This window comes from Lactuca serriola, chromosome 5 (genome assembly GCF_051521515.1).
Source record: "Lactuca serriola cultivar US96UC23 chromosome 5, Lser_US96UC23_V15, whole genome shotgun sequence".
Taxonomy (NCBI): Eukaryota; Viridiplantae; Streptophyta; class Magnoliopsida; order Asterales; family Asteraceae; genus Lactuca; species Lactuca serriola.
The window spans coordinates 160,506,002-160,640,230 of record NC_136412.1 but is presented as its reverse complement, the minus strand read 5'-3'; the positions used below and the strand labels follow the sequence as shown (position 1 = coordinate 160,640,230).

At 37.2% G+C, this 134,229-nt stretch overlaps 2 protein-coding genes and 2 pseudogenes across 2 annotated transcripts; 2 read left to right on the top strand and 2 right to left on the bottom strand.

The window, feature by feature from the left end:
- Positions 1-17,129: 17,129 nt before the first annotated feature.
- LOC145053190 (polyubiquitin-like) lies at positions 17,130-18,738 on the top strand. Its single transcript, XM_079001190.1, has one exon. It carries the CDS (start codon positions 17,331-17,333, stop codon positions 18,495-18,497), a length of 1,167 nt encoding a protein of 388 aa, XP_078857316.1. The 5' UTR covers positions 17,130-17,330; the 3' UTR covers positions 18,498-18,738.
- Positions 18,739-25,622: 6,884 nt separating this feature from the next.
- On the bottom strand, positions 25,623-113,973 carry LOC145053194 (polyubiquitin-like; annotated as a pseudogene).
- LOC145053171 (uncharacterized) lies at positions 59,240-65,876 on the top strand (annotated as a pseudogene).
- Positions 113,974-128,837: 14,864 nt separating the features above from the next.
- Positions 128,838-130,341, bottom strand: LOC145053197 (polyubiquitin-like). Its single transcript, XM_079001192.1, has one exon. It carries the CDS (start codon positions 130,105-130,107, stop codon positions 128,950-128,952), a length of 1,158 nt encoding a protein of 385 aa, XP_078857318.1. The 5' UTR covers positions 130,108-130,341; the 3' UTR covers positions 128,838-128,949.
- Positions 130,342-134,229: the final 3,888 nt, after the last annotated feature.

The window sequence follows — 134,229 nt, the reverse complement described above, 5'->3', positions numbered from 1 at the left end:
GAATGTTGTGAAGGATAAGATTACAATCAATGGAAATCCAAAACTATTGAACGACTATATTTCGATATCTAGATCTGATGATGTTGAAATAATGGATTTTGTCACAAACAAAGCGAAAACATGGTTTTTAAATTCAAAGAATTTGTTTCATTCTACTAATGATGGACCCAACAAGTCTTGGGTTCCTAAAATTTTCCAATAAATGCAGGTGATGTGTGACGAGCAATATGATACGAAATGGTATATTGATAGTGGTTGCTCTCGTCATATGACTGGAAGAAAGGAAAACTTGCGAGATTATAGAAGCTTGGAAAATGCAGGAGTAGTCAAATTTGGGAATAATCACAAGTTTCAAGTGAAAGGCTATGGGAAAGTCACAAATGGACAATTCACTGTGAACAGAGTTGCTTATGTTGAAGGACTTCAACATAATTTGATAAGTGTGTCACAACTTGTTGTTGGTACTGGAAACCAAGTTGTATTTAATGAAGAAGGAAATATCATTTCAAATGCGAAGTCAAATGAAGTACTTCTCAAATCCAAAAGATATGGTGATATGTTTACACTAGACATCAAACCAATTGTGGGAAAACCTGTTGTGTGTTTACTATCAAAAGCTTCTAAAGATGTCAGCTGGCTTTGATATAGAAGATTGTCACACTTGAACTTTCGCAATATTAACAAACTTGTCACTGAAGATTTAGTTCGACGGTTACCTGTACTAAAATTTGACAATGATTCTCTGTGTGCAGCTTGCGAACAAGGAAAACAACATAGAAAAGGTCATCCGATTGTGATCGATTCAAAAATCGTAGAACCATTGGAACTTCTTCACATTGACTTATGTGGACAATCGACTGTTGCTACAATCAATAAAAAGCGGTACATTTTAGTTATTGTAGATGATTTTTCTCGATTCACATGGGTATTTTTTCTCAGGTTAAAATCTGAAGTTGCTCAGACGATGATTGATTTTATCAAAAAGATTGAGCTTAGTCTGAAAAAGAATGTTCGCAAAATTAAAAGTGATAATGGTTCTGAGTTTAAAAATCAAACTCTTTATTCTTTTCTCACAAGCAAAGGCATTTCGCATAATTTCTCATCACCATATACTCCGCAACAAAATGGAGTTGTTGAAAAAAGAAATTGATCTCTATGCGAAGCAGCCAGAACCATGTTGACATATGCGAATCTACCTCAATATCTTTGGGCTGAAGCAATTTCCACTGCATGTTTTACTCAGAATCGATCATTCATTCATCGAAGATTCAATGTTACTCCATATGAAATAATCAATAAAAGGAAACCTAATGTCAAATTTTTTCATGTTTTCGGTTGCAGGTGTTTTATCATGAATCTCAAAGATAATTTGTCCAAATTCCAAGCTAAAGCTGATGAAGGCATATTCTTAGGATATTTGCAGAATTCAGTTGCATACATAGTGCTTAATAAACGAACTAGAAAAGTTGAAGAAACTTTCAATTTAACGTTTGATGATTACTATCTTAAACAAACGGATAGTAAATTTGAAAATAAATCAATACTTGTTGATTCAAATACTCAAATTGATATTTCTGAAATAAATGATTTTGATTATGACTTAATTTTCGGAATTCCTGACAGGGCAATTGAAGCGAAAAATAATGCTCCTGATAATCAAACATCAGAATCCTCAAAACATATTGATGATTCGACAATTACTACAAGGTCAATAACTTGCGAAAGTATGCCTGATGATCATATGGCAGGGGAGCATACGAGTATCCATGAAGATTGTCAGCCAACTTTCGAGGGGGAGAATGAAAATATGAATCATCAAGTTGAGGGGGAGCATTCACAAAATCAACAGGAACATTATTTTGAGGGGGAGCATCAAGATGAATATCATGCTGAGGGGGAGCATGATGAAACAGAGACAATTAATCTTGATGAAAATGATGAGTTTCATGAACTAAATGATAATTTTTCTGTTGTAGGATCTGAAAATGAAGATATGTATGAAGATGCACCATTAGAATTTGATCCTAATTTTCCACCACTTGAGAAATGGACAAGAAATCATTCAAAAGATCAGGTAATTGGTAATCCACAAGATGGTGTGTTGACAAGAGCTCAAATTCGTGCGAAAAATGAGGTACTGAATGTGAACCAAGAACTATGTATGTTTAATGTCTTTATTTCGAAAATAGAGCCAAAGACAGTAAAGGATGCTATGGAAGACTCAGATTGGGTTGTTGTTATGCAATCTGAACTGACTGAATTTGAACGAAACAAGGTTTGGAGATTAATTTCTAAACCTTCTGATGTTTCAATTGTCGGATTAAAATGGATTTTTAAAAATAAAAGCGACAAAGATGGCAATATTATTCGCAATAGAGCTAGACTAGTGGTTAAAGGTTATTAGCAACAAGAAGGAATAGACTATGAAGAAACATTTTCACCTGTTGCAAGACTTGAAGCAGTTCGCATATTTTTAGCTTATGCAGCTCACAAAGACTTTGATGCTTATGAAATGGATGTTAAGTGTGCATTCTTAAATGGAGAACTAGAAGAAACTGTGTATGTTGAACAACCACCAGGGTTTATAAATGATGAACATCCTGATCATGTTTACATCCTAGATAAGGCTGTTTATGGATTAAAACAAGCACCAAGAGCCTGGTACGCAACACTTACAAATTTCTTGAAACAATCTAAATTTAAACAAGGATCAGTAGACCCCACATTATTTTGCAAGAAAGTTGGGAATCATCTAATGCTTGTTCAAATTTATGTTGATGATATTATTTTGGCTCGACTGATCCAGCATTGTCAATTGAATTTGAAAATCTAATGAAAAGTCAGTTTGAAATGAGCATGATGGGAAAAATTAATAATTTTCTTGGTTTGAATATAAGACAGAACAGGGATGGAATCTTAATCAATTAAGAAAAATATACGAAGAACTTTCTTGAAAAGTTTGGAATGACTAATAGCACGAAACTAAGAGTACCGATGGCAGTAGGAACAAGACTAACTCCTTCGTTAGATGCTTCTGCTGTTGATTTAACACTTTATCGAAGCATGATAGGGTCTTTATTGTACTTAACTGCAAGTAGACATGATATTATGTTTTTGGTTTGCAATTGTGCTAGATATCAAGCTAATCCCAAAGAACCTCATTTGACTGCAGTGAAAAGTATTTTTCGCTATCTTAAGGGAACAGTTTCGTTAGGACTTTGGTATCCTTTGAAAACGGGGTTTTTCATTCAAGCTTTTTCAGATTCTGATCTAGGAGGATGTACTTTGGATAGGAAAAGTACGAGTGGTGGATGTCAACTATTGGATGGGAAGTTAGTGAGTTGGCAATCGAAGAAACAAACTTGTGTTGCTATATCAACTGCTGAGGCTGAATACATTGCTGCTGCTGCTTGCACATCACAAATTATTTGGATTCAGAGTCAACTTCGTGACTATGCAATAAACATGAAAAAGATTCCCTTGTATTGTGATTCACAAAGTGCAATTCGCATTTGTCATAATCCAATACAACATTCAAAGACAAAACACATTGCTCTTCGATATCATTTTATCAAAGATCATGTGGAAGATGGGAATATTGAAATTCATTTTGTTAAAACAACTGAACAAGTTGCTGATATTTTTACAAAACCTCTTGATGAAAAATCATTTGTTAGAATTTTAGCAGGTTTGTGGATGATTGATGTGAATTCAATTCCAAAAACTCAAGCATGAAAGTCTCGTTCAGCAGTTATGAGCCAAACTTGTTCAGATGTTACTATTCATCCAGAGGCTTCGCATCCACATCTTTTCGCATTTGCGATCATAACATCTAAGGTTAGGTTTACAATTCATTTTTTAGTTTTTAATTTTTGAAAAATCAAAAATCCAAAAAGATTTTATGTTTATTCATTTTTGTTTTTGAAAAATTAAAAATTCAAAAGGATTTTATTTTGTTATGTTTTTAATTTTGAAAAATTCAAAAGTCACAAAAATATTTTTGTTTTCTTTGTTCTTTAAATATTGTGTGCGGAGAATTTAGTACAGGACTTAATGCGAAGAGGTCATGCTTATGTGTTTCTACGGGAAGGTATCAATTTTTTTAAAACTAGTTAGGATGTCCCTAGAAGCATGCTGTTGTATGTAGACCAAAAGCCTCAACAAGACTCTATGTGTGAGGAAAGAAAGCCTTAATGAAATTATCACATGAAAATTTCTTCCCAAAAGGCTTATATTTGCATAAGTCAAAAGAGCTACCTTACTCTTCTCAAATGAGTTAAGAGTTTTCTGTTTTGTCCATTATAACTGAGGTACACTTCGATTCTTAACCAATCTCTTTATACCAAACAATTCTTTCAATCCAAATTTTCGAAGAGATTTGTCCTTGAGGTCTTTGATCAAACCAATCAAAACCTAGACAAATCACAAGTCTGTGTTTATGATCTAACATCATGAGATCGTGATGGAAGTGAAACCCAAACATCATAAACCTTAAGGAATTGATGGGGAACATCGTTCCAAATTTTAACGAAACTTTTTTTTTCAGTATCAAAATTTCAAAACTCCAAATCATATTCAATTCGCATGTGTGGTCTTGATCAAACATTCGCAACCCACAATGTTTGTTACCCAACAAAATCCAGAACAAATTTTTTTTTGAATATGATTTCTGTGTGAGTTTTATTCGCAAATCCTAGTCAAGATAAATATTTTCAAAAGCCAACTTGTCACGGACTACACTGGTCAAACAAGTAATTTCATTTACCATTTCTCACCTTATGTTAAGGTTGATATGTAATGAAATTTGAAACCAACCCAAAATATCTTTTAAAAGAAGCCCTTCGATACTTATCTAAAAGTATTCGATTGTAATTCATAGGAAACTACACAAGCTGTTGATTGTCTCTCTTGATGATTAACGAAGCAACCTTTGCCTGGGGTTTAACTGCATTCATGTCAAATTGAATTTTTGACATCACAGAATTCCAAATTTTTTTTGTTTTGTTTCTCATCTTATTCTGTTGACACAATGCACACACGAAATCGTTGAGGTTTTGAGTAAAACCAATTTAGGCTGATGATTTCGCAAATCTAGCGTATGACTTCACTTTACATCCCAAAAGTGAAAGAGCCTTGACTCCATGCAAAGGGTTTTAACGGTTCGGATTCTATAACGGGAAACTTGACAGGCTGTGTACTCTAGATGGTTGGTATTCTATCCGGTTTTCAAGGAGATGTGACAGTTACTTTTTGAAGCATGGTTATCTTTTGCAGTCATGATCCGATTTTCAAGGTGCCACATCGGATAACATTAAATGCATCCCTCTTTAATTTCAAATCAATTTGGGTAAACTATAAAAGGGGGATCAAGAACACTATATACGGTTACGCGAACAGAACTCTCACAAACCTCCAAAGATTCAAACTTGTTCAACTTCATCTCTTTCAAACCCTAACAATGGCAGCCACTCAATCCAACACTGATGAAGTTCTTTCTCAATCCCTGATGAAAATCCAAAGCACCAATTATCAAGTTGATCCAAATGTCTCTTCTTATCTCGAAGGCTTGAAGATGCTCATCATTGACCTGAAACGATCACCTCTGTCCATTGCCATGTTTAGTTCATTCTCCATTCCGATGACATGGTTATCCTTGGCAGCTTCAACAGCATCATACAACCATACAACTGATGTGATAACCTTCAACCTGATAAACAACAAACGGGTAAAACTTTCCAAGAAGATGTTTGTTGAATTCTTGCAGATTCCGAATAATCCTCCATTTTTCAAACCTGTTAACTCTCAAATCATTCATATGTTCAATGAGATGGGCCATCAACCAGAGCTTGAGAAGATAAGTGACTTTCGAAATTCTGGGTTGCCGTGCATATGGAATTTCTTATTTGGAAATATTCTTCGATGCCTAACAGGAAGAACAGTTGGACTGGATAGAGGGAGAATGGAAGTATATGCCATGGTTATGGGCTTGTACTACGATATCGGTGTAGATTATGCAACCCAGTTGTGGAAGGAATTTGTCAAGAGTCTAGAAAACACAAACTCTGAAAAAGGAATTTCGTGTGCGAGGTATTGGAGCTTGATTCTAGAGAAGGTGTATGAAAGAGAAGGGATTGCTGTCCCTGAGGATGTTGAAGTTGCTGAATTCTCTTTATATCAATTTCCGAAGGTAGTGGAAGATGATGAGGCAATTTTTACTCATGTTGCTCGGATTCCAGATGCAATGCTTCGCAAGGTCTCTCAAACTCACAAGGTCTTGGTGAGATATTTGAAAACAATTGATCAATCGGTGCCGACTGGAGTGTTATTAGATGTTGCTGCACCATCAAAGAAGAAGAAGTCCACAAAGAAGGATGTGAAAGGTCCATCTTCACAACAGGCTCAGGATGAAGATGTTCATATTGAAGAGACTTCATCTCAATCAAAGAAAGAAACAAAACCTTCCAAGTCTGGGGTATTGAAAAAGATTCGCAAGACTGAGGTGAGCAGTAAAGTGGTTACCATCGCAGTATTCCAGCTCCGGTCTCTCCAGGAATGAAAAGGCAGAGAGCTGAAGACGTTGCGAAAAACATGCAACGTACTCTAATAAAAAGACGGAAGCTGGTAGTTCGCAATGAATCATCTAATGAAGAGATAGTTCCAGAAACTCCACCGGTGACGTCCATGGTAAATGTTTCCTTACCAATAATTTCCATTACCCATACTTCACAAATATCTACCACAATACCACTCACCGAACCACTCGAAATAGTCACTACCAAATAAGTTTCTGAGGAGGTACCTATTTCCAATACGGTTGTCAACGTATCTGATACGGGGGCACCTTTCACGAGTGTTGAAACCACATTACCAATCACCTTACTAATTTCTTTACCACTTGTTTCATTTCCATCTACAACTCTATCCACAACCTCATCAATTTTTGATCATCTACTTCAAAATCCATTTACAACCCTTTTTCCCTCACAATCACCAGAAACTCCTCAACCTTCGCAACCTTTATCTGATAATGAAGCTGAAGGAGGAGCCTTTGGAGGTGTAATTGAAGATATTCATTTTGATTCAGAGGAGGAGGAAATTCCTGATCATATGCTTATGACAAGAAAGCAATTTAAAATCCTGAATCATAAGCTGAATGCTATTATTCAGTCGCAAGCTGATTCTGGCAGGATGTCTTCTATCTCAGCAATGGAGGTTGATATAATGCTCAAGGGTGCTGAGAAGCGTATAATGGAGAAGGTTGATCAGTCTGATAAAAATAATGAGCTTCGCATTAAAGCTCAAGGGAGTAATTTCTCTTCGGTAGTCCAGGATTTGAAAACTGTTGCAAAAGAACGTCATGTTCTCTTTGTACAGGATGTGAAGAAAGTTCGGTAGGATGTCAACTTTAAGCTTAAAGAGTTGAAAATCGAACTTGCGAAGGAGATCAGGGATATTACTTCTCAACATGTCGAAATTCAAAAGAAGATTGATGTGGATGCTACAGAAGTACAAAAGGTTGTTGCTGTCCCTATCCTTGAAGCTAATCAAAAAGAAACCCAGGAGAAGTTTGATCAGTTGATCAAGTTGGTGACTGAGCTCAAAACGGTGGTTTCGCAATCTTCATCTACACAAATTCTCACTCCTGAGTTCTTGCCTCTAAAGGTTAATACTTTAGAACAAGCAATTCAGAAAGCTCTAGCACCAATCGCCAATTTCACCACTTTACTACCGAAGAGTGCCCCACCTGCTTTCACATGGGTGCAAGGGGGAGAGAAGAATTGAAATATAGAGGAGGATGCGAAGACAGTGGGAAAAGTTATATCTACCCAAATTACATCTACTCTTCCAATACTTACAAAGCCAATTTCCTCGACTACAATAGCCACAAGACCGATTGCTAAAGGAATTTCTATTGGGGAAAAAGAAGGAGGTTTGAGTTCAAAACCTCAAACAGATGTAGTGGGAAAAGGAAAAGGGATATTGTACGAAAAATCGAAGGAGGAGAAGAAAGATGAGGCTGAGGCAGAGTTGGAAAGGATGAGGCAAGTACAAAGCATCATGAGGCAAAGGGAAAGTGATCCTCCCACGATGAACAAAGGAGATCCTGCGAAGCTGTACTCTTACGAAACTATAGAGTCAAAAGTTGTGGGGAGGGAAATGTATGAATTAGAGAAGAAGCCAAAGAGAAGTTATGATGTTGCGAATTCAGACAATTGTCAGCTAGATTTTCCAATCAATGAAATGCTCTTCATTACTGCTCAGTACAAGATTAGCAAGAAGTTTGATAATCCTGATGATTATATACACATGAAAATCAGATTTCATGTTGTATTGGGGAAGAATCCGGATGAAGTTTGGTCTTTAATGAAGATCAAAAATGTGCTAACAATAAAGAGAGATACGTTGTTTGAAGACATGCTTCAAAATTTCCGATATTTTGTTATTCGAGCAGACAACAAGCAGTATGACTTCACTGTAGCTGATTTTCCTCTGATGAATTGCAATGATTTGATTCAAGTGGCTCTGATTTTGAAGCATATGGAAGAGAATAAGCTCAAAGGCTCTGAGACTGAAGTGTTCAAGATAGGCTTCGCACACGTTAAGACATACATCGACAATTACTTTGACTGTTTGGCTTTTACTGATGAAGAATTGGCGACTGTAGTAGGAAGAGAAGTGAATGTTCGTTGGGAAGAAACTTTATCTCAATCAGCATTATCAAAATATGTTGTTGGGGAAATATGCCTAAAACCTTTCGGCATGGTGTTTTCAGGAAGAGATACGAAGGGGAAGCCCAAGAAATTCTTGTTTAAAGTCTCAGAGGTGGAAAGATATACTTCTTCGCAATATACGCACTTTTATTGTTCGTATGAACAATTGCAAGAAGAACAATGAAGGTGACAAGAAGGAGCTCAAGAAGGTGATTTCCTGGTATGGAGAAGTGCGAAAGACAATTCACTCTGCTGTTCAAAAGCTTATGGATTGAATAGTTTCGACTGTTTACAAAGGGGGAGATTGTAGATGCAAAATTGTAAAAGTCGAATATTGTGTTTGTATAGTTTTGCATTTTATGTTATTTTACTAAGTCATATTTGTGCGAAGTGTAATGTTTAGACTTAGTATATTTTTTGTACACTCATGTTCCCTATAAATAGGGACTGAGGATAGAAGTAGAGGATAACTATCTGAAATGCAAATATCCTTTCTGCTTATTCTATAATCAGTCTTCATCAATATAGGATCTGATTAATATTTACTCTTCGTGTTCTAACTCTTCAATCACTCAAATCAAATTTTGCTTTCGTAAATCTCGATAACAATTCTCTTCACATCCGACCTGGTTTCTCACCATGGGGAGCTCCAGTTCTTTTTGTTAAGAAGAAAGATGGATCTTTTAGGATGTGCATTGACTACAGGGAACTAAATAAGCTCACTGTCAAAAATCGCTATCCACTCCCGCGAATCGATGATCTATTTGACCAACTTCAAGGAGCAAGTTATTTCTCTAAGATAGATCTGCGATCTGGGTACCATCAACTCAAAGTTAGAGAAGAGGACATCCCCAAAACTGCTTTCCGAACTCGTTATGGACATTATGAATTTGTCGTAATGCCCTTCGGTCTAACGAATGCCCCTGCCGTATTCATTTACCTAGTGAATCGAATCTGCCAACTATTACTTGACAACTTTGTCATCGTTTTCATTGACGGCATTCTAGTTTACTCTCGAAGCAAAGAGGAGCATGGCCGACACCTCCGGAAAATCTTGGAAACCCTGCGAACCGAAAGGTTATATGCGGAACTCTCTAGGTGTGAGTTTTGGCTCCGTAGTGTGAACTTTTTGGGTCATGTTGTTAGTCAAGAAGGGATACACGTGGATCTTTCTAAAGTCAAAGGCATCGAAGGATGGGCAATCCCAACGACACCCACATAAATTCGCCAATTTTTAGGCCTCGCAGGCTACTACAGGAGATTCATTCATAACTTCTCCAAAATAGCCAAGCCACTTACCTCGCTTACACAAAAGGGCGTGCCTTTTGAATGGACAGATAAGAAAGAGGGTGCATTCCGAACTCTGAAGCAAGCACTCTGCAGTGCACCAATACTATCACTACCAGAAGGAACAGAGGACTTTGTATTTTACTGCGATGCTTCGAATCAAGTTCTAGTTTGCATACTTATGCAGCGTGGGAAGGTGATAGCTTATGCATCCCGACAACTAAATACACACGAGGTGAATTATATAACCCATGATCTGGAATTGGGAGCTGTGGTCTTCACCTTGAAAATCTTGAGGCATTACCTTTATGGTACAAAGTGCACCATCTTCACGGACCACAAGAGCCTCCAACACATCCTAAATGAAAAAGAGTTGAACATGAGGCAACGAAGATGGGTTGAGCTACTAAACGATTATGAGTGTGAAATCAAGTACCACCCAGGCAAGGCTAACGTGGTAGCTGATGCCTTGAGTAGGAAAGAATACTTAAATCGTCGAGTGAAAACTCTCTTGATAACCATCCAATCCCACCTGACCTCGCAAATCAGAACAGCCCAGTCAGATGACGTGAAGGCGGAAAACAGAGCGAGCGAAGCATTACGAGGAATGGAAAAGAATCTCGAAGAGAAAGAGGACGGAGCATATTATTTCATGAAGCGTATTTGGGTCCCTAAACTTGGGGGATTCACAGAGATAATCATGAATGAAGCCCATAAGAGACGATACTCCATCGATCCGGGTTCAGATAAAATGCACTTGGATATTAAGCAACATTATTGGTGGCCCAACATGAAGGCAGAGATTGCCACCTATGTTAGCAAATTCCTTACTTGCGCTAAAGTGAAGGTGGAATATCAGAAGCCCTCAGGATTATTACAACAACTAGTAATTCCCGAGTGGAAATGGGAAAGGATTACTATGGACTTTGTGACCAAATTACCCAAGTCAACAGATGGATTGGACACCATATGGGTAATAGTCGACAGATTGAAGAAATCCGCCCATTTCCTGCCAATAAAAGAATCCTACAAGATGGAGAGGTTGACGAGAATTTACTTCAAGGGATACCCACTTACCCTTAATTGAATTCTTGTACAACAATAGTTACCACACGAGCATCAAAGTTGCTCCTTTCGAGGCGTTGTATGGACGCAAATGTAAATCACCATTGTGTTGGGCTGAGGTAGGTGACGCCCAGCTAGTAAGAGGACAGACACCAGGCGATGCGTTAACGGGACCGGAGATCATTCGCGAAACAACAGAGAAAATAGTTCAAATCAGAGCTCGACTACAAGCATTACGCGACCGACAGAAGAGCTACGCTGATAAACAGTGAAAGCCCTTGTAGTTTCAAGTCAGGGATCAGGTGTTGTTAAAAGTCTCTCCCTGGAAAGGGGTTATTCGTTTTGGAAAACGGGGAAAGCTGAATCCACGATACATTGGACCTTTCGAGATTCTTGCCCGAATCGGTCCAGTGGCGTATAGACTGCAACTGCCCGGTGAGCTCAGCAGTGTGCACCCTGTATTCCATGTTTCAAACTTGAAAAAGTGATTATCCGATGAAACCCTCGTCATTCGCTTTGAAGAAATAGAAATTAACGAGAATCTCCTATTCGTCGAGGAACCAGTCGAAATCATGGACAGGGAGGTGAAGCGTACTAAGAAAAGTCGCATTCCGATTGTGAAGGTACGGTGGAACATAAATCGTGGGCCAGAGTTCACATGGGAACGTGAAAACCAAATGAAGCAGAAGTACCCTCACCTATTCTCGCATTCTTGAACCTACCTTTAGAAAGAATTTCGGGACCAAATTTCCTCTAACGGGGGGATGATGTCACAACTAGGAATTTTGATGCTTGTAACAACAACAATGACAACCTTTGTGAACCAAAAATGTGAAAGCATGTATGATGCTTATTCAATAACAACAAATTGTCCATCAAACACTCTTCGCGAGCACTTCAAATAGTCAACAACAAATTGGAAACCCTAGAAATCCCGGTTTAAGTCCATTATGGACTAGGATTTCCTTATTGGGCCTAATGGTCCAATAAGCTTCCAATTTGACTATTTTGGGCTTAGAACTCTTAATTGGGCTCTAATTGGACCCACTTCCATTTATTTTAACATTTTGGACCATATTGGGCCTAGAATGAAATAAAATACCCTAATGGACCATATTGGGCCATAACTAACCTAATTAGCTTTAATGGGCTATGAAACCCATTATTTTTGCCAAATTTGGACGTAATTCATCATAGGAGCCTAATGGACCAAAAATCATCAAAAATGGGCCCATAAGATGGAATTAAGCACCAAAGGCCCCAAACTCTCTTCTTTCTTCCCTTTTCTCGGCCCAAAAAGAAAACAAAAAAAAATAAAGAAATAAGAGAAGGGTTAACTTTAGGTGGTGCCACCTCCTTATTGCATACCATGCACCCATGCACGGACCAACATGTATCTAGACTAGTCATCTCACGCTCTCTCTTCCCCTTCTCTCTTTTCCTTCGGCCGAAGACACCAAACACACACACACCTCACAAATTCTCTCTAAACCACTCTCAAGATCATCCTCTTCTTCTTTGAAGATCTCGAAAATTTGGCTAGAAATCTAAGGATTTTCATCAAGTAGTTCACATCCTTTGTAAGTTATTGCTTTGATTCATAACAGATCTTCTTCATTTCATCAACAATCTCCCTTATCTCATACAAAATTCTTGATCTTGCCTCTTAGAACACATCTAAGTAAAAAATCCTCCAAGAAGCTTGCTAGGCCGAGAATAGCATTAAACTTCTTCTATTCTTCATCAAAACTGAAAACACAAACTCAAGGTGAGTTCATACCCCTCTCTTTCTAGGTTTTTATATGTTTGATGGGGGAGAATAAAAGAAAATGTGTAGATCTATGTGTATATGTGTGCTATGTATGATTTAATGCATGTATGTGTGATTCTATGTGTTTTTGTGGTGAATATGTAACCAAAAGAGAAGAAATCTCGAGATCTATGACATAAGAAAGAAAACAAATATGACCTAATGTATAGTACACTAAACAAGTCAAGAGAAGTACCCTCTAAGATTCAAATCAACATGTTGCAACATAAACCAAATTTTTGGGCTTAAATTGTCAAATAAACAAAAGTTGGGTCAAAATCATCATTCACAGTTTTCTCAAGGGTCAAAAGAGTCAAAACAGTTACAATAAATGTTTTTATGAATATTATGCTTTTCAAAGGACTTGAAATGTAAATATTAGCTTAATGGGCTAAATTTTGGGCTTTTCGGCCCAATAAGCCCAAAGTTGCGAAAAAATATAAATTTCAAAGGGCTGAAATGGTAAATTCTTCAAAACAGGGGATAAAAAGTTAAACAAAACTGTTTCAATGGTTAAAAATGCCTTCCTTTTCCAAAAAGGATAAAATATGTAAAGTTTTTGGATTTTGGGCCAAAATTGTTAAAGTTGCAAAAGTTTGGGCTTTAACCGAAAAATACTGTTCTGGAAGGTCTGAAACTGCCAAAGAATAAGTTTTGAGCTAAAAATATCATTTGAACAAGTTTATGACTCAAAAGTGTCAAGAAAAGAGTTTAAGGGCAAAAAAATGTCTTTTTTTTTTATATATGGGAGTAAAATTGACGTTTTCATTAAAGAAGGACTGAAAAAGGTCAAACCAATATTCTTAACTCAATTATTTTATTTTTAGAATATTGAGTCAAAAATACTAAACTACGACATACAAAACTTGAAAGATGAATACACGCATAACTCCGAGCAGCGTTATAAATAAATCGATCGGTCTCGAGTTGATACAAAAGTAACAATCGTTGAATCAAACCCACCAAAAATCGTACAATACCTAAGACAAGTAAACACTCCAAAACCTTGGGCTTAGAGGCTTCAATCATGCTTGTTGGACCTTTGTGATCCATTAACATGATCTTTAGGCCATAATATATGTTATTGGGTCTTCTATGACCCAATTCCATATTGAAAGGACCCTCAATAGCTTTTGAGCGCTATCGGGCCTTAGTGGCCAATTAGCATTGCTAGTAAGGTCAAAGTAATCAAATGTGAAATGGGCCAACGTGTCCTTCGCACACCCGACATCCTAAAATAACTCACGGAAGCAGCAGGACTTTGTACTCATCTTCTCCTCGTTTGCTAGGCTTATGAGTAATTAAAGTAAACAGATTTAGGTTGTTAATCAATAGTAATCAAGGTTGTTTGGATTTAAGTGAGTAATAACGGGCGACACCTCTAAGGATCGTTCGTAGTCTGTAGTTATAACTGGTCATTATCAGGCATGGTTATAACGACTCACAACCATTAATTAATCCAATACCATACGACTAATCAAGGAAGAGTAATCAAAATCATTCATTGTGGCGATATAACGATTTGAGAAATAACTGTATTTTATGTATTTGGAAAACATCGGGTTTTCCGGGGAAGTTCAACATTTTTCACTTGTACGTCTAATACAAAGTTTTTCAATTATACATGTTTTGAAATCATCATGCATATATTTACGGATCTTCACACCTTTTTATAAACAATGGTCTTTTCAGAAAATATCGGATTTTCTGGGTTGTTTTCGTTCAAACTACACAAAACATTTTCATATCAAACCTGCTTATGAACTCACCAACATTCCATATGTTGACCGTTTTCAAAATGACTTGCATTCTCAGGTAATAGGTAAGTTGAGGGATAAGTACCAAATATGTTAGTGTGTTTTTTGCTTTTGAAAACTATCAAACAATTTATGTATGGAATTGTAACGTTAAAACAATGTACTTGATGTGATCAATGTTAGTTGTAATATGGTGATGCATGGTGATGTTTATGTTATGATTCATGTATATTCATTGTGATGATATTCAATTTAAGTCACGCGAGTCCTTGGATGTTTCCGCCGTCTGGTTCGGGGGTGTGACATAATTATCTAATATGCATTCTCATAGTTCTTCTAAAGTACTCTTAGAATGCTCCTATAGTGTCGACAAAATATCTTGTGGTTTCACATTCAATTTTGTCAAATCTTGCACAAAATGAGATTCTTTATCCGACAATCGCATTGCAACGGATGACCCTCCATATACATTGCTATACATTGCTGGTTCATGATCGTGTTTGTCATGTACGACTCTTAACGTCAAAAACCATTAGCCTTCATATACTTTCCTACCAATTCGAATGAACAATTTTTTTTTTTTTTAAATCTGTATCTTTGCTTTTGGGAATACTTCCACGATCACAACTAAGTACTATTTTAGAGATGAATCCAATAGGTATTTCCCTTGATCGTTTAGTGACGATAACAAAACATTGAGAACGTACCACATTTTGTACCCAAATCATTATGGGGCTGTTTATTTTTTTTGTGAACATCTGCACAACCACTTTTGTCTGTGCCGTGCAGACAACGCGCATACATATGCCCTCGCAGAGTGTTTGTTTTTTGAAAGTGCCCAGATCAAAAAACGTCTGCACGAGGTCTTCCTGGCACAGACATGGGCCATTGCCTTCCAAAGTCTTTAGACCTCATTTTAACCTAAACAAAAAAAAGCATGGACCATTGTGTAATTTTTTTTTTCTTTCTTTTTTTGCTGAAAATGCATTTTTAATGTTTATGACATGAAATTAAGTTTGAAAAATCAATTTATTTCAACAGCTGCAGACGTTAAAAACAGTCTTTTTATTGCAAACTGCAAACATTTGATCCACTTCTTCTGCCGCAGAGCACTGCGGATGTTTTGGCTTCAAAAAAGTAAACAGCACCTAAATCTTCACGAGATCTAAACACCAAAAAATTCAGAAAACAAATTTAATATTAAAAAAAAAATAGATCAATACATCAACTAATTACACACTTATAAAAAAATAGATAATATACTTATTTGCTACGAAACTCATAAATACTTTCCATTTTTATCCTACATATCAAAATTAAAAACCAAAAATATTAAAACAAAATCATATAAAATGAAGTTTCTAATTTACGACTCAAACCTAAATATAAATTATTAATAAATTTTACAAAAAAGTGATGAATAGCCAAGTAGTCAATCAAAACCCAAAAAAGTAATAAATTAAGTGTCACCCATAATTTAATTAATGTAAAAAAAAGGTAACAAACTTGATGTCTATATTAAAGGTGACTTTTTTGCTTTTTACACCCATATGACAAATAATGAGTCTGTTTTATATCTCTTTTTATACCCATATGACAAGAAATAATGAGTCTGTTTGCTGTTTTATTGTTTTATATACTGAGAAAATAGAGAGATGAAAAATAGAGAAGAAGAAGGAAAAGGATAGAAAGTCCTACGACAATGACCGGTAGAGATATCCATTGGAGACCGATGACCGGTATAGGTGACTGTTAGAGAGCTTCAGGATTATGTATTTTGTTTTTTTTTTTTCTTTAAACTATAAGGTCGATTGGAGATCGATGACAATGACCGGTAGAGAGAGAGAGAGAGAGAGAGAGAGAGAGAGAGAGAGGAAAAATAGAGAAGAAGAAGGAAAAGGATAGAAAGTCCTACGACAATGACCGGTAGACATCCATTGGAGACCGATGACCGGTATAGGTGACTGTTAGAGAGCTTCAGGATTATGTATTTTGTTTTTTTTTTCTTTAAACTATAAGGTCGAGTTGAGAGCAAAAAAACTTACTAATCTGGTAGATTGAAAAGCTCCAACGGAGATAGTAGTTCCGACGACACAATTTTACGGCACAATGGATATTACGTAGCCCATCGATCAGTGATGATTATTTGGCTCAAAGACTTGGTTTTTTTTTCACCCATATATCATAATTGATTGTATAAGGTTCATATTTAGGATTCATGTGACTCGTCTTAAATCCGCAAATTTTATAGCCATTAGTAAAATGAAAAGTTTAGAAAAGGTGGAAAATTAATTTTTGATTCCTGTGATTATAGGTTTTATATGTCGCATTATAGGATTTTTGTATAGTTGACTTATGTTTTAATGGTCATTTATATGAATTGTATAAAAAACTGAAAATATTTAGAAAATATAAAAAGAGAAACCAAATACCAATAAAAATTAGTCAAAGTTTAGACTAAGATGTGTAACAGGTCCTTCATTTAAATACTAATTTTTGTTATCCACCCTTTCAATTTTTGAAAAGTTCAAGTAAATATATAACTTTTTAAACACATACAAATCATTGACACCGTCAAATACAATTGCTGAGAAGGTTGACTTTACTGATGATAACAGTTGGAAGATAACATAGCCTTCACGGAGTACAATATCCAAGAAGGAATCTTCGCTGCATCTCGTCCTCGGTCTTTGTGGCGGGATGCGGATTTTTGTTCGAACACCAATGGGGAAGACCATAACTTTGGAAGTTGAAAGCTTTGACACCATCAGTAAAGTGAAGGCCATGATTGAGGACATAGACGGGACTCCACTGCATCAACAGCACTTGATCATAGCTGGGAAGAACCTCGATGTTTCTGGAACTCGAACTTTGATGGAATATCAAATGCCACGTGTTTGTATATTCTACTTGAGTCTCAAGTTTGAAGATGATATGCGAATATTTGTGAAGACTGCGTCAGAGAAGACCATCATGCTGGTGGTGGACTGCTTGGAAACCATTGGTAGTGTGAAAGAAAAAATTCTGGACATAGAGGGGATTCGTTGTCATCAACAACATTTGTTCTTTGCTGGGAACATGCTCGATAATGGTAAAACTTTGAGGGACCATAACATCAAAAGAGAATCTACATTGGACCTTTTTCGTATTCAGAGGTTTGGAGGAGATGATATGCAGATTTTTGTTGAGACTTTGTCGGGGAAGACCTTCGCCCTGAGGGTGAAGAGCTTGGAGACAATTTATTACGTGATGTCGAAAATTTGGGTCCTAGAGGGGATTCCTGTGAGTCACCAAGTGTTGTTCTTTGATGGAAGGCCTCTAGCGTATAATAAAACGTTGAGGGATTATGACATTCAAAATGAATCTGAAGTGAGGGTGCTGCTGATTACGTGTTCATCAGGTGGGTATGATATTTTTGTTAAAACTTTGACAGGCAAGACCATGAAGATTCGTCCGGGAGCTTTGGACACCATTGGTAAATTGAAGTTAAGGATTCAGGAGCTAGAAGGGATTCCACCACTTCATCAGCATTTGGTCAATTCTGCAAAGACCCTTGAAGATGTTAGAACTTTAGCGGATTATAATATCCAACAAGAATCTACATTGGATCTGGTTCCGAGGTTTGGAGAAGGTGATATGTGTATTTTTGTTCGGTTTTTCAGGGAAGAGTTCAAGACCATCATGCTGGAGGTAGAAAGCTCGGACACCATTAAAGATGTGAAGGCAATGATTGAGGAGAAAGAATGCATTCCCATTGATCAACAGACACTTACATTTGAAAGAAAGAAACTAAATAATGGGTGGACTCTGGATGATTATAGCATTCAGCGGGAGTCTACTCTGTGGCTGAGTGGCTTCACCATGTAACTGTGGGTGGTCAATCATGAAAACAACGTATCTTCACGTGTACTAATCTTTTTTATCCCAAATTCTGAATTTATTTGTATCTTTGTTTAGTTTTTTCTTTTGTCTATATTGTTCTTTGCATGTTGCATAAAGCTCTTGAAGAGGAGAGTGACTGAGGAGCCAAGTGTGGATGAAAGTCAGTGAAGTTTTTTTTTTACTCGATTTTTATGTCATTTATACGAAGGCTAAATTAATTGTTCCATGAACTTCCCCAATAAAATGTTTGTTTTACATTTGGATGTGTTACTATACAATTAACCAGTAACTAAGATCTCCTGTAACAAAGCTATGATCATCTTCGGAAAAGGTTGAAATTTCATTAATTTTTGTGAATCAAATCCTGTAGTTCTTGCCTCAAAAGAATGGAACTGTTTTTTCCACTGAAGTTATTGTTTGGAATTTGAACGATAAAATTTATTTATTTTCTTTTATTTTTGGACTATAGCAGCCTATCTAGTCATGAAGAGCGAGGAAACTTTTTTCCATTTAATAAATAATCTACAGGTTTAGAACCAAGGAGTAGAAAAAAAAATCGTGCCAATCTCACAGCAATGAAGAAAATTATGCCTAGAATCTTGTAACAAATCCTTGAAGTACTTGAACTAGTGACAAAAGATGGAAAAGAACTTTCTTGATTCCCTGCCCTTTTAAATTTCTCAAAACTTGATGATATGATTAGTGGCTCTTGTAGGTTATTTTTTAAGTATAACAAAGATAGTAACCAGGAAATACATCAAAATGAGTTCAACAATTCTTTGAGAGTTGAGACTCTAATTTGGTGGGTTGGTGCATTACTGGAACAAAATGAGTTCAACAATTCTTAGAACTTGATGAAATTGTTTTTTTTTAACGTCTAGCAACTTCTATATATCAATCAATGTATGTGCTCATTGATTCTAGAAGGTTAAGTTGTGCCTATTGAGAATTTTGATTATAGAGTTTCTTTGCTTTTGTTAACAATGGCTTTTCGAGTATAGATGTATAGAACATTTTTGTGGGGCTCAGATAATACACCGGTTTATTATTATTATTCTGTTTCCGAGGGGGTGGGTCCAAACGTGAGTACTTTTTATCAATTTTTCAAATGAATTATCTCATGATATATAATTAAGTTTACATAAGTAACGTGGTTATACTTGATACTAATTGGTTAAAAGAACATTGCTTGTATCACCATTTTTCTTTTCATATAATTGTCTGTTTCATAATACCTCCTATACAGTATATATGTTCTTTCTCTTTTATTCCATATTTAAGATTGTTAAGGTGAAAGATAGGAAGATCCGGTATTATGATGAAGTTTAGTATACTGGCTTTTGTTAGCTTGGTAACTTCATAAACACAAGTTCGTTAAGCCATATTTGTTTATGGAAGCTCATGTGGAATATGCCACTGCTATAAGGCATTATTCGTGTTCTTTAGTAAGCACCCAGATTGTATTTGCATCAACTAAAAATGTCTAATGATACACAGTTCCAAACTCATAATGGACAGGGCTCCAACTCTTCCTATGCTTCTCGAAATTCAGATCCTAGAAAGAAGCGTATCATGTGTCAATTGGCGAGCCTGGACATGAAGCCATTGACTGTTGGCAGTGAGGCAATCTCACAGATTATCCCTCCAGAAAACCAAATCCTAAAGGCAATCCTTGCCAAACTCACTTGACTCAACAAAGTCAATCTACAGTGTTTGATCCAGCTTGGTATGTAGACAGTGGAGCAACTGATCATGTCACACCAGACCTCAACAAACTCAACATTGTTGATCCCTACACTGGAGATGACAAACTCCAAGTGGGAAACGGTAATAACTTACTATCTCTCATATTGGATCTTCATCTCTCCCTCATCTTAAACTAACCAACGTTCTTCATGTTCCTGGTCTCACAAAATCCCTTCTTAGTGTATCAAAACTCACTGATAATCCTGTTTTTGTTGAATTTTGGCCTAAAACCCGTTCTGTTAAGACGTTTCAGGGTCAAACTCTAATCCAAGGGGATAAAAAGGAGGGGCTCTATCGGTTTCATCCTACCAGTTTTCGCTCATCTCCAAAAGTCTTCAATACCAGTCGACTTTCTTTACATGGATGGCATATGCGGCTTGCTCACCCGCATGAATCGATTCTTAGACGCTTAGTTTCAAGTTTTCAACTTCCTGTTTCAAATAATAAATTTCCTAATATTTGTAACTCATGTCAATTAGGAAAAAGTCATAGGATGCATCTTCCTACATCTCATTTTATTTCTTCATAACCGTTTGAATTGATTTATTCGGATGTTTGGGGGCCTTCTCCCGTTTTCTCTTTAAATGGTCACATATATTTTGTGTTGTTTATGAATGATTGCTCCAAGTTTATATGGGTTTATTTTGTGTCACACAAGTCACAAGTTTACCAAACGTTTCTTAATTTTCTCACAATGGTGAAAATACAAGAGTAAATTACACGAATGGTCCCTATGGTTTGGGGTAATTTGCGAGTTTGGTCCCTAACTTATTTTTTTAACTCGGAAGGTCCCTACTATTTGTTTTTGTTACACGTTTGGTCCCTACTTTTTGTTTTTGTTATGCGCTTGGTCCTTGTCATACCTAAAAAGAATATTATTTGAATAGGGAAAAATGATGGGGTAGGTAAGGGGTAGGGTTGGGGGTGTGTTTATTTAAATAAATTAAAAAATCAAGGGCACAATAGTGTTTTTAGGTAAGATAAGGACCAAACGCGTAACAAAAACAAATAGTAGGGACCATCCGAGTTAAAAAAAAATAAGTTAGGGACCAAACACGCAAATTACCCTAAACCATAGGGACCATTCGTGTAATTTACTCAAAATACAATTTTCATGTGGCATAAAAAGTATGCAAACCGATTGGGGGCGAATATAGAAATGTATCTTCATTTCTTAAAACACATGACATCATTCATCGTGTATCCTATCGCCATACACAGGAACAAAATAGGGCAATCGAAAGAATAAATCGGATTATTGTCAAAAAGGGTCTCACTTTACTAGCACAATCTTCATTACCCAAAAGTTTTTTGGGAGCATGCCTTCAAAACTGCAACTTACAACTTACTTGAACAATCGCACCATTACCCCTGTACTAAACTATGAATATCCATACCAAAAATTGTACCACAAAATTCCAGATTATTCATTTCTGAAGACTTTCGGTTGTCTTTGTTATCCCTATCTCCAACCCTACAATCCTGACAAAATCGATTTTCGATCAAAACCATGTATCTTCTTGGAGTATAGTGCATCTCACAAAGGGTATATTTGTTATCATCAACCTACCTCAAAAATATATATCTCACGCCATGTTGTTTTTGATGAAGACAAATTTCCATATGATAATTTATCTCCAACAATTGTTGCCATTCTTAATCCCTTTCCCAGTTCGATTTCTCAAGGCCCAATACCTGGTCTGATTTCTTAAGGCCCACTACCTGGTCCAGCTCCTCACGCTCACATGGATGCACAACTACATCTAACAGCCAACCATCACCTGAGCCCATCTTCTCTACCCATAACTCCATTAAGTCGTTAATATGACCAAAACTTGTGCATGGTTCAAAGGAAACCATGAACTAACACTTTATCCATCAAATAAGGCCAAGAGATGGTCGCCAAGCAAGTCTAAGGTTCTGGAGTAGCTCAAAACTCCATGAACATCCTGTCCAAGGATTAGAAGGGACCCAAAGCATAAAATGAAAAGAAGAATGATAAAGGTGGAAGCTTTATACCTTCCAAAACTCCCCTAAGATGTCGGAGATACAAGATTTAAAGTAGATACAACCTCTCAACCAATAAGCACGCCACCTTCTTATTCCAAAGATGTATTTCAATGCTTAAAATTTCAAGAACACCACAAAAACATCAAGAACACTTAAATGAGGACTAAGATTTCGAGTTAGGAGGATGGAGGCTAAAGAGAATCACCAATACCATGAGTTTGAGCCTTTAAATATGGGGGAAAACCTAAAAATCTTGGGTTGGGGCTACAACAGTTGCCATGTTGTGGCCATCCTCTTGCCATGATGTGGCAACCAGGCCAGACACGATCTTCATTAAATGTCATGGCCACATCGTGGTGACCTCTTCACCACGTCGCAGCATATGAGTTTTCCCCAAAACCTTATCATTAAACTCCTTGAGTCCTTTTTTGATCAATTCTGAAAAATAGGTGTTACATAGTGGCAGTTGGTCGTCAACAACAGCGGTGGCTCGCGGTTGTTGGTGGCGGTGACTCGTTGGCCGAAAAAATGAAAAAGAGATGGAGAGAGAGAGAGAAACCAAGAGAGACCGAGAGAGACGTATGAGGGAGAAAGACCGGTTGATGCTTGCTATAAAAGTTAATGCTTCCTGTTTACAGCATTTCTTGAGTGACGTGTGCGGATAAGAATGTACTGTGTGGTGCGTTCTCGTGCCACGTGTCCCGAGTGCTACAATCAAACTTCTAAATAGAATTTTCAAGTTTTTGGTTTATACAATTTGATTTTACCTTCCGTAAAATATAAAAATATCCACCAAACGAGTAGTGCAACTAGGAAAATGAATTATATGAACGTACATTAATAGTAGATTACTGTTTGCTGTTATTCGACTGTATTTGCGAAAGCGTTAGTTTTTCATGAAACGAAAAAGTTAGCACTTAAATCAAATATTAGACCCTTTCCTAATTCGTAAAATGTTAATATGTTTTTGTGCCGAGCCGCTTAGCTAACTTAATGAGACGGGAAAGCTAGTATTGCTCTACCTTTATATTATCCACAGTAGTGTCGAGGTTTTTCGGGCATAACAAGTTAGTTTTAGAATCAAATACTATATTGGTGATTAAGGGGAAATTATTTGAAATTCCAAAATTCATTGTTTAAGACACCTAACAAAACATTTGAAGTTTCGTTTTAACGATTACATACCCTAGATTGTCACTAAACTACAGTTTCTTCGGATTGTCATAACTTTTGCGTACGAACTCCGTTTTTGATGTTCTTTATATCCACAGATTCATAATTACCTGTATTTTTTGTTTAGTGTATCACGTATGCATAATGTTACTTAATACACATATCTATTTCAATCATATGTATCAAATCATTACTTATGTATAATGAAAAATGTTTTCTTGTCAACGATCTATACCCATCTATCAAAGACTTGAATGATATCTCATATGCATTTCCAAGTGTAAAACTTTACTTGCATTATAATGAGTGGAATATGTTACATTAGGTCTATTACATTCATGTTTATAGCAATAGTGTTCGATGGAACTTGACCTATTTTCACAAGTGTTACACATGACCACCACTGTCCAACCCATACCTTCTTCCCCCCCCCCTCCCCCCCCACACACACCCCGCCTCCTACTACCTTCATCAAAGAAACACCACCACATTCCTTCAACAGAAGTCACCATTCCACTCCACCAACCACCTTCACCATCTCCGTCTACTACCTCCAAGAATCAATTCCAATTTAGTAGATTTAGACCAAGAACATCGATTCCATTTTTGTAGATCTTTACCAAAAACATAAATTTGTTTTCATGTATCTGGATCCAGGCTTACTAAGATCACTAGAGAAGACGTTTGTAATGGTGGTGAACGAGAAAGACGATTGCGTAGGGCAGGGGAACCGAACATCGGGGATTTTATTCCCATCTCCATCACATTTGAGTAAATGTTGGGGTAAATTACATAAATGTTCCCTGCAGTTTAGAGAAATAACCCCAAATTCCAAAAAAATGGTAAAGGAAAAAAAGAGCAAAGAAAGGGTAAAAATGTCATTTTATAGAAAATTAATGGCATTTTTTGACGTCGTGGGTCGGAAATAATATCTATGTAATATCAACAAAACACAACGACAGAGTTTGTCCATTTTCATGAAGTTGGACTATATATGCCTATTATCCCAAACCATAAAGACCATTTTTGTAATTTACTCTTTTTATTATTATTATTATAGCATCATACTATACTTTGAAATATGTAGGTCGTTTCGGTATTTCTTTTTCCTTTTTTGCAATAAAATAGTTGGTTAGGATAGCAAACAACTAAACAAGAGACTTACAAATATTATCATAAAACAATAGCACTACACCAATTTTTGAATTACGAGGAGGACCTGAACTCCTAGAGATTAAGATTTAGAAAATTCGATCGCACACATGTTATCCAAATGCAATTCAAACTAGAATATATGCAATTATAAATCATCTGCAAATGAGAAGCTTTTTGTACAACTACTATTACTCTTCATGAAATCTGTCGGTTTTCATATTCTTGAAGGTCATTTCTCATAGCCAAAAATATACACTTCAACTAACATATGATAACACATCAAAATTGTTATCAAGAAACCAAATCAATGTCCGTAAAATTGACAATTCACATTAAAGATACAACCAGCTGCACAAACTGTCTAGTCAAATGCAAAATCTGTAGCAGATCCTCTAAACATTTTTATGTGAAAATTTATACAACACAACTCATTTAAAATCAAAATTTATAACTTATGTTCGAACATGATTTTATATCCCGCTGCATTGCAATAACTCAGCAGCATCCATTCTTGACTTTTGGTAATTAGGATTGCATGATATATATGTATTACGTCTAACATAACACTTTTTAAAATATTCTTGCAAGACGATCATACCAAGTTAAAATAAGCCACACTAAATATTTCATTGTTTGGATTGAATGAATATGGAGTAGCATTATTTAACACTATACAACTAGTAGCTTATAAAATTGAAATCATAAGATATAGAAAACCATCTTTGGAAAATAATAACACACGGAAATGGCCAAAGCCTAGTGAAGAACTAAACAAGACCAATAACAATAATAAGTTGTGGAATAAAGTTTAATATTCAAGCATCATACCTTTGCATACAAAATAACTTGAATCCTAACTAAGGGTGCATGATAGTTATAACTACAACTATGCAAGAGCACCAACAAGAAATACAGCTAGCATACGAACATAAGGAGGTTTTTAGTTAAATATCCATGAAGACGTAAATTCAGAGCTTGTAAAAACAATTAAAATACAATAATACAATGTTTTCATGAATGAAAATCTCAAAGTCGCAGAAGAAGCTTGAGAGTAGACTCGGGTTGGATATTATAATAAGCCAGATTCCAATAACCTTGTAGCTCTTTCCCATCAAATATGAGTTCCTGCTGAAGAGGAGGAATTCCTTGTTTCTCCTCAATCTTTACCTTCACATCATTAATGGTGTCTGAGCTTTTCACCACCAGAGTGGTCGTCTTCCATGTCAAAACCTTAACATAAATCCTCATATCGCCTCCCAACCTCATAACCAGATCCAATGTAGATCCTTGTTGGATCTTATAATCCATTAAAGTCGCATCATCCTTGAGGTACTTTCCAGCAATTATCAAGCGCTGGCGATGTGGTGAAATCCCTTCTATTTCCTGAATCTTTGACTTCACAATATCAATGGTGTCTGACCTCTCCACCTCCAAAGTGATAGTCTTACCTGTAAATGTGTTGATAAAAATCCCAATACTATCTCCTCCTACCTTCATAACCAGTTCCAATGTAGATTAGTTTTTGATGTTATGATCCTTCAAAGTTTTACAATCCTCGAGGATCTTTCCATCAATGATTAAAAGCTGCTGATGCTGTGGAATCCCTTCTATCTTCTGAATCAATACCTTTACATCACCAATGGTCTCTGAGCTTTTCACATCCAGCTTGATCTCCCCTGTTAAAGTCTTAACAAAAATATAACTTCTCATCATGGGATGCAAGTGCAATGTAGAATCTTTTTTGATGTTATAATCCCTCAAAGTTTTTCCATCCTCTAGATATCTTCCATCAAAGATCAAATGTATTCGATCAGGTGGAAACCCCTCTACTTGATAAATGTGTTCCTTCACATCGCCAATTGTTTCCGATATGTACACCATCAGTGTGATTGTCTTCCCTGTCAATGGCTTAACAAAAATCTGCATCTCAGTTCCTGATTGAAACGTTATTAGAACCATGTGCAATGTAGATTCGTTTTGGATGTTATGATCACTCAAAGTTCTACCATCCTCTAGATTCTTTCCAGCAATGATCAAACCATATTGAGATATTGGAGTCGTATCTGTGTCTCGAATCCTTTTCTTCAACTTAGTAATGGTCTCCGAGCTCTCCACCACCAGCGAGATTGTATCCCCTGCCAATGTCTTAACGAAAATCCACATATTTCCTCCCAACGACAGACTCAGGTGCAATGTAGATTCTTTTTGGATGTTATAATCTGCCAAAGTTCTCGGACCCTCGAGGGTTTCTCAGCAATGGTCAAAAGCTGATGTTGGGGTTGAATCCACTCTATTTCCTCGATCTTCGACTTCATTTTACCAATGGTGAACGAGCTTTCAACTTCCAAAGTGATGGTCTTTCCAATTGGAGTTCTGAAAAAGATCTGCATACCGCCACGAAAACGGAGGACGAGATGAAAGGTGGATTCCTTCTGAACATTGTAATCCGCGAGGGTTCTGCCATCTTCCAACTGTTAGCCGGAGAAAATGAGCCTCTGCTGATCAGGGGGGATACCTTCCTTGTCGTGTATCTTGGCTTTGACATTGTCGATGGTATCCGAACACTCGAGCTCCAAGGTAATGGTCTTGCTGGTGAGGGTTAAACGCGGGGACATAAATTAAATACATATTATATTAATAGGTGATATTGTTTTAGGTGAAATTTTAATAAAAAAAATGTTACTTAGATTCAGTTTTAGACTTTTTGAACCAAACTTATTAAATAAAAATATTTAATATTTATATTAGAGCAATTTGGTTTTTTAATACAGTAATTTTTAACATAAATGATCCACATGATCTTTGTTTTATCACAACATGATGCGACTTCTTGATTAAAACATGTTGTGTAGTAGGTTTATGATTTGACTTTGTCTGGTGTACCAACCTCCATGTGGGTTCACATAACTCTTTTTCATATTGGCCTTGTAAAACCAAAAGCAACAATAAGTTGTTATATATACCAGCAACATTAAATTCTGCAAAGAAATTCGGTAAACATTACAGTTGAAGTGCATCGTCATAACCATCAACATCAAATTAAGATATTTTAATTTGGTAAATTTATAAAGTATATTTTCCTTATAAGAATTAAAATATGATTTTTCAGGCTACACTCAATCACATATAGATATCTTCTGATCAAAGAAATTATTACAAGAAAAAAAAACATGTCATGAACAAAAATATAATATTAGTTTCATAATTTGCCAAAGGTTAACACTAATAAATAATAATGAATTTTCACAAATCTTGCATTTTGGTCACTTCATCCAACTAACAAATGAAATCCAGTTTAGAGGATTGATTCAAGAAGTGCACCCATGACTTCATGTAGCCAAATTTGGGGAAATGTTAAGACCTACCAAGATATGAATGAACAGTCTATGAGGCTACAACTGGTTTCTGGAGGGCAATACAAATTCAAAATCGTTAGCACATATCTTTCCTACATGCTTCAAGTATTAAATTTAGATCAAATTTGTCAAAATCAAATTACAAAAAAAAAAACAAAAAAAAAACAAATATATAACCTAGCAATCAAACCACATGTTTTTCATAGAAATAAATATCACAAATCCACAATTTATACTTTATATAATATTCTTAGATTATATCTTATCTTTTCATCTTTAATGATTACTAACACATCTTCCTACCTTATTGTTGTGACACACATGTATATCAAAAATAAGAGAAAGAACTTTAGAGAATGAATGTTGAAAAAGTGATCCTTCATTGAAAACGCGGCAAAATTATTCATAGAGCTGCTAGGATTCTTCTATAGACCGCTAGAAGATCTGTATAATGACAACCGATGTGACTTCTATGAGAACGCACCATTTAAAGTAACAGTGTTGATTAATGTAAGTGAAAAATCATTTAGAATACTTACCAATTGTGATTGTTTCTACTTGAATATGAACATTAACATTCTTCTAGAGAAATAGAACTTCGAATGAATCTTACATAGCCAAATCAACAAACATGACAACATAAAAAGAAGCCTAAATTGATATATAACCAATTAGGTTTTGTTGAACAATTTTTTCAATTTATCAAAATTTTATTTTATTACAAACCTATATGAGTAATCAATAATCTTAAGTAAGTGAAAGAAGTAATTTTTAATTTAAAGCTAGTTAAAAAAATACAATATTGTGAAATTGCTTATAATTTGCATGTTTGCTTATTGTCCTGGAGGTACCCAACCACGTGGACATGTATTATTATTTGATTAATTAGTGCATTAATTACATTATAGAATATGGAATTAACAATTGTTCAAATTCATTTACACTTGATTTATTAATAGAAAATTGACAAATTTATAGTGATAAAAGTATGCTTAATTTAACAATTTTTTATCAACATTAGTAGAAAATTGAATTTTTTGAAGAAACAAATCAAATACACAAAAACGATATAAATAAAAAACAAAGAATTGAGCAAAGAACATTTGAAGATCATGTCAGAAAGGTATGATCAATATGATCTTTTTAGCAGTTTTCAATATAGATGAGGTTAATGTTTTCTCATCTTCAAGATGATAAGTACAAGTGATTAGAGAAAACAAATTTATAAGCATAAAAATATGTTTAATTCAACAAATTTGTTATCAAAGTTAATGGAAAATATATTTTTTTCCGAAATACTCAGTTCTTAAGTATGTAGGATATTATCACTAAGGTATTTAGAGTTTTGCATCATCCACAAGCTTTAATACAAACATCAACTAATGCTCATCACTTTCAAGTAAAATTCTCTGCAATTTAAACTTAAATAAAGTAAATATAATCAAAAACATTATAAAAAAGGGTAAGTTTAAGAATAAATACATACAATTATTGAGTTAGATAGTTGGAAATCGAGCAATTGTAATTTAACATGTATCAAACCGATTATTACTTTCAAAACTTGAGGTATTTACTATATTAATAAGATTTAAATTCAAGATGATTGTTTTTCCTTTGATGAATTTTGGTAGCATCGATCTACACTGAGAAAGAAATAGAATAATTATGAAGATATATCATGTTGATTTGCAAACATATAGGATGACCAGTGCATAAATTACAACTTTAAATTTGGAGAGGATTTGAATTTTGAATTTTGAATTTTATTTTAGGGATAAAGGAAATTGATGAAGGTTTGAGCGGAAACATTAATGGACGACGTGTTTGACCAAACATTGGGCAATATGACATAAACAATTTGATCTAAGGGTGGAAACTGTATAAGTGAAACACAATCAAAAGTGTTTATTGCTTTAGATGATGGAAATAAAGTTTCTCTTTTAGACATAGATCTCAATCTTCTATTTAGTAAATGTAAACGTCTTAGTCATCGTCTCTGTCTAGCATCATTGTAATGAGTTTTATTATTTAAATCTATAAAATTGTATAATATCATTAATATCTAAAAAGAATAATATTTCAACGGTAAATATTACTAATAAATTTATAAATAGTTTCACAAGAAATATAAATAATTGTTTTATAACGGTTAAAAGATTTATAAAAGTTTACAATTTCATAAAAAGTGGTAGTTTTCTAATATTTATATTGAGGTTGTAATGAATAACATTGTAACAATGTTGAAATATTTACATTCAAACGAAATAATAGAGTAAAATATGATTAAATTTCTAAATTAATCTGAGTTTAAACCTAAAAGGAAAATAAATGAATAATTCAACATTTCATAAAACCCAAAATGTATTCAACTGATCAAAATTCTAACCCAAAAACGAATAGTATGAAATAAAGTCATCAAAAATCAAACCCCCAAACCAAATAGTATGTAAACAAAATATGAAATGAATAATATTCAAATCACTCAACTACTCAAACAAAATCATGAAAATCATATATTATTTATCTTGCTTTGGAATTAACAATTTTGGCTTGTCTTCTCTAGAAGTACGATTTGTCATTGATGTTGATGGTCGTTTGTTTGAGGACATGATTGTCAGATTACCAACATCGTAAACATCTTACCGGTTGCGTTTTAATTCTTCATGTCCATATATTTTTTTAAAGGTTTTCCACTTAGTTAGCGGACTTGTTGCGGTGTTTTCATCAAGATTCGAAGCGGGTGTGGCGTTATCACTAGTTAACAAAACAACATTCTAGATGTAGAAAATAAATTCATATGTCAATCTAAAAGCTAATAATATTTTAAAGTTTATAAAATATTAGATTTAGTTATACTATATTTAAAACCTTCTAATTTAATGTGTCTTGAGATCCGACTTCTGCCAATAGAACATTAAACGAATCGGATTCTGGCGCCTACATTTATAGTACATAGAAATATGTTAGTTGGTTAACTGAAATATAAAAAGCAAAATTTAATAAGTGTAATGTTTGTAGTATTCTTTGTAAAAGAATGTTTCCTATTCGATGTTAATTTTTTTTCCAATTCAACAATGATTGTATTATCAACAGTGAAGTTTGAGATTGCATAACCATCAACTTTGTTCTTCAAATTATAATGTGAAATTCAAATTTGAACACAAACTTTTTATCGAAAAGTACATTAAAGCAAATGGATAAATCTCCATATTACTCTCCTAAAAATAAAAAAAATAGTTATAAAAATAGATAGACAAAAGGTAAAAAATTAGTTTTATATAAATGAAGATAATATCGATAACCTCATTAAACTTTTGAAGCAACTTTTGTGCATTTTTTTTTCAGAAGTTTCTTTGTGTCACGGTCAAATAACGTAAGTGACACCACACTGGTAAAGTTTTGTACTTGAATGTCGATTTTGAAACTAAAGTCATTGATATAAACAAATACAGTAATATAAAATTAAAAAATTTAACTAAAGACTATAATAATATGTATAAAAGAATTATTGAAAAACTTCGAACAAGATAGATGTATTTGTTCATGCAAGTTGAAGTGTAACAATAAAAAACTTCTTCATCTTGCTTTTGGTCCATTCCACGAGTTTTGCCATCATACGTTAAACGACTTTTATGGCTTTCTCTTGACAAACATAGGTCAGCATATTAAAAATTTTAATATTAAGGATATAATTTTGTTTCTATAATCAAATGAATGAAACTAATATACTTAAAGTGGATTTGATTAGTTTTTTTCATAACCTCTCAATAGGAATACAGTAATAACAAGTAATAAAAACAAAGTAAATACAAGAAATTGTAGAAGAAGAAGGAGAATATGGTAAATAAAGAACCTTGAAAAAAGAATTATAGAATAAGACCGTTGAAGAAGAACACTGAAAATCATATTACTTAATCCAAAATCGTAAGAAGAAAGACTTCAATGTAAACGTATATATAGGTTGTTTTTCAATAAGGAAATCATTATCTTCCAAAAAAAATGGGATCCTAAAATATTATTTTGAAGATTTTCGGTTATTCATCTGGAAAAAAAATGATATCATTTATATTGAATCAGAATTTCAAATTAAATGACTTGTTTAATAAATGAGTTTTAGATTCAAAACCATTATCTCAAATTGATTTATTTTACGTGGGTTATACCGGGAGATAAATTATAAATAATACTGACTTTATTTTTTACTCTTAAATATTTTGCTAATTTAATAGGATTAGATTAGATTTTATAGGTTAATGACCAAATTATTGATATGTTTATTTAATGAGTTTTTTCAAAAAAAAAATTAATAAAAACTAAACGGGTTTGAATTTTGAAGTCAGAAGCTATAATAAGTGAGTTAAATTAGGAAAAATATTAATTAGAGAAACTAGTATCTCATATATAAATTAAAGATTCTATAATTAAATGTAATTGTGTTTGAATTTTATTTGAAGATGATGATGTAAGCAATCTAATCTAATGGTGAAAAATATAGGATTGAAATGCAATCAAGGGTCCTGATTGCTTCGTATGTGAATTAAGGGTTCTCTTTTAATAATATTTAGAGATATGAAAGTCTAAACATGTTGATGAAAGTATTAAAAAGTTGATGTCGTCTTATTTTTATTTTGCATTTTTAATTTTTAATTGTTATTAACATATAATTTAGGTTTTTGTGTATTGTTATTTAATTTAATATTATGTGTAAAACCTATTTATTATATGAGTTCATTTGAAAAAAATTAAATATGAAAGTCTAAATACATAAGAAGTTTGAATTCATAAGAAAAATTAGAAAAATATTGAATTATTAAAATTAAAGTGTTTTTTCTTTTTTAAATTTAAACAAATAATTTAGATATATAAATAAAAGAAACTAATAGTGTTTTAATTTAGAAATTTTAAAATTAGATGGAAAATCAATTAATGAAATTAATATGTATTTTTATTTCTTATATTTATTGCAATTAATACATTTAACTAATTATTATATGAAATTTAATAAAAATGAAAACAACCATAAAATGTCATGTGGAAAATTTTAATTGAAAATAACCATAAAATTACAAGTTGCGAAATCAATTAAAGTTTGACATGTAGCAAAAATATTTTCATTTATTAGAATAGATTTATTTACTTATTAGTTTTGATATCATATTCAACTTAATCTATCTTTATTAATAAAAGAATGGTTTTAGCATCCACGTGTCATCTCATTATTCCTCCACGTCAGATTTTGCTACTTGTCGTTATGTAATGCACTAGACGAATCCCCGTGCGTTGCGCGAGAATACAATTATATATTTAAAATAATAACTTTTACCAAATTAACATAAAAACACTAAAACATCTATTATAACATTTATATTAACTCTTCATTTCTAAATCACGAATCTCTTCAAATACATTAATATTTTTAATGAGTAAAAACTTTACAACCTTATAAAAAATGGAAAATAAAAAGTTATTAGTGATTACTAATTAATAATCATAAGTTAAAAACTCTTGAGTTGTAACTAATAAATATATACATAAATTAGAAAACTCTTGAGTTGTAGTGTGAGTTTCAAATGTATGCGGTACTTAGAAATGTGTATTTATTATTATTATTATTATTATTATTATTATTATTATTATTATAAATAATTGGTTTTGATGCATCATTTTAATCCCTTCAATTATAAAACATAAAGATATTTTATTATAAATTTATAACATACATAGGTGCATATATATGCTAAACAAATCACATATAATATATATCTTAGTAAATGTCATATGTAATTTTTGTCGTAGTAATATGGATAAATTACTTTCATATGAAGAACATATCATGATAAGTCAATCATAATTACATATCAATGTTAAAAATTATGTTATCTTTTAAACATTGTCTTGTAAATATGTTGTGTAGGATAACCTAACAAAAAAATAATATAAAATAAACATAATCAAAATAGAAAAACTACAATCAAATAAATAAAAAGTTTGGGTGGTTGAATATATAAATAAAAATGTTACATAAATATACATTTAAATCAAAAGAAAAAACTAACATTAGCCTACTTTGCTCAAACAAAAAAAACATATATCCGTTTTCTGAATCTTCTTTCTTCATTTAACACCATTCAACCATACAAAATGTTTTTCTTGAAAAAGAAGAATCAAAAAGATATTCCATGCAAAACATTGATGTTTGGAGAGTCACATTCAAGATTGAGTAATACACAAAAATCACATATAAAGATTAAATGAGAAACTGAATATAAAGAAATAATAGAAAAACTTCATTTGCTTGGGTTGAAAGAAAAATCATATTACAATTATCATCGATGCAACATAACCCATTTCTTCAAATCATCATATTTGGATCGTGAATGCTTCAACTATATGAAAACTTTTAAATAACAATATCTTCAACCAAATAACGACTTTTTGTAAGAAAAATGTAATAATATAAATACATATATAATAAGAGAATGCAACAAATTATTAGAAATTTATAAATATTATAAATGTTATTAATTAAGGAATATAAAAATTTATGTAGGTTTCAAATCAATATAGTTTGAGAAAACAAAATATCTATAAGCATATGATTTTGAATGGTTTAGTTTGAGAAAACAAAATATCTCTAAACATACGATTTTGAATGGTCTAATTTATACTACTGGGAAAAAAATATAACGCGATCAAACTATAAGAAAAAATGATACATTCATCTACAATCTTGACGAATTAGTATAACAAACTTACAAATTAAAAGCTGTAATATAATAACATATCTCCAAAAGTGGTCCTAAGACCATAACCCAACACAAAAACCTTTAAGTTTGTCTTCTTTTTGAAATTTGTATATGATTTGTATGCATGTCTTCCCAAAAGATTGATCTTTTTATAGTAAACTTTTCACTAAATGCTAATTAAACATAATATAAGTTATAAAAATTTTGAGTGTTAAATCATAATTAAGAAAACTTTTAAGTTGCATTAGTTAAAGAATGGGGTTTCAAATGAATGTGGTTTGAGGAAGTTAAAAAATTAGGTTTCAAATGCATGAGATTCAAGAAAAAATGCTAGCTTTATAAGTATGTATGATTTGTTTGATTTTGAAAATTAATTACCAAAATTACCGAATATTGCTTACCAAACTACCAAAATTACCGAATTCAATATACTTAAATAAATTGAATACATTTAATGCATTCTATACCTAAGATTTTGCACCTTTTAATCGAAACTAGATTACGAACTGCGTTAAACGCGGGGAATGCATACATAAAAAAAATTATATAGATATTACAGAATAATTATATATATATATATATATATATATATATATATATATATATATATATAAAGCAAAGTTATTGGTATTATCGAAATGTGTAGAAAATACACTAAAATCGGTAAATATATAGTCATTGAAGGACCTCTTTACAGACAACATTTTTTGTTTTATTAGTTCAATGACCTTACTCATCACATATAAGTACCTTTAAACATTTTTTTTACTTGTGACACAGAAAACAACTATATATAGTCAACCATGCATGAAAAAAGGTCTACAAAAGTATAATCTAACATTTGACAATTTACTTTCAAAATACATTGTTATTTTATGGCTATATTGCGAAATCGAACTAATTTATTTCAAAAAATAGCAACTTATTTATGTTCCTTCAAAATGAACCACATAAAAACCCCTACAATATTAAATTTAAAGAAACTCTAACCAATAAATCAGCACCGAAGCTAATAATCTCCGTCCACTTGGTCTCTCATATCAGGTATTTTTTTTCCTTAATCTGAGTTGTTGTAACTATCATTGACAATGTTAAGATTCATTGATCTCTTCTTTTTTATTTTAAGGATAATATGACATAATCATTTATCAGGTGCATCATTTATGTTTATATCTTTGTTTTTTGTTGATTTTGATATGCATTCTTCAGTTTACCACCATCTTTTTTTTTTCAGACTCCTTTTTTTATGAAATAACATATTTTATTTTGTGAAATCCGTTCTACGGTTTTGAATAAGTGCAGGTACGTTGATTTTTTTTGAAGTAAAGAAAGTTGGGTTTTTGTTCGATGTTGGTTCCTAGGTTTGCTTCTTATTTTTTGTGATTTCTAATAATCCATTGCTTTTTATTTTTCATCTTTATTTACAATCTTTATGTATAGAACACTTTATCCATATATTCATTCATTACAGAGTTTAATGAAGAAAAAAAGAAACACCCCCTTAGTTTTATTTACTTTGAAGATTATTGAGCTTCCATGCAAAGCTTACAACATAATGAAAAAAATGAAAAACCCTTATGAGGTAAATGCCAATTACGATTCTACCCATTTTCCTCTTGTAACAATTATCTCACTTCAAAACTTCAAAACATCTGTTTTTGTGTTTCAACATATTATTGATAGCATGAAAGATCCAAACATTGCTGCATTTTGGTTAATCATAATGCCTCAAATTATTGGAGGATTTGAATATGATTATGAGGTCAAACATAAAATATGGTGGTAATACAAGGTTCTTATTCTTATTTATTTATTTACTTATTTTTTAATTCAACTTTATTATGAAATTAAATAGCTTCTTTTGTTGATATTAGTGTTTCTTATTTAGAAAAATATGCGATATGATCAACATGCTATGCTGTAACAATGAGAAAACTTAGATGAGCAAGAAGTGAGATAAATTTATAACTTATTAACTTCAATGAGAAATTAATTGATTATAGTTTTTTTATTGAATTTGAAATACAATAGGGATTATATCAATGGATATAGAACGTGCAAGAAATGATTCAGTGGTAGTAAAGAATTGTAACGCCCGTAGATCCGGGCTAGTCAATTTAGAGATAATAGGGGTCGAAAATGACTTTTAGACAAAAGATTATTTAGAATAAATAATCTTAACCAAGTTTTATAATATGTCTCAAGGGTTCTGTATATATAAAGAACGCCGAAATCCGAGTTATAACGAAGAAGTTATGTACCGTCGAAGTTTTTCGGCAAAACCGGCACGGCACTGGGAGACGTAAATAGTGAATTTATGATAGAGGACTTTTTAGCCTTAGTTATCTAAACAAAAGTTGTAGTATAAGTTAAACCGACAACATAAAAAAAAGAACGCCCAAATCTGACTTCGTATGAGGGAGTTATGAATTTTCTAAGATTTGGCACAACAATGCACGGCCCGAAACTCGAATTTTAGTTCGAGGGTTTTTTGGCCTACGTGACCAAAATGCGAGTTGAAGATCTCACTAATAGGAACTCAACGATAAAAATACAGACGAAAACAGAGTCCGTATGTAGAAGTGATGAATTTTGCGCAAACATTTAACAATATAATCTCCTCCTATTGTTAAATATAAGATCGATCGAGGATTAGCCGACAAAGTCTAAATGAAAGTTGTAGACCTTGTTTTTATCTACGCGAGGATATAAAGAAAGTCAAAAACGGAGCTCTTATGCGAAAGTTACAGGGTTTAGAAATCGACAGGGTGCTGTGCGAAATCGGGTGACGTGGCTGAATATGGGCCAAGGCTTTCTCCCCAAGGCAAGCCACCAGAAGGTGACATGTGGCATGGACTCAACAAGTAGGAGGACCTACTCGATGAGTAGAGCTGTTTTCCAACCTATAAATAGAGGTGTCGGGTTCCCTCATTCTTCACACCATCCCTACTTCACTTTCTCTCTCTAAACTCTCTCTAGCCCCCACCCCCCCCCCCCCTAAAGTCTGGGTAAACCTCCTAGCACCCGAAGGAAGCCCCAAGGCTCCCGAAGCCTTGAGAAAAGAGCCTTTCGGCTCGGGAACGATGCTCCAGCGAAGCCCGGTTTTCGAGAAAACCCGTTGTAAGTGAGCTACGCCTACGCTTTTTTTAATACAGCTTTTATTTAATCATAGTAACGTTATTAGGAACTTATAATAAGTACTTGGGCTATTATTATGGGTTATATAAGTATTGTTTAACGCTTATATAATAGTAATAATAGCTAGACTATTAATTAGTCTCGGTGAATATTAGACTAAACTCTAGTGGTAATTATACTAGGTTTTGTCCAAGGAAAACTATGTTGAGAGTAACAAAGTGTTGTTCGAGTGCCGAGTCACCACCTTATCAAGTGAGTGCGTAGTCCCTTTCATGAACATGATTTTAATACAAGTATTAATTGAATTATTAATTATATGTTTATGTGCGAGTTAATTGATGTTCGCCTGAAATACGTGTTAAAGAACATACCTAATTATATATGATAATTTAGGATAAAGAGTAAACCTAAATTAATTATGTGGAATATTGGGTAGTATTTTCTTACGAGTACAAGTTAGTTATACTCAGAGAATAGAACTTTAGTATATGTCATTGATCCGGGAGCATGGATTAAACACAATCATTGTCCCTAGTCCGAGAGTATGGATTGGACATAGTCAACTGTCATTAATCCGGGAGTATAGATAAGACATAGTCAGTTGTCCTTAGTCCGGGAGTATGGATTAAGACATAGCCAGTCGTCCTCATTCCGGGAGTATGGATAGGACATAGTTATTCGTCGTTAATCTGGGAGTATGGATTTACACATAGACACCTGTCCCTAATCCAAGAGTATGGAATGGGCACAATTATTGATCCGAGAGCATGAATTAGATCCGAGAGTATGGATAGTCTTGTTGTAAGGATTAACGAGGTAGGGTAAGCGTTACTTATATATATATATATATATATATATATATATATATATATATATATATGGTGAAATTGTATATTTTGTGAGTTCTAAATTATATATATATGATATAACATTGTGAGATTGAAATCCCTATGCACTCACCAGGTTTCCCAACCTGACACACTTAGTTTATTTATATCACATGTGTTGATATGAAGTCACATTACACTGAGAGATTAAGGAGATATAAATCACCAGTGATAATGAACGTAAGTTCTGTTGATGCTTATGTTTCTGTATTGACGATGACATCCCAAATGTTTTAAAACGATTAAAAATACTTTTCTTCGGAAATGCTTTGATAACGTATTTATCATGTTTTACTGGGAACAAATTCCACAACATTTTTATTAAAAGAGGTACTATGATTTTTATAAAGCATAAAAAAAAAATCGGTCTTTTCTGGCCGTGAAAATGGGGATGTCACAAGAACATTCCTTACTAGAAAGCAAAGAGCAAATTAGAGGAAAAAGTGATGAAGCTCAATCAACCACTATGACCTCAAAGGGGGAATGGGTATAAACAAAGGTTTTTTCATTTATTTTTAGTAAATTACATATTTGGTCCTTGTGTTTAGTTGATTTTTCGGTTTTGATCCCTAAAAGAATCAGGTTGCAGTTTTTGGACCTTGTTTCACTATTTCATAAATCTCTTATGATTGCCTAAGTTAACATCTTAGCTGTTAGTTTTTTTTTTAAATGACCATTTTGCCCTTGGACCAAAACAAAAAAAAGTATAACACAACAACAAAATTTATATTTTTCTTTTTTTCTTACTTAATTTTAGAGTAGATTACATTTTTGGTCCTTGAGTATACCTGATTTTTTCAGAAGGTTCTGAGGGGCGTTTTTGGTATTTCAGGGTCAAATGCTGAATCTAGTTGAGTACACACTTCTATTATACCGTGCATTCTTAGTTGCCCATGTATGGTACCGATTCTTTTGAACAAAGAATATGGGAGCCTATTTTCATCTTTGACAACATGCTTATATTTAACTTTAAAGCTCACATCAGTTGTTGAGAAAGTATATTTCTTATTCTTATTCTACTATTATCGGAGACATAAGAAAACTTTCTAATGAGGGCGTTCATGTCTTTTGTACAACCCATCTTTTATATAATGGCATGTCCTCTCTTGTCTTGTCTATTGATTTTTTACAAAGGTATACAAACATGTAAAATCATAATTTCATTATATATCACATCCAAGTTTAACATTGAGCTTACTTTTTTCGAAAATAGGATCATAGTTACCGATTAAAAAGATGGAACCAAGAACCAAACACAACATCAAAAAATAAAATTCAAAAACAACATTATACATCCAAATTATAAGTATTCGACAAAGAATCATACGAATGAGTAAAAATATATAAATTCGAAAACATTATCAAACTTACAGATTAAAAGGATTTAAGGAAGAACCACATACACTTATTCGACTAATCAGACCGATGGGAAGGTTGAAGTTTTTTGCTTTTGTTTTCTACGGAGGAATTATGATAGAATGTTTGTGTAAATCGATTATTAAAAAGTTTTGAAATATATACACAAGTCAATATGATAAAAATTAGCAGGTAATCAATTGAAATCCCATTTAAACTTAAAATAGAAGATATCATGCTTGAAAGTGTATTGGTTCATAATAACATCTGAAACTTTTGAAATTGAAATTAGTAGTTTACGAGATTTCAACATATAATATATTTGGAAAGCAATTTTGAATGGAAATAGAGCCTAAATTTAAGATTTACATTAATAAGGAACCAATTTTGTAGTTGTAAGTTTGGAAAGAAATCATTTTCATTCAATTCCAACATTTAATTTCTTAATATAACGAATGAAAATTAATATTGGTAACGAAAATTGATTTTGGAAACTTTAAAATTATCGCGTAAGGTTTCAAAACAAACGGGTTGACTTCTTGTTTGATCAAGGTGACATAAGCAAATTGATCTAAGGGTATAAAACCTATAAAGAAAACACAATCAATGACCCCGATTGTTTTAGATGATGTCATAAGATTTCTCTTTTAATAATATTTAGAAATTAACACCTATATTCCATAGAATCTAGATTTCATATTAAGTCTTACATAACATCATTTGTAATTAAGGTAATTTGGTAACATACAAACCTTTAAATATGGTATTTCAAAAATAAATCACGCATTCCAGCAAAACATCTGGTATCACATCCTTATTTAATGTGATAATTCGAATATCTCCCAATATTTAAAACATTTTTAACGATTTGCATTTGATTATTCTACGGATATATACATGCATAAGCTACGATAAGAAATCCTGAACACTTTCATCATTCGTCTTATTCCTCTTTCTTTTTTGTGTTTCTATTTCATCTGCTAAAAAACAAGTTCAAGATATCAGGTATTTCATATGTTTCTTCCTGTTTCTTTCTTCCATCATCTATCTACTTTTTTTTTTCTATTCCACCCATTTCTATCATCTATGTATTTCTGCTTCCTGTTTCTATCCCTTTTAATTTTCAAAATCTAAAAAAAAGCATTTATATATATATATATATATATATATATATATATATATATATATATATATATATATATATATATATATATATATATAATTCTTATATTTGACGGTTTCCAGAAAATAGAATGTTATAAAACAAGTTATATTAATAACTTTACACTCCATGTTCAAAATATTCAAAAACAGACAATTTCAACAATGTAAAGTTATATATAAACATTTCCAAAAATTATGATTCTAAAGGAGAACTTTTTTTTTTAAATCTCACGTTTACTGATCCTATATGTCCAATTATTGAATATAGTATACATATCAGCCTTATTTATGTATTTTACTATTCGAGTAGGTAGGATCTATGATAAATAACTTATGATTATATACAGTAATATTTGCAATGTTTAACATTGAAATAAAATGATAATTTTTTATAAGTATGTTATGGAGATGTAAAGACCAATTATAGTATCCTACATTCATTGCTCTGGATAATACAACTTTTGCCTTTCTTAATCTTTTTTAATGCAAATACAACATTTTGTCACATGGAAGTATACATTACTTTAAATGGTCTGAAAGTCTCAGGTCTGCCTAATCATTAGTTAGTTTTGAAAGTTGGTTTTCCAGTTATGTTACTGAGAAACTTTGATAAAAAAAAAGGGCTTATGTAATGACATTATACTACAGGCGATGTTTTTGGGCAAAAGTGGTATCAAGGTGGTTATCATATGTTGAAGTAATATTGGAAATGAGAGCTTTATTCCAAGAATGTTATTAACTCCATCTGAAAAAAATCTCATTCAATTTCCAAAGAATACAATTTTCATTGGCCGTTTGTTTTGGAATGAAAACTAACAAAAGCCAAGAATAGTTATAATGCTGTGTATAAAGAAGTTTTTAGAAATTTGTAAATACTTTGTAGAATATTATCTCTTATAACGTATTATTATTAAAACTTTATTGTTAATTTTCATTTATAAGTTGTTATATTTTTCATATATTTATTTCAAGAATTTAATTTTTTTATTTGTCATATATCAGTTTTAAATTACTTCACTTATTGTGGTTGTTTTATTTTAATAATTAATTTAACATTTCATTATACAATATCATTTCTTTTTTATTAATTCACAAATAAAAATTATATAGTATATCTTGAAAAATAATTTCACATATTTATTTCAATCAACGATTATAATTTTACATAAATAAAAAAACATAAATTACTTAATTTTATATTTTATTTAAAATAATTGATTAACAATTCTGAATTTTTACTATAAAAATTTAATTATAAAAAGCAATTGTGGTTCCTACGTACTATAACCTAGTTCACATTTATCATTTACATTTGTACATTTTCTTTTATTCTGCATCTATATCTCTAAATATTATTAAAAGAGAACCCTTAATTATAAATTGAAGAAATCAGGACCATTAATTGCATTTTAATCCTATATTTTACACCCGTTGATTATTTGCTGACATCATCCTTAAGTCAAACACAGTTGCTTTCTGTTTCCACTCAAATCTTCACCAATATCTTCTCTTGTAAAAATGAAACTCAAAATTCAAATCCTCCCCAAATTTAAAGCCATAATTTGTGCATTGACGATATGTTTGCAAATAAAAATTCTATTACTTTCTCTGTATATGGATGGAAACCCAATAACTTCATTTTCTCGATCAACTAGTTATGCACCAGTTGTGCAGGTTTGGATCCATTGATATTTATCTTTGCTTACAACCAATAGTATTCAATAGGTGTTTGCCTGTTTGACATCCCGATGAAGATAGGCCAAAGAAAGCTATTTTTTGTTTCCTATTGAACCGCAAGGGGTCTCGCTGGTGTATCCATCTATGATCTAATTTCCAATGAAAAACCTAGAAACATAAAAGTGGGTCCGGTGGAACCGGGTAAAGTGGGTCTAGAACCGGAAAACCCGAGAAATCTGGAATTTTTTTGGTAATTATTTAGTGGTTGAACTTTGAAAAATTTCAACTTTGATATTCCAACTTCGGGGTACTGTAAGTCATTGAATATTAAACCAAAAATGATAGTCTAAAATCATGTATAAACTCTAAACTATACGTTGCAAAAAACCGAATGATAATCCGACTTCAAACGAAGTGGATATGCATTTTTAAAATTTTACAAAATATAAAAATAAAGCTTTGATATCCTGACTTTAGGGGACTATATGTCAATGATTATGAACCCAAAAATGATAAAACTATAGTATATAATCATGTACAAACTCTAAACTACACGTTTCAAAAAACCTCATCATAATATGACTTCAAACGAGACCCGAAACCCGGATAAATCCATTCTTTAAATCCGGGGTCGGGACTGTTTCTGCATATTCTGGTTCTAACGGTTCTGGTTCCGGTACGATTCTGGTTCTGGTTTAGTTTTCCGGTTCTAATTCCCATCCCTACTGTGGACTATGGTTTAGTCTACACCAGAGGAAAGAATGAAACCAAGATTAGTGGTCACTCTGACAACGATTTGGCAATGGATGTGAATGATAGAAGTAGAAGTGGTATGGCATTTTAAATCAAAGAGAATCTGGTCACGTTGGCATCTTAGAAACAACGGTGTGTAGCCCTATGTTAACGCGAAGCGGAGTTCATGGTTGCCACCATGACAACCTGTCAAGCGATATGGATATGTTGTCTTCTTACAGAGATAACCAAACAACCAGTAGCTCCTACAACTTTACACGTAGATCAACAAGTCAATTTTGGATCTCATGAAAAATCCCAAGTTTCATGGGCCTAACAAACACATTGATGTCCTGTTTTCATTTTATTAGAGAATGTGTGGAGAATGGAGAAGTAAGAGTGGCTCATGTTTGTAGCAAACGACAAAGAGCTGACATACTCATGAAAGCAATGCCACGTGTGAAGCATAAAGAAATGAGGGAGCTAATTGGAGTCAAAGAAGTAACAAATTCTGGATTAGGGGGAAATGTTGTCATAATCCAGAATAATTAGCAACAATGTTTTACTTTTCTGATTTATGCATGTGTTTCTTGTTTTTCCTATTCTAAAAGATGAGGTAGTAAAAAAGCATGGTTATAAGCATATGTAGTCATGTTTTTCTTCTTCTTCTTTTTGGACTTTCTTTTCCTTATTTTTTGTTTAAATAGATATCATTATGTTGTTGGTATTAGATAGGGGCAAAAGAGTAACACAAGTCTAAAAAGGAAAGAAAGTAAAACTGAAATGAACACAGAATAGGAGGGCGAATTCTACACTTTATTCACATAACAGGAAAAGAACAAAAGAAGATAATACTAAACGTACATATTGCCATCCTATTTAAATAACTAGAGCAAAGCTAGAAACTAGGAAAGTGACTCTACCTATCTGCATAAAAACAGGAACCACATGTCTACATGGGCTGGACTTATTCAATTAGCTAGACTTGGTAAAAGGATAAATAAAAACGTGCATAATGACAAAAAAAGGCTTTGAATTATTTTGACATTTCCCCCCTTAATTTAGAGCTTCCAATCTTCTTCACTTCAATCAAATTTCTCATCTCTTCATGTTTCACTCTTGCCAATGGTTTTGTGAGCAGGTCTGCTTTCTGCTCCTTTCCACATACGTGAGTCATAGCTATTTCACCATTCTCGACACATTCTATGATAAAATGAAATATTATGTCGATGTGTTTACTCCTTCCATGTAACACAGGGTTTTTCATGAGGTCAAAGGCTGACCTATTATCAACATACATGGTCATAGGTGTTATAGCTTGACCTGTTATATCAATGAGAAGTCGTCTCAGCCATATCCTTTGACAAGCTGCCATGGTAGCTGCCATAAAATCTACTTCACAGGAAGACAGAGCTACACATCTCTGTTTCTGAGATGCCCATGACACTAAATTTCCATTTTCATAAAATGCCATACCACCTGTGTTTTTCCTGTCATTTTCATCTTTAGCTAAATCACTGTCTGTGTACCCAATGATTTTGAGTTCTCTTTCTCATTTTGTGTATTCTAAACCATAGTCTAGGGTTCCTTTTACATACCTTAGTATGGTTTTCACGGCTTGAAGGTGCTTTATTGTTGGTTTTTCCATGAACCGACTGACCACTCCAACTGCAAATGTGATGTCAGGACGTGTATGTGTCAAGTACCTTAGTCCTCCAACTAAGCTGTTGTATTCCGTGGGATTTACCAATTCTCATTCTTCATCTTTTCTTAGCTTCAATTTGTGTTCCATTGGGCTTTTGGTGGGATTGCAGTCTAGCATTCGAGTCTTGGCAAGGATACTCTTTGCGTATGCTTCCTGCTTTAGTGTGATGCCTGTATTTTGTTGATTTACCTCAATCCCCAGGTAGTAACTCAAGAGACCCAGATCGCTCATCTCAAATTTGACATTCATATCTTTCTTGAAGTTCTGAATACTTCGATCATAGCTACCTGTTACCAGTAGATCGTCCACATACACTCACACAATTAGAGAGCCACCATCCTCCTTTTTCGTGTATATAGAGTATTTCAGTGCACATCTTATGAAACTCAAACTTTTCAAATACATATCTAGATATGCATTCCAGGCCCTTGGGGCTTGCTTTAGCCTATAGAGCGCCTTTGACAACCTGTAGACCTTCTCGATTTCACCATCTTTCTTATAACCCTTAGGTTGTGAAACATATAATTCTTCCTCCAAGTTCCCGTTTAGGAATGCAGATTTAACATCAAGATGGTGCACTCGCCATCCGTTGGTACCTGCTAAAGCCAGGATTACGTGTACCGTTTCGATTCTTTCCACTGGAGCGAAAACTTCATCGTAGTCAACTCCGTGTTTTTGAACGTATCCCTTTGCTAAAATCCTTGCCTTATACTTCAGAATCTTTCCACCTGGGTCTTGTTTCAGCTTGTATACCCATTTCAATCCTATGTGTAACACCCAGAAATTTCAAAACAATTTAAACTTTTAAAAACATATCAAGTGCATCAAATCATTACAATTTTGTTTTCAAAATATTATTTATGAGAGTATATCCCAGAAACATAAACAAAAAGTGAGGAGCTATCCAATCATGCCTTTGCCTTGCCGCGATCCCCTGATGTACCTGAAACGATAAACTGAAACTGTAAGCCCGAAAGCTTAGTGAGTTACCCTTAAAATACCGATACACATACAGTGCACATAATCATATCATTACAAACTGAACAGAACAACACATAACGGACCCACAACCCTACAGATTGTAATACCCATGAGCCCACAGTACAAGTCTCCCTCAGCCCGTAACCGGAATGCTCCCGAGCCCACAGTACGAGTCTCCCTTAGCCCATAACTGGAATGCTCCTAGGGTTTGTTGGCTACCGCACAAAGCAGTACAACCTCAACCCATCCCATAATACAAACACATAAATCATAAGAATTGAGCATGCAATAATCATATAACATCACAGATAGTCCTACAGACCTACCTAACATGCATAACCACTAGTATGCAACACTATGTCATACTCAACATCTAACATAGCTGAAGATAACATATCAAATGGGTCGGCCTTGGTGCCTTAGACCCCTTAGTATAGTGAGGATAACTCACCTAGCACAACTGAAGTCCCGCAGATCTAACTCCAGCTGCTAGTTGACAAATTCCCGAACTGTCAACATCAAACAATACCCAATTAATAATTGGGTTCCAAGCCCGAGGTCAAACTCACACTACAAAAGCCCAAAAGTAAGGTAATGAGCCAAGACCCAACGTATGGCGCAATTTTCCACATTGGGCCCAAGTCTCTCACATGGGCCTTACCCTAAAGCCCATCTAATCATTTTAGACCATTTACTTGTTATTGGTAAAGCCCATCAACAATCCAATTGCCAAAGCCCAATAAGAAGGTCCAAATCAAGGCCCAATAGAGATTAGGGTTTTCACATGAGATGACGATTAGGGTTAAGTGTTTCTACTTAACCCATTAATGGCTTAATCCATTAAGGACTTAATCCATTAAGTCAATTATTGCCTTAAGTTAATTCACCAATGCTTATAATTTAATATTTTAAGTTTAGTAATTGATTAATATCTTAGCTTTATTAAGTAATCCCGCACGGTCCCGATAAATCTCAAAATTAGGGTTTCATGGCATTAGGGTTTTCCAACCCTAATTTGGGTTTCCAACCCAAATATTAGCCCATTAATCAATTGGTTGGGCCTCTAGGTCATTTTCGGCCTTATTGGGTCGATTAGGGCTTTATTGGGCCCATTTTGGTTCTTTAGGCCCATTATGGTCTAGTAGCCTCTTGTCCAAACATCCAAACATCCAAACGAGTCCAAAAATGCAATGAGGCACACCGCCACCCGACATGGTAGCCGATGGTGGTAGGAGGCGGCAACCACCACTCTATGGTGGTGGTTTGAGATTTCTATTATTATTTTCTTTGGCACCATTACAATATAAAACTCGATAATACACACACACTCACACTAATAGACACACCTAAATACATAGCAAAATATACACACACAACCATCTCCTATGGTGGCTGGTGGTGACAGAACAATGGCAACAGGCGGCGGTCACCATGGCTGGCGGCCATGGTGGTTCCTTCCCTCAATTTCCGTCGAGCATCACACACAAACACAACTTCTCGCTACTAGACATGCACCCAAACAGAACCCTTGAGGCAGCTGCGTTGACGATTGACGACCGGACAGACAAAACAGCCGTAGTGGCGACGCGACGTCAAAGGCTGGTAGTTACGGCCTCTACAACGAGGGTGGCGGCTCCGGTCGTCGGCTGGTAAGGAGGCGGCTGAAAGGCTCCGAAATCGTGATAGAAGCGGATACAACGCCGTAAAGAGATGAAGAAGATGGAAGTCGATTCGGAAGGAGGAAATCTGGTGGCCCTTGTCTCCGATTGGAGCGGCAGCGGCACTCCGTCTTCAGCAGAAGTGGTGCGACAGCGGTTGGAGGTAAGAATCCGGCAGCAGCGCTCGTCGTCGAAGGGAAGCAGTAGCGGCGCGCGTCATAGCGGCGGTGTAAGGTGACTTTAGAAGAGATGCGATGATTGGGAAGCAAGAGAAGGGGAATGATGGAGGTCCAGTGCTCGCTAGCTGATCGGAATGACGTTGAGGCAGCGCCAGTTGGAGGGGGTATTAGGTAGGTGACGGCTGAAGTGTTGAGGAGCATTTAGGGTTAAGGTTAGATGGTTATGAGACTATATACGCGGTTCCTTAAGCTATTTCCCATAATAACACAAATAGTCCCTCCTTGTATTATTCTTTTCGAAACAAATCCCTAATTTACCATTTAAATCCCTCCTTCTAAAAATATTTACAAATAAAATCCGAAATCTTACCAAATGGACTTTCCTTTACAAAACTCTTTTCAAGTTAGGTCCAGAACTTACCATTTAGTCCCTGCCCCCAAGAATCTTTTTAATATAAGTCCAAATGATACCAAAACACCCTTGAATTCTAAGATCCTTTACAAAAATAAATCCCAAAATTACACTTTAACCCTTGAAACTAACATCCCATTAATTATTATTTGCTTTTGGGCTATGAAAATCTAAAATAATAATTAAAATTATTTCTCGGGGTTCCGGGTTTATTATTTAATTATTCTATTTTTAACGGGGTGTTACGACTCTCCCCTACTTAATTTGATTTCATCCCCGAAATCATTTATACTCATTCCTTACATGCCAAACAACTTGAACAACAATCATGAGCATACACTAGCATTTCCAAGGCAACCGCAACAAACCCTCACAGGGTTCTGAAACCTGATGATAATTGAATTCCTTGCAATATGATTACATTTACTCGTTCCAAAATCTTAAATCTTGAGATGGTTTGGCTCACTGACAGACCGCCCACAATGTATCATTGTTGAATTCTTTACACTTATCTCCCAACTAACTATTCAACTCCTGATAACTAGGGTTCCAACATCTGGATACTTCTCATACACCTGAGAACCTAACTCGTCAATAGTGCCCTAAACACAGAAACTCTCGAAAACGGTAGGCTGCCTTCTGATTGCTTTAAAAACCACTGAGACCACCCTGGTAGCAATTCACCTGGAATACTAAAATTTGGCACGGTTGCTGAATACACGAGCAATGTTACAGTTTCTCCACGCGACCTCCGGAGGAACTTCGACTAGTAATAATTGTCCTAGCTATACCGCCATTCATGGCTCCATCAATCTCTTTGATCCATCTGATCAGAACAGCCTGACAACATGTCACCATCAAATCAAATACTAAAAAAATAGATGTTACCAGAATAATTGTAGTCTTACATCATGTGTGGTCTCCAGCGACCTATCGTTACCTAATTCCAATCATGTTGTGGCCTACCCACAATTATGTGAACTAGTCCATCCTGATCTAATCATTTGAAAAAACTTGTGAATGCTACGGTTACCCCCACAATCTTACAACACTTCCCATACCACCTGATCATTAATGAATGCTACGGCTACCCTCGTCGTATTACAACACTTTCCATACCGGTCGAACACACACTCGACCTAACACATAACTGAACGCAATTCATGGCTAGAGTCCGAACCTGATTTCCCAAACTCTACTATCAAGCACCGAGAAGACACAATTCACATGTTGGGGAGTTTTACCAAACTCCCAACTCACACAACCCTCAAACCAACAACCACTTGAGTTGTCTTCCTTCCTAACAACGATGCGAGACTTATCCCATTTTCAAAACCGCTCCTGCTTCTGCATTCTGGAACAATTTTCCCCTACTTAGATTCGACCAAGTCTTCATAATACATAAAAATTTGAGAATTCCCAATCTTTCTCACTTCCAATGATCGATTCTATAACAACCAGCACTTACTAATTAGTGCTACATTACTAGCCAATCCCAAATGATCACACACTTAAAAAAAAACTAGCTGAATACTTCCTGAATCCCAGTTAAACCAACAATCCCTATTGCTCGAATAATCGCACACTTAAATCTTGAATTCCAAAAGATAGATGCTCTAACTAATATCTCAATAACTAGCTACTTCCGTTGACACTTTCATCCGCCAATCAGTAATGGTTACTAGAACCACTGAATCCTGACAATGTTGAATAACCATCCTATGGGGCCTTGTCCGCAGACCTCCCACATAATACCTATCTTCCCAAAGTGCTCCAACAGATCCCCGTTTCTCAGCTCTAAAAAAATCATACCGTTTAGGGTCTCGCATCCTAACTCACTCACCAGTTCAATCATCCACAACTGAACTACTATAGATCATACAATCTTTTCCCCTAACTGGGCCACAACTACTCGCAAGACATAGTCTCTAATCTTGAATGTGCAATAGATCGCACAATCAATCGTTACCACCCGATACAAGAGATCCAAGGCGATTCGGATCTTAGCTCCTACGAGTCGGGTCGGTAATCGCAGACGCCTCACAAGATACTCATGGCATGTCGACCCACCTGCACTTACCAGCGCCGACATACGGTCGCCTATCTCTGCGACTAGCTAACCCCGAGCTGGAATATAACCTAATCATGGGGTCCCAACTCTACTCACTCCTTCGAGCTCGAAAATTGGAAGGGTACAGTCCGTTTCCTAGAAAAAAAACATTCCAATCCTTCCATTAACCATTTTACTTCCATCTGCAAAACCCCAGATGAACATAATCCTCACTCCTTTGTGGAGTCCCCGCGACTCGAATCCCGGCCTCGGATAAATCCCGCAAAGTCTCAAATCTAGAAATTCCTATGACAGCTTCCCTCGATCAACCCGCGGAATGTACAAGTACGAAACATCCCCCTGATCCCAAGTAACTGCAGCCCTCTGCTCACCAAAATATGTCCCAGTAACAAGTCCCCACCGATCCTTCGTCCCAAATCCTAGCAGGTTCGGAGCGCGCTTGACCTTCTAGTCAGTATGACATGAACATGTGAAGCAACATCCCTCCATGTCAAATAGCCAGCTCATGGATATAACCCGGTCCTGAACCCTATCAAATGTTTGGGCTTCACATCATCGAAGTCCCGATACTAGAAAGCTAGATTGGCTCCTCCCCCTATCGTTGTTACAGCTGTTATAGCTGCCACGAAAGCCGTCTCGGCAATAGCTGCATAGCGCTCATCAAAATACTCAACCATGGCGGTCTTGATAGACCCAATCGTCTCCGGAAGCTGTCCCCAAACCATCTCGATCACCTTCTCCCGGATGATCCCACTGATGCGATCCTCTGGCAATACTGGCCTATCCTGGCTGCCAGCTCCTGATCATAACCCGAATCCAATCTGAAGATGTCTCGCAACCACCATTCTGGTGACACACCCGAAAGATCTCTGATAACCCATATAATGATAGGGAACCAACTCTCAACCAAACCCTAGGGGTTGTGACTTCCTTGACACGCGTATAGGTCATGTGCTTTCTGTAGTACGAGCTCATACTATTTTCCATATCTGTCTCAAGTATCACCACAACGCCCTAACTGAATACATAACATGGTGAGCGGTTAACCCTCACTTCTAGAGGAATACTAAATATCTCATAACTGGCCTTCCGGCCTTACAACCCACCCATCCATGAAACTTCCACCAACCCTGCAGTACTAGTGTATGCTAGCCATACATAACGTTGGACCCTATAGACTTTCGAATATGCAATCCTACCCTAAGCTCCCAATCAAACAAAAACAAAACATAAGGCCAAATCAAACATTCTCAGGCTATAAGATCTTAATTATGTATGACTGCGATGCATAAACTAAGCAACTACAGTAATGATGTCAATTTCATATAAAGGAAGCCCTAGGCTAGCAGGCATCATATAATTAGGAAATTCTATCATGCAATTCATGAAGATCCTTAGCCTAGTACTAGCATGTTGTTCTAACATATCACATAATCAAACAACTGTATGGTATTTTGGGGTCTACTTACTGGCTCTGGCTGATCGTACACCTTGCATCCTCTTTTTTATTTTATTTTATTTTATATTTTGAAAACCAGTTTCTAAAAAAAAATTTGAAAACCTTTCCTTGATTTGAGACTGGATTCACACGAATGTTCCTCCAATTCACTCAAACCAAAGCTCTGATACCAACTTGTAACACCCAGAAATTTCAAAACAATTTAAACTTTTAAAAACATATCAAGTGCATCAAATCATTACAACTTTGTTTTCAAAATATTATTTATGAGAGTATATCCCAGAAACATAAACAGAAAGTGAGGAGCTGTACAATCATGCCTTTGCCTTGCCGCGATCCCCTGATGTACCTGAAACAATAAACTGAAATTGTAAGCCCGAAAGCTTAGTGAGTTACCCCTAAAATACCGATACACATACAGTCCACATAATCATATCATTACAAACTAAACATAATAACACATAACGGGCCCATAGCCCTACAGATTGTAATACCCATGAGCCCAAAATACGAGTCTCCCTCAGCCCGTAACCGGAATGCTCCCAAGACCACAGTACGAGTCTCCCTAAGCCCATAACTAGAATGCTCCTAGGGTTTGTTGGCTACCACACAAAGCAGTAAAACCTCAACCCATCCCATATGACAAACACATAAATCATAAGAATTGAGCATGCAATAATCATATAACATCACAGGTAGTCCTACAAACCTACCTAACAGGCATAACCACTAGCATGCAACACTAAGTGATACTCAACATCTAACACAACTCAAGATAACATATCAAATGGACCGGCCTTGGTGCCTTTGACCCCTTAGTATAGTGAGGATAACTCACCTAGCACTGTTGAAGTCCCGCAAATCCAACTCCAGCTGCTAGTTGACAGATTCCCGAACTGTCAACATCAAACAATACCCAATTAATAATTGGGTTTGAAGCCCGAGGTCCAACTCACACTACAAAATCCCAAAAGTAAGGTAATGAGCCAAGACCCAACGTATGGCCCAATTTTCCACATTGGGCCCAATTCTCTCACATGGGCCTTACCCTAAAGCCCATCTAATCATTTTAGACCATTTACTTGTTATTGGGAAAGCCCATCAACAGTCCGATTGCCAAATCCCAATAAGAAGGTCCAAATCAAGGCCCAATAGAGATTTGGGTTTTCACATGAGATGACGATTAGGTTTAAGTGTTTCTACTTAACCCATTAAGGGCTTAATCTATTAAGGACTTAATCCATTAAGTCCACCATTGCCTTAAGTTAATTTACCAATGATTATAATTTAATACTTTAAGTTTAATTATTAATTAATATCTTAGGTTTATTAAGTAATTCCCGCGCGGTCCCGATAAATCTCAAAATTAGCGTTTCATGGCATTAGGGTTTTCCAACCCCAATTTGGGTTTCCAACCCAAATATTAGCCCATTAATCAATTGGTTGGGCCTCAAGGCCACTTTTGGCCTTATTGGGTCGATTAAGTCTTTATTGGGCCCAATTTGGTTCTTTAGGCCAATTATGGTTTAGTAGCCTCTTGTCCAAACATCCAAACATCCAAACGAGTCCAAAAATGCAATGAGGCACACCGCCACCCGACATGGCAGCAGGAGGCGGCAGCCACCACTTTATGGTGGTAGTTTGAGATTTCTATTATTATTTTCTTTGGCACCATTACAATGTACAACTCGATAATACGCACACACTCACACTAATACACACACCTAAATACATAGCAAAACATACACACACAACCATCTCCCACAATGGCTGGTGGTGACGGAACAATGGCAACAGGCGGCGACCACCATGGTTGGCGGCCATGGTGGTTCCTTCCCTCGATTTCCGTCCAACATCACACACACACAACTTCTCGCTACTGGACATGCACCCAAACGGAACCCTTGAGGCAGTATGATCGGCGATTAATGACAGGACGGACAAAACAGCCGCAACGGTGACATGACGGCAAAGGCTGGTAGTTACGGCCTCTACAACGAGGGTGGCGGCTCTGGTCATCGGTTGGTAAGGAGGCGACTGAGAAGGCTCCGAAATCGTGATAGAAGCAGATACAACGCTGGAAACAGATGAAGAAGATGGCATTTGATTCGGACGGAGGAAATCCGGTGGCCCTTGTCACCGATTGGAGCGGCGGTGGAGCTCCGTCTTCAGCAGAAGTGGTGCGACAACGGTTAGAGGTGAGAATCCGACAGCAGAGCTCGTCGTCGAAGGGCAGCAGCAGCGGCGCTCGTCATGGTGACGGTGCAAGGTGACTTTTGAAGAGATGCGATGATTGGGAAGCAAGAGAAGGGGAACGATGGAGGTCCGGTGCTCGCTAGCTGATCAGAATGACGTTGATGCGGCGCCGGTAGGAGGGGGTATAAGGTAGGTGGCGGTTGGAGTGTTGAGGAGCATTTAGGGTTAGGGTTAGATGGTTACGAGACTATATACCCAATTCCTTAAGCTCTTTCCCATAATAACACAAATAGTCCCTCCTTGTATTATTCTTTTCGAAACAAATCCCCAATTTACCATTTAAATCCCTCCTTCTGAAAATATTTACAAATAAAATTATGTTAGGTTTTATGTGTTGCGTCATGGGTTGTTCTTTTGTATATCCAGTTTTGGGCTTGTCCAACTGTGATTATAGATTAGGGTTACGTACTATATATAGTGCATGGATGTATGCCTTAGTACGAGAGTGATTAATTATCTTTTGCATTGTAACCGTAAACACCTCTACAGACGAAGTTCTTAATAGAGCTCTTCTGAGGTGTCAAAGTTTAATCATTTGACATCATTCAAACCATTCTTGTGTTCTTATTGTTTCATTTATTGTTTTTCTACTTAAATCTATCGATCTTTAAGGAATACTATTCCAACAATTGGTATCAGAGCAAGAGACTGTGTTACTCATACACATCTCTTCTGTGTGAAGAATTCTTTAGGGTTTCCGCTTTTATCAATAATTGATAAAAACCCTAATCTTTAGATTACAAGTCTGATTCTAGCAGATCAGAAAAAGAAGCTCATCATGTTACACGATGACTCTCAAGCAAATCCCATTAACATCTCCAATAACATTGGATCCACTACAAGGGTTCCTATTCTCTACACTCAAGACTACGAAGTATGGGCACATCACTTTGAAGATTACGTGATTGGATCTGAAGATAATGGATATCTCATCTGGGAAGCCATTACGATCGGTCCATTCATCCATTCTGGAACAAAAAGGACAATAAAAACTCAAAAGGAAGATAATAAGCTTTTATTGGATGTAAAAAAGATACCACAAGATGAAAAAGATAAGCTGACATGCAATCTCAAAGCTTTAAGGATGATCCGGTTTGCCCTACAAGCAAACACCTTCCGTATGGTCAGTTCATGCTCTACTGCAAAAGTGATATAGGACAGATTGAAAGAACTGTATTCAATCGATGAAGATCTAGAGCACTCAATACAAACCTTGTTGCTCTATGAGTTCGGTGCCTTTGCTCAAAAACCTGAGGAGACTCTTCTTTAGACGTTTGATTGTTACAATCATCTGCTCAGCAAGATGATGAAGCATGGTATTGAAAGAAAGGAGATTGAATAGAAAGTCACGTTTATAAACAGCCTAAGACCTGAGTGGATGGTAGTGGTCTCAACAGTAAAGGCTCATGAACAGTTCAAGTCTTACTCGCTGGCAAAACTGATGGGAATCCTAAAATCCCATGAAAGCACAGTAACAAAAGAAGCGAAGGCATTGTCCGTCATGGGGTCATTAGCCCTTATCTCGAAAGGAAAGAATGTGATGAAAGAAGAAGACGATTCAGATTTTTCTGAGTGCGATCTTACAAGCGAAGAATATGCAATGATGGTCTCCAATCCTAAGAAGTTTGCAAGAAGAAAATTCCTTGCCAATAAGAACCGAAACTGGCAAGGAAGCTACAACTCAGAAAAGATTAAAGAAGAATAGAAGAACGTCACCCAAAAGGATGATGAGAAGAGAGAAAGCAAGCTGGTAGGAGATTCAGGATATGATTGCAATTACTGTCACGGAAAGAACCACATTGCGAAGGATTGTATGCTAAGAAAGATGGCAGAGAAAAACGACGGTGAAGATGATGAAGCCTATTACCTGCGAAAGTTGGAAGAAATAAAGAAAAAGAAAGCAACAAATAGCTCAATGAATGCTTTAGTTGTGCAGGAGAATCGGGAAAATGACGAGTTCGGTGGAGTTGAAGTCTAGTCAACCGACTCTGAAGATGAAGAAGTAAGAAAGCCCTCACATTGTAGAGCGTATGTGGCTAGAGAAGGAGTCAGCAGTTTGGCTGGGAAGTGCCTGATGGTATCTGTAGAAACGCCAACCGAAGGTGAGGATAAGGAGCTGAATCTGAAAAGAGACAAGTGTTTGCAGCCAAGCCCGTGGGCGAAACTGTGACATCCCCATTTTTACGGCCATAAAAGACTGATTTTGTTTATGCTTTGTTTAAAAATCAGAGTACTTCTTTTAATAAAAATGTTGCGGAATTTGTTCCCAGAAAACCACGATAAATACGTTATCAAAACATTTTCGAAGAAACGTATTTTATTCATTTCAAAACACTTGGGATGTCATCGTTAATACAGAAACATAAGCATAAACAGAACTTACATTTATTTACACTAGTGATCTACATCTCTTTAAATCTCTCAGTGTAATGAGACTTCGTATCAACACCTGTGATAATAATAAACTGAGTGGGTCAGGTTGGGAAACCTGGTGAGCACATAGGGTTTTCAACCCACAATAATATAATTATTATGTTTAAACGTCAAACAATCAACCCAATTACCCATTCCCGTTATCCTCACATTACGTCCCTAAAACATCTAACACAAGGGACCTAGTCTAAGGACTATCATCGGGATGGACATTACTACTAGGGGGATTCCTAAGCAATAAATATCCTAAAGGCAACCATGTGGGGGATGGAGTACACCTGGTGAGCACACAGTTCAAACAAACACACAGTTCGAATAAACACACAATTCGAATAAGCACCTACAGGTTGCGAGCCTGCTAGTGTTCCACTAGACTGTCTAGAATAGTCCGTGGTCGTCATCTATACTCCGCTAGATGACCGGGTCATCAATAACATCTATAACGAGGCCTCTCATTATTTTATTTTATCAACAACAACTATTACATCAACCCATGTTTTACCCAACACATTTTGTAGATAGAAAATACATATACAGTTTAAATCATTAAAAATGTGTATAAAATCATTCATCCAGCATAGATAGCAAGTATACAGATAATATGCACACACACAACATGTAATTTATTTAAAATACTTAATATCTATGTGTAAGCTGAAAGTAACTATGCACTCACTTGATTAGGCGGTGACTCGTCACTCGGACAACACTTCGTTACTCTTAAAACAATTTCCTCGACAAAACCTAGTATCAATATGACTAGGGTTTAGTCTGACGTTAACCGCGACTAATTAATAGTACAACTATTATTATTATTATTATATAAGCGTTAAATAACACTCAGTATAACTCATAATAATAGCCCAAATACTTATTTTAAGGTCCTAATAACATTAGTATATTAAAACATAAGCTATACTAAAGATAGGTTAGGCGTAGCTCACTTACAACGGGTTTTCTCGAAAACCGGGCTTCGCTGGAGCAGCGTTCCCGAGCCGAAAGACTTTTTTCTCGGGACTCCGGGAGCCTCGGGGCTTCCTTCGGGTGCTAGGGGTTTACCTAGGCTTTTAGGGGGGGGGGGGGGTTAGGGGGCTAGAGAGAGAGAGAGTCTAGAAAGAGAAAGAATGGTTTGGAAAGGTGTGAGAATGAATGGAACTTGGCACCTCTATTTATAGTGTGAAATCCTGATGGAATCGCCGAGTAGGAGGACCTACTCGCCGAGTTGGGGCATGTGGCAGCCTTCTGGTGGTGCCACGTGTCCAATTCTGGTGGTGCCACGTCACCCCCTATCGCATATTAGCCTTCAAACTTAGAAAAATCATAACTCTCGCACACGAGCTTCGATTTTGACGTTCTTTTTTTTGAACGCGTAGGTAAAATCAAGATCTACAACTTTCATTTAGACTCCGTCGGCTAATTCTCGACCAATCTCAAATTTAACAATAGGAGGCGTTTAGACTGTTAAATGACTGCAAAGAATTCATAACTCCTTCATACGGACTCCGTTTTCGTATGTATTTTTACTGTTGCGTTCCTATTAATGAGATCTTCAACTCTCATTTAGGTCGCGTAAGCCAAAAACCACTCGAACTAAAATTCGAGTTTCGGGCCGTGTACTGCTAAGCCGAATCTTAGAAAAATCATAACTTCTTCATACGAAGTCAGATTTGGACGTTCTTTTTATGGATTTTCTCGGTTTAACATATTCTACGACTTTGGTTTAGACTACTAAGGCTAAAAATTCTTCTATCGTAAATTCACTTTTTACGCTTCCAGGTGTCGTGCCGGTTTTGCCGAAAAACTTCGACGGGTCATCACTTCTTCGTTATAACTCGGATTTCGACGTTCTTTTTATGTACGGAAACCTTGTGGCATATTATACAACTTGGTTAGGATTATTTATTCTAAATAATCTTTTGTCAAAAAGTCGTTTTCGACCCCTATTGCCTCTCAATTGGCTAGCCCGAATCTGCGGGCGTTACAGAAACGATCAACGACTGTGACTGTTTGATCAAAAAGGTACAATCTATCCTAGAATCATTGAAAGTTCCTATCACTAACTATGAAAAAGAACTAAACGAACTGAAATTTAAATTTTCCAACTTAAGTGGTAGTCTCATGCAAACCCGACTAGCTAATTCTAACCTAACTGATCAAGTCAGCAGGGAGTCTTCCAAGATTGAGGAAAGGAGAGCATGGATACAACTGAAGGAGCAAGAGTTAGCTAGGGCTAGTGATGAGATTATTTATTTGCAAAGAGACAATTTAAAGTTTTTGAAACAACGAAATGTTTTTTGTTTAATTGCAAAACGCTTATACGCTAACATAACTCAACTTCATCTAGATTGTGAAATAGGGAAAAAGCTTCATAAGATGATTTTACCTTTCCTTGAATTTAAGGAGGATGAAGTTATTGCTTAATGTGAATCAATAATGTCCTCTGACAAAATTTCAGTCACTTACAAATATGGACTGGACAAAATTGAGACCTTTATCAACTCCAAAGAACACAAAAGTATGCTTAAAAATCTGTTGGATGAAAATGATAGGTTGAAAATTAAGTCTGACACCATACGAACATTTGACTCGTCACATGCCAAACTTTGCTCAGATCATAAAATAAATGTCAAAAACACATTAGAATTCGATGAGGAAAGTGAGATGAGCGAAATGTCAGTGGAATATGTAGTTGATTGTTCTGAGTTCTTAAAGAACAAAACCAAGGAAGAAGAACCCCTAATATCTGAAAACTCTGTTGTGTATGCTCGCTTGTTGAATGACAAGTCCAAGAAACTCAAAGAAAAAGCAGTGGTTTATCAGAAAGTTCAAACCGTGCCAAATCAGGTCTATGCAGCTACAGGCGTAACTGGAAAACAAACAACATAACTAAAAATCTTGGTTGATAAAGACAATGCTGAAGGGTGTGATAACTATTTCTGGTCTACTCCTATTGTGACATCCCCAAAATCACGGCCAGAAAAGACCGATTTTTGTTTATGCTTTATAAAAATCAGAGTACTTCATTTTATAAAAATGTTGCGGAATTTGTTCCCAGAAAAACATCGTAAATACGTTATTAAAACATTTTCGAAGAAACGTATTTATTTCATTTTAAAACGTTTGGGATGTCATCGTTAATACAGAAACATAAGCATAAATAGAACTTACATTTATTTACACTAGTGATCTACATCTCTTTAAATCTCTCAGTGTAAAGTGACTTCATATCAACACCTGTGATATAAATAAACTTAGTGGGTCAGGTTGGGAAACCTGGTGAGTACATAGGGTTTTCAACAGACAATAATATAAATAGTATGTTAAACAATCAAACAATCCACCCAATGACCCATCCCCATTATCTTCTTTACTCTTAAGGATTTAACCTAAGAGTCATCTATCCTGCATTCATTTATTCCGAAGTCCCTTACTTCCAGGGTTATAGGACTGGCACTAAATCCATAGCTGCCGATGTTCGTTCGTAAAGCACTAAATCCATAGCTGCTGTATCCTACTTATCGGGTACTAAATCCATAGCTACCAGTGTTTAATAGGTACTAAGTCCATAGCTACCAATTCCTAACAGGTACTAAATCCATAGCTACCAACGTCTAATAGGTACTAAGTCCATAGCTACCAATTCCTAATAGGTACTAAATCCATAGCTACCAATTCCTAACAGGTACTAAATCCATAGCTACCAGCGTCTAACAGGTACTAAGTCCATAGCTACCAACGTCTAACAGGTACTAAGTCCATAGCTACCAATTCCTAACAGGTACTAAATCCATAGCTACCAGCGTCTAACAGGTACTAAGTCCATAGTTACCAATTCCTAATAGGTACTAAATCCATAGCTACCAGCGTCTAACAGGTACTAAGTCCATAGCTACCGGTGTTCGTCCCATAGGCACTAAGTCTATAGCTGCCAATGTATACTCACATCATCTTCTATCTCTCATCATTCATCTACCCATGTCATACCCAACATATTTGTATATATAAAATACGTATACAATTTAAATACTTGAAAACATGTATAAAACGTTCATCCAGCATAGACAGCAAGTATTCAGATAATATGCACACATAGCACATATTTTATATAAAATACTTCATATCTATGTGTAAGATGAAAGGGACTATGCACTCACTTGAAAGGTGGTGACTCAGCACTCGGACCGCGCTTCGATACTCTCAAAACAATTATCCCTTCACGACACCTAGTATCAATACCACTAGGGTTTAGTCTAACGATAATCGTGACAAATTAATAGTCTAGCTATTATTATTATTATTATATAAGCGTTAAATAACACTCAATATAACTCATAATAATAGCCCAAATACTCATTATAAGTTCCCAATAACGTTACTATATTAAAACATAAGCTATACTAAAGATAAGATAGGTACAACTCACTTACAGCGGGTTTTTCACAAAAACGGGCTTCGCTGGAGCAGCGTTCCCAAACCGAAAGACCCCTTTTCTCGGGACTGCGGGAGCCTCGGTGCTTCCTTCGGGTGCTAGGGGGTTTACCTAGGCTTTTAGCGGGGTTTGGGGGGTTAGAGAGAGAGTTTAGAGAGAGAAAGAAGTGGGAAAAGGTGTGAGAAATGAGGGTGCCCCGACTCCCTTTTTATAGGCTGGAAATGCCAAAAACTCGTCGAGTTGGCCTCAAACTCGTCGAGTTCCAGGCCAAGTGTCACCATCTGGTGGCTAGCCTTGGGGAGGAAGCAACGGCCAGGATTGCGCCACGTCACCCGATTTCGCACAGCAGCCTCCCGACTTAGAAAAATCATAACTCTCGCATAAGAGCTCCGTTTTTGACATTCTTTTTTTCCACACGTAGTTAAAAACAATATCTACAACTTTTATTTAGACTCCGTCAGTAATTCTAGACCGATCTTAAATTTAACAATAGGAGGAGTTTAGACTGCTAAATGACCGCGAAGAATTCGTAACTCCTTCATACGGACTCCGTTTTCGTCTGTCTTTTTACCGTTGAGTTCCTATTAATGAGATCTTAAATTCTCATTTAGGTCGCGTAAGCCAAAAACCGCTCGAACTAAAATTCGAGTTTCGGGCTGTACACTACTAAACCGAAACTTCGAAAAATCATAACTTCCTCATACGAATTCAGATTTGGGCGTTCTTTTTATCGACGCTCTTAGTTTAACATATTCTACAACTTTTGTTTAGATTGCTAAGGCTAAATCTCACTCTATCGTGAATTCACTATTTACGCTTCCCGGTGCCCTGCCGGTTTTGCCGTAAAACTTCGACGGGCCATAACTTCTTCGTTATAACTCGGATTTCGGCGTTCTTTATATGTACAGAAACCTTGAGACATATTCCATTACTTCGTTAAGATTATTTATTCTACATAATCTTTTTGTCGAAAAGTCGTTTTCGACCCCTATTTCCTCTAAATTGACTAGCCCGGATTTGCGGGCGTTACACCTATTGATAATGCAAACGAGATCGTCGGTGTGTCCGAACAAACCTCATGGAGGGTAAAGGACATATATGTAGCAGAACCAATCAACAAACCCTCAAGCTTTGACAAACCAAGCACTAGTGGAACCAAAGAGATACCGGAAGAATTGGGAAAGAAACCAAAAGAATCAAAGAAAACCATGAATTTGTCTCCTACTTCAACCGAACCTCAAAAGAAGACGCAACAGTCAAGCTTTAACATTCATAAATCTCAAAAGCAACTAGCCAAACAGAAACAGGAAAGAAACCGCAGATACATGAAAAATCTGAGTGAGCGAAAAAGGTTTTGGCAGTCTCAGAACCCTAACCACATCTCTACTAAGAAAGAAACAAATATCAAAGGAAGTGACAAGTTCAAAAACAAACAGAAGTCAAGTTTCGATCCAAACTCTTATTATTCACAAAACAACAAGCCTAGCTTCGGTACGCATTAGAACCGAACTTCAGACTTCGTTTTTTCTACTAAGTATGAGAATCGAAAGTCAGGTTTCGGTTATGCTTCATGTCCTCAACAGACTCATTCAATGAAGGATGCTAAAGGAAAGGGAAAGCTTGATACTAACACTAACATAAATAATATGAAAAATTATGACTTTCCCACAGCTCAAAAGAACATCTCAAAACCATACAACATTACATCATTTGAAACACTAAAGTTTAAGCAAGATAAAAATAAAATTAGAGTGTACACCATTAAACAAAAAGATGAAACAACTTTAATAATAAGAACTTATTTAGTTGATCTTTCTGTTGTTATTCCCTTCTTTGTAAAAGACTTACCTGGGCCCAAGAAACTTTGGGTTCCTAAATCTGATTGAATTTGCAAGTTATCAGTGACGAGTAGTTTGATGATGAATGGTATCTAGACAGTGGCTGCTTGCATCACATGACAGGAAGAAAGGAAGAATTAAGGGAGTTTCGGTCCCTTAAAGATGGTGGATGTGTAAAGTATGGCAACAACTCTTATGGTACGATCAAAGGTTATGGGATGATAACCAATGGATATTTCACAATTCGGAAAGTGGAATATGTTGAAGGATTGCATCACAACCTCATAAGTGTATCTCAATTGGTTGTGGGAACAGGACTGAGAGTCTCCTTTGATGACGAAGGCTCAGAAATCATTGAAAAACAATCAAAAAGAGTCTTGTTAAAATCCGAACGAAAGGGAGAAATGTACCCCTTTATTCTCAATCCAATTAAAGGGAAACCAGCTATATGTCTACTGTCTAAAGCTAATTCTGATGAAAGCTGGTTGTGGCATCGACGATTATCACATCTAAACTTCAAAAACATTTGACAAGGAACACCTATGTGCAGCCTGTGAGATGGGCAAACAAAGCCGAAAGAGCCATCCTACACGTATCAACACCAAGATAATTGAAGCACTTGAACTTCTGCATATTGATTTTTGTGGACCTTCTGCTCTCGAAAGCATTGGTGGTAGTAAGTATATACTTTTCATTGTCGATGATTTTTCTCGTTTCACCTGGGTTTACTTTCTTAAACAGAAATCAGAAGCTACTCCCAAGTTAAAGATGTTCATCAAGCAAGAGGAATTGCAGCTAAGAAAAGTGGTGAGAAACATCAGAAGCGACAACGAATTTAAATTCAAGAATAAAGAGCTTGAAGACTTTCTGACGGATAAGGGAGTATCTCATAACTTCTTTGCTCCCTATACTCCACAACAGAATGGAATCGTTGAAAGACGGAACCGTTCCCTTTGTGAGCAGCCAGAACCATGCAGAGCTTCTCTTAGCTCCCATTTTACTTCTGGGTGGATGCAGTTGCCACTGCTTGCTATACTCAGAACAGATCTTTACTCAACAAGCAATTCTCAATTACTCCGTATGAGATTCTGAACAATAGAAAGCCCAAAGCCAGATTGTTTTACGTGTTCGGTTCAAGATGCTTCATTCTTAACTCTAAAGAGAACCGCAACAAGTTCGATGTCAAAGCAGATTAGGGAATCTTTCTGGGCTATTCACTCACTTCAAAGGCTTATAGGGTTTTGAATAAACACTCCAAACATATTGAAGAAACCTATTACGTAACCTTTGATGACCTCTACATAAAGAAATCTCAAGTAAAAGAAAGTGCCACAGGGGAATTTTTTACTGAATCAGGACAGGTCTCGGTTCCCATTTCAAATTTGTTCGAAGAGTATATGAGGTTATTTGATGAACCAGAAAAAGCTACACACTCCGAGGCGAATGCAGCCGACAACAAAATCGACCATCTGAAGAAGATTATCGAAGATGCTGAGAAAGACATGGCAAAGGATCCAACAAACCAAGCTAATGATCAACCCTCTGAAAAACCTCCAAGCAACAGCACAATATTCGAAGGGGAGAGCTCATCTGTGTCTCATCCAACCGAGCAAGAGAATCCAACTCCAACCGAGGGGGAGGATCCTAAACCTAAAAAGAATACCACTTCGTCATCTGAGGGGGAGAATGAAAATCTAAATGACGAAGATGATCGATCAGAATCTGAAGTAGAGGTAAATGCAGAGTTGGATCCTACCTATGACCCTGACTACCCTCGTCTAACTAAGTGGACTAAAGACCATCCCAAATCACAAATAATAGGAGAATCATCTGAATGAATTCTTACGCGTTCTTAACAGAAAGCGAAACAAACTGCATTATTCTCTCACGTTGAATTTTGCATGTTTAATTCGTTTGTCTCCAAAATTGAAACAAAGACGGTCAATACTGCACTTGATCATGCTAATTGGGTGCAGACAATGCAAGATGAACTCCATGAGTTTGAATGCAATCGAGTTTGGAGACTAATACCCACTCCAAAGGATGTGTCTCTGGTAGGATTGAAGTGGGTCTTTAGGAACAAGATGGATAAAGAAGGAAATGTCATCAGGAATAAGGCTCGTCTGGCGGTAAAAGGATATTGTCAAGAAGAAGGAATTGACTATGAGGAGACCTTCACTCCTGTAGCTAGTTTAGAATCAATTCGAATCTTTCTAGCATATGCCGCTCATAAAACTTCGAAGTTTTTCAAATGGATGTGAAATGTGCATTCCTCAATGGAGAACAAGAAGAAACAGTGTATATGGAACAGCCACCCAGGTTCGTCAATGAGAAATACTCTGATCATTGCTATGTATTGGATAAAGCTGTGTATGGACTGAAGCAAGCGCCAAGAGCCTGGTATGAAACACTAACTCGTTTTCTAAAAATGTCTAAGTTTAAGCAAGGTTCTGTTGACACAACCTTCTTTCGCAAGAAAGAAGACGAACATCTTATGATTGTTCAGATTTATGTCGATGATATCATTTTCGGCTCCACGAATCCTAGCTTAACAGCTGAATTCCGGAAGATGATGGAGACTAAATTTGAATAGAGCGCAATGGGTCCTATAAACCTTTTCCTTGGATTAAATATTAGACAGGGACCAGAAGGCATTTTTATTAACCAGGAAGCTTACATGAATAATCTACTAGAAAATTTTGGAATGAAGGGTGACTCAAAGGCGAAGGTTCCTATGGAGTTTGGCACTAAGCTAACATCGTCTTTGGAAAAACCTGCAGTCGACATAACTCTCTATCGATAGATTATTGGATCACTCATGTATCTAACTGCCAGTAGACCAGATATTATGTTCTCTGTTTGTTATTGTGCCAGGTTTCAAGCCAATCCAAGAGAACCTCACATGGTGGTAGTAAAGAATATTTTTCGCTATTTGAAGTGAACTTCGTCGGTCGGTCTCTGGTATCCAGCTAAGTCAAGTTTCTTTGTTCAAGCCTTTTCTGACGCCGATCTAGGTGGATGTGGTCTGGACCGAAAGAGCACAACTGGTGGATGCAAATTTCTTGATGGCAAACTTGTTAGCTGGCAGTCAAGAAAGCAAACTTGCGTCTTTCTACAGCCGAAGCTGAGTATATTGTTGCTGCCTCATGCACCTCACAAGTAATATGGATACAAATCCAGTTAACAGACTATGGAATAAGTATGAAGAAGATACCTCTTTATTGTGACTCTGAAAGTGCTATACGAATATGTCACAATCTAGTGCAACACTCAAAGACCAAGCACATTGCACTAAGATATAATTTTATCAAGGACCATGTTGAAGAGGGGAACGTAGAAGTTCATTTCGTTCGATCATATGATCAACTTGCTGATATATTCACTAAAGCCTTATCTGAAGCAAGATTCAACAAAATTTTACAAGGTTTAGGAATGATGGAAGTAGATTCGGTACCGAATCCTAATATCTCTCACTAAAAAACATTTACAAGCGAAATAGAGGGACCGCTCGGTCTATTTCGGGTCTGGATTTTTCGGGAACCGAAATGAACCGAACGCTCGGTCTATTTCTACTCCAAAATTTTCGGGAACCGAAATGAGCCGATCGCTCAGTCTATTTCGGCTACGGAATTTTAAGGAACATAAATGAATTGAACGCTCGGCTTATTTCGCTTCATTCTTGTAAGATAAGGTTTCGGTTGTATATTATGCTACAATATGTTCTTTTTTCTATTTTTCTTACTTTTCAGAAAATTTCAAAAATCCAAAAATAGTTTTTTATTCTTTTTAAGAATTTTTTGTTTTGTGTATTTTGGTTGTATTCATGGTTCGTTTCTTTCTTTCTATTGTCTAGGTATCGGACCTTTCATAACTACAAAAGTTGGTGTCAGGCAGGTATGATTTTCTTATCTTGGACTAGTTACGCATCCCTAGAAGCATGATGTTGCATGTCGACTAAAGCCTCATTGACTGTAAGGGAAGCCTTAGTGAACCGATTCTACCTATCGATTCTTCCCAATCAGGCTGCTAAATTCACTTTCGACCTGAGCTACCTTTCTCCTCTCAAATGAGTAAGGAGAGTTCTGCTTTGTCAATCTTATTTAGCAGAGGTACTTTTAGTTCTTTAAACCCCTCCTATAAAAATTTCTCCATCACATATCCTTTCATAACTGTAACCCTTGAGACTCTCAGACATAACCACAGAGGTTTATGGTTACCCAAACTCTGTTTTTATGATCTTGGATGCATACACCACATGCTAAGTGAAACCCAAAATTCAACACCTTTATAGAATTGACGGTGAATTTTAATATTCAAGCTTTTACTTGTTACCTAAAGAAGTCTCATTTTATTTTCTTGCGTGATCTTTATGAAATTGTGTAAAACCAAGACATTTTTTCCCAAAAGATCCAATTTAGTTTTTGTTTTTGAGATTTCTATTCTACATTTTGCTACTTCCCACGTATCCAACCTACTTGTTCAACAGACCACATTGGTCTCACAAGGACTTCCTCCAACGTTCGATCTTATGTTAAGCATCGAAGTTTGGTTGAAGTTTATCCACCCTCTAAAGCATATGTTTAAAAAGAAGCCTTTCAATGTTTCTTAAGAAACCATTGATCGTATTCTCACGGGATACCATACAAGCACTTCAAGTCTCTCTTGACATTGAAGGAAGAGATTCGTGCCCAGGATCCTCAGTTTTATGTCATACTTGACATCACTCACCTCCCATACACTTATCGCTTTATCTGTTTTTCTTTGACACACTAATGCACGAGAATCTTTATGATTCTCCACCACTCCTGAATGTGTTGATTATGAATTTTCATGGTGTTGTTGATCAGATGAGAAGTTCAAACGTATTTTTGGATAAGGGCGCGTGAATTTGAAAAGGCTCCTAATATCACGCTTGCTGACGTCTATTTGGGGAAGCCAACTATCAAATCCCTACTTTATAGGCGCCTTTTCAGAGATTGTATCATCAGTATAACAAGATATTTTCTCTCTCTTGGGAACCGTTTATAAAGAATTGGTGACACTAACCCATCTTATTACCTTCCTCAAAACTTTCTCAAGAAATACATGCAACGTTCAACTGCTCATCTTCTTAACAAAACTCGACAATGGCAGATTCTTCATCAATTCAGGATCAAACTGCATCGTCATCCCTGCTTTCGATCAAGCCTAACCAGAATATGATCATTCAGATGACTCCATTCCTGTATGATCATTACATGCTTCAAGTTGTGGAGTGCCTCAAGTATTCCCCTCTCGTAATCGCTCTAACTCAAGTAGAATTTGTTCTCATGTCACTCCTGTCTCAAGTATACTCAACAGCCCATTATGTAGCACCTGGTTCCTGGTATGTAATTTAAACTAAGTAATTTTGCATTTTAGCTGGAACTCGGCGAGTTGTAGGCCCGACTCGCCGAGTAGGATCGGGATTTCAAGCACGTTTAAGTTGGCGACTCGACGAGTCCATATCCTAGACTCGACAAGTCCGCCAGTCTGGAAGAAACCCTATTTTCAAAGGGTTTCACCCTATTTAAACATCGTTTTGTGCCTCATATCAGCCCCCATTGCATCCAGAACACTCCCTCTCAAAGCCCTAACCCCTCTTTTGGTATTTTGGGTGCTTTTGGTACAATTCCTTGAAGTTTTGGAGAGAAGAAGAAGGTAGATCAAGAAGAGAAGAAGATGATCCTGAATCTTCGTGCCGTTTCTGAGCTTGTAGAGGTATTAGACTCCCTCTCTGTTCCTTCATTATTATCTCATTAAGAGCTTATGATAGTCATTTTAAGGCCTCTTCTAGTCTTGATCTTTGAGTAATGAGCTTATAGTGTTAAGGGACTTCAGATCTAGGCATGATTGGGCTCTAGGAGCTCAAATCTACTGCCTTTTTGGAGCATATTTCATGGAATCCCTATATCTACTCTTTTAGTGCATTTTGAGCCCTAAAACCTTCATTGGTGTTTATTTATACGTAAATTTGGAAACTTTACGTTATAATCAAGCCCTAAGAACCCAGATCCAAGAATGGAATGCACCGAATTCAAGCAAAATCGAGTATATAGAAGTTGCATGCATGCGACTCGGCGAGTCGTTCTTCGGACTCGGCGAGTCGAGTCGCAAGTCCCCGAATTTCCCTTTTGAGTTATGCCGAGTGGGACCAGTGAGCTTTAAGTGGATTCAGTGAATCGGAAGCCAGACTCAGTGATGGAGGGACTCGGCGAGTCAATGCCCTAACTCGGCAAGGTCCAAGGCAACCTTCTTGCCTCAAGAACAGACTTGACGAGTTGTTCATACAACTTGGTGAGTCATAGACCAAAGTGTTCATCAGATGAAGATGAACTCGACGAGTTGTTCATACAACTCGACGAATCGGATGAAGGACAATTGGATATCAGTTTAGAAAGAGAACTCTTCGAGTCTATGCCTAACTCGACGAGTAGGAACGGGAGTGAGGACAATCGACTGGATAGACTCGACGAGTTGGCAAGCCAACTCGACGAGTCGAGTCAACTGGAAGTTGACTTTCACTTTGACTTGGCTAGGGTTAAAGTGGTCATTTTACCCTAAGGGAGGTTAGCAGTGTTTGATTGAGTGTTTCGTGGGAATTGCAGCTGGAGGATTTCCGGAGCAGCAACAGCAGTCAGACAGTTTCCGCGCAGATCAGCAGCTACTTCGAGGTGAGTTACCTTCCAGTAGCGGTGGGCCTACGGCCAGAATGCCGGCCCACCTGTAGGGTTCGTAAGTTAGGTGATTGTCTTTGTGATATCATCTAGGTTTGCTACTACCTGATATGTTATACGCTAGCATGATATGTTGTATGTGTAGAGTTCGGTTGATAGGACCGAAGGGTAGTCAGACACCCTAGATACGTCTAGCAGTATGTGATGATATGTTTTCATGTTGGCTTGTATGTTATATGCGATAGAGGTAGTAGGAGGGGACCAGTCCCCGAGGTTCGGTTGTTCGGACCGATGGGTAGTCAGCACCCCAGAATGGCTCGACACGGGTAGGTTAGCGCCCCAGAATGGCTTGACACGGGTAGGTCAGGCACCCCAGAAATGCCTGACAGTACGCATGTGATATGATTGTATGGTATGTTGTACGATGGGGGAAATCACTAAGCTTCGTGCTTATAGTTTTTAGTTTTGTTTCAGGTACCTCTTCAGCGAAGGGGATGGAGCCAGTGCGGTAGCGGCACATCATACACACACTTGGTTTTCCGCATTATGATATATTCTGGGATTGTACTCTGACACTATTACTATTTTCATGTGTTGAGTATTTAGACATGAGATATGTTAATGAAATGATATGATCATATGACGTTTTACTATAAATGTTTTACAAACTACTTAATTTAAATGAAATTTTTGGACATGAAATTTGTGATGCTACAAGTTGGTATCAGAGCCCTGGTTTGAGCGATTCGGACACACCTTCTGGAGTGTCTGGACTCAAACCGAGGGATTAAAAGATTTTGAAAAAGGAAATGTTTTCTAAAAGTTAAGTAAAGATTTTTTAAGAAAGAACGAAGTGTGTGATGTGCGTGACCGACTGAGCTCAAGTAAGTATTCCCCAAAGTACCCATACAAGTTTGTGTTACGTTTATCAGTTTTAGTAGAACAGCATGCTAGAATAGGACTAAGGATCTAGGAGTGATGCCTTATGTGCCTGCTTTATGTGCTTCAGCTTATGAAGGTTGCATGCTAGTATTGAGTAGACAGTAGTGGGATAGCCTGTTCAGGTTATGTCTGGTAGTAGGAGCTTAGCATTGCATGCTAGTACAGTTCTTGTTATGAGGATAGAGTTGCTTGAGATTGTTCCCTTTGTCCGAATGTTGTTGCTTTGTGCTATGTGTGCCTTGAGTGGGGAGAATTAGCTGTTAGGTGAATACGTTAAGTCACATGTGATCAGGGTGAATAATCTCAGAGTGTTGGATTTGACCCTATTGCATAGCTCATGTTTGAGTCCTAACCATTGTGGGGATGACTCCCTTACTCAAAGGATTATCCGGGCCTCGTTGCATGTGGTTGTATTCAGGTAATGGCTAATTAGCATTACAAAGAGACCTTCAGCCGCTGAGGACTGGGTTGGGTGGAGTCAGAGGTTTCCTAAGGTAAGCCTAGGATAAGAGTAGCAGAGATTAGCAGTGGTAAAAGGGATCTGGTGGAGTCAAGGCAGTCCTTGAGGAAGGTACAGATAGATGTGGAAGGTAGTATGGGCCCATACTATTGAAAGCAGAGGATTCGTACCCGAATTGAGGAAGGCTAAGACAAGACCGGGGAACTTGTATTAGATGTTATCCCTTTAGAGTTATCAGTGTCACTAATGGTTGCATGTATGTAATGCAGATAAGAGGCTACACGAGTTCATCGCGTCAGAGATCACCAGAGGCATCCTTGAGTCGACTTCCATTATCTTCAGGTTGATCAAAGAAGGGATAGTCGAGTTGATGGAGGATCACCTCCGGGCATTCAGGAGCGACATGGCATCTGGCCAGTTGGGATCTCGCACACTGTCCTTTAAGGACTTCAGGGGCAGTGGTGCGCCAGATTTTCACGGGGCGAAGGACCCCATAGCTGCCAGGTGATGGATTGTAGACATTGAGTCTGCACAGTTGATTAGCTTCTGCCCTGAGGAGTCAAAGGTGAGGTATGCAGCAGGGTGTTTACGAGACCGAGCTAGAGATTGGTGGGAGTCTGTCGGTGACTCGTTGGGAGCCTCGGCTGTTGAGGCTATGACCTGGTCGGACTTTGTGACCAGGTTCAGGACAGAGTTTGTGCCGACCGTTGAGCTTCAGCAGCTGGCCAGAGAGTTCCTAGATATGAGGCAGACGACGGAGACTATGGTGGAAATCACCGCCAAGTTCTGGGAGAGGGCGTTGTTGGTGCCCCAGTACGCGGGTGATGAGGATATAAGGAGCACCCGCTATCATGACATGCTATGAGCTGATATTCGGGAGTATGTCAATTTTTCAGCTTGCCCTACCCTAGGCTCTATGATTGCCAGGGCAAGGGAGAGGGAGATATATCTGGAGCACATCCGGAAGAGGAAGGCAGGGGAGGGGCAGGTTACGGGACGGACTTCGGGGAAGAAGCCTAAGGGATCAGATCAGATGGTAAGCCTAAAGGCCAGTCGGGACCGGGCCGCTGCAGGAAATGCGGCAGGCCACATGAGGGGGTATGCATATTGGGATCTTCGAGCTGATATAAGTGTGGCAAGGCGGGGCACTTTATCAGGGATTGTACTGCCCATGCACCGGTTATTCAGACGTCTGAGTTGTTGTGTTTCCACTGCAACCAGAGGGGCCACAAGAAGGCCAATTGCCCTCAGTTGACAGCAGCATCAGCGCCAGCGAAGGCGCCAGCTCCAGCGACCTTGCAGATCACTGATGGTCGGCAGGGCAAGGAAAAGGCCCTAGTGGTGAGGAGTCGGGCATTCCAGTTGACCACCGAGGAGGCACGCGCTGCACCCGATGTGGTGACAGGTATGATTTCTTATTTATGCTATTACGATATGCTGCTGTGATTTTGATATTATATGTATGTGCTTTGTTAGGATCGTTCCATGTGAACGGTATTCCAGTTCAGGTATTGTTTGTTGGGGTGCTACTCGATCGTTTGTTTCTCTCGCGCTCAGCAAGAGATTTTCCGAGTCATCAGGCATGTTGGATTGCCCCTAGATATAGAGATTGCATATGACCGTTCGGTGCGAGCATCGACGGTGTTCCGAGATTGTATGTTGTGGTTATTTGAGGAGCATTATCTGGTGGATCTGGTTCCCATACCTTTGCGTCGGAATAAGGTTATTATCGGTATGGATTGGCTAAGCCCCAGTGGGGCAGTGATCGACTGCGCGCAGCAGTTGGAGCGGATCAGGACCCCAAGTGGGGGAGAGCTGGTGATTCAGGGCGAGAGGCCGCAACGAGGACCGGCCCTATGTTCCGCAGCGAGAGCTAGGCGTTACCTCTAGCAGGGTTGCGCAGGTTATGTCGTGTATGTTATGGATACCCGGGAGGCGGGCAGAGCGACGGTGGGCGAGGTGCCCGTAGTTCGAGAGTTTGCGGACATATTCCCCGAGGAGCTTCCTGGGATACCTCCGGAGCGTCAGGTGGAGTTCAGGATCGACCTAGTCCCTGGTGCGGCTCCGATAGCCAAGGCACCCTATCGGTTGGCTCCTCCCGAGATGCAGGAGTTGTCTATGCAGCTGCAGGAGCTGCTAGACAAGGGATTTATTAGACCGAGCAGTTCACCTTGGGGAGCCGCAATTATGTTTGTAAAGAAGAAGGACGAGTCGCATCGGATGTGTATAGATTATCGGGAGCTGAATAAGGTAACCGTGAAGAACCGTTACCCACTCCCGAGTATTGATGACCTCTTTGACCAGCTTCAGGGAGCATCTTGGTTCTCTAAGATTGATCTGCGTTTAGGATATCATCAGATGACGGTCAGGGAGGAGGATGTGCAGAAGACTGCGTGGACACGCTATGGCCACTACGAGTTTGTGGTGTTGCCCTTCGGACTCACCAATGCTTCTATCGTGTTCGTGGACCTCATGAACCGCGTGTGTAGACCGATGTTAGACCGGTCGGTGATAGTGTTTATTGATGATATCTTGGTTTATTCCAAGATGTAGGAGGAGCATGAGGAGCACCTGCGGGAGGTGCTGGAGACCTTGAGGAGGCAGACCATGTACGCCAAGTTCTCCAAATGTGAGTTTTAGTTGCGCGAGGTGCAGTTCCTTGGGCACCTTGTCAACCAGAACAGGATTTCAGTAGACCCGGCCAAGGTGGAGGCCGTGATGAGATGGGAGGTTCTAAAGTCTCCATCCGAGATTCGGAGTTTCCTGGGATTAGCGGGCTACTACCAGAGATTCATTCAGGACTTCTCCAAGATAGTCGTACCCCTGACACGGTTTACCAAGAAAGTCGTGGTCTTTCGATGGGGGCCTGAGCAGCAGGCAACGTTTGAGGTTCTGAGGCAGAGATTGTGCGAGGCGCCAATCTTAGCCCTGCCAGAGGGCGTAGAGGATTTTGTGGTATACTTTGACGCGTCTATTTCAGTTTTGGGCACGGTATTGATGCAAAGAGGGCATGTCATTGCTTATGGCTCGAGGCAGCTGAAGCCTCACGAGGTGAATTACCCGTCACATGATTTAGAGCTGGGGGTGGTGGTCTTCGCCCTCAAGATTTGACGGCATTACCTCTATGGGGTTCGGTGTACCATTTACACGGACCACAAGAGCCTGAGGTACCTCATGGAACAGCCAAATCTAAACATGAGGCAGCGTCGGTGGCTTGATGTGGTAAAGGATTATGATTGTAAGATCCTTTACTACCCGGGGAAGGCCAATGTGGTGGCCGATGTGCTTAGCCGCAAGGTGGCACCGATTAGGGATATTTGTGTGCGGATGACAGTGGTGATTCCGCTATTGGAGCGGATTCGGGAAGCCTAGCAGGAGGCCATGAAGGAGGAACACCGGAAGAGCGAGCGCATAGTGGGTCAGGTTTCCTCCTTCAATTATGACAGCCGAGGATTATAGACACTACACCGTACGGTGTGGGTGTCGTATCATGGAGGCGTGCGCCAGGTCTTGATGGAGGAGGTGCACAAATCCCGATTTTCCATTCATCCCGGGGTAACGAAGATGTATAGGGATCTTCGTTTAGACTATTTGTGGCCCTGCATGAAGCGGGATGTGGCTTGGTATGTGGAGCGGTCTCTAACCTGCAGGAAGGTCAAGGTCGAGCATCAGAGACCGCACGACAAGATACAGCCGTTAGATATCCCGTTGTGGAAATGGGAAGATATTACGATGGATTTTCTCACGAAGCTTCCCAGGACCGCGTGAGTAGTGGATTCGATATGGATCATCGTGGATCGATTGACCAAGAGCACCCATTTTATTCCGATTCAGGAGAGCATATCGGCCGAAAAGTTGGCCGACATCTATATCCGGGAGATAGTGGTGCGGCACGGGGTGCCGGTATTAGTGATTTCAGATAGGGATGTGCGTTTCACTTCCAGGTTTTCGAAGAAGTTTCATGACGAGTTGGGCAGTCGTCTGCATTTTAGCACCGCCTTTCACCCACAGACAGATGGTCAGAGTGAGCGGACCATCCAGACTCTTCAGGATATGTTACGGGCATGCGTGCTAGACTTCGGTGGTAGTTGGGATTCCTATCTTCCTCTAGCTGAGTTCTCATACAACAACAACTATCACGCGAGTATTGACCATCCTCCCTTCGAGATGTTGTACGGGAGAAGGTGCAGGACCCCTATATGTTTGGGCGAAGTTGGCCAGAGGGTCATGGGGAGCACCGAGGTGGTGCTCAAGACGACCGAGATGATTCAGCAGGTGCGGAGTAGGCTTCAGACCGCTCAGAGTCGGCAGAAAAGTTACGCCGATAAGTGTCGATCAGACCTAGAATTCCAGGTCGGGGATATGGTTCTCCTGAAGGTGTCGCCATGGAAGGGTGTCATCCGATTCAGGAAGCGGGGCAAGCTGGGCCCAAGGTATATCGGATCGTTTAGGGTTGTAGCCCGGGTGGGCAAGGTGGCGTACCCTTTGGATCTGCCAGCCGAACTCAGCCAGATCCACAACACTTTCCACGTCTCTTAGCTGCGGAAGTGCCTAGTGGACGACTCAGCGGGGTGCCTTTAGAGGATATTCAGGTTGATGACAGCCTGAATTACATTGAGCGGCCAGTAGCGATCCTCGACCGGAATTCGAAGGATCTGAGGAACAAGAGGTTGGAGCTAGTAAAGGTGGAATGGCAGCACCAGAAGGGTTCGGAGTGGACTTGGGAATCGGTAGAAGAGATGAGGGAGCACTATCCCGAGCTTTTCCAGAAGCAAGCGGCAGACTTCTAGGACGAAGTCTAAAATAAGTGGGGGAGATTTGTAGCACCTGGTTCTTGGTATGTAATTTAAACTAAGTAATTTTGCATTTTAGCTGGAACTCGGCGAGTTATAGGCCCCACTCACCGAGTAGGATCGGGATTTCGAGCATGTTTAAGTTGGCGACTCGACGAGTCCATATCCTGGACTCAGTGAGTCCGCCAGTCTGGAAGAAACCCTAATTTCAAAGGGTTGCACCCTATTTAAACATCGTTTTGTGCCTCATATCAGCCCCCATTACATCCAGAACACTCCTTCTCGAAGCCCTAACCGCTCTTTTGCTATTTTGGGTGCTTTTGGTACAATTCCTTGAAGTTTTGGAGAGAAGAAGAAGGTAGATAAAGAGGAGTGAAGAGAATTGTTATCGAGATTTATGAAAGAAAATATGATTTGAGTGATTGAAAAGTTAGAACACGAAGAGTAAATATTAATCAGATCTTATATTGATGAAGACTGATTACAGAATAAGCAGAAAGGATATTTGCGTTTCAGAAAGTTATCCTCTACTTCTATCCTCAGTCCTTATTTATAGGGAACATGAGTGTACAAAAAATATACTAAGTCTCAACATTATACTTCGCACAAATTTGACTTAGTAAAATAACATAAAGATGCGAAACTATACAAACACAATATTCTACTTTTACAATTTTGCTTCTACAATCTCCCCCTTTGTAAACAGTCGAAGGTTTTCAGTCCATAAGCTTTTGAACAGCAGAGTGAATTGTCTTTCGCACTTCTCCATACCAGGAAATCACCTTCTTGAGATCCTTCTTGTCTCCTTCATTTTTCTTCTTGCAATTGTTCATACGAAAAATAAAGTGTGTATATTGCGAAGAAGTATATCTTTCCACCTCTGAGACATTAAACAAGAATTTCTTGGGCTTCCCCTTCGTATCTCTTCCTGAAAACACCATGCCGAAAGGTTTTAGGCATATTTCCCCAACAACATATTTTGATAATGCTGACTGGGATAAGGTTTCTTCCCAAGGAACGTTCACTTCTCTTCCCAACACATTCGCCAATTCTTCATCAGTAAGAGCCAAACAATCGAAGTAATTGTCGATGTATGTCTTAACATGTGCGAAGCATATCTTGAACACGTCAGTCTCAGAGCCTTTGAGCTTATTCTCTTCCATATACTTCAAAATCATAGCCACTTAAATCAAATCGTTGCAGTTCATCAGAGGAAAGTCAGCTACAGTGAAGTCATACTGCTTGTTGTCAGCTCGAATAACAAAATAACGGAAATTTTGAAGCATGTCTTCAAACATCGTATCTCTCTTGATAGTTAACACCTTTTTGATCTTCATTAAAGACCAAACTTCATCCGGATTCTTCCCCAATACAGCATGAAATCTGATTCTCATGTGTATATAATCATCAGGATTATCAAACTTCTCGCTAATCTTGTACTGAGCAGTAATGAAGAGCATTTCGTTGATTGGAAAATGTAGCTGACAATTGTCTGAATTCGCAATATCATAACTTCTATTTGGCTTCTTCTCGAATTCATACATTTCCCTCCCCACAACTTTTGACTCTATGGTTTCGTAAGAGTACAGCTTCGCAGGATCTCCTTTGTTCATCGTGGGAGGATCACTCACCCTTTGCCTCATGAGGCTTTGTACTTGTCTTATTCTCTCCAACTCAGCCTCTGCCTCAGCTTTCTTCTCCTCCTTCGATTTTTCATACAATATTCCTTTTCCTTTTCCCACAACATCTGTTTGAGGTTTTAAACTCGAACCTCCTTCTTTTTCCCCAATCGAAATTCCTTTGGCAATCGGTCTTGTGGTTATTGTAGTTGAGGAAATAGGCATAGTAATTATTGGAAGAGTAGATTTAAGCTGGGTAGATATAACTTTTCCCACTGCCTTCGCATCCTCCTCTTTACTTAGATTTTTCTCTCCCCCTTGCACCCCTGTGAAAGCAGGTGGGGCACTCTTTGGTAGTAAAGAGGTAAAATTTGTGAGTGGTGCAAGAGCTTTCTGAATTGCTTGTTCTAAAGTATTAAATTTTAGAGACAAGAACTCAGGAGTGAGAATTTGTTGAGATGAAGATTGCGAAACCACAGTTTTCAGCTCAGTCACCAACTTGATCAGCTAATCAAACTTCTCCTGGGTTTCATTGTGATTAGCTTCAAGGATAGGGGCAGCAACAACCTTTTGCACTCCTGTAGCAACCACATCAATCTTCTTTTGCACGTCGACATGTTGAGAAGTAATATCCCTGAGCTCCTTCGCAAATTCGGTTTTCAACTCTTCAAGCTTAAAGTTGACATCCTCCTGAACTTTCTTCACATCCTGTACAAAGAGAACATGGCGTTCTTTTGCAACAGTTTTTAAGTCCTGGACCACTGAAGAAAAATTACTCCCTTGAGCTTTAATGCGAAGCTCATTATATTTATCAGACTGATCAACCTTCTCCATTATACGCTTCTCAGCACCCTTAAGCATTATATCAACCTCCATTGCTGAGATAGAAGACATCCTGCCAGAATCAGCTTGCGACTGAATAATGGCATTCAACTTATCATTCAGGATTTTAAATTGCTTTCCTGTCATAAGCATATGATCAGGAATATCCTCCTCCTCTGAATCAAAATGAATGTCTTCAAGTACTCCTCCAAAGGTTCCTCCGTCAGTTTCATTATCAGATAAACGTTGCAAAGGTTGAGGAGTTTCTGGTGATTGTGAAGGAAAACGGGTTGTAAATGGGTTTTGAAGTGGATGATCAAAAATTGATGAGGTTGTGGATAGAGTTGTAGATGGAAATGATACAAGTGGTAAAGAAATGGGTAAGGTGATTGGTAAAGTGGTTTCAACACTCGTGATAGGTGCCCCCGTATCAGATACGTTGACAACCGTATCAGAAATAGGTACCTCCTCAGAAACTGATTTGGTAGTGACTATTTCGAGTGGTTGTGAGGAAACTTGCGAAACATGAAAATTTGAAACAGGTGGATCAGAAACTGTTACCGGTGTAAAGATTAGTGGGGTGTCAGGAACCACTTCTTCATCTGAGGATTCATTGCGAATAATAAGCTTTCACTTTTTCAACAATGTTTGTTGCATCTGTTTCGCAACATCTTGAGCACGTTGTCTCTTAGATCCTGGAGAGACCGGAGCTGGAATATTGCGAACGGTAACCCCTTTAGTGCTCACCTCAGTCTTGTGAATCTTTTTCAATACCCCAGACTTGGAAGGTATTGTTTCTTTCTTCGATTTAGATGAAATCTCTTCAATATGAACATCTTCATCCTGAGCCTGTTGCGAAGATGGACCTTTCGCATCCTTCTTTGTGGGCTTCTTCTTCTTTGATGGTGCAGCAACATCTAATAACACTCCAGTAGGCACCAATTGATCGATTGTTTTCAAATATCTCACCAAGACCTTGTGAGTTTGAGAGACCTTGCGAAGCATCACATCTGGAATGTGAGCAACATGAGTAAAAATTTCCTCATCATCTTCCACTACCTTCGGAAATTGATATAGAGAAAATTCAGCAACTTCAACATCCTCCGTGACTGGAATCCCTTCTTTTTCATATACCTTCTCCAGAATTAAGCTCCAATACCTCGCACACGAAATCACTTTTTCAGAATTTGTGTTTTCGAGACTCTTAACAAATTCCTTCCATAACTGGGTTGCATAATCGACGCTAATATCATAGTACAATCCCATAACCATGACATATACTTCCATTCGTCCCCTATCCAAACCAAATGTACGTCCTGTTAGGCATCTGAGAAAAGTACCAAACAAGAAATTCCATATGCACGGCAACCTAGACTTTCAAAAGTCACTTATCTTCTCAAGCTCTGGTTGATGGCCCATCTCATTGAACATGTGAATGATTTGAGGGTTAACAGGTTTTAAAAATGGAGGATTGTTCGGAATCTGCAAGAATTCAACAAACATCTTCTTGGAAAGTTTTACCCGTTTGTTGTTTATCAAGTTGAAGGTTATCACATCAGTAGTATGATTATATGATGTCGTTGAAGCTGCCAAGGATAACCATGCCATCAGAACAGAGAAGGAACTAAACATGGAAGTGGACAGGGGTGATCGTTTCAAGGCAACGATGAGCATCTTTAATCCTTCAGGATAAGAAGAGACATTCGGATCAACTTGATAACTGGTGCTTTTGATTTTCATCAGGGATTGAGAAAGAACTTCATCAGTGTTGGATTGAGTGGCAGCCATTGTTAGGGTTTGAAAGGGATGAAGTTGAACAAGTTTCAATCCTTTTAGGTTTGTGAGAGTTCTGTTTGTGTAAACGTATACAATGATCTTGACCTCCCTTTTATAGTTTCCCCAATTTGATTTGAAATTAAAGCGGGATACATTTAATTTTAGCCGATGTGGCACCTTGATAATCGGACCATGACTGCAAAAGATAACCATGCTTCTAAAAGTAACTGTCACATCTCCTTGAAAACCGGATAAAATACCAACCATCTTGAGTACACAGCCTGTCAAGTTTCCCGTTATAGAATCTGAACCGTTAAAACCCTTCGCATGGAGGCAAGGCTCTTTCACTTTTGGGATGTAAAGTGAAGTCATATGCCAGATTTGCGAAATCATCAGCCTGAGTTGGTTTTACTCAAAACCTCAAGGATTTCGTGTGTGCATTGTGTCAACAGAATAAGATGAGAAACAAAAAAAAAAATTGGAATTCTGTGATGTCAAAAATTCAATTTGACATGAATGCAGTTAAACCCCAGGCAAAGGTTGCTTCGTTAATCATCAAGAGAGATAATCAACAGCTTGTGTAGTTTCCCGTGAATTACAATCGAATACTTTTAGATAAGTATCGAAGGGCTTCTTTTAAACGATATTTTGGGTTGGTTTCAAATTTCATTGTATATCAGCCTTAACATAAGGTGAGAAATTGTAAATGAAATTACTTGTATGACCAGTGTAGTCAGTGACAAGTTGGCTTTTGAAAATATTTATCATGACTAGGATTTGCGAATAAAACTCACACAGAAATCATATTAAAAAAAATTTGTTCTGGATCTTGTTAGGTAACAAACATCGTGGGTTGCGAATGTTTGATCAAGACCACACATGCGAATTGAATATGATTTGGAGTTTCGAAATTTTGGTACTGAAACAAAAGTTTCGTTAAAATCTGGAACGATGTTCCCCGTCAATTCCTTAAGGTTTATGATTTTTGGGTTTCACTTCCATCACGGTCTCATGATATTAGATCATAAACATAGACTTGTGATTTGTCTAGGTTTTGATTGGTTTTGATCAAATACCTCAAGGACAAATCTCTTCAAGAATTTTGATTGAAAGAATTGTTTGGTATAAAAAGATTGGTTAAGAATCAAAATGTACCTCTGTTATAATGGAGAAAACAGAAAACTCTTAACTCATATGAGAAGAGTAAGGTAGCTCTTTTGACTTATGCGAATATAAGCCTTTTTGGGAAGAAATTTACATGTGATAATTTCATTAAGGCTTTCTTTTATCACACATAGAGTCTTGTTGAGGCTTTTGGTCTACATACAACAACATCCTTCTAGGGACATCCTAACTAGTTTTAAAAAAAATTGATACCTTCCCGTGGAAACACAATATGTAAAGAACAAAGAAAACAAAAATATTTTTGTGATTTTTGAATTTTTCAAAATTAAAAATATAAAAAAATAAAATCTTTTTGAATTTTTAATTTTTCAAAAACAAAAATGAATAAACATAAAATCTTTTTGGATTTTTGATTTTTCAAAAATTAAAAACTACAAAATGCATCATAAACCTAACCTTAGTTGTTATGATCGCAAATGCGAAAAGATGTGGATATGAAGCCATGCGAAGCCTCTGGATGAACAGTAACATCTGAATAAGTTTGACTCATAACTACTGAACGAGACTTTCATGCTTGAGTTTTTGGAATTGAATTCGCATCAATCATCCCCAAACCTGCTAAAATTCTAACAAATGATTTTTCATCAAGAGGTTTTGTAAAAATATCAGCAAATTGTTCAGTTGTTTTAACAAAATGAATTTCAATATTCCCATCTTCCACATGATCTTTGATAAAATGATATCGAAGAGCAATGTGTTTTGTCTTTGAATGTTGTACTGGATTATGACAAATGCGAATTGCACTTTGCGAATCACAATACAAGGGAATCTTTTTCATGTTTATTGCATAGTCACGAAATTGACTCTGAATCCAAATAATTTGTGATGTGCAAGCAGCAGCAACAATGTATTCAGCCTCAATAGTTGATATAGCCACACAAGTTTGTTTCTTCGATTGCCAACTCACCAACTTCCCATCCAATAGTTGACATCCACCACTCGTACTTTTCCTATCCAAAGTACATCCTCCTAGATCAGAATCTGAAAAAGCTTGAATGAAAAACCCTGTTTTCGAAGGATACCAAAGTCCTAACGAAACTGTTCCCTTAAGATAGCGAAAAATATTTTTCACTGCAGTCAAATGAGGTTCTCTGGGATTAGCTTGATATCTAGCACAATTGCAAACCGAAAACATAATATCAGGTCTACTTGCAGTTAAGTACAATAAAGACCCTATCATGCTTTGATAAAGTGTTAAATCAACAACAGGAGCATCTAACGAAGGAGTTAGTCTTGTTCCTACTGCCATTGGTACTCTTAGTTTCGTGCTATTAGTCATTCCAAACTTTTCAAGCAAGTTCTTCGTATATTTTTCTTGATTGATTAAGATTCCATCCCTGTTCTGTCTTATATTCAAACCAAAAAATTATTAATTTTTCCCATCATGCTCATTTCAAACTGACTTTTCATTAGATTTTCAAATTCAATTGACAATGTTGGGTCAGTTGAGCCAAAAATAATATCAACATAAATTTGAACAAGAATTAGATGATTCCCAATTTTCTTGTGAAATAATATGGGGTCTACTGATCCTTGTTTAAATTTAGATTGTTTCAAGAAATTTGTAACTGTTGCGTACCAGGCTCTTGGTGTTTGTTTTAATCCATATACAGCCTTATCTAGGATGTAAACGTGATCAGGATGTTCATCATTTATAAACCCTGTTGGTTGTTGAACATACACCGTTTCTTCAAGTTCTTCATTTAAGAATGCACACTTAACATCCATTTGATAAACATCAAAGTCTTTGTGAGCTGCATAAGCTAAAAATATGCGAACTACTTCCAGTCTTGCAACAGGAGCAAATGTTTCTTCATAGTCTATTCCTTCTTGTTGCGAATAACCTTTAACCACTAATCTAGCTTTATTGCGAATAATATTGCCATCTTTGTCGGTTTTATTTTTAAAAATCCATTTTAATCCAACAATTGAAACATCAGAAGGTTTAGAAATTAATCTCCAAACCTTGTTTCGTTCAAATTCAAACAGTTCAGATTGCATAGCAACAACCCAATCTGAGTGTTCCATAGCATCCTTCACTGTCTTTGGCTCTATTTTCGAAATAAAGACATTAAACATACATAGTTCTTGGTTCGCATTTAGTACCTCATTTTTCACACAAATTTGAGCTCTTGTCAACACACCATCTTGTGGATTACCAATTACCTGATCTTTTGCATGATTTCTTGTCCATTTCTCAAGTGGTGGAAATTAGGATCAAATTCTAATGGTGCATCTTCATACATATCTTCATTTTCAGATCCTGCAACAGATAAATTATCATTTAGTTCATGAAACTCATCATTTTCATCAAGATTAATTGTCTCTGTTTCATCATGCTCCCCCTCAACATGATATTCATCTTGATGCTCCCCCTCAAAATGATGTTCCTGTTGATTTTGCGAATGCTCCCCCTCAACTTGATGATTCATATTTTCATTCTCCCCTTCGAAAGTTGGCTAACAATCTTCATTGTTACTCGTATGCTCCCCCTCCATACGAGCATCAGGCATACTTTCACAAGTTATTGACCTTGTAGTAATTGTCGAATCATCACTATGTTTTGAGGATTCTGATGTTTGATTATTAGGAGCATTATTTTCCGCTTCAATTGCCCTGTCAGGAATTCCGAAAATTAAGTCATAATCAAAATCAATTATTTTTCAGAATTATCAATTTGAGTATTTGAATCAACAAGTATTGATTTATTTTCAAATTTACTATCCGTTTGTTTAAGATAGTAATCATCAAACGTTAAATTAAAAGTTTCTTCAACTTTTCTAGTTCTTTTGTTAAGCACTCTGTATGTAACTGAATTCTGCGAATATCCTAAGAATATGGCTTCATAAGCTTTAGCTTGGAATTTGGACAAATTATCTTTGAGATTCATGATAAAACACCTGCAACCAAAAACATGAACGAATTTGACATTAGGTTTCCTTTTATTGATTATTTCATATGGAGTAACATTGAATCTTCGATGAATGAATGATCGATTCTGAGTAAAACATGCAGTGGAAACTGCTTCAGCGCAAAGACATTGAGGTAGATTCGCATATGTTAACATGGTTCTGGCTGCTTCGCATAGAGATCGATTTCTTCTTTCAACAACACCATTTTGTTGCGGAGTATATGGTGGTGAGAAATTATGTGAAATTCCTTTGCTTGTGAGAAAAGATTCAAGAGTTTGATTTTTAAACTCAGAACCATTATCACTTTTAATTTTGCGAACATTCTTTTTCAGACTAAGTTCAATCTTTTTGATAAAATCAATCATCGTCTGAGCAACTTCAGATTTTAACCTAAGAAAAAATACCCATGTGAATCGAGAAAAATCATCTACAATAACTAAAATGTACCGCTTTTTATTGATTGTAGCAACAATCGACGGTCCACATAAGTCAATGTGAAGAAGTTCCAATGGTTCTACGATTTTTGAATCGATCACAATCGGATGACCTTTTCTATGTTGTTTTCCTTGTTCGCAAGCTGCACATAGAGAATCATTGTCAAATTTTAGTACAGGTAACCCTAGAACTAAATCTTCAGTGACAAGTTTGTTAATATTGCGAAAGTTCAAGTGTGACAATCTTCTATGCCAAAGCCAGTTGGCATCATTAGATGCTTTTGATAGTAAACACACAGCAGGTTTTCCCACAATTGGTTTGATGTCCAGTGTAAACATATCACCGTATCTTTTGGATTTGAGAAGTACTTCATTTGACTTCGGATTTGAAATGATACTTCCTTCTTCATTAAATACAACTTGGTTTCCAGTACCAACAACAAGTTGTGACACACTTATCAAATTATGTTGAAGTCCTTCAACATAAGCAACTCTGTTGACAGTGAATTGTCCATTTGTGACTTTCCCATGCCTTTCACTTGACACTTGTGATTATTCCCAAATTTGACTACTCCTGCATTTTCCAAGCTTCTATAATCTCGCAAGTTTTCCTTTCTTCCAGTCATATGACGAGAGCAACCACTATCAATATACCATTTCGTATCATATTGCTCGTCACACATCACCTGCATTTATTGGAAAAATTTAGGAACCCAAGACTTGTTGGGTCCATCATTAGTAGAATGAAACAAATTCTTTGAATTTAAAAACCATGTTTTCACTTTGTTTGTGACAGAATCCATTATATCAACATCATCAGATCTAGATATTGAAATATAGTCATTCAATAGTTTTGGATTTCCATTGATTGTAATCTTATCCTTCACAACATTCGCATTGTTGATAACTGGTTTCCATTTTTGAACCGGAACTTGCGAATTATGAGATGTTGAACTAGAAGTGGAAGAGTTATTTGCGAACTTTTCAAATGCATTTTTGATTTGTTGCTCTGAAAACATCACACTTTGATATTTTCTTCCTTTCCCTTCAAACCAACGATTGATTGTACTTACATCAGATTTTCCTTTTGTATATGAAACTTTGGTCGGTTTTGAGATTGAAGGATTTGGAAAATTTGGTTGTTTTGGTGAAAATTTCACTTTTTCTTGAATTGAATTTTTCAAACTTGATGAAGTATTCGTGAATTTGCCAAAATTTTGAAACTTTTGATTATTTACAAATTTTTGCGAATTCTCAAATTTTCGATTGTTGTCATATTTGCGAACATTTGGAATTTTGTCAACAGAATTTATTGGTTTATGAAAACTTGAATCTGTTTGTTTATTTTTGCTTTGAAATTTTGATGATGTTGTGTTTGAAATTTGTTCTTTTGCAGCTCTTGGTTTGTCATTAGACACAACTTGCCAGAAAATTGCTTTTCTTACTTTTCTTTTTGAAACATTATTTTCTGTTGAATAATTTCCAGCCATCAATTTGAATTCATGAGAATTCAATTTTACTTCAGCCTTTGGTTTTTCAACTTTTTCAAAATCTTGGTTTGCTTTTTCACCTTTAACCACCCATTTTTGTAATGACTTTTGTTTTTGAAACACATAAGGATTTTGAGTTAAATTGTTTTCTTCTGTGTTTTGATTTGCGAAAAAACCTTCAGTGGTTGACCTTAGATTATTTTTTTCAATCATTTTGTTGAATTCAGGATGAATTTTCTTAGCATTTCCAGTAGTGACAAAAACTTGATTTGGAAAAATGATTTTATCAGTGCATACAAAATTTGGATATACCACAGTGTTGGTTTCCAAATAATGTGCGCCTTTGTCATTTAAAATTTTGTCAAATTCTTTTGTATTCTCAAACACTTGATCAACCACAACTCGTGGAGGTATTTCATGTAAATCTTTCACTTCTTCTTTGTTTTCATCAGTATCATCAGATTTCCAGCTTTCAACTTCCACATTATCAAACTTACAATGTTGCAAAGTTGAAGGTTTATCAATTTCATCCTCTACTATCGAATCAACTATAATTTCGTTAACTTTGATCTTAGATGTGATATTAATGATTGACAATTGAGAACAATCAACCTGTTCTTCTTCTTCTTCTATCTCACTGATTTCACTCATATTATCTGAATTGTCATCAATATCAGCATAATTGAATTGAGAGGTAAGAGTTGAAGTTTCTGTTTTCTTTAAGATTTTCACTTGTTCACTCTTTGTCAAACTTTCATTGACAATGTTAACCAACTCATCAGCATTCAGAAATTCATCAATTTTGACAATACCATATGAATATCTATCATCAGGTATTTTGTCAAATTGAGAAATTGTACTTTCGCAATCATAAGAAACAACATCAACTTTTTCACGTTCATACTCAAGAAAAGGTAAAATTTTCCTATGTTGTTCTTTGCTAATGTTAGAAGAATGATGTAAAGCAGTTAATTTTGCATACAATCGTTTGGCAGAATTACAATATATGTTCATTTGTGCTAGCAACAACCTAACATCATTTGTAAGATTATTCCTATCACAATCTACATTTTTGATCTGCATTTCAATTTTTTCTACTCTGCTCCTTTTTATTTCTAATTCTCTTTGTGTCTCACCTAGTTGCATATTTAATTTTTGAGCTTCAGTACTAGCAGACACAATAACAGAATCAAAATAAGCCACAATATCATCAAATGAAATGATTTCAGCATCATAAGCAGATAAAGGAATATTAAAAGATTCAAGTATTGCACGTACCTTGGTCGTCATGGGTGATTTGTCCGTGGATTTGGATACAAAACATCTCCCTGAAATGTCCTCTTCGCACTCTTCAAAACTTGCGAACATGGCTCCATGTGTGGGATGCCTCATTTCTTCATCATCAGATCCTGATGACCAGATCTGATACGTTCCACTCTCTTCATCAGCAGATTCACCCTTCGCAACTAGAGACACTCCTTTTGTCTTAGCGTGCAACTCTTCAATCTTTTCAAAATAGTATGCTTCATCTTTAACTTTTTCTATCTTCTCTTCTTTCTTTCGCAACATGCAATCGGCTGCGAAGTGATTCGCACCATTGCAATAGTGACAGTAAATTCCTGAATCACCTTTCAGCTTTTTTACTTCTTTCGCATCTTTTTGTTTCTCTTCAGCTTTCTCCATTATCTTCCTCTCCTCTCCTCCAGTTTTTGTGACTCCACTCTTCGCATCACTAGCCTTTCCTTTTGGATTAAAAGGCTTTTTGAAAAACTTCTTAACTCTGTTGTTTGAGTAGAATGCCACAACTTCATCATCAAAGTTCATAAAAAATCCTTCATTATTTGTACCATCTTTTTCATTAACATCAACTTCTGATACCTTTGAAACAAGAGCCAAAGGACCTCCAATACTCTATTTTGATTCTTCATACATTTCTGAAACTTCACTTTCATGTGTTTTGAGCTGATTGTATAGATCATTCAAATGAGTTGTATCAAAACTCTGTTGATTCTTAATCATCATGCTCACACTTCGCCATTCCTTGCGAAGGCCCATAATGAAAGTTAAATTGAACTCCATGAGAGACCTAGTGATTCCATACCTATTGCAGCGAAACATAAGCTCATTCAGACGATCATAGTAATTTTCAAGAGTTGCAGCATCCTTTTGTCTGAATTCCTTCAGTTCAACTAGACATTGCTTCACAGAGTTGATCTTCATCTTTTCGCTACCTTGATACTTATCTTTTAGAGTGTTCCAGATTTCCTTTGCTGTTTTACAACTACGAATGTAATTATAAACCACAGGAGGAAAAGCACCTCTTAGTTCCCTCATGCACCTCTTTTCATTATTCTTCAACCATTTTTCTTGATCAGCAACTTCAGCAGATGCAATAGATGGACCAATTGGTTGAACATTAGCAGGAGCTTGCACTGTTCCATCGATACAATTCCAAAGTTCTTCATCAATTCCATTTAAGTAATCTTCCATTCTATCAGCCCACTGATCATATTATTCTGAAATTAACATCAGAATTTTGGTTGAGGAACCAAGCAAGTGAGAGAAGGAAGTCATTGTATTCATGTTGAAGTTCGCCATTGATGAACACATAAATTTTCAGAAAGCTTGAAAAACTTGATGAAATTGAGAATTGATCAATTGAATTGATCACAAATCACTGATCGATTACTCCACTAAACAATTAAAAGACAGAGTCAATTCAAATCTGAAGATCAAATTTGATTTTCAAAACCAAAATGCGTGGAAAATTTTGAGTAAAGTTGAAACTCAAAAAGCAAATGATTCTAACATGAAAATCAGATCGATGCAGTTTGAATCTTGCTCTGATACCAATTGAAGAGAATTGTTATCGAGATTTATGAAAGCAAATATCATTTAAGTGATTGAAAAGTTAGAACATGAAGAGTAAATATTAATCAGATCTTATATTGATGAAGACTGATTACAGAATAAGCAGAAAGGATATTTGCGTTTCAGAAAGTTATCCTCTACTTCTATCTTCAGTCCCTATTTATAGGGAACATGAGTGTACAAAAAATATAGTAAGTCTAAACATTATACTTCACACAAATTTGAGTAAGTAAAATAACATAAAGATGCGAAACTATACAAACACAATATTCAACTTTTACAATTTTGCTTCTACAAGGAGAAGAAGAAGATCATGAATCTTTGTGCCATTTCTGATCTTCTAGAGGTATTAGACTCGAAACCCTCTCTGTTCCTTCATTATTATCTCATTAAGAGCTTATAATAGTCATTTTAAGGCCTCTTCTAGACTTGATCTTTGAGTAATGAGCTTATAGTGTTAAGGGACTTCAGATCTAGGCATGATTGGGCTGTAGGAGCTCAGATCTACTACCTTTTTGGAGCCATATTTCATGGAAGCCCTAGATCTACTCTTTTAGTGCATTTTGAGACCTAAAACCTTCATTGGTGTTTATTTATACGTAAAGTTGGAAACTTTACGTTATAATCAAGCCCTAAGAACCCAGATCCATGAATGGAATGCACTGGATTCAAGCAGAATATAGAAGTTGCATGCATGCGACTCGGTGAGTCGTTCTTCGGACTCAGCGAGTCGAGTCGCAAGTCCCCGAATTTCCCTTTTGAGTTATGCCGAGTGGGACCAGTGAGCTTTAAGTGGATTCAGTGAATCGGAAGCCAGACTCAGTGATGGAGGGACTCGGCGAGTCAATGCCCTGACTCGGCGAGGTCCAAGGCAACCTTCTTGCCTCAAGAACAGACTCGACGAGTTGTTCATACAACTCGGCGAGTCACAGACCAAAGTATTCATCAGATGAAGATGAACTCGACGAGTCGGGTGAAGGATAATTGGATATCATTTTAGAAAGAAAACTCTTCGAGTCTATGCCTAACTCGACGAGTAGGAACGGGAGTGAGGACAATCGACTGGAGAGGGACTCGACAAGTTGGCAAGCCAACTCGACGAGTCGAGTCAACTGGAAGTTGAATTTGACTTTGACTTTTGACTTGGCTAGGGGTAAAGTGGTCATTTTACCCTAAAGGCGGTTAGCAGTGTTTGATTGAGTGTTTCGTGGGAATTGCAGCCGGAGGATTTCCGGAGCAGCAGCAGCAGTCAGACAGTTTCCGTGCAGATCAGCAGCTACTTCAAGGTGAGTTACCTTCCAGTAGCGGTGGGTCTACGGCCACAATGCCGGCCCACCAGTAGGGTACGTAAGTTAGGTGATTGCCTTTATGATATCATCTAGGTTTGCTACTACCTGATATGTTATATGCTAGCATGATCTGTTGTATGTGTAGAGTTCGGTTGATAGGACCGAAGGGTAGTCAGACACCCCAGATACATCTGACAATATATGATGATATGTTTGCATGATGGCTTGTATTTTATATGCGATAGAGGTAGTAGGAGGGGACCAGTCCCCGAGGTTCGGTTGTTCGGACCGATGGGTAGTCAGCACCCCAAAATGGCTCGACACGGGTAGGTCAGCGCCCCAGAATGGCTTGACACGGGTAGGTCAGGCACCCCAGAAATGCTTGGCAGTATGCATGTGATATGATTGTATGGTATGTGGTACGACGGGGGAACTCACTAAGCTTTATGCTTATAGTTTTCAGTTTTGTTTCAGGTACCTCTTCAGCGAAGGGGAAGGAGCCGGCGCGGTAGCGGCACATCATACACACACTTGGTTTTCCGCATTATGATATATTATGGGATTGTACTCTAACACTATTGCTATTTTCATGTGTTGGGTATTTAGACACGAGATATGTTAATGAAATGATATGATCGTATGACGTTTTACTATAAATGTTTTACAAACTACTTAATTTAAATGAAATTTTTGGACGTGAAATTTGGGATGTTACACATTATGACAAAATTAAAGAGCGCATCTACTTTCAGATTCATAGTCGCAAAGCTTCGATTTCCAAAGTACGATTTTGCTCTCTTCTAGGGCTTGCAGTAGACGCCTCAGTCATCTCCCAAACTTCATAACTACAACTCAATTGTTCAAGATGTTCTATGAGATGGGATACACTGAGGTCCTTACCACCTTCACCAAGTTCAAGAAATTATGCTTAGCTCCACAGTGGAATGGGTTGCTCACCCTTCTTCACAAGGGATTAGCTGAATGTGTTAGTGGCTCTGATGGATCCAACAAATGCTTCATGAAGATCCTATACTGTATCTACAACGGAATCAATTTGGACTATGGGACTTTAATCTGGTCTCAAATGGCGCAAAGTTTGTCCTCCTTGACCAAACATTCTGAGATTTCTTGTGGTCACTTTTGGACCATCGTCGCTCAAAGGGAAATTACCTCGCTTAATGTTCCAGTCATGAAGGACTCTCTGCTCTCCTCAATTTCATCCTTTCATACCAAAAAGATCATCGTGGCTGATCCAACCAAGTTTTTGCATAAAGGGTCTATTCCGGAATCTATGTACCGGTCTGTCTATCAGGAAAGTAAACTCATCTCTAAATACAAACTGCTTCCTCCGACGAGTCCACGACAATTAACTCCAGAGATGCAAGTTGTCTTAGACGAGGTGGAAAAACCAGCTAAGCGAGGAAAGAAAGTTGTTGATAAGAAGGAAGCAACCAGAGAACCCTCAACTAAACCCTCTAAGTCAAACAAACGGAAAGCTGACAAGGGTGATTCCTCTGTTCCTAAGAAGCTCAAGAAAATGGCTCTCAGAAACCTCACCTCTTCACCTTCACAATCAGACCCGAAGGACGACTAGTCTGCAGGTGATGATGATGAAGGGCAACACCAAGGTTCACCTTGGGGTATTACACCTCCTCGGTCTCCAACTCCTAAGGTTTTTGTTAGTGATTATGTTCCAACACCTCCTCCAACTCCACCAAAGACAACTGTTGAGCTCACTATTGCTCCACCACCGCATGTCATTTCTACACCAATCACTACCTCCCCATTACCACCACCTTTATTATCCAACGCAACCCTCACCTCTACACCTATCATCACTAAAACCATATATTCTTCTGTCAACGTCAACACATCTGATGTGGGGGCGAAGACTGAAGAACCTCCTAAAGTCACCATGGAGCCTCTTTCGCCAACTCCTTCTAATGATTCTAATCCAATTCTTGGAGGAGTTGATTTTGAATTTGATTCTAGATATTACAGTCCCTACCAGATTCCCAGTAAGGAAGATGAATTTGCTCCGACAACAAAGCAGCACATCGATAGTGTTCATGAAAAGCTTGATAGCCTGCTCGCTTCAACAACAAAATATAACGATCTTGTTCTCAAAGCTTTCATGGATACAGCCCTGAACCAATATACAGATTCTATCGACAAGTGTATTGCTGCAATCGATGACTCCACTTCTCTGTGCAAACGAGCCTCTACTGATGTTAAAGATCTCATTCAGGACTCCAAGGCTTTTCTTGACTCTCTCAAAGGTCATGATGATTCCAATGCTGCCAAGCTCACAGAGTCCATTGGTTCGCTTTCTCAATCTCTTCAAAGTGAGTTGACCAAGTTTGAAACAGTCAGGTCTGACCTCTCTGCTGACAACAAGACTTTCTTGTCTTCCATTGACTCTCGGTTCGAAAAGCTCACTGTTGATCTTCTCAAGGAACGACAACTCAAAGATGATCTTGCTCAGCAGACGGCAATCAATGCAGCACAGCAGGCAGCACTTGCCAAGGCTGAACACGAAATTGCCCTGTTGAAAACCGAACGGGCTGTTTTTCGCAGTCATGCTGGGAATATTTTGTCTCAATTACATAATCTGCTTCAGGCTCATGATCCTATTCTCACGCTCACTATTCGCAATCGTTTGACCTCCAAACTTCTTCCCTCTCTTGAACTCTTACATGAAATGAAGGGTGTTTCCGAGAGAATGTTTCCTCCGCAACAAGGGGGAGAAAAGAAGCCACAACCTATTCCTCTTAAACCGAAGGTCAAAACCGAGCCGAAGGATAATTTAGCTTCGGGTTCTGGTGTCAAAGAAAGAAAAAAGCGTGTTATTGGAGAAGATGATGAGGATGATGAAGATCAAGAAAATATTTCTATGATCTTGAACCGAAAGAAAGAAAAGGAGGAGATAGATGAAACTCTTCAAGTAGCTAAGGAGGCTGAAGAAAAAGAAAAGAAGAAGAAAGAAGAGGATGATGCATTAAGTTGCAAGAAGGTGTTGTTTCTTTCCTGGACAAGAGAGACACTTATCAGGGAAGCGATAGAGTTTCCAAGCACCTACTGGCTGGAGCCTGTAACTTCCTTTGATTGTGACAATACAAGGGACTCGCAGTTCGACATGCCGATTACTCGAAAGGCATTTGTTTTTCACTGTTTTGAACCGACATTTGATGTTCCTGCACCCCATCCTCAGGTCGACCGTGAAATTATAGATTTTTATCTTGAGTTCAGTCAGCCTCAGTACCTGACCTGGAGTGCTCAGAAAATTACTACAGTTAAGGTGCTGAAACCATCATCTTCGGGGAAGTTTATCAATGTTTCTTTCAGGATAAACCAAGGTTCAAGTAACATAGTTTCTATTATCTCCCTGGCAGAACTTCCTAACCTAAAACCTCATGATTCGATTATGCTCTTCAATATTTTCCTTACTAATGCAACAGAGTATGAACCAATCTTAGGACATCTGAAAAGGATGTTGGCCTCTTATATTCATGAGGTGGCGAAGATGGATCAAGAGGTGGCGACTGTTATGAGGAAAAAACCGACGGTGAAGCCCACTGTGAAGCCAGGAGATGTCAACAAAATGATTCTTGTTTGCTCTGGTGGACAAACACTTGTTCTCAACTGATTGCCTGGAACACATCATCAATATTATTCATCAGTGCAAGGAGAATTCTTAGTCTGATAAGAAGAACTTCACAGACATGCTTTAGTGGTACATTACTTTTCGACAAACTCTTTTAGCCATCATACCGAGAGTGTTCAAGACTATCAAGAAGTCTGCTGCAGATCAGCTGAAGTAAGCTCTCAGCTCCATTGACGCAAAGGGGGAGATTGTTGGGTTTTATGTGTTGCGTCATGGGCTGTTCTTTTGTATATCCAATTTTGGGCCTGTCTAAATGTGATTATAGATTAGGGTTACGTACTATATATAGTGCATGCATGTATGCCTTAGTACGAGGGTGATTAATTATCTTTTGCATTGTAACTGTAAACACCTATTAATTATCTTTTGCATTGTAACTGTAAACAGCTATACAAAACTCTTCTGAGGTGCATAAATGTGATTAGACGAAGTTCTTAATCGAGCTCTTCTGAGGTGTCAAAGTTTAATCATTCGACATCATTCAAACCATTCTTGTGTTCTTTATTGTTTCATTTATTGTTTTTCTGCTTGAATCTATCCATCTTTAAGGAATACTATTCCAACAAATCCGAAATCTTACCAAATGGCCCTTCCTTTACAAAACTCCTTTCAAGTTAGGTCCAGAACTTACCATTTAGTCCCTTCCCCAAAGAATCATTTTAATATAAGTCCAAATGATTCCAAAACACCCCTGAATTCTAAAATCCTTTAAAAAATTAAATCCCTAAATTACACTTTAACCCTTGAAACTAACATCCTGTTAATTATTATTTTCTTTTGGGCTATGAAAATCTAAAATAATAATTAAAACTACTTCTCGGGGTTCCGGGTTTATTATTTAATTATTCGACTCTTTGGAAGATCAACTAGACTCCAAGTGTTGTTCTTCTCAATTGATGCCACTTCTACGTCTATTGCCTTTATCCATTCGTTTTTCTTACTCACTTCTATATATGATGCAGGTTCTTCATTGTTGCGTATCATCATGAGTTCTTATGTAGGTATTTGAATTTCTTCCGTGTTCTCGTACAAGTCTCTGAGTAGCCGGTAACGTTTTGGGGAACCACCGCCTGTAAAGCTCGAAGCAGTGCTTGGGGACGTGATCAGAGTTGGGGAATTCGAAGTAATGGGTGAATTGGGCTTACCGGGTGTGTTTATTGGCATTCCTTGTGGGCTTGACTGAGAATCTATTAAAGGATTGATGGCCTGGGAACCTTCAGCCCAATTACTATCACTTTGTGATGACCAATGTTCTTGTTGTGGTGTACTAGGTTCCCATTCAACTTCATCATCATAAAATTCATCTAGGTTAAAACCTTTGACAGTAAAGCTCATACCCGGTATCACTTTGATCTTTGTACTCTTCTCCCACACCCAACCTTGTTTTTCATCAAAGACTACGTCTCCGGGTCCAACAACCTATAAGCCTTTGCTCCCCTTTCAATTCCTAGATGAACCATTCACATACTTCTCTCATCTAATTTCTTCAGATGAGGTTTTGCAATTCTCATATATGCATTGCAACCAAACACTGTAAGGTTTTCAATGTGTGTCTTTCTTCCAGTCCACATCTCGTAGGGAGTTGTGTCTTTCAAGGCTTTCATATATGCCCTGTTTAGAACATAAACCGAGTGAGATACAGATTCGCCCCATAGAACGTCTAGCATTAACATGGTCTTCAAATTACATCTAACCATCTCCAACACCATTCAGTTTCATCTCTCCACCACACCATTTTACTGTGGGGAATATGGTGATGTGCAGAGTCTCTCCAATCCTGTTTCGCTACAGTATGAGGTGAATTGGTTTGACATAAATTCACTCCCACGATCCGTTCTAAAAACTTTCATTTTTTCCCCTGTTTCAGTTTCTACCTTCCCCTTAATGTTCTTAAAGATTTGGAGAGCTTCATATTTCGTTTTCATCATATATACCCGCATTACCCTGCTATAGTCATCAACAAGTAACACGAAATACCTGTTCCCTGAGGGTGTAGGAGGTGAAACCGGGCCACACAAATCCCCATGAACAAGTTCAAGCCTCTTCTTTTCTCTGTAATTTGTATGTGAGGGGAAAGGATTTCTTGTCTGCTTTCCCACTAAGCACCCCTCACAATGTTGTGAATGAATGTTTATCATGGGTAACCCTTCAATCAAATTCTTATCTGACATGTACTTCATTGATTTGAAGTTTATATGTCCCAATCTTCCATGCCACAACCACATTAGGTCATTGATTTGAGCAGTCAGACACACTGCTCTAGCCTCTTCTAACTCTATCTTGTAGAGTCTATTAGGTGACCTTTGGACCTTCATTAACAGTTTTCCAATAGCATCATGAACCCATAAAAATGGGTCCTTAATCCTGATCTCATCTCCTCCTTCTGCTAACTAACCCAAGCTAACTATATTACTGCATAAATCAGGAATGTAGTATACCTCATTCAGCTTTCGTTGATTACCATCTTTGCAATGAAACACAATTGAGCCTTTTCCTTTAATTCTAACTTTAGATGCATTCCCAAACTTCACAAACCCTTGATTTTTTTTTGTTCAGATCACGAAAGTTGTCCTTGTCACCAGTCATGTGATTGCTTGCCTCAATGTCAAGATACCACACTTTAGTTTGGTTCACTTCTCCTTCCCTTATTCTTAACCTCGGATTCACACTTTCTTCATTTAAGAATACTTCACTGACTTCTTTATCTTCAAGCGATGATAATAGGAGGGCTGGTTCATTATCTTCTTGAATCAAGTTATTTTCTTGATTTCTTTCTTTTCTTGGGCTCTTACATTCAGAAGCATAATGTCCATAGTCTTGACAATTGTAGCATTGTGCACTACTCTTGTCTTGACTATTGGACCCACCATTGTTTCCATTCTTCTGGTGTTGATAGTTGCCTCTTCCACGAATACCGCGTCCACCATTTTCGCCTCGACCACTTCCTCTTCCCCATGATGATCCAGATCCACCACGGTTCCCACTTGGGGTGCTTTTGGAGTCACCTTCAGCCTTCTTCTTGTTCTTTTTAGACCATTCTTGGTAAGTCATTAAAAGCTTTCTATCATCTGGTTCACATTGGCCTTTCATAGGTTCTTCATGGGCCTTCAATCTTCCCACTACTTCTTCAACTGTCATCACAGTAAAATCCCCAAATTGTTCTAGTGTAGAAGCAATCTGAGGGAACTTGGATGGAACCGCTCTTAGTAGCTTCTTCACTACATATTCTTCTTCCATGGTGTCACCCAAAGCATGCATAGTGCTTACTATATTGTTCACCTGTACAGTGAACTCATCTACACTTTATGAGTCCTTCCTATTCAAGGCTTCAAACTCTACTTTTAAAGTAGGAGGAACAACTCGAACAGAATCCACAACACTACACGTTAACAATAGTGCAGAGAAAGAATGATCTTACAGTGATAATGTCATTGCTTTACAACAGTTGATAGGAGCCAATTTTAGATGGCTAATCTCCAAGAATTAAGAAGAATAAGGAATAAAAAAACAAAGGAGAGTGGAACAATTTTTTGCTATTAATTCATAACCTCAAATGAACAGTAACATGGGAATAAATATGCAAGACTACCACTACTCTAGAAAACAGGATACATGCATGTCAACGTAAACATGGAGTACTACTCTTGATTACTAACTTCCCTTATTGACACATGAGGCCAAGACCAAGTATTCCTACTAAACGTGAAGAGTACTTTGGTTGTGGTTGTTCCTGTTGGTCCTTCATTAGGCTTGTAAGACTTATTGGATCATATCAATACTCCGCCCATAAAAAATGGCATTTTCCTCAAGGCCAAAGTTAGTGGGTGTCATGTAAGTCCATGGAGGATCGATATCATATTGAAGAAGAAGGAATTTTGGTGGGTTGCATTGGTGGCTCGGTTGATATTTTGTTGGACAATTGTAACAAAGGCTTTCAACCGACACTTTTGTATTTCAATTGGGCTAAACTTCTTGATCGAAAGTGGTGGAGCAGTAGGAGGAGGGGTAGCCAACAAAGGTGGGTTTCGTTGGTGGAGAGTTGTAGATACGATTAGAAGATTGAAATTTGTTATGAAACTTGTCTTCAACTAGTTTGGCGAGACCATATGCTTGATGGAGAGACGTGGGGTGGTGCAATGCGATCTTATTCTGGATGTTTGCGCGGAGACCAGATATGAAGCAATTCAACAATGCTTTGGGTACAAGATCAGTGACCCGATTACTAAGCTTCTCGAATTCTGATTGGTGCGTCGAGATATTTGTGGTTTGTTACAATTTGAACAATGTAGCTTGATGATTCTCATACGTGGAGGGGCCGAAACGAAGCTCAACAGCTCATGAAGACTCCTTGCCACGTTCCAAGTAAGCGATTGTTGGCGGGATATTTATACCAACATAAGGCATCATCGGTGATATGGAAAACAGAGAAAGAAAGGCATTGAGGAGGAGGAATGGTGTAGTATGTGAAGTAATTTTTGGCTTGGAAAATCCAATAGAGTGGGTTGGAGCCATCAAAGTTGGGAAGTTGTATCTTGGGTGGTCATGGTTGGTGATTGGGTGGGGGTGGCGGTGGCAGAGGCGGTGGTGCCGGAGGCAGAGGCGGTGCCTGGTTATTGTTGTTACTGGCAAGGATTTTGACAATGTTGTTCATGGTTTCGGATTGTGCAACGAGATGTGTGGTGATGGTGTCGAGACGGGGGTTGGTGGCGGTGGCGAGGTGGATTAAAACCTGCAATGGATCGTTGAGGGTGGCATTGGTATTGTCGGAGGTTGCCTTGGGGTTGTCAGAGGTGGAGCTGGACTCGGGTTTTGGATGCATTGGGATGATGAGGAAAGCACCAATTGATAGGAGCCAATTTGAGATGGCTAATCTCCAAGAAATTAAGAAGAAGGATTAAAAAACAAAGGAGAGTGGAACAATTTCCTGCTATTAATTCATAATCTCAAATGAACAGTAACATGGGAATAAATATGCAAGACTACAACTACTCTAGAAAACAGGAAACGTGTGTGTCAAAGTAAATATGGACTACTACTCTGGACTACTAACTTACCTTATTGACACATGAGGAAAAGACCAAGTATTCCTCCTAAAACTATGCAAACGTGAAGACTACTTTTTTTGTGGTTGTGTTGTTTGTGTTGGTCCTTCATTGGGCTTGTAAGACTTATTGGGTCGTATCAACAGCACTATACCAATCTTCATCTTTGCACATCAGAAATAGACCAGCATCAAACCGAAATAAACTTATTCTTATAAACAAAAGCATAGGATTGACTCACAAGAATCTTAAAAAAAAAAAAAACTTAAAACATCACAATGGTCAACCACGACTGAATGGGTCACACCACTAAGGGTGGATCAATCCAATCCAGTCAGTCATACTCAACTAATTCAAAGATTACCAAATAGTGATACAGAAATCAGTCGCACTCGACTAATTCCAAGATTAGCAAACAGTGATACAGATCATGAACACCCAGGTGAAAAGATCTCAAAAAAAGTTTAACATGTACAAAACAGAAAGTAATAGATAACCAACACTAAAAACCAGGACTGACGATTACAGAGTGTAAAGGCATGTTCCTCATGCAAACACCAATACTCAACTAGAGAACTAAGCTACTAAATGGGCCAGTGCATGGTGAATAAAGGTTAATGAGAGAACATATAGGGACACTAAAAGTTCTCAGTCAACAAAACAAACAATGAATAGAAGTTAACACAATACATGTTCACATTAAGCTTCATTACACACAACACACACAAATCCCACATCCAATAAATTGTATCAGATTTGTATCTTGTGATAGAATAAAATAGATGAATACTTCCTAATAACAGTCGTGAAGATCGGTAGTGTGGAGATAGTCATACATAATAAAAAATAATAAAAAACCTGACACTTGAGTGACGGAACATGGATACATGTTCGTTCAAACAAAGTCAAAGAAGATGAACTGAATCAGGTGAATACGAACAAAAAACATGACTTCAAAGAACACATGTTTTATAAAAAACAAAACAGAAAATAAGATTTTTGTTTGAATCAAGAAAGAAAAAACAAATCAATTATGACTTATGTCCAATGTTCTAAAAGGCGAGCCATGGTGCGCGTCAAGGTGTGCGATGGCATGAGGCGTGACTTCACCGTTACAAAAAGCCTCATAACGTTGTTGTTAGGCGTGACACTTGACAACGTGTAATATGACATGTCATGGTGCGTTATGGCATGTTATGGCGTGTCTTTTTTCGTTTTAGACATGTTTTTTTGCTCTTTGTTATTAGTTATTGATATAACATTTCTAAAAACTAGTGATATTTGATATAAATTTATATTTATGTGCTAATATAAATATAAATTAATATGAAATCGTCGTCTTACATCACGCCTAGAAAAACGCCATAACTCGTAAAGCTTGAGGCTTGACCATGTCGCCACACCACACCTCAAACCATTTAGAACCTTGTTTATGTGAGACTAGAATTATCACTAATCAACATGATAAACATGAAGAAAATAAGAATATAATTCTAAAGACAAATGATTATAAAAATACACAAAGTGAGTCTACTCAAGCACCTCTCACTAACATGATTCATATTAGCAATATATATATATATATATATATATATATATATATATATATATATATATATATATATATATATATATATATATATATTGTATTTATGTAAAATATATTTACCATATATAGTTTTAGGTCAGAATGTAATCAATATATATATATATATATATATATATATATATATATATATATATATATATATATATATATATATTTGATTCATGATCATCAATAAAGGGACAATGATTCTCCCACTATCATGGTATCAGAGCGGCTAACCCTATACCGTTGTTTGTCATCTATCCCTTATTCTCCCCTCCTCCGATTTCATATTCTTTATTACTACCCTTCATATTCTTCTCTAATCTCATATAATATCTCAGCAACATCAACAGGGAAGGAAATTTTCATCCCGCCATTATAGTAACCAACATCAGGAACTTCATCTCCTTCACTTTGGAGATGGAAAGTGGGCAATATACTTCTTGGGCAGAGCTCTTTAAAATCCATTGTCGTGCCTTTCAGGTAATTGATCATATTCAACCGAAAGCAATACAACCTCCTACTTCCTCTTCTTACTCTAATAAAGAAAAAACTCTGTCAAAACGGTCACCATGGATCTAGAACAATGGTCTCGTCTAGATGCAATAGTGCTACAGTGGATTTACAACACTATTTCAAATGACCTGTTGCATACATTTCTAAAACCTAGTACTACTGCAACACAATCATGGAATGCCCTTGAGAACATCTTCCAAGATAATCAAAACTCACGGGCAGTGTATTTAGAGCACAAATTTGTCACCACCAGGTTAGAGAACTTTCCAACTCACCGCTGGATTAACTGAGGCCTACGATGGGAGTGCAATGATCATTCAACAAACTACCCCTTGCCTGATATTTATGAAGCCCGATCTAGACTGGTTATGGAAGAGACACAAAAAAATTATCAAGCTGCTAACTTAACAACAACAGCTGGTACAACACTACACATGCAATCTCCTTGACCCTCTTATCAGTATGGTATTGCATAGGGACCACCCCAATCTGGATTTTCTAACCAGAGGGTCATGGGCACGACCATGGTCGTGGTCATGGACGAGGGAGAATCAGTGGTGGAAATCACTATGGAAGTGTCAGTAATTTTAGCCCTGGTTCAACATTTAATAACCGCCCACCTTACCATCCAAGTTACTCAACTTGAACTCCTCAACAGCCTCCATCTTGGACTCACCAACAGCTTCACCCAAGCTACTCGTCTTGGACCTATTCCCCTCCATGCCCTTATCCTACAGCTCCTCCAAGGCCTGTAACAGGCCCACCTCAGTATGCATCACATGCATCCCTTGAGGTCCTTGGTCCAAATCCCGCACAAGCATATGCAGGCTCTAAATCCAGCTATACTCCTACAGATTTGGAACAGGCGTTTCATACAATGACTTTGACACCACTGGATCAAAATAGGTATATGGACAGTGGTGCTACCTCTCACATGACTAACAATCCAGGTAACTTCTCATCATATGTTAATAAGAGTATCTCTCGGTACATAATTGTAGGTAATGGCGCTCAAATTCCAATCCACGGAACTGGTAACCAAACACTACCCATACATTTCCCTTATTTACATTTAAATAATGTTCTCCATGCCCCTAGCCTTATTAAAAATTTACTTTCAGTTCATCGTTTAACAACCGAAAACAATATTTCCATTGAATTTGGCCCTTATGGTTTTGATGTGAAAGATTTCCCGACACGGACCCCACTCCTCCGAAGACCTGCTCACATTGAAGTTTACTTCCACAGTCACCAGTCCATCTACCTTTACTGCTATAACTCAAGATTTGTGACATCATCGCCTAGGCTATCCAGGGTCTAATATTTTATCTTCTTTGAATAAATGTTTATCCTTTCATTCAAGTAATGTCAAGACTCCTACAGTTTGTCAATCACGCATTTTGGGAAAACATATTAAATTGCCTTTTCATTCATCTACTTCTGTTACATTTTCTCCTTTTAAAATTGTTCATAGTGATGTTTGGACATCTCCTGTACTTAGTTCAAAGGGTCATCGATATTACATTTTGTTTCTCGATGATTTCACCAATTTTTTGTGGACTTACCCAATTGAAAATAAATCACAACTTTATTCCACCTTTCTTAAATTCCATAACCTTATTCAAACTCAATTTCACAAAAAAATAAAATCCTTACAATGCGACAATGGGAAAGAATACAATAATAAGTCTTTCAAACAATTTTGTGACACCCATGGCATGTTTTTTCGCTTCTCTTGCACCTACACCTCTTCTCAAAATGGGAAATTGGAGCGCAAAATACGTTCTATCGATAACATTCTTCGAACTATCTTAACTCACTCGTCTGTCCCTCTAAATTTTTGGCACCATGCACTTACTCATGCCACATACCTACTTAATATTCTTCCTACCAAAACCCTCTCTCTAGACAATCCAACAAACCTTCTCTATCACCGACAACTTTCTTATACCCATCTTCGTGTCTTTGGTTGCATATGCTACCCACTCTTTCTTCATCCACCATTCACAAGCTACAAGACCACTCCACTCCTTGTGTCTGTTATGACTTATCCATAAGCAAAATAATTCTTTCCCGACATATCATATTTGATGAAACCAATTACCCTTTTAAAAACCTTCATACTAGCCCACCAAAATATGATGTCCTAACTTCTGATCCCTACCCATCTGTTTGGTTCCCATTACAATCCACACCAACTCCCAAAACCAATCCAGTACCATCTATACCTACTGTCGCAACAACTTCCAACTCCCAAGCCACACCTACCAGCCCAAATATCACCCAAATCCGCCCTCTACATAACCCTACAACAACCACAAAACAACATCTTCCAGCCACTACACCTACCTTCTACCCTATTACTTACAGCCGACATACCCGCCCCCCACCAACAGTCCATCAAACAAACACAACCCCTATAACCCACCCAACCTCCACCACAAAAATGTCCCATCCTACCCGCACCATGACAACTCGAAGTATGTCAGGTATTTCCAAACCTCAACAACCATTAAACCTACAAACTTCTACTACCATCTCACTATTGCCGAGAAATCCAATTGAAGCCTTACACAACCCGAATTGGAAGAGTGCGATTCTCGATGAGTTCCGTGCTCTTATTGATAATAAGACATGGGAATTAGTACCTCAAAATCCAGGAATGAATATTTTCAGTAGTATATGGATTTTTCGTCATAAAACACGATCTGATGGATCATTAGAATGGTAAAAAGCATGTTTGGTTTGTGATGGTCGATCACAACAAGTAGGGGTGGATTGTGGTGAAACATTTAGTCCGGTGGTTAAGCCGACAACGATACACACAATTCTTAGTATCGCAGTCTCTCAGTCTTGGCCTATCCACCAGTTGGATGTGAAGAACGTGTTTCTTCACGGGAACCTACACGAGACTGTCTATATGCATCATCCAATGGGTTTTCGTGACACACAATTTCCAGATTATGTGTGTCTGTTAAAGAAGTCGTTGTATGGGTTGAAGCAAGCACCGCGAGCATGGTACCAACGGTTTGCAGACTATGCTTACAGTATGGGGTTTACACACAGTCGTTGTGACCATTCTCTGTTTGTTTATCGTCAAGGTAATGACACTGCTTATATTCTTTTGTATGTTGATGATATATTATTAGTTACTTCATCACATGGCCTACGTTGTCGATTTATGAAGTTACTAGCGAATGAGTTTTCCATGAAGGATCCTAGGCCTCTAACTTATTTTCTACGTGTTAGTGTGACTTCTCATGCCAACGGGTCCGTATTTCTATACCAACAAAAATATGCCAGGGAAATTCTACATCAAGCAGGTCTCGAATCATGTAAGCCGGTTGTTACTCCTGTTGATACTAATCAGAAATTGAGCTCATCTGATGGCACGCTTCTTGATAATCCCACCGTCTATCGCCAGCTTGCGGGTGCCTTACAATACTTAACTTTCACGAGACCTGATATTAGTTATGCAGTTCAGGTTTGCATGCATATGCATGCTCCTCGCATGCCACATTTGAATGCTCTTAAACGCATATTACGCTACATCAGTGGTACTTTGTCATATAGCCTCACAATTCAAAAATCGGGAATCAGTTCTATTTTGTCCTATACTGATGCAGATTGGGCAGGTTGTCCTGATACCCATCTTTCCACCTCGAGGTACTGCGTTTACTTGGGTGATAATTTAATCTCGTGGTCTTCCACACGACAACCGTGTCACACCCCGAAACCCAGGGCGGAAACGTTCCGGGGCGGAGGTGAGTTCATGTTAAGTATCATAACCAATGTATATAGTAAGCAAAGTAAACAACCATTACATTACATAATAGAATTTACATTTGTTTGAAAGTAAAAAGTTACAAGTGTTATACATATGTATTTATGAACAAAAGTAAAGATGTGTCTTCTACAAACTCCATCTTCGCCAAAAGAGTTGTTGAGGGTACTTGTCTAATGCGGACCTGAGAATACAAGCAGTTTGAAAATCAACATAAAGCTGGTGAGTTCATAAGCGGTTTTGTTTTCTGAAAAATTAACAAGTTTCCTTTGGGTTTCTGAAAAAGTTACGAACCCAAGAAAATCCCATATTTTCTTATATGTAAAGTTTGGTTATCTGTTTTGTTACACAAATCTGGTTATGAACAACTGTTATCCCAGGAAAATCCCATATTTTCCTAAAAGTTGATTATCGATCCGAAGTGTAATGTAAGAGATGTATTCTAAACTAGTTATGTAACGACCCGTTTCCGGTACGATGATTCCATAGTATTTAATTAGAAATTTGCAAGAGGGACTCGGCGAGTTCATAGCCTGACTCGCCGAGTAGGGACGGGATTTCGAGCACGTGTTAGTCGGCGACTCGGCGAGTCCATATTCGGGACTCGGCGAGTCTGCCTGCCTGGAAACCCTAAATCCCCGGGTTGCTCACTATTTAATCGACCTTATAGCCCCCAATCTTGCCTCCTTCACCCTCAGAAAGTTGTGAGAAAACCCTAATCCATCCTTGAGTGATCTAAGTGTTCTTGTATTAAATTTTGAAGGCTTGAAGAAGGAGAAGAAGAAAGGAGCAAGGAGAAGAGGTGTAGAGCAAAGATCCAAGGGCAAATCAGAGTTCTTTGAGGTATTCTTCGGATTCCCTCCTGTTTTATGCTTTTAACCTCCATTAGAACTCTTCTAGATCTAGTTTGATGCTTTCCTGAAGCCTTATGATTGTATGGATACCCTATTATGTCGAGATATCCTTAGATCTGTTCATTTAGGAGTTGTAGAGCCCATATCTATTGCCTTTTTGAAGTTACCTTGCATGAAAACCTTAAATCTAGCCTTTATTATGCTTTTTGAGCCATTTTAGCTTCATGGATGCATATGGGCACGTAAAGATAGAATCTTTACGTGCTAATCGAGTTAAGGGAGTCCAGATCTATAAGTTTTATACACTGGATTCAAGCAGAATCGAGTTTTGAGTTGCTGCATGCAAGCGACTCGGCGAGTCGGAAGAACGACTCGGCGAGTCAAGTCGCGAGTCCCCGTTTTTCCCCTTTTGAGTGATGACGAGTGGAAGCCTGTGAGTAGTAGAGTGGACTCAGTGAGTTGGAGAGCAGACTCAGTAATGGAGAGACTCGGCGAGTTGTTCATACAACTCGGCGAGTCCAAGGCAATCTTCTTAAGATCAAGAATAGCTCGGCGAGTTGTTTATATGACTCGGCGAGTCGGATGCAAATTGTCTAAGTTCTTGGATCGATAAAGTACTCGTCGAGTCGATGCCATACTCGACGAGTAGCCACGAGTGGGGTTGTGAAATGAGATTAGAGACTCGACGAGTTGGCGGCCCAACTCGGCGAGTCAGGTCAAATGTGGGTTGACTTTGACCGAGAGGGTTGACTTTGACCGGGAGAGTTGACTTTGACCAAGGGTAAAAGAGTTATTTTACCCTAGTGCAGTGTTTAGTATTTGACTGAGTGTGTTTATGGACTTGTAGCCGGGGAGATACCGGAGCAGCAGCAGTTAGCTTCCAAAGCCATTCACACAGCAGCCAGTTCACGAGGTGAGTTTCCCTTCAGTAGGAATGGGTCTAAGGCCACAATGCCGGCCCATTTAGCTAGCAGCCAGCTTCGGACCTCAATCCGATGTAGTAGTTAGTATGTTTGATGCCTTCGTGGTTCAGACAGGATATATGTGCTTATGCCAGTTGATATGTTTATGCTATGTTCAGTCAGCTTCGGACTCCGGTCCGATGTAGGGGACATAGATCCCAGTCAGCTTCAGACTTCGGTCCGATGTCTCAGTCAGCTTCGGACTTCGGTCCGATGTCCTAGTCAGCTTCGGACTCGGTTCGATGTAGGGGACGTAGGTCCCAGTCAGCTTCGGACTTCGGTCCGATGTCCCAGTCAGCTTCGGACTTCGATCCGATGTTCCAGTCAGCTTCGGACTTCGGTCCGATGTAGGGGCAAGGCCCCGGCTAGATGCAGTGGGCAAGGCCCAGTATGTGCTTTATATGTTTGTGTGGTATGTGGTAGTTTGGGGGAGCTCACTAAGCTTCGTGCTTACAGTTTCAGTTTTGGTTTCAGGTACTTCCGCAAGCAAAGGGAAGAGCTCGGGATGATGGCATCGCACACACCACAGCTTTAGTTTTATCCTGGGAGATGATTAGCTATCTTAGACATGTTTTGATACAGTCGTGACACCGTTTTCTCACTTGTATTTTTATATGGTTTTGAGATTTGCAACGTATGGTTTGTTATGATATATACTCCGTTTTATGATTTTGGTTATATTAGAAATGAAATTTTCGGGTCATATTTTTGGGTCGTTTCAAGTTACTAACCCATTATTACTAACAAGTAAATCTCTGTTATCCAAATTGCGAGTTCCATAACCATATGATAGACTAGATATGGGAATAAGTAATCCACATCACTTTATGACTTTCGTCACCCTTGAACCTTTCGGTTCGGCTGTAGCTAGCAGCCAGGTGTGGGGTAGTCAGCCCCGTATAGATCTATACAGTCAAGTCACGCTCCCTATCTAAGAGATTCTGGTTACAGGGGCGGTCCTCCACTCGCGTATCTCTGTGGAGTGTTTCCGAGGACGTGTTTCCAATTTATAAGAATAAAAATTTACTAGTAATAATACAGAAAGATCATGTTACAAACGGTGAATCCTCCACTCGCGTATCTCTGTGGAGTGTTACCGAGGGCAAATCAAAGGTACCAATATGTTGCTTTTAACAATAATGATATGGAACTAATCATTTGTGAAATATAAAACATAACAGTTTATAAAGAGTTTCACAAATAGTTTGAAAACTGACTGTACAGGTTTAACGTTTGGTTAATACTATTTTCCAATGTTAAAAGCATGTGAATATCAACATTTTAAATGTAATAAATAGTTTAAGTACAAGATATTCTTGTACTTTTGCTTGTATTCTCCCCCTGAAAACATTGAAAAACACTGAAAAAGGGTAGGGGTATGAACTCACCAGTCGAGGAACGTGTCGTCTAGGATGCTAAGTGTCAGATCGGGGCTTGATAACGCGTGAGGTTCCTATTTAATATGAAATGATACACAATTTTATCTAATTAGACTTCAAACTACTAATTAGATAAGAGTAAACACTTCTAGACGCGAAAACACTTCAATTCAAGTCTTTGGAGTGACCCGGGTAACATCCATGGATGAGTATGGCTTGGACATGGAGTTTACTCTTCAAGAGTAAACTCCTTTAGGAGTTTACGGTCCAAATGACCCACTCCCCATGAGTTTACGGCCGTAAACTCATGGTGGGGGTGTTCTTGGTTGCTAAATAGCCTTATCACTCATGAGGGTTGATGCTAGGCTTGGTTTCAATGCATTTGAATGAGATTTGAACATCCTAAGGACCATTTGAGGAGTTTACGGCTGTAATCTCTTATGTGCCATGTCTTAAGGTGTTTTGGTGGTCCTAGGTAAATTACAATGCATATAGGAAGGTTCTAGGGTTGATTCCATGGCTTAGGAAGTGATTGGGACTTTAATTAACCTTGGAAAAGTAGTTTACGGTCTATGAAGATGTTCTTGGGAATTTAGTACCTTAAACACATGAGTTTACAAACGTAAACTCATGTTTGTCCATGATTCATGGGTTTTAGTGGTTGTAGGTTAAGCATACAAAGTTCTAGGTCCAATTCCAAGCCATACAACGTGTTAAAGGCACTTTAACACCCATTGGAGGAGTTTATGGTCTAAGAAGGTGTGTTTACGGTCCAAGAATGTTCTTGGGCCGTACACTCAAGTTTATCCCATTTGATTATGTTTTGGTGCATTTCTTGATGGATTATAAGGTTCTATGCATTCATGGATGTTCATGGAGGCTTTTGGAAGTGTTTAAGGGCAATTTAACACCTTAAAAAGGTGTTTATGGTCCATGAATGTGGGTTTACGGTCCAAGCATGTTCTTGGGCCGTAAACTCATGTCCATACCTCAAATGGTGCGATTTTGGGGTCCTAAGCTCATGCATGCAAGTTTCTAAGCCATATCTAAGCACTAGAAGTGGTTTGGAGGGGTTTTGGGGCTTCAAAACCCTCTTTAGGGGTGTTCACGGTTTTGGGAGGGTCCCCAAACCGTAAAAACATGTTCATGGGTGTTTTGGATGATTCAAACATGAATTTGCATACCAATCAAGTTAGACAACAAGTTAGGATAGATTGCTTACCAAATTGAGGCTTGAAAGGGGGGGTTTTGGATCAATCTCGGTTTCTAGAGAGAGATTAGTGAGAGAGAGTGATTTAATAGAGAGAAAAAGCTTCAAAATGATGTCACTCAATCCCTTATATAGGGGTTGAGTTTATGGCCCGGTGGAATTCTACCCGATACTAACGTTAGACAAGGCTTTTGGTCGCACCCGATAAAGTTGTCGTAACCCGATATGCTCGAAACTAAAATTTTTCTAATTGTTAATTTGGAATATTTTCTTAAGTTATTAACGTGTTTGAGTACCCATTAAGTCATAATAGAAGTCTCGGAAATAAATAACTTGATTTAATAACGTAAACGGAAATAATTCGAAAACGACGAATTTATTAACGGAACGGGTTACAATAACGGAATGAACTTCGGGTTGTCACAAACCGACATTGTCTACATCTAGTGCCGAGGCTGGGTATCACGCTGTTGCCAACGTCATTTCTGAAACTTGTTGGGTTCGAAACCTGCTATGTGAACTACAATTTCCACCCTCGAAAGCAACATTGGAGTATTGCGATAAAGTCAGCGCGATTTATTTGTCTACTAATCCGGTTCAACACCAACGGATGAAACACATTGAACTTGACATCTACTTTGTAAGGGAAAAGATGACTCGTGGTCAAGTTAGAGTTTTGCATATTCCATCAAGTTTTCAGATTGCTGACATTTTCACCAAAGGCCTTCCATGAGTTTTGTTTGAAAATTTTCGATCTACTCTCAACATCCGACCACCTCCTGTTTCGACGACTACAGGGGTGTATTAGCAATATATATATATATATATATATATTGTATTTATGTAAAATATATTTACCATATATAGTTTTAGGTCAGAATGTAATCGGTATATATATTTGATTCATGATCATCAATAAAGGGACAATGATTCTCCCACTATCAATTCATAGTCAATTTAAGGTTCGCCTGTGTAGGTAGAGGTATGTGACAAGATGAAACAAGTGTTGATGATTGACAGTAAAAGAACATCAAATAACACTTAGCACAGAAAACAGCCTTGATATAGGCCAAGAGGAAGGCCAGAGAAATACCTTCAGAACAATCTTAACCTTGCTACATCAAGCAGAGAAGATCACTTACAGTGAGCGGAAACATGTGCATGTTGATGTTGTTGACCACTTAGTGGAGCGACAAACAAAAAAAAAAAGAAAAAAAAAGAAACTGTAATCCATCCAAACAATTTTATAGACAATGTTGGTTAAGATGATCGGTTAATATCAGAAATTTGACTAACTTTGAGTGATGACCCGCTCTGAAAAAGAACTAAACAATAATAGAACTAATATTTGTAAAAGACATATACACCCTATAAACTTTCTAGGGTTTACCATTTTAGTCTCTTAACTATTTTAATGACTTTATGAGGGAACCAAGTCCTTTTTGTCGAGTCGATTAAGTCCTTTTGGCCAAAGTGAAGGGGTCACGGTTACCCCTTTGCCAAATTGACATTTGTTGACCAATCCCCCTAAATTGACTTTGATTTTTTCTAATTTGTTGACCAAACTTGCCACATCACCAACGGTTACCCCTTTGCCAAATTGACATTTGAGTTCTTTAATTTGGAGAGTTCAAGGAGGCCACTTTGATGGCAGTGCTTTTGACTAGCCCTCACTCCATCAAACCCTATTCATCGCAAAATCAAATCTCAAGGAAATTAGACCATGCTCTCGTTGTCTCATTTGTCTAGCAGAAAATGTGAAAGGAAAAGGCCCAAGACAGATCAACAGCTTCAGAGGGGGTGTTTGTCTTCGAAGTCGACCGGTAAGGTGGAGGGTGGGACAGAAGCCGATTTTCGGAGATCAAGCTTTTAAATCGACGTTGTAGAGACTGAAAACGATAGCAATAGTCGATCTCTTGAAAATATTCTCTCTCAGTTTGAAGAAAGCATCGTCGATCTCTTTCCTTCTTCGACGACCTTTTTCCATAAACTTCGTCTTTAGAAGACATGGGGTTTCAAGGGGATTTGTTCTTGGGTTCAAGGGGTTTCAAGCCCTGGACTTGTAAACCCAGTTAAAGAAGACGAAAGGCGTTTCGTTATACACCTACATTCAGTACCAGGCCATAAGATGCTCCCAACACCACCAGATTCCTTTAGTCCCTGTCTTTGGTGCACTAAAATCCAACAGGTGGTGGTGTTCGTTTTACATATGGATGGTCATCAAGAAGGTGGGTCTTGTTGGGTCGGGTACATGTATACTAAGCCTGAATATATGAGAACCTGAAGAAAAAAATTGGTTTTGTAGGTTTTTTTGAGTTTTGTTTAGATTTATGGCTATTATTGTTAAAAATGGAACTGGGTGCAGACAATGAATAGAGGAAAGTAAGAATAGAGGTGCTATGGTCTTGTGCTCGACCAAATGTTTAATTCATTGTAATCTGGTATGCCTAGCACTAGGACCTCAACGATGACAGATGGAGAACGAGCACTTAGCGGAGAGGCTGCTCTCTACACCCATCGACAAATCTTGAGAGACCAATCATAAATTAGATCTGATCCGGGTTTAAATTCCTTCCGGGTCTTGTGTATGTAGTTGTGAGATGTTCTTCACTGATAATGATTGTATGTGGGTTTTTTTGGTTTGAAGTTTCTCACATGGGTCACCGAGAAGATGAATCGGATGAGGGAGGGCACTAGTTGTCAGTTGGAGATGACAAAAAGACAGGAAACACCACAACCTGGAGTCCTGGATCGGATGGGTCGGGGCATGTTGGATCGATGAATAAAAAGGGTGGGATGAGACTATGGAAGGAACTTGCAGGTGTGCGTCTGTGAGAGAGATAGAGATAGGTGGATTTAATTTATTTTTTCTAATCAACTAAAAGTCACATATGTCTCATTAACCGGCTAAAAAAGGTTAAGGGGACCAGATCAACAGGTCATTAAACACTTTATTTCCTTAAAAGGCTCGAAAATAATTTTAGGGACTGAATGAGCAAAGTCAAAATATATAGTAGGGCTAACGTGTCATTTTCCCAATAATTAACAAGAACAGAAATCGGGATAAGGTGAAATAGGCAAACACATTGCAGTCAAGCATCATAAGCTTTATGGGAAATAACTTATTACAACTACCCATGAACATCGACAAGAGATAAGGCAGCATTAATGCTGTGAGAATTAGCATATGCAACAATTCCAGCCAGGACACAGATATGCAGAAGTTTTAATTAACCATACAGAACACCTAAATTCAGAATTTGGGATCAAAAAGATTACAGTACACGTGAAGATACGTTGTTTTCATGATTGACCACCCACAGTTACATGGTGAAGCCAGACAGCCACAGAGTAGACTCCCGCTGAATGCTATAATCAACCAGAGTCCACCCATTATTTAGTTCCTTCCTTTCAAATGTAAGTGTCTGCTGATCAGCAGGAATGCACTCTATCTCCTCAATCTTCGCCTTCACATCTTTAATGGTGTCCGAGCTTTCTACCTCCAGCATGATGGTCTTGAACTCTTCCCTGAAAAACCGAACAAAAATCCACATATCAACTCCTCCAAACCTTGGAACCAGATCCAATGTAGATTCTTGTTGGATATTATAATCCGCCAAAGTTCTACCATCCTCATCGAGCTTCTTTGCACCAATGAACAAACGCTGGTGATGCGGTGGAATCCCTTCTATCTCCTGAATCTTCAACTTCAAATTACCAATGGTGTCCAAAGCTCCCGGATGAATCTTGATGGTCTTGCCTGTCAAAGTTTTAACAAAAATATCATACCCACACGATGAATACATAATCAGCATCACGCTCACTTCAGATTCATTTTGAATGTCATAATCCCTCAACGTTTTATTATACGCTAGAGGCCTTCCATCAAAGAACAACACTTGGTGACTCACCGGAATCCCCTCTAGGACCCAAATTTTCAACATCACGTAATAAATTGTCTCGATGCTCTTCACAGCCAGGGTGAAGGTCTTCCCCGTCAAAGTCTCAACAAAAATCTGCATATCATCTCCTCCCCACCTCTGAATATGAAAAAGGTCCAATGTAGATTCTCTTTTAATGTTATGGTCCCTCAACGTTTTACCATTCTCGAGCATGTTCCCAGCAAAGAACAAATGTTGTTGATGACAAGGAATCCCCTCTATGCACATAATTTTTTCTTTCACACTACCAATGGTGTCCAAGCTCTCCACCACCAGCATGATGGTCTTCTCTGTCGCAGTCTTCACAAAAATTCGCATATCATCTTCAAACTTGAGACTCAAGTACAATATGCAGACATGTGGCATTTCATATTCCATCAAAGTTCGAGTTCCAGAAACATCGAGGTTCTTCCCAGCTATGATCAAGTGTTGCTGATGCGGTGGAGTCCCGTCTATGTCCTCAATCTTGGCCTTCACTTTACTGATGGTGTCAAAGCTTTCAACTTCCAAAGTTATTGTCTTCCCCATTGGTGTTCGAACAAAGATCCGCATCCCGACACAAAGACGGAGGACGAGATGCAGCTAAGATTCCTTCTTGAATATTGTACTCCACGAAGGCTCTGTTATCTTCCAACTGTTATCATCAGTAAAGTCAACCTTCTCAGCAATTGTATTTGACGGTGTCAATGACTTGTATGTGTTTAAAAAGTTATATATTTACTTGAACTTTTCAAAAATTGAAAGGGTGGATAACAAAAATTAGTATTTAAATGAAGGACCTGTTACACCTTAGTCTAAACTTTGACTAATTTTTATTGGTATTTGGTTTCTCTTTTTATATTTTCTAAATATTTTCAGTTTTTTATACAATTCATATAAATGACCATTAAAACATAAGTCAACAATACAATAAACCTATAATGCCACATATAAAACCTATAATCACAGGAATCAAAAATTAATTTTCCACCTTTTCTAAACTTTTCATTTTACTAATGGCTATAAAATTTGCAGATTTAAGACTAGTCACATGAATCGTAAATATGAACCTTATACAATCAATTATGATATATGTGTGAAAAAAAACCAAGTCTTTGAGCCAAATAATCATCACTGATGGGCTACGTAATATCCATTGTGACGGAAAATAGTGTCGTCGGAACTACTATCTCCGTTGGAGCTTTTCAATCTACCAGATTAGTAAGTTTTTTTTGCTCTCAACCCTACCTTATAGTTTAAAGAAAAAAAAAAAAAAACAAAATACATAATCCTGAAGCTCTCTAACAATCACCTCTTCCGGTCATCGGTCTCCAATGGATATCACTACCGGTCATTGTCGTAGGACTTTCTATCCTTTTCCTTCTTCTTCTCTATTTTTCCTCTCTCTATATTCTCAGTATATAAAACAATAAAACAACAGACTCATTATTTAAAAAGAAATATAAAACAGACTCATTATTTGTCGTATGGGTGTAAAAAGCGAAAAAGTCACCTTTAATATAGACATCAATTTTGTTACCTTTTTTGACATTAATTAAATTATGGGTGACACTTAATTTATTACTTTTTTGGGTTTTGATCGACTACTTGGCTATTCATCACTTTTTTGTAAAATTTATTAATAATTTATATTTAGGTTTGAGTCGTATATTAGAAACTTCATTTTATATGATTTTGTTTTAATATTTTTGGTTTTTAATTTTGATATGTAGGAGAAAAATGGAAAGTATTTATGAGTTTTGTAGCAATTAAATATATTATCTATTTTTTTTATAAGTGTGTAATTAGTTGATGTATTGATCTATTTTTTTTTAATATTAAATTTGTTTTCTGAATTTTTTGGTGTTTAGATCTCGTGAAGATTTAGGTGTTGTTTGTTTTTTTGAAGCCAAAATATCTGCAGTGCAAGTCTCTGCAGCAGAAGAGGTGGACCAAATATCTGCAGTCTGCAATAAAAAAGACTGTTTATTTTTAACGTCTACAGCTGTTGAAATAAATTGATTTTTCAAACTTAATTTCATGTCATATACATTAAAAATGCATTTTCAACAAAAAAAAAGAAAGAAAAAAAATACACGGTGGTCCATGCTTTTTTTTTGTTTAGGTTAAAATGAGGTCTAAAGACTTTGGAAGGCAATGGCTCATGCCTGCGCCAGGAAGACCTCGGACAGACGTTTTTTGATCTGAGCACTTCCAAAAAACAAACACTTTGCGAGGGCATATGTATGCGCATCGTCTGCACGGCACAGACAAAAGTGGTTGTGCAGATGTTCAAAAAAAAAAAACAAACAGCCCCGTAATGATTTGGGTACAAAATGTGGTACGTTCTCAATGTTTTGTTATCGTCACTAAACGATCAAGGGCAATACCTATTGGATTCATCTCTAAAATAGTACTTGGTTGTGATCGTGGAGGTATTCCCAAAAGCAAAGATACAGATTTAAAAAATTGTCCATTCGAATTGGTAGGAAAGTATATGAAGGCTAATGGTTTTTGACGTTAAGGGTGGTACATGATGAACACGATCATGAACCAGCAATGTATATGGAGGGTCATCCGTTGCAATGCGATTGTCGGGTAAAGAATCTCATTTTGTGCAAGAATTGACAAAATTGAATGTGAAACCACAAGATATTTTGTCAACACTAAAGGAGCAAAAACCCAAATAACGTGTCTTCATTGAGAACTATATACAATTTTTGTCATAAGTTTTGAAGATCTCAACAAGAAGGTAGAAGCCCCATGCAGAATCTTATGCATATTTTGCGCACTAAAGGGTATGATTTTGAGTTTTGTTTCAACAATAATACTACTGAGTTAGAAGAATTGTTTTTCATGCATCCAACATCATTATAGACGTGGCAAGCATTTTCATATGTGGTGTTTGTAACACCCCGGTCTTGGTATGTTCGCTTTTACCCTTCACTAATTAAACTTTCACTTTTTAGCCCTTGAAGCTGGTACACGAGGCGTACCATTTGTTACGCTTAATGTACTAGCTTGAGAAGGTTCGTGATAATGAGTGCGTATGTTCGGCGTACGCTTATATATGTTGGTCGTACACGTGATTTCTAGAAAACCCTATATGGGGTGTTGCACCCTATATATTCATCCTTAATCCTTATGGTTGGCCTAATTTCCTGTCCCTAAACCTCCAAAAAAACCCTAAATGTCCCTTTAGCCTCCATTTGTGCATTTTGAGCTCTTGAATAGAAATTTGTGTAGATTTGGTCCAACTTTGAAGAACCTAGAAGAGAGTGAAGGTCATAGTTTGGTGGGAGACTTGAGATCCAGAACGCTTCATGAATTTGCAAGCTTCCTAAGGTATCAAGTTCAAACCTTGACTTGTCAATGTCTAGTTTTCTTTATGGATTGATTTGGCACACTTTTGGTTCCTTTTGTATAGATTGTTGGTTTGGGACGATTTGAAGGGATCATTTCTTTAGATATGGACTTGTTAGAGGCTTCCTAGGCATAAATGTGCCATCTTTATGGGGTATTAGTCTTAATGCATGCATTAAGTCATTTCTATGCTTAATAGCTTCGTTTAGTCATGCATGAACATAAAGTTAGCAACTTTACGTCTTATTCCAGCTCAAGGAAGTCAGATTTACGTTTTAGGGGTTCATCTTAAAAAATTAAGAGCTTAATGGGGATAATGGCTTAACAGGGGAGTACGCTGGGCATAGAAGTCAGTACGCGCAACGTACAAGCCTCAATGTGAGTACGCTTAGCGTGTAGTTGGGTACGCCACGTGTACTCAGTCTGTGGGCTTTGCGGTTTTAGGCTTCAAGTTTGGGCCACCTTTTTGGACATGGATGCTTAGGTCCTCTTTAGGACATCTGAGTGTTGATGTTTTGGGCTAAGTGAAGGATTGGACTTTAGGGTGATATAACGACCCAAAAATCAAGGGTAAAAATTTCATTTTTAATATAGCTAAAACATTGATACCATTTATTTCAAACATTTCAAATCATTGTTAAGTAAAATATTTATCAGAGTTCATCTCAAAATCATTCTTTGCAGAAATCATAGGTGTGTGCACTGCCATCGATTCGAGCTCTTCTTTTCCAAATCGATGATACCTAAAACCAAAACCGTATACCGTAAGCACAAATCTTAGTCAGACCCCCAGAGCATACCCCAGACACAATCCAAATAACACATATCATATTAGTTGTAAAAACTATCTCTGCCACATAAGCCCTGCATATAATCATATAATGAAGCCATGGAAAACCCTCCAGGGTCTTACACCTAGTGCCACGGGAACCCCCACGTGGTCTTATTTGCCATAGGAACCCCCACATAGTCTTCCTGCCTTGGGAACCCCTACAAGGTCTTCCTGCCAAACAAGACATAATGCTAACTATACATACAAACATATGAGCTAAACAACAATCATATAAGGATGCCCTGTAAACCCTCCAAGGTCTTACATCGGGTGCCACTAGATCCCCCATGTGGTCTTAGCCCACTGCCATGGGAACCCCTAAATGGTCTTAGCCTGGAAAACCATGGGAACCCCCACATGGTCTTATATCCGACTGCCTCGGGAACCCCCTTGGGGTCTTCCATGTTAGGCATTATGAATGATTCGGGTATAGTATCGATTGCATACGCTATAATATTCTTGCGTTCTAAATTTTCTAAATGCCTAGGGAATTAAGAGGGAAAAAGGACTAGAGCCAAATATGCCTAAAGTGGTTAACAAATGTTAAGGACAATCTAAGGTTCGCCAAGGATTGGTCGCTTGTAGTTGGAAGTATAAAAATAGATGGATCATATTGACATACTCTAAGAAGAGGTAACTCTTGTTCAGAAGTGATAGTCAAAATAGAAATATGGAAATGTTTCCATAAGAGGAAGTTATTCTTTAAATCTGTGCAAGATTAGGAAACTTTTATGCAAGAAGGATGTTCAAAGGAATGTACTTTCAATTTGAGACTTCATTTCCATCGAATTGTTCTCCATTGGAATACTTTGTCATCTCTGTTGCCAAGTCTTTGTGACTTTTGTGCATATTCATTACAAGAGGATCATTGCATATAAGTTCAGAATCTAACATATTATAGTATTTGGAAAGAATTTGATATTCTTACATCTACGATAAAGATTTCGAATTATGAAATGAGCATCGTTGAAAATTTTCAATTGATCTATTTCACAAAACCAAGACCGTAGACAAGCATAGTGTGCATGCTTGGATCATGGCATAACTATTGTTTTAATTCAAGTATTAAGTTGATAAATCGAAACATTATACAATGAATAATGAGTAATCAGTATGGCACTCAAATTTTTTGGGGCCATATAGGATTAGTATTATTCTTGTGTTTCACTTTGCATGTTTTGATTTCCCGAATAACTAGGTTATTCAAACCATCTACAGTTAATCATACTTTGGAAGTAGGTATTGAGGCAAGACTGTCGTGAATGGGTCTGTAGTTTTTCTAGGTGTTTTAGACATTGCTAGAGTGTTCATGAGTACTCTTGGAATAAGATTTGAGTATTGGATTCAACCCACGCTCATCTGAATCACTTCATGGATTTTTTTCACGAGTGATTGTGAGACGATAATATATTATATTCTTGAGACGGACACATGTGAGTTGTAGTTGCAAGTCGGTTGCACATTGACGTATGTAAACGCACCAGTAACTTGGTATTATAAAACATATTGTTGTGTGTAATTTGGTGGGTAAGTACAAGAAAGCATTTGGGTCGAAGTTTATCCGTTCCTTTTACCCTATGTGGATAAAAGTGATATATGTGGGCCCCTCGATGATTTAGTGTTGACAACCCTAAGTGCTTGGACAAGCCTAGACTGATTTGATTTGTTCAATTAGTCAGTCATCATAAATCAGAAATCGGGAAACAACTGATGGACAGAGAGAATGATTAAAATCCATGTCTCAGACCATATGATATCTAGAATGGAGGAATATATGATCCCTTATCTAATGGACGTATCACTGACTAGGTCAGAGTTCGATAGCGGCTTTTAAGAGATATGATTGCTAGTCGGGTTGTGGAGTCGTACTTGCAATAATAGTTATTAGACTTATCCATGTGGGAGACTATTGGATTAGGTGTCTAAGCACTATAATTGGTATGTACTTGACCCGAGAGTAGCATGATCCATTTGGGTAGCATATCACCGGGACAATTTGATAAGATGGAATTTTGAGAAGAGGTTATTTATGGTTTATTAATATATTATAAGTTCTAATATATTAATATGAAATAATATTATTTAATTAGTATTGATCAAGAATTAGTTTGGAATTAATTTTGTGATCAAAAGAGACTAATTAAATATAAGGGGTTTATTTGGTAAATCATTCATTCTTATGTTGTAGGCCAATGATCCATGATTCCTAAGGTTGGGCTAAACCCATGTGACAATCCATGGATGATCCATGGAGGTTTAAACCCATGGAGCCTATGGAATATGGAAAGTCATGCCTATTAGGGTTTACATGGTGTAACCCTAATCATGTCACACTATATAAGAAGTCCCTTAGTATCCAAAATTACACACTAGTGTTCTTGAAGTCACTATAGCCGATTTGAGTGGAAGAAACTCTCTCAAAAGTCATCCTTTATCCGAGGTGTGTTGTGATTCCATTTGAGGTGCAACGCTTGGGGAACTAAGTTCTTGAAGTCCAAACTCAAAAATTTCTAGAAGCTACAAAAAATAGGTATTCTATAGCTCACTTTTATGTTGATTATGTAATCTATATGCTAGTTGTAGGCTTAATGCTTTGGAAACAATATTGCATGTATAATTAGAGAAAACATAGATCCAAAGCATTTAGGGTTGTATGTGCACCATAGGATGTTGTATTATACTAAAACCCATCAATAAGGCCAAAGGTGGGGATTAAGATGCTTAAATAGGTTGCAAAATCCCGAAATTAGGGTTTCACTCTGGCAGCCCTACTCGTCGAGTCGAGGGCTCTCGACTCGTCGAGTAGATAGCTAAAAATCCGCATCCAATAATCGTTTCTACTCGATGATTCTGGGGCTTCCAACTCATCGAGTAGCTCTATTAAAATGAATAATTTATAAATAAAAGCGTACCAGAAACCAGGAGTTACAGGGAGAGAGGTGTAGTTGTTGCAGTTGAGTCTTTTCAAGTGATTAGGTTGTTTTGGATTCAGATGGGTTCCGAGTGGTTTATTGAATTTTCTTTATGGATGCTTTGATTTTATGAAATGGTTGGAGGAAGAATATAGATTGTGTTGGCGTTGTTTTCAAAAATCCTAATCGATTCGGATTTCGAGGACAAAATCCAGATTAAGTGGGAAAGAATTGTAACATCCAGTTTTAGGATGTTTGTAATTTGGGGATAGTGGACTGTAATTTGATCGATTAAAGGCCTTGGGCTTCAAGTGAATCAAGTTTAGACCTTATTGGATGTGCATAAAGTTGGTTAAGCGATTTAAGCCCTTAAATTGTTCTTTGGAGACAAAGGGTAGAATGGGAAAAAGTGATTTTTTGAAATCTTTTCATGTATATATCAATGAATTAACTTCGGTATTCATTAAGTCAAAATTAATTATATAAAATAATGGGGCTTTTTAATATCTTCGAATAATATAAAGATAATTGAAAACAAATTTGAAAAGAAGAAGTGATGATTGTTTAAAGTCACAATGGAATAAGTAAAAATTGGTCACCACGGTGTGGTAAGAAGATTACAATGGTATGGTGAGTTGTGTATCCCAAACCCATAAAAATTAGGTTTTTCTTTGTATTTAAAGGCATTGTTTCATGTTTTAGGTCATTTTTCAGCCTCCACCACATCAAGAGCTCCTCGGGAGCAAACCCTAGCCTCCCTTTCACAACTTGGAGTCTCTCCTCTCTACTCTCGTCCTTTTTGGTGTTTTGTGGCCTTATAGTGTTGTATCCTTTCAACATTGATCTTCGAAGCTTTGCAACTGAAGAGTTCAACCCTCATCAATCTTTTGGACCTTGGTATATCTTAAATACTCAAGCTATATTAGTTTTTACCTATTGATCTTGAAGTAATTGAAGTTTTAGTGCTTTACTTGATGTTGTGGTCCCTTGGATGGTTTGATCTATAGAGTTTGGACAACTCCATGATCTCTGGGTGGTGTTCAACTTCATATATGTTGTGCTGATGAAGTTTAGAGTGCATGCAAGGGATCTCTTTACTCCATACATGGAGAAAGTGGTATTTTGGACTTTTAAGAAATTAGTGTTTTACATCTAGTTGATTTGGGTTGTTTAAATAGATAAAGTTGTAATATTTATACATTAAGACATCATTTGGTTAACCGTTGACCATTGAGTTTTGACCTTGTAGTTAAACTTAGGGTTTCAAGTAGTATTATGAGGTTTGACTTTTTTAAGGAGGTCCGTGTATTTGTTTGGCGAGTCACTGAGTGTTGATCTTTTAGCATGTGTTTAGGTGAGTATTCTCATTGTATTACTTATATCATATGATAGATGTGAGTCATTAATGACTCGAGGTTGCTAATAACCTAAATTGTTGTTTGTGAGTCACTGATGACTCGGTGTTGTTAATAACCCAAATTTTTGTGCTTGAGTCACTGATGACTCAAGGTTTCTAATAACCCTAATATGCACTATTTGAGTCGCTAATGATTCAGGGTTGCTGATAAACCATAGTTGTTATATATGCTTAGATGTGTTGTGTTGTATGTGATATTTTTGGAACTCACAAAGTTTTGTGCTTAAGGTTGTGGATTAAATGTTTTTAGGTACTTTATCAGATTGTAGGAAGGCGAAGGAGGGACTGTACACACACACCAATAAATTAATAATTCAAGAATCGTCATAACATATGTCTTGATCTTGAGAACACCATACAATTTTTCGTTGGATGGATTAATGGTTCACCAACAATTGTAAACAAGAATAAGGGAGATAGTAGAGAGGATTGTAGACGAGAGGAGGGTTTGGTGAGAGTAGGATCGAGAAGAAGAAGGGAAAAAGGAAAATATTTATTTCTTTGATTTAGTTTGATACCATAATAGAGATTGATTTTACCATGAATCATTAATTCAAGAGTATGTGTAAACAAATACAAAGTATTGGGCTACACCAAATACACGGGCTAACTATATGACACAAATGGGCTACAATAATACAATATGTATACACTAAGAGAAAGCACCATTAACCAGCTAATGAACATTGATACCTGAAATAAATGAACATTGATACCTGAAATCAAAATCTAAATCGTTTACAAAAAACGAATCATCTTTTACAATTTAATTTCCGATCACAACGGTGGATGAAATCAAAACCTGTAATAATTTTCAACCATATAAATTGAAATCAATAGTCTTTCGGTATCTGTCGATGGCGGATGAAATCGTGAAATCCCCAGAAAACTCATGAACCATTCTCTGGAAACTCAGGAATATGAGATCGAGGGTAGGATGGATGATGTGTGAAGGGACGAGAGGAGGGTCGATGTTAGTAGCGCTAATTCAAGAAGAATCCAGTGGATCGTAGACTACGACTTCTTCGGTGAAGGGTGGTGTTGGCGAAAGTATGGTAAGGTGAGGCATTCTCCGATGATGGCAATTTCCGGTGATGAAGTTTTCCAATGAGAGAGAAGGGAACAAGAGACAAATGATCACGATAGGAAAGAATGGTGACAAATGTAGGTTAGGTCAAATGGGTAGTGATAAGGTGATGGAACTCATACATTTTTTAAAATACATCTTGTTAATAAAATTCAAAAAAAAATATTAAGGTATTTTGGACATTTTAAGTCGTATAAGGACTAAATGTGTAACGAAAATATGTAATAGGGACCGTGCGAGTTAAAATAAAAGTTAGGGATTAAAGAAGCAAATTACCTGAAACCACATGAATATGAATTATTCATGTAATTTACCCTAATAATAATAATAAACTATTATTTATTTGAGCTCCACAAGAATGTTCTATGAATCTACACTAGAAAATCGATTGTTAACAAACGTATAAGAAACTACAATCAAAATTCTCAGTAGGCACATCCTTCTTAGAATAATACTAGCAAGATAAAAAAAATTAAAAAAAAAAGTAATAATAATAATAATAATAATAATAATAATAATAATAATAATAATAATAATAAATTAGCTTTCACCACATGAGATGTTATCATGATTAAGTGATACACCGGGTCTCAAAGAATTGTTTAACTCAATTTGATGTATTTCTTGGTTACTATTTTTGTTGTACTTGAAAAAATAAACGTACATAAGTAAATGAAAACATGCTGCTATTATTACATTTAACCATATAAAAGATACTGTAAATTCTATATATCAAATTCCAAACAACAAACAGTTTCTCTCTTTTGAGACAAGAACTGCAGGATTCGATTCTAAATAATTAAAATAAAATTCCAACTTTTAGGATATTTATCAGAGCTTTGTTACCGGAGATCTTAGTTACTGGTTAAAAAGTACGACACTCATATGAAATTAACATTTAATTGAGGAATTTAATGGAGCAAGTGGTGTTTGACTATTTATCTAAATGACATGTAACATTGAGTTCCATTCTTCTTCACATTTATACAACACAACCTATGTTACCGAAGAACAATAAACTAAAGAAAAAACTAAAACAAAGATACCAAAACAATAACATAATGTCGGATAAGATGAAATAGGTGAACAAATCGCAGTAAAGCATTATAACTTTGTTCCAAATAACTTAAATCACAGCAAGGTATAGAATTTTATCTTATTTTCGCTGCTATCTCTTCCATACTTAGATGAGTTATTTATGGGATGTTGTTTATAGCATTCCTATTTATTTTGTCCTTGTATTCTGTTGCTGTAATTCAATTTTGGAACAATTCTTCTGCCTATTCTTTTCTCTCTCGTTAATTCCAATATGGTATCAGAGCGGGTTTCTCAAACCTAGCTTTCGATCCTAAAGAATGGCAGGAGACAAAACCAAAGACGGAGAAGGCCCTAGTGGCGGGATTACATACGACTCACCCTATTACCTTCATCCATCCGACTACCCAAAGCAATTACACGTGAACGAGATCCTTACCGACAGCAACTTCGTCGATTGGAGCCAAAAGATGACGAACTTTCTCTTCGCTAAAAACAAATTTGAATTTGTTGACGGGACGATCGAGAAACCCGAGAAAGGCTCCAAAGATTACATGCCATGGATGCGGGTTGATGCCATGATAAAGGGTTGGTTGACGACTGCCATGGAGAAGAACATACGGAACAGTGTCAAATACGCAGGGATGGCATCAGAGATATGGTCGGATCTGAATGAACGTTTCGGGAAAGAAAGCGCTCCTAGGGCGTATGAGTTAAAGCAAAAGATCACTTCTACTCGAAAAGGTAGTACCACTGTATCCACATACTTCACACGGTTACGATCTATATGGGATGAATTTCAATCCATATATCCATTCCCTCGATGTTCCTGTAACAAATGTGAGTGTAATATTGGCAAGATGATTAATGAGCATCAGGAGAAAGAACGTCTTTATGAGTTTTTGATGGGACTAGATGCTGAGTTCACAGCCATTAGAACCCAAATCCTAGCCACTAAACCAATTCCTTTTCTTGGGACGGCGTATCACATGGTGGCTGAAGATGAAAGGCAAAGAGCTATCTCCAATGAAGGTGCAAAACCTCTCGAATCCGCTGCATTCAAGGCCTTTCAAAGAAGGAGTGGACCTTCAAGTTTGAATAAAGAAAGAACCGGAACCAAGGCTGTGAAGGAAGGGACCGAACACTGCACCGAATGCAACAGAGATGGTCATAAGCGTGAAGGTTGCTTCAAACTGATCGGATACCCAGAATGGTGGCCCGGAAAGAAAGGAGAAAAGTCAAAGAGCAAAGCGGCATGTGTCGAGACAGAGACGAGTCCGATTCCAGGTTTAAGAAACGAAGATTATGAGCTTTTCTTGAAGCATTTTTCTGGTACAGGTAATGTCGAAGGTATTAAGCCCACAGCCAATATGGCTCATAAAGAAAACGAAGAAGGTGAGTGGATTCTCGACTCGGGTTGCACTGAATACATTACTCACTTGCCCAATGTCCTTATTAACAATAAGGATACCCCTTTCGAAGCTCCTATCCTCATTCCCAATGAGGATTCCATCCCAGTTGAAGGAAAAGGGGATTGTGTTCTTCTAGGGGGAACAAAAGTGAATGGAGTTCTTTATGTTCCGGAATTCAAGTGCAATCTTCTTTCTGTCAGTCGTCTTGCTCGTGACCTACAATGTGCCATAACCTTTTTCCCTAATTTTTGTATCATGCAGGGCTACTGAAGAGGAACTTGATTGGTACGGGGAGATGCCGAGGGGGACTGTACCGAATGAAGATGATTCAAGGAAGAAAGGCTATGGCCGCAACCATTGAGACATGGCACAAAAGACTTGGACACGCATCAAAAGGGAAGCTTGCTAGAGTTAACTTTCTCAAAACTAGTGTTAATCATTTACAAAGTTTTTGTGACTCTTGTGCGAAAGCAAAACATACGAGATTGCCTTTTCCTTCTAGTTTTATTAAAACAAATGCTCCGTTTGAATTAATTCATTGTGATATTTGGGGAGGATATCGTGTTCCGTCATATACTAAAGCCAACTATTTTCTTACTATAGTTGATGATTTTAGTAGAGCAATTTGGATATTTCTTCTTAAATACAAAAGTGAAGCAAGTCAATGTCTTAAAATTTTTCACAAGATGATAGAGGTTCAATTTGAAAAGCAAATCAAACGAATTAGGTGTGATAATGGTGGGGAATTTACATCCACTAACATGCTGGAATTTTACAATGAAAAGGGAATCCTGTTAGAGACCACATGTCCCCATACTCCCGAACAAAATGGGGTTGTTGAAAGGAAGCATAGACACCTACTCGAGACTGCACGCGCCTTAAGGATCGGTGCTAACCTTCCTAAGAGGTTTTGGGGAGAATGCATTTTAACCGCAGCGCATGTGATCAACCGTCTTCCATCCAAAGTGATTAAAGATAAAACTCCTTTCGAGTTAATCTGGAACAAAGAACCGGATTACAATTCTTTAAAGGTCTTTGGCTGTCTCGCTTACTTTAAAAACATCAATACAAAAGGTGACAAGTTTGAAGAAAGGGGGAAGCCAGGGGTATTTCTTGGATACCCTCCTGGAACTAAAGGATACAAAATTTTAGATCTTGAAACTAGAAAAATAATACTCAGCAGAGATGTCAATTTCCACAAAGAAAATTTTCCTTTCAAAAATATTCAAGAAAACAATGAATATGAAACCGAAGAACCAATGGTATGTCACGATTGTCATTGTCATGATGAGCCAATTTTAGCACAAAATAAAGTTCAAAGCCCCATAAAGCATGATGCTCAAGTGGATCATGACCAGGATGGTGAGCCAAATGACTCACATGAAACTCACAGTGAGCATGAAATGAGCAACCTGAGCAATGAAGGGCATCCCATCAACGATGATCTTGAAACCGATGAGTCTAACGAAGAAATAGAAGTCCCTTTTGAAACAAGACCCACCCGAACGAGGGTCCAACCTTCGAGATTCAAAGACTTCGTGGTACAGGTTCCCCCTTCGGTCAAACACCCGACATCAACATCCAATCAGGTTGCCTCTACGGTATGTCACCCAATTTCTAATTTCGTGTCTTATAATGAGTTTTCCGCTCACAAAGCTTTTCTCTCGGCCATCTCTAATAATGATGAGCCCAAGTTTTTCAAACAAGCAGCTCAAGATGTTCATTGGCGTGAGGCTATGCACAAGGAAATTAAAGCTCTGGAGAAAAATGGAACATGGACCTTGGAAGAACTACCTAAAGGCAAACGAGCTATAGACTCCAAATGGGTCTATAAGATAAAGTTCAAACCGAATGGCGAAGTTGAAAGATACAAAGCACGTTTAGTAGCAAAGGGTTTTACTCAAATGGAAGGGGTGGATTATCATGATACATTTGCACCGGTCGCCAAACTCGTTACAGTTAGAACTCTTCTAGCCGTGGCTGTAAAAAGGGATTGGATTATCCACCAATTTGACGTAAACAACGCCTTTTTGCATGGGGATCTCGATGAGGAAGTCTACATGAAGATCCCACAAGGTTTTTCTAAAGAAGGAGAAACTCGAGTGTGTCGTCTAAGAAAATCCTTATACGGGTTGAAACAAGCTTCACGCAACTGGTATCACAAGTTCACAACTTATCTTTTGAGCTTGAAATTCAAACAGTCCAAGGCCGATCACTCGCTATTCATTTATGAGAATGCAAAAATAACGATAGTTGCTCTCATTTATGTGGACGACGTGATCATTGCAGGAAATTGTCTCGATACAATTCAAGAAATAAAGGCGCAACTTGACAAAGAATTTAGTGTTAAAGACCTTGGCCCTCTCAAATACTTTCTTGGCAGAAGTAACCAAAACTAGCGATGGACTAGTTCTAAGCCAACGAAAATATACATTGGACATCTTAAAGGATAGTGGGAAATTGGGCTGCAAACCGAGTTCCTTTCCTATTGAACAAGGTTTGAAGCTTGACAAAGGTGACAATGAAGCGCGTGTCGATGCAGGTCAATACCGCCGTCTGATTGGCTGGTTGTTGTACCTTCAAGCCACACGTCCAGACATTACCTACTCAGGACGTTGCGTCCTGAGCCAATTTGTAGCTGATCCGAGAACCAGTCATATGGAAGCGGCAAACCGTGTCCTTCGATACTTAAAGGCTACACCGGGTCAAGGCATCTTCCTTTCCCGAGCAGGAGATCCCGTCTTAAATGCTTATTGTGACGCCGACTGGTTAGGATGCTCTTATACAAGACGCTCACGTACAGGTTACTTTCTCTTCCTAGGTGGGGCTCCTATCTCTTGGAGAAGTAAGAAACAATCTGTTGTGTCGCGATCTTCCGCAGAAGCAGAATATCGAGCAATGGCGTCCACCGTTAGTGAAATTCTTTGGGTTCGTTGGCTACTTAGTGAATTACGAATTGACACTTCATCACCCACACCCTTGTTTTGTGACAATCAAGCTGCTCGTCACATAGCTAATAATCCGGTTTTCCACGAAAGAACTAAGCACGTTGAGATGGACTGTTACTTTGTTCGTGAACGCGTTGAGTCCAAGGAGATTGTTCCCATGCATATAAGCAGCAAGATGCAGTTAGCTGACTTGTTGACAAAAGGGCTGACAGCACAGCAACTTCAATTTCTTCTTGGCAAGATTAGCATTACCAATTTGCATGCTACATCTTGAGGGGGAATATAGAATTTTATCTTATTTTCGCTGCTATCTCTTCCATACTTAGAGGAGTTATTTATGGGATGTTTTTTATGGCATTCCTATTTATTTTGTCCTTGTATTCTGTTGCTGTAATTCAATTTTGGAACAATTCTTCTGCCTATTCTTTTCTCTCTCGTTAATTCCAATACAAGGGGATCATGATAGTTCCATGACTACAACTACTCATGAGCATTAACAAAAAGACTATACAACATTGTCATCAGCATGACCATATCTATCACAAAAAGAAAAAAAGTTCCCGGTTTACCTTGTGTACGTAAATCATTAAATATACATGAACATATAAATTCAGAGTTCAAGATCAAAAGGATTACAGTACACATGAAGATGCATTGTTTTCATGATTGTTCAAAAAGGTCGAGAGTAGACTCCTGCTGAATAATATAATCACCCAGAGTCTGCCCATTATCTAGTTCCTTCCCTTCAAACATAAGTCTTGTTTGATCAGCGGGAATGCCCTCTTTCTCCTCAATCTTTTCCTTCACATCATCAATGGTATCCGAGATTTCCACCTCCAGCATGATGATCTTCCACTTCCTTTTCAAATTTATCACAACATAAATCAGCATATCACCTCGTCCAAGCCTCAGAACCAGATCCAATGTAGATTCTTGTTGGATATTATAATCCGCCAAAGTTCTAACATCCTCAAGGATCTTTGCAGAAGTGACCAAACGTTGATGATGTGGTCGAATCCCTTCAATGTCATGAATCTTTGCCTTCAAATCATCAATTGGCCCTTTAGCTCCCAGAGAAGCCTTGATGGTCTTGCCCGTCAAAGTCTTCACAAAAATATGATTACATCCTCCATACATCTTCTGCATCACGTGCACTGTAGATTCATTCTGGATGTTATAATCACCCAATGTTTTACCATCCGCTAGTTGCCTTCCATCATAAAGTAACAATTGGTGTTGAAATGCAATCCGCTCAATGACCCAAATCTTCGCCTTCAAGTTATTAACTGTCTCCAAGCTCTCCACCATCAGCCCAATGATCTTCCCATTCAAAGTCTCAACAAAAATCTGAAAAACATCTCCTCCCCACCCACGACCAAGAATAAGGTCCAATGTAGATTCTTTTTCGATGTTATGATCCCGCAAAGTTTTGTCATTCTCAAGCTTCTTTCCAGCAATGAACAAACGCTGTTGATGCCATGGAAACCCCTCAACGGCCTGAATCTTTTCCTTCACATTACAAATGGTTTCCGAGCTCTTCACCACCAGTGTGATGGTCTTCCCTGTCAAAGTCTTTACAAAAATCCGCATATCATCTTCAAACTTCAGACTCAGGTGCAATGTAAAAACTAATGGCATGTCGTATTCTTCCAAAGTTCTAGGACCCTCGAGGTTCTTCCCAGCAATGATCAAAAGCTGATGATGCGGTGGAATCCCCTCTATATCCTGAATCTTGGCCTTCACTTTACCTATGGTTTCAAAGCTTTCAACTTCCATAGCTATCGTCTTCCCCATTGGCATTCTGGCAAAGATCCGCATCCTGCGACGAAGATGGAGGACGAGATGAAGGGTTGATTCCTTCTGGATATTGTAGTCTGAGATGGCTCTGTTATCTTCCAACTTCTTGCCGACAGATCAGGAGTTATATCTTATACAGAAAAAATCTTGGCTTTGATGTTGTCGATGGTATATCCAAAGTTTCGACCTCCGAGTTAAGGGGTTTTGCCGGTGAAGGTCTTGATGAAGATCTGCAGTGAAGAGTGGACTCCTATTGGATATTATAGTCGGCTATGGAATCAATAATTTTGACTTTTAGATTTTTACCTTCTCAATATCCTTTGTCATTTTCAAGTGCCAACCTAAAAAACAGAGAAACCATAATATTTAAATATCAGAATTAATAATTTTGATCTTCTAATGGTATTTAATTAAAATAAACTAGTTTATAATCACTTTGATAAATTAAAAAAATCAAAGATTACTAATCAATTATTTAAAATAAATTATTACTTACGAGATATTTTTTACTTATATAATGTTATAATTGTTGATATAAATAAATATGTAAAGTTATATTTATATCACTTTATAGTCTGTATTAATTTAATTTTATTTTTTATTCTAATGTTATTAATTTAATATAATTAGAATGAGAAAAATTCAAAATTTAAAATTTAAAATCAAGAATTAATTATTAATTTAATGTAATTAGAGTGAGAACTTCAAAATTTAAAATTTGAAATGAATAATTAATAGATTGACAAGTGGCATGATAGGTGACATATAATATTAATAAAGAGATTAATAATATGACACTCGCAAAATTATGTATTTTGTACGTAATTCTTTTTGTTGCAACTTTTTTCTGTGACAGAAGTGAGTAAAACAAAACTATCTTTTTTTGATTTTTGACTATCTTTTATAATTAAGTTTACTATTTTTTTAAATATTAATGGGTGGGGCCTACCCCACACCCTTTATCATCTTCTCTCAACTAATGTTATACCCACCCGTTGGTCGAGTTGACGGATTTAAAAAAGAAAATGGATTGATTTTATTTTTTTACCAAGTGAATGTAGTTTCTAACATATTTACTAAATATATTTAGATAACTAACAAAAGTTCTTTCTTTCTTAAAAATACTTACATTTGGTGATGTGTTGTTTATTATAATGTCCTATTTTCAAGTATATTGTTATATTTTATAGAGTTTTTTAATTGGAATATACCATTTGCAATATATATTTACCAAATATAATAAACATAAAATGTAAATTATACAAAATTGAACTGATTGACAATTGTATTTCCCATTATGGTTAAAACGCCTATTTGCATGTAGATAAAAGAAAAACAAAAAAGGTACATTGTGAAAATCCATACTTTACTATTTCAAATAATCAAACAAAAGTACATTGCTAGAAATGGTTTCTTTTTTAACATAATTCAATTTATATATTTGACAATAATCAGTAAAATTATTGGATTAAAAAAATGTAAATTGCTATTTATGTTTAAAAAGATAAGTTTGATGTTATTATTAGTTTTAAGAAAAAAGTATGTTGCCATTATTGTTAAAAATATAAGTAATATTTTCTTACATGGACCAATTTTGCAATCCTTTTTCTGAAAATGGACAAATTATGTAAGATTTTTTTTGCATAGAAACGAATTCGGATAATAGTAAGTATAATGCTATTATAGGTAACAAAAGTAACTTGCTGCTACACATTACAAATTTCTAAGTATGTTGCTATTACAGCTAAATGAATGTACGTACATTACTATTACGTCAATTTTGTCCACATTAAATGAAAAATAATTGACTATATAGTGTAGACCAGATTAAGTATAGTAAAGTCATTTAGTAAAAAAAAAAAATCCTCAAGTTGTCCACATGGAACTAAAATACAAAAAAAAAAACAACACCTTTGTTATCTAACCAAAATATGTTATGTACTTTAAATTTTAACCATAATAACAATATAGGTACAAAAAAATCAAAAATATGTAAATCCCCATTGTTGTATACAATGACATAATTTTTTTTTGTCATAGAGACCAATTATGTAATCATTTTTCTGCCATATTGATCAATTATGTAATCTTTTTCTACCACTAGGACCAAATATGTAATCTTTTTATGCACAAGGATCAAATCTGTAATATTTCCTGCACATGGACCATTTATGTAATGTTATCGTGATGATGTCAAATTAAAAAAAAAAAAAAAAAAAAAAAAAAAAAAAAAAGGTAAAAACAGCAAAATAGAAAGTTTAATATTCGAATAAATAATCATCATCAATGAATGAATAAGGCGTGCGAAATATATGCTTGTTTTTCGGTCTCTTTCTTGTTTGATTTTGACAAAGGATTGAGTTTTATATCTCAACTTTAAATCTTTTATCAAAAAAAAAAAGTTTATTAATTGTATAATGACATTATTATCTTTAAAAAAGAGTAAAATACATGAATGGTCCCTATGGTTTAGGGTAATTTGCGCATTTGGTCTCTAACTTATTTTTTTTAACTCGAAAAGTCCCTATTGTTTGTTTTTGTTACACGGTTGGTCCCGTTCTTACCTAAAAAGACTATTTTGCTTTTGATTTGTTAATGTAATTAAATAAACACACCCCCAACACCACCCCCTTCACTTTACCTTACCTATCTTACCATCTTTTCCTATTTAAATAATAGTCTTTTTAAGAAAGACAAGGACTAAACACAAAACAAAAACAAATAGTAAGGACCAAATGCGCAACAAAAACAAACAGTAAGGACCTTACGAGTTAAAAAAAATAATTAGGGACCAAACGCACAAATTACCCCAAACGATAGGGACCATTCGTGTAATTTACTCTTTAAAAAACTATTATCTCATAATATCTTATCATCTTAATCAAAGTTATTTGTTTTTAAAAATGATATACATAAATATTACAAAAAATAAACACATATGATATTCCTTAAAAGTAATACTATTAAGATCTATGTAATGTTGTTATCTATAACATTTACAACTCATAAAAGTGGGTCTTGGTGCCAATACCATCTTGTCATCTAGTAACATTCTACAACTATAATAACATAATAACAATCACACAAACAATCATACATAGTAACATCCACACATTACAAACAACTTTTCTATAACATGACATAATAAGTTGGTCCCTAAAGCATATTAACAATCACACGTCACAAACATAGTCACACTCACATAGTAGGATGATGTTTTTACAAACACATACATTAACATCCATACATCACAAACAACACATACAGTAACATCAATACATCACAAACATAGTCACACTCACATAGTAGGATGCGGTTTTCACAAACACATACAGTAACATCCATACACAATCACAAACAGTCATATTAATGTTTGTCAAAAAAAGAAGAAAATCAAGTATGATGCCATATTTAACAAAATATAAAATTAAAGTATGATTCTATATTCGACCAAAAAAATGAAAGTACAATGTTGTGGAAAAACATAAAATAAACATATGATGCTATATTTAACAAAAAAGAGTGTAGATTGCTGTGAAAATACAATGATATAAAATATATAGTGCATTAGAGTAACATGCTATAAAATGCTTGAAGTCGTTTTAGTCAAATGTGCTTTATAGGATCCTGCTTTCATAGCATGTATTCCTTCATAAACCCATAAACCCTTCAATCGATCAATTACTTCACAATATTGTTGTTGTCGATCGCTATTCCCTCTTCTCCATTAATCATCGGCCCTGGAAGTCATCGACGACAGGTTTACTGCTTTGTGTCTTCTTCTTTTTTCTCGTCTGCTATCGTTCTCTACGACAACCTGTTTGCATTTCTTTTTTTTTGTTCGGTGATGCATACACAGACGATGAACCATGGATTATTCTTTTTTTTCTTCATTCTTGATTGTTCTTGTTATTTGCTGCATACCTGTGATATTGTTTATTCTTCTTTTTTTTTTTGCTCCTACCTGTTAAGAAACTGTCACTGCCCTGTGATGCTTGATTATAACGTGCCCTTGTGATTATTCCTGATTTTCTTCATCAATTATTGTTGTTGTTATTTGCTATTATTGATGGTTGTGATTCCTATTTGTATTCATTAATTCCTCTACCTATTTTGATTCAACATTAGGTTGAAATTCAAGAA

Bases quoted from the DNA above. Each gene is read 5' to 3' on its own strand.
- LOC145053190 (XM_079001190.1), top strand. From the start codon at position 17,331: ATGCGGATTTTTGTTCGAACACCAATGGGGAAGACCATAACTTTGGAA.
- LOC145053197 (XM_079001192.1), bottom strand. From the start codon at position 130,107: ATGCGGATCTTTGCCAGAATGCCAATGGGGAAGACGATAGCTATGGAA.